Source organism: Choloepus didactylus, chromosome 4 (assembly GCF_015220235.1).
Source record: "Choloepus didactylus isolate mChoDid1 chromosome 4, mChoDid1.pri, whole genome shotgun sequence".
Taxonomy (NCBI): Eukaryota; Metazoa; Chordata; class Mammalia; order Pilosa; family Megalonychidae; genus Choloepus; species Choloepus didactylus.
The window spans coordinates 190,683,082-190,827,260 of NC_051310.1; the positions used below are offsets into that span (position 1 = coordinate 190,683,082).

General features: G+C 36.9%; 1 protein-coding gene and 3 pseudogenes across 3 annotated transcripts; all 4 read right to left on the reverse strand.

Annotated features, from left to right (window-relative positions):
* Positions 1-47,185: 47,185 nt before the first annotated feature.
* On the reverse strand, positions 47,186-107,991 carry LOC119532502 (olfactory receptor 4A5-like). Of its 3 annotated transcripts, XM_037834974.1 has the most exons (5): positions 100,067-100,160; positions 64,272-64,407; positions 54,237-54,357; positions 52,732-52,805; positions 47,186-51,460 (listed from the first exon to the last, which is right to left on the reverse strand). In XM_037834974.1, exon 5 carries the CDS (start codon positions 49,385-49,387, stop codon positions 48,440-48,442), a length of 948 nt encoding a protein of 315 aa, XP_037690902.1. In that variant the 5' UTR covers positions 49,388-51,460; positions 52,732-52,805; positions 54,237-54,357; positions 64,272-64,407; positions 100,067-100,160; the 3' UTR covers positions 47,186-48,439. The 3 variants fall into 3 exon arrangements, with proteins under 3 accessions (XP_037690902.1, XP_037690903.1, XP_037690901.1); XM_037834975.1 differs by lacking the exons at positions 54,237-54,357; positions 64,272-64,407 and adding an exon at positions 107,957-107,991 and having other exon boundaries at positions 100,067-100,157; XM_037834973.1 differs by lacking the exons at positions 54,237-54,357; positions 100,067-100,160 and having other exon boundaries at positions 64,272-65,049.
* On the reverse strand, positions 90,991-92,994 carry LOC119532501 (annotated as a pseudogene).
* LOC119532503 lies at positions 98,075-100,073 on the reverse strand (annotated as a pseudogene).
* Positions 107,992-143,733: 35,742 nt separating the features above from the next.
* Positions 143,734-144,179, reverse strand: part of LOC119533057 — a 1,465-nt pseudogene continuing 1,019 nt past the window's right edge.

A 144,179-nucleotide genomic window follows, 5' to 3' on the forward strand; every position in this document is an offset into this window, starting at 1 on the left:
AGAACTTCTGAGGTCAAGGTTTTGTAGAGAAGTGGCATCACTCATGTAACATATTTGTGAGGAATTTCATAAAGTAGCAGTGAGACCCTGAAGAAATACATACCCTAAAATCATCAAACTAAGGATTTAAAGTTCTTTCCATTGCATATCCTGGAACATAAACATCATACATGAATAACGAAGTCCTGGTGAAGTACATAAAAAAGCAATCAAAAACATGTAGCAGGGGACTCAGGCAAGATGGCAGCATAGAGAGGAGTGGAAGCTAAGTAGTCCCCCTGGAACAACTACAAAAAAACAGAAACAACCAGTAAATAATCCAGAATAACTGCGGGGGGACAAACGAGACTACCCACTCATCATATACCAACCTGAATTGGGAGGAATGCCCGAGAACACAGCATAAAATCTATCCAAGAAGTGCAGTGTACTCCAAACAGAAGAGATATGAATAGGCCTACACCAAGACACTTAATAGTCAGATTATCAAATGTCAAAGACAAAGAGAGAATCCTGAAAGCAGCAAGAGAAAAGCGATCCATTACATACAAAGGAAGCTTCATAAGACTATGTGCGGATCTCTCAGCAGAAACCATGGAGGCAAGAAGGAAGTGGTGTGATATATTTAAGATACTGAAAGAGAAAAACCACCAACCAAGAATCCTGTATCCAGCAAAGCTGTCCTTCAAATATGAGGGAGAGCTCAAAATATTTTCTGACAAACAGACAATGAGAGACTTTGTGAACAAACACCTGTCCTACAGGAAATACTAAAGGGAGCACTACAGGGTGATAGAAGACAAGAGTGCGTGGTTTGGAACACAATTTTGGGAGATGGTAGCACAACAATGTAAGTACACTGAACAAAGGTAACTATGAATATGGTTGAGAGAGGAAGGTGGGGAGCATGTGAGACACCACAAGAAAGGAGGAAAGATAAAGACTGGGACTGTGTAACTTGGTGAAATCTAGAGTATTCAACAATTGTGATAAAATGTACAAATATGTTCTTTTAAGAGGGAGAACAAGCAAATCTCAACCATGCAAGGTGTTAAAAATGGGGAGGCATTGAGGGATGGATGCAATCAGCATAAACTATAGACAGTAACTAATAGACTCATTGTATTATGCTTCCTGTAATGTAACAAAGGTGATATACCAAGATGAATGCAGATAAGAGGGGGGGATAGGGGAGGCATGTTAGACACTTGACATCGGTGGTATTGTCTGATTCTTTATTCTATTTTGATTTAAGGTTATTTTTCCTTTTGCTGCTTCCTAGCTGTCATTTTTTTTTTCCACTTTCTTTTGCCTCTCTACCTACTTTGACTCTGCCTCCTGCCTTGTGGAGGAAATGTAGATGCTCTTATATAGATAGTGATTAAAGTAGTGAGCACATAAATGTATGACCATGCAGAAAACCATCAATTATTTACTTGGGATGGAATGTATGGTGAGTGAACAAAACCATATTAAAAAAAAAATGGGTTGATGACAAAACCTCGAGGGCAATATACTGAGTGAAATAAGCCAGACACATTAGGACAATTATTACAGGGTCTCACTGACAGGAACTAATTATAATATGTAAACTCATAGACATGAAATATAAGGTACCAAGATATAGGACGAACCTTAAGAATGGGGAGTGGTTGCTTAATATGAGGAGAATGTTGAATTAGGATGAACTGAAATGTTTGGAAATGAACAGGGGTGTTGGTAGCAAGATGTGAGAATAACTAACACTGCCGAATGGTGTGTGAATGAGGTGGAAAGGGGAAGCTCAGAGTCATATATGTCACCAGAAGGAAAGTTGGAGGTCAAAAGATGGGAATGTATAAAACTGAATCCTATGGTGGGCAATGTCCATGATCAACTGTACAAATACTAGAAATCACTTCCATGAACCAGAACAAATGTATGATGATACAATTAGAAGTTAATAATAGAGGGGCATATAGAGAAGAACTATATACCTATTACAAACTATATACTACAGTTAGTAGTATTTCAACATTTTTTCATAAACAGTAACAAATCTACTATATCAATACTACGAGTCAACAATTGAGGGGGGTGGGTTAGGGATACTGGAGGATTAGAGTTTCCTTTTCTTTTTTTCTTTTTTCATCTTTCACTTTATTTCTTGTCTGGAGTAATGAAAAGTTTCTAAAAATTGAACAAAAATTAAGTGTGATGGATGCACAGCTGTATGAGGGTACCCAGGGGCAAGTGATTGTACACTTTGGATCTTTGGATAATTGTATGGTATCTGAACAATCTCAATAAAAATGAAAAAGAAAAACATGTAGCAAAGTTTCTAGTCACTCTTAAATGTACAAAAATGATAGTTTCTGATCCTCTCTTTGGTCAATTACCTGTGGAATTTGATAATCCTTTTTCACATTTTACCAAAAATATGATCTGCCTTGTTTTTATTTGTCATCACTTTCTTGGCATTATGAACAGCGTAACTTACTCTCTTCTTCAGCAAATTCCTCATGGCATATTTTTACCTTTGCATTTGTCACTGTGTAAATGGTGGGATTTAGTATGGGGGTAAAGATTGCAAAAAACACAATCACCAACTTGTCCACCAGGTAGGAGTCTACTGGTAAAGTGGGAGTCACATTTGGAGAGAGTTTTATGCTGTTCTTGGGAGTCATGAAATTTCAGTGAGTGCAGGATGATGACATAGGTGGTGAGTAACATGAACAAAATGAGTAAGCATGTGGCTCCACTGTTGGCAGCCACCACCATTCTGGGCATGTAAGTGTCAGTGCAGGCAAGCCTCAACAGTGGGAAGAGTTCACAAGTGGTCAATGACGTTGAGCCCACAGAAGGGCAAGTTGATCATGAAGACAATCTGCACACAGGCATGGAGGATCTCCCCATTCCAGGCCACAGCCACCAGGAGGTGGCAGAGCCCCTGTCACATGCAGGTCATATAGTGCAGGGGCTTGCAGATTGCCAAATAGTGGTCATAGGCCATGACAATGAGAATGTTGGTCTCTGATCCTCCCGGGAAGTGCTGTACAAGGAGCTGAGTCAGGCAGCCACCCAAGGACATGCTTCTCCTCTGGTAGAGTAGGTCCATGATCATTTTGGTAGTTGTGACAGAGGTATAGGAGGCATCTATGAAAAGCAAGTAAGTGAGAAAGAAGAAGAACCTGGAAGCAGAAAGTGTGGAGCTGAGGAAAATGTTGATGACAATGAGCAGACTGGCCAGCACACAGTAAATAGAAAAATGAAAAAGACAATGACAAGTATTTCCTGCAAAAGTGGTTTCTGTGTTAAGTCCCAAAAATAAATTCAGTCACATTGTTGGGAAGCATGAGGTGATCCATTCAGGCGGGAACACTCTCCTGAAGCCTGAATCATCTACAAAGAGAAAAAGAAAGATAATTGTGAAAGAGTTGTAGTCTGAATTTCATAGTATAGAGATGGGGTGATCACCATGATTCTGGAGTGAATCTTTAGCACCTCTCATGCAAGTAATGGCTTCAATTATTCATTCCCACTTCCTCCATGATGCTGCTCTCTTATCTTAAGACACCCAGTTCTTGTTGCCTATAAAACATCTTCAACAGTTCTACAGGGCACCATTTTAGCTAAAATCTACTGAGAAAATATGGGGCTATATGCATGAAGAGGTCTGGAGCCTCCTTATGGTTCCACTTCTTTGTGACTTTGCTAAGTCATTACAGTGCCATAAGCTTCCATGTCCTCTTTTGCATCTGTGAGCCTTCTAATAGTGACTGCAGAATATGTTTTGTAAGCTCCAAAGGGTTTCACACTGGAATGGATTATTCCCTCTTCCAGAAGAATTGGCATTTGAACTCACAGCTCTAACTGTGGAAAGAGAGACATTGTCCACTGGTAAAGAAACATCATAAGAGGCAGATTAAGGAAGTTTGTAATTAGATGGAGATGCACCTTGGCTCCCCACCACAGCACATGTTATTCATGTCTGTTTCCTCTCTGTGCAGAGCAGAGTGCCACAGTAGTGTCTGCAATGTCTGGCACTTGGTAGGTGATGAATAAATCCCTGTTATATTGACATACTCCCTACATCTCCATGTGTAAGAATATAAATGCCTCCCAGCCAATAAACGTAGCATTGAAGTGCTCCTGTCTTCTTACTCTGTTTATCATTATTCTCCTGAAAGCTTCAATAGAATGTGGTTAAAAAATAAATAAAATAAATAGCTCTTGGTAAGGTCTACATACCATGAAGGCCTGTCAAGCCAAGAGAACTTTATTTTCAAAGTTTTAAAAGTATAAGTTTAACCTGAAGAACAAAAAGAAGGTTTTAATTTAAGCTAGATGATACATAAATAAATAATAGATAAAATACTATATATATATATATATGTATATACACACACAAACACATATATTTATAAAATCTACCTATTACGCATTCACTAATCCAACAAATATCTATTATTGGACTTTCACTATGTATATTAATTTGTTAGTTGCAAAAAAGTCACAAAAATTCTTATTAAATGTCATTAGTTAATACCTCTTCACTACCAGTATTTTATTACCAAACAGCAATGGTTCAAACATCCATAAGATGAATAATCTTCCTAAGTCTTTTAAGTTTCTGCTATATGCATTCTCATGCTTTCTCTTCCCATCACATCCATCCTCCATCATTGGGTAAAGGTTATCACATTATTTATCAAATGTGAGAATCATCTCAATTTGGGGACATAAATTCCCTTAAGAAAAAAATAAGAGAAAATTGTTTAAAACTAATAAAATTTATTCTGCAAATAATATTTATTTCTTTTCCAAAAAGCAAAAGATTAAAGTCTTTTATTTTTAATTACTGAAGATGAAAATCTTACACACATGTGAAAATGAAGTTGCTGATGCTTCTGTGCAATTCTCTTATTCTAGGTTGAGTCCCCCAAACATCTGAAAACTTCTCAGTGTTCAAAAAGTAGAAATAAGATATTATTCATAAAAGTGACTTAGAATTAGCTATGAAGAAATAGAAATAACTATCTTTTTTTTCTTTACAATAAAAATATTCATTCTAGGAATAGACCATAAAAGAAAATATTTTTAAAAGGGAAAATCATTATGTACAAAATTGTTAATAGTTCAACAAAATTGTTCAACAAATTTGTTAATAGTTGTGGAAAGTTAGAAAATGTATGGAATGTCCAATTTGGACAAATGGTTAAGTAAAAATGCAGTTCATGTCTCCCAACAGTGTCTAACTCTTAACAGAAATGTTTTTAAATATTGTGTAATATTGTAGGAAAATTCTTATCTTGTAATATTAAGTCAGAAAATATGGATGTATTGTATTTGGTGATTCTATTTTCTATGATGCTTGATAAGCTGAAGAGATTTAAACCTCCTACTGATGGGGCTGCAGTGGGGCAGAGTAAGGTTATATTATTTTTAAGGTCCATTTAAAACTGATATTTATCTATAATCGTATGATTTCCTGAAAAAAAAATTACCAATGAACTTCTTTGGCACAGCTCCATGCCAGGCCCCAGGCAAATGTTAGTTAACCCAGAAAGAATTAAAGTTTCAAGATTTAAAATGCCAACTAGCTCAACTACAATAAGTTTCTTTGTTGATTTATAAATGGTACCTGTGGATAATGCCTTTCTCTTGTGCCTTAAAAGTGCTACCACATACCCTGTTTGAAGTGAAATTTCTTAGCTGTGGCTAATGAGACCTCAGGAGTATTTCACCATTATTAGCAGAACTTGCCAACCATCCAATTATCTCACATTACTTAACTGAACATTAGAGGAGAAATTTTACTGCATTTCATCTTTAATTTTCAAATCCATCCTTAAGTCTACCTGATGAGACATCACAACAACAAGAGAAAAAATAAGTCAAAACTTACAAATTAAATAAATGACATTATGATTTTGGACATTTGATAACAAATGACTTTAGTATGGAGTTTCTGGATATTTGGTATTGTAAAAAGGAGACACTTAATTATGTAACTACCTGATTTAAAATTTTTCACTATAATATTTTGTTTTTATCAATCCATCCTTTATGTTGACCATAATTTTTAGATATTGTATTCAGATATACATGCAGTGACAGATATGAACCTGATTATAATAAAGAAACTTCATACCATATAAAGTGTTCACTACTTCCTCAAGGCAGTTTTTTATTATTCTGATTGTAGAATAACTAATAAGATGATGATGAGAATAATTTCACTTATTGCATTACATGCATAGGGTAAAATATATTTCCTTCAGTGATTTAAATTTAGTCTCACAATACACCTATGGAATGGGAAAGAGCTCCTAGATTAACTGAAGAGAGTGTGATCATTCTGAGCAAAATGTCATGATAGAAAAACAGCTCACAAAATTTATCTGAGACATGTAATGAAAGTTAATTTAATGAGATATTTAAATATTATTCTTCTGTCAGAGATGTTTGTGATAGCAAAGTGGCAAAATGTTTAAATGGAATTTATACTATTCAATGCATACTACACATTACTATACTATACATTACATGCTCTCCTAGATACCATCAGGCAATATGGCTTTGTAAGTGAGCGGTGTTATTATATTAGGTAAGTTATGCAACTCTGCAACTAGAAAAGAGATTTCTGTTAAAAACTTTTATTGAGGTACCATATATACAATGCAAAATTTCCCATTTTAACCATCAGTTTGCTACAGTATAAGGAAGGGTCTGATCTAAGAATTTCTTTTTTTCTGATACCCTTTGAAAAGATGGCAAGAGCATGGAATTTGGTATTAGACAGCTGTTTATCCAAGTTGTAGCTCTTTCTCTGACATTGGGATGAACATTTAATCATTTTGAACGTCATTTTAATTATCCATAAAATATGTATAATCACAGTGATAACAACTATCTTGCAAAAATTCTTTAAGGGTTTGGTAGAGAAGCGTAAGGCAGGGGGTGGGGTGCTTTAAAGTAATAAAACATAAGCATGTAACATTTACAACAAAATCATTGTATTGGATTACTTGCTCTCTGAAATTTCATTCCTGTTTAATAACACTTAAATAGCAAATTTTACCTCTCTGTTCTAATTGTGTAGATAATAGATTTTAACAGGGGAGTGACAAGAGTATAGAATACTACTATGGCTTTATCCACGGGGAAGGTGGTGATTGGCTGTAGAAACTTAAAAATACAAGGCACAAAGAACAAGACAACAACTTGGATGTAGGAGACACAGGTGAGTGTCTTTTCTTTTCCCTGTAAGCCTGCAAGTCTTCAAGGGGTACAATATGACAACATAGGATATCAACAATATTACAAAGGTGATTATGGGGATTACTACACCAGTGGAAGCTATAAAAAAAATCAGTGAGGAAAGTGTTATTACAGGCAAGTTGTATCAGGGAGAGAATGTCACACATGAAGTGTTCCATGATGTTGTGACCACAGAATGAAAGCTAGAAGGTGACTAGTACCTGTCCTATACATCTCCAAAACCCACTTTCCAAGACAAACTCTCAGGGGGTTATTCTCATCTTTGGATCACAGCTTAGGCAGTCAATTCATGATCTCAAATTTCCCCACTATAGTATCCAAATGCCAATTCCTCCAAATCTCTAAAATTACATAAGTTCCTAATTCCCTTTATTGCATTATATTCTGATTATAATATTTTGAGTACCTTTGATTTCCTTCACTAAAAAATAAATTAATGCTGACATTAATGCATTATTTAATGCCTGGATGGCATTCACTCAATGTATATTTTTTAAATCAGAAGCACTGATATCATTAGGAACACTGAAATGAGTCCAGTTATAAGTAGAGGAAAAGGATGAGGGAAAAATACCAATTTTATGCTTTACTATATATATCATGGGCAGATTTCTAAACAGGGAATCATGTAAGACCAAAACATTAAAAATATGATCCTTGTAATACATTATTACATCCACAAGTCTGCTACAGAACTATCATTGGAAAAGATGCCTTTGATTTATTACTTGAGTCAATAAGAACATATAGTCTACAAAGATTCAGAAGGGTATTTGCTGTGTAAAACAATAGAAAACCATCTGTTTCCAAAATGTTCAGCATTCATTTTATTTTTACAAAATGTATGCCAAGAAATTTTAATGTAGTGCAGGAAGATTCTAGGGCTCTACTGTAATATGAATGACTTAAATATGCATTTCAATTATTTGTGGAGGAAAATTAATCTAGAAGTTCAGAATAGGGTTGAAAATTTTTCTGTCCAAAGGAACAGTCAGCATACATTAATAAAATCAACCATATGTTGTCTGATCATTATCACTGCATCATAGAAAACAAAATTAACATTTAACATATTATGATTGTTATGTTCATGTGTCAACTTTGTCAGGTGATGGTATCTGGGTGTCTAGACAAGCAATCATCTCAGTCTCTCCAAAAGTATCTCTCAGCTCTCTTGGGGCATTTTGTCCTCTCTTAGCTTCTCTGGAGAAAATTTTGGGCCGGTATCACAAAGCATCAGTATCAGCAAGTGTCTGGGCCTGTGTGGCCCTTTTTGAAGGAATACAGTAAACTTATTAGATCCACCATGAATGAGCAGGGCCAAATCTTCATGGAAACATTTAATCAAGAGGTCATACCCTTATCAAAAAGATTAATCAATCTGCCACCACAAGGTTGCATTAAAGAATATGACTTTTCCTGGGGTACATAATATATCCAAACTGACACCTTCCATCCTCTGGACCCACAAAAGATTCATTCTTTCCAAATACATGATACATTCATCCATTCACAATAATTCAAAAGATTAAATACTCTCAGTAACAATTGGTAAGTACAAGATCCCATCAAAATCAGTTACAGGTGTATTCTGTCTCATGAAAATTCACCTCTAGCTGTGGACCTGTGAAACTTAGAACAAGTTATCTGCTTTCAACATACAAAGGAGGGACAGCATAGGATGAACATTCCCATTGCCATAGGGAGAAATTGAAAGGAAAGTAGGGTTCAGGGGATCAAAACAGTTCCTAAACCCCACGGGGCATAATTCATTATATTTCAAAGTGTGAGAGTCCTTTATAAAATTATGTTTTATCCTTTAAAGGGGTTTTAGAGAGTGGCAATCCCACTTTCAAAGGGCCTTCATGGCAGCACATTTCTTTCCAAATGCTGGGGTGAGTGCTCTAACATATCCATGCACTTCGGAGACCACCTTCTTCTAGGCCCCACCCTCCTCAAACATCAGAGTGCCACCTAGACTCTGCCTCTCTGGGGCAAATGCTTTCCCATCTTCAAACAGTGGGGTGATGGCCAGGCTCTCCCTAATCCCCAGGGAATGTGTTCTACCCTCTCTGAGGCCTGGGGTGGCAGCACTCTTCCAAATCAGTGAAGCAGAGCAGAAAGACCACCCTCTGTCTCCAAAGCAAACTCATCCTTTCCACATGCATGGGCTGTTCTGCTCTCCTTGCCTGAGATTTCTTGACTCCAGACTTAGTTTCCATGGTTCTGTTTTAGAAGAAAATTTTCCTTCAATTTGTCCCTTCTCTGTTCTGTCCAGTCCTGATGAGCAGTGGTGTCTTCTATACAGATCTCACAAAAGATTTGTTGGCTTGGCATGCAGCTTACCGGGGTCAAAACCATCAGAGAATAGGACTTTCCACAAATCCTTTCTAGATAACTCCATCTCCAATCTTTGCTCATACAGAAATGGTGGTTGGTTTCTACATTTGGTTAAATCCTCTTGTGGGGCTGTAGCCTCTGGGGTCTCATTTTCTGGAAGCAAAGAATTTTCCAGACCATCAATTTCTGGTTTCTTTGAACAAGGGCTCAGTTCTCAGCCTATCTGTTTCCTCTCACATTTTACTATAAGCTGCAAGGAGAAGCCAGACTGCATCTTGAACATTTAGTTTCAAAATCTCTTCAGCTAAGTATCTCAGGTCATTTCTTTCAAAGTCTGCCTTCCACCTGGCACCAGTATTCAATTATGCCAAATTCTCTGACACTTTAAAACAAAGATTGCCTTTCTTCCAGTTGGCAATGACACATTCATCATTTCTGGTTAGGGCCTCATTAGAAGTATCTTTAGAGTTCATATTTCTACCAACAGTGTACTCAAAACAATCTAGCCTTTTCTGTCAATCTCCTCACAATGCTTCCAGAATCTTCCTTTTATCCATTTAAAAAGCCATCCCAACATGTTTGGTATTTGCAAACTCAGCAGCACCCCACTTCTCTGGTACTGAAATCTGTTCCAGTTGGCTAATGCTGCTGTTATGCAAAATAGAAGAAATGGATTGGCTTTTATAAAGGGGATTTACTAAGTTACAAATTTACAGTTCTGAGGCCATAAAAGTGTACAACCTAAGGCATCAACAAGATGATATCTTCATTGAAGAATAGCCAATGGCATTTGGAACACCTCTGTCAGTTGGAAAGACACATGGCTGGTATCTGCTCTTCCTTTGTTCCCAGGCTGTGTTTCAAAATGTCTTTCTCCATAGGGCTCTCTTAGCTTCTTCAGCTTCTATGCTTCCAAGCATCAACATCCTCTCTTAGCTTCTCTGGAGCAAACTCTGGGCTAGTATCTCCAAATGTCTCCAGGCATCTCCAAGTATCAGCACCAATGTCAGCTCTTACCTTCCCCCCCAAAATGACCCTCTCAGCTGCTCTGAGCTCCTTATGTTTGTGAGCTCTTTAATAGGACTCCAATGATTAAATCAAGACCCACACTGAATGGGCAGTGCTCATATCTCCATGGAACTAATTCAATAAAAGATTTTGCCCACAGTTGATTAACATCTCCATGGAAACAGTCAATCAAAAATTCCAACCTAATCAATGTTAATACATCTGCCCCCCAAGATTGCATTAAAGAAGATGGCTTTTTGGGGGACATAATATATCCAAACTGGCACACATGTTATGAGCTAGTGATGTTCATTTTTCATCAGTACATCTTCAGCCATAAGCCCAAGCTGTGAGACTTAATTTGACCAATACATTAATTTTACCATTGTAATAAATTTTTAAACAATCTGAATTTTTAATTTAAAAATTTCACTGTCTTAAACTAAATGAATAAAGTATATTAAGTCAAAATTTTATGTGCTAGGTAGATATAATATCCCACAAACAAGTACTTGTAATCAAAACAAAAAATGTCCACCAGATATTTTAACATTATACATATTAAAATATCAGTTGCATAATTTTCTTGATCCCTAAGGACTATAACATATTCTACTTTGATAAAGAATAATTTCTATAACTGTCTCAGAATAAGCTAAACAACTCAACCAGAATGGTAGAAATATAGTAATATGATTGATCACTGATAGTGAAAATTTCCCTTGCTTCTGTGAAAAAATGAATATCATACTTCAAGTGTGGGATACATCCCTCTTTCAATTATGGTAACTTTTTACTCCAATGTTTCCTCATAGCATTTTTCATGTCTGAATTTCTCAGGGTGTAGATTAAGGTGTTCAATATGGGGGTTGTGAAAGTTAAAAGCATAGTCATGGATTTTTCAATGGGAAAGGTGCAATTGGGCCTTGCATACAGAAAAATGCAGGGAGCAAAGGATAATACAAACAGATTTATGATGATCAAATAATGAAGAGGTCTACAGATGATCATGTATCATTCATAGGCCATTGTCACCAGAAGAATGACTTCAGCACCAACAAATAAATGATGTATAAGGACTTGAGTCACAAAAGCCTGGAAAGAAATGGTCTTTTCCTCTACAGGGCAAGTCTACAATCATTTTGGGAGCAATGGCTGTAGAAAAGACACCATCTATCAATGATAAATAAGTCAGGAAAAAGTATATGGAAGAACCTAGGGAGTGACTGGCTGTTACTGTCACTACAATAAGCAGATTGTCCACTATCATCTCAATGATGATGAGTACAAATGTGACAAAGAGAACTCTGCCTTTCTGGGTTCTGTGTGAACCCCAGAAGGATGAACTCAGTCATATTGTTCCTATTATCCATGTGTCATTCTGAAGGTGTCAGAACCTGTGAGGAAAATGGTCAATAATGAATTTCAGAATATTGCAAGCTCTATGTAAAAAAATGTGATGCCTTACTCAATAATGTTTCATCTACAGGACATCACACACAGCAGCTCTTTAGAAAATGAGTGCTTGGAATGTTATCCCACAATAATCCATTAATTTTCAGTAATAATTGTTTCACCTTCAATGATGAGAATATTTTAAACTGGATGGTACATGGGAGTGGGTACATCTGTGAGATGATCTACTGAAGAAAAAAGCAGCCTCTTACAGAACGTCTCTAACAAAGACTGCATTTTTTTGCATTTGTTACATTTAATGGAAGTACATTACAGTGTTACTGATGATCATAGACTCCAGTTTGCTTTGATTTTTTTTTGCACTATACCTTGTTTCTTTTTTTCTTTAAGGTTTTTTGGCATTCAGGCAAACACCGTCAAAATAATTTCATCTTCTGTGACTTTTTAATATATAGTTATGTAAGATTTTGCCTACTGCATGGAGCTTAAAATTATAGGCTGGCATTTATATATGTGCTTGTCTGCATCACTTTACTATGAACTCCTAGAACCTAGGAAAAAATCACCCACAGCCATAGAAGTGAAGCAGGCACTGTGTGAGTGCTTACAAAACTTAATTTAATTAAACTGAATTTCAGAAATCACCAGAGGAGAACCTAAGATGGTAGCTAGGTGAGAAAGGGCAAAAAGAAACACCTCACAAAAAATACTAGATAAAAACCAGAAAGTATCCCGGAACACCACTTCCAGAGTAACACCAGCCAGACAAGTTCTGCTAAATCTACAGGGACGAGGCATTTGGTGAAACTAGGAGTCTGCATTCTGAAACAAGAGAGTGAGTTGGCTGAAAGTCCCTTGGTCACACTTCAGTGTGGGGAAATGGTGGGCTGGCATTTGGAGATGGACTAGTTCTTTAAAAAAAAAGCCCAGGAGCAGCTGCAGATATGATGGGAGCAGGCTGAGCTAATGCCTCAGTGTCTGGCATGCAGGATACCCCTTCCCACACCCACTGTTGATTGTCTTGGGCTCAGGGGAGCAAAAGAGGAGCCAAAAGGAGAAAAATGCACAATTTGCAGCCATCTCCCTGGTGGGTGGGGGCACTCCTGCCTGGGGCCGAACCCACAGCCCAGAGCTGCACTAAGAAACCCAGTGTGAAAGGGAGTCTTTCCTGCAGCCCTGCCCACATGCCACAATATCTGCTGTGGACAGTGGACTTTAATATACCCATGGCTGATCGTCCTGCAGCTGGGAGGGTGGAGCTTTGCAGAAAGGGGGAAGTTAATACATCCCATTCAACCGTCTTTGAAGTGGGCTGGGAATGTTTCTGAACAGCCCAGCATCCCAGGGCTTCCCCGGTGGGCCAGCACACACTAGTGATGTGGCATGGCCTTCCCTCCCTCAGCAGAGGTCCTGAAAGAACACAGCAGGGAAGGGGGAACCACTCTGAAATCCCAGGGAACCTATGCCAATACCAAGGACTATTAGGTCAGTGGCAGGGAACAGCTTTAAATCTCTGGGAATACCTGTGAGGTTTGATTATTAAAGCTGCCCTTCCTCCCTCACTGCTCAGACACATGCCCCTCATTCAGGGCAGACAGCACCAACAACACACATAAATTAAGTGCATTAATTGGACCCCACAAGAATCAGATCCCCACACACCATAAAGACAAAGTTGGGGAGAACTGACTTGAGGTGAATAGGTGACTCACAGATGCCATCTGCTGGTTAGTTAGAGAAAGTATATGCCACCAAGCAGCAATTCTGACAAATTAAAGATCAAGTAAAGCAAATGCCAAGAGGCCAAAAGCAACAGAAAATCTTAAAGCATATGATAAAACCAGACAATATGGAGAACCCAAACACAAACACCCAAATCAAAAGATCAGAAGACACACAGTACTTGGTGCAATTAATCAAAGAACTACAGACATACAATGAGAGCATGGCACTGGATATAAAGGACTTAAAGAAGAGCATGTCACAGGACATAAAAGACATAAAGAAGATCCTAGAGGAGCATAAAGAAGATATTGCAAGAGTAAATAAAAAATTGAAGATCTTATGGAAATTAAAGAAACTGTAGGCTAAATTAAAAAGACTCCGGATACTGATAATACAAGATTAGAGGAAGTTGAACAACCCAGCATCCTTGAGGACAACAGAACAGAAAATGAAAGAACAAAAGAAAGAATGGGGAAAAAATTGAAAAAATCAAAATGGATCTCAGGGATATGATAGATAAAATAAAACATCCAAATTTAAGACTCATTGATGTCACAGAAGGGGAACAGAAGGGTAAAGTTCAAGAAAGAGCATTCAGAGAAATTGTTGGGGAAAACTTCCCAAACCTTCTACACAATATAAATACACAAAGCATAAATGCCCAGTGAACACAAAATAGAATACTGGGGAGAAGGAGCAAGTTCTAAAAGCAGCAAGAGAAAAGCAATTCACCACATACAAAGGAAACAACATAAGACTAAGTAGTGACTACTCGGTGGCCACCATAGAGGTGAGAAGGCAGTGGCATGACATATTTAAAATTCTGAGAGAGAAAAATTTCCAACCAAGAATACTTTATCCAGAAAAACTCTCCTTCAAATTTGAGGGAGGGCTTAAATTTTTCAGAGACAAACAAATGCTGAGAGATTTTGCTAATAAGAACTGCCCCAATTCAGACACTGAAGGGAGCCCTAACAACAGAGTAACAAAGAAAGGAGAAAGAGTTACAGAGAATTTTACTGACATATATAGAATATTACATCCCAGGTCACTGGGAAACACATTCTTCTCTAGTGATCATGGATCTTTCTTCAGAATGGACTGTATGCTGGGACATAAAAACAAGCCTTAATAAAATAAAAAAAATGAATTTGTTCAAAGCACATTCTCTGACCACAATGAAGTACAAATAGAAGTAAATAACCATCAGAGACTTGGAGAATTTGCAAACACCTGGAGGATAAAAATGAGGGGGAGATGAAAACATTCATGGATAATCAAAGCTGAGGCTCCATGACCAGTAATCAGTCCTATAAGAAATGCTAAAGGGAGTTGAGCAGGCTGAAAGGAAGGGACTCTAAACAATTGACTGAAACTATATGAAGAAATAAGTTTCCAGTAAAGATCACATGGTAAATATAAATACCAATACTACTGTATTTTTACTTATAACTTCACTATTCACTTCCTACAGGATCTAAAATACATAAACTGTAATGATAAATCAGTGGTTTTGGACTGAATGTAAAATATGTAATTTTTGACAAGAACTACATAAAGGTGGGGAAATGATGGAGTACAGGAACATAGTTTATGTGTCATATTGAAGTTAATTTGGTATCAAAGAAAAACAAGATTGTTATAGATTTAAGACATTAAATTTAAGCCCCATGGTAAACACAAAGAAAATATCAGAGAATATTACCATAGAGATGAAAAGTAGAGTAGGGGTTCTGAGAAGTGGGGGAAGGGGCAATGGGGAGTTAAGAGATGAGAGTAGGGTTTCTGTTTGGGGTGAAGGAAAACTTCTAGAAATGGATGGGGGGAAGGTGATACCATTGCAACATTCTAAATGTGATTAATCCCACTAATGGAATGCCAGGGCAGGGGTGAAATGGAAAGATTTAGGCTATATATATGTTTTTCCACAATTGAAAAAAAAGACAGTCTAAATAGATGACAATTAAATGCCAAGGATGATACTGGATGGGATCTGAGGATGGAGGATAGGAGGCTAAAAGGGACGCAGATGGGATCCAAGGAAATAAAAGGAAATATAAAATGTAAGCTTTATATCAATGTTGAATTTCCTGAACTTCTTAGCTGCACTTAATGAGATTTCATTAAAGAATTTTCTTGTCCATGGGAAAGGTGTATGTGAATTATAGTTTGTTTAATGATATGTGCAGCTTTCTCTCATATGTTCAGAGGACAGAGCAATAGATGATGGATGATAGGGAGGGAGGGAGGGAGAGAGGGAGGGAAAGAAAGAAATGGTGGTGTGACAGGATGCTAAAGGTGGTGGATCAGGGTATTGGGGGAGGGGTCAGGTTATGATGGAGTTCTATGTAAGGTGTTTGTACTGTTTTTGCAACTGTTCCTGTAAGATTGAATTTATTTCAAAACAAAATTTATCAAATAAAAAAAAAAAAAAGTCAGAGAGCAGTTTAGCAGAGCTAAAAGTATTAAATAGTTCCCAGCAAAGAAAGTCCAATAAAAGCAATGTTTTGTTTGAAAATACACACAAACAACCAGATTAACATTTATTGCAACCTAATTTATTTGAGGACAGAAAATGGCTAGTAGAAATCAAAGTGGATGGGCACTGAATAGACATTTTCTCTAATTTTCAAAATTGTTTAGAATGTCTTTTGGCTCACCACAGTTGAATTCAGAGTGTAAAAGAATTTAGGCAGAATCATGGTACCATAATTATAATTCTGTACTAAAAATATGGAAATATGTAGTTGATTTTTCACCCAGTGACTTTGGGAAAACAAGGTCTATATTTTTAGATGGTGATTTATAAATGCAGGAGATTATCCCATACTTTGTGCTTCTAAACAAGACAATCTGTACTCAAGCATCATCGGGAGAGTTAAAATGTGGATGGGGGACAATAAAGAAATCAGCAAAGGTAATAAGCTGAAGAAAGTATCCACTGAAGTTAAGTAAACGGTTTGGTTTTTGGGTCTAAATGAGTTGAGGATAGAGGAATTTCTGATTTCCTGAGCTGTCAGTCAAGAGGTGACATGGAGTGTAACATGATCAGAATGAGGATTTGCCTCTCAGTGTCTTTGTACTTCTGGGTCAAGGAAAAATGGGAAAATCAAATTCTAAACTTTAGGATATATCAGTAAAAGAAATGAGCTGCCTCACACAAAATTATGAAGTATACTTGAATTTCAATAGAAAGTAGATCCTCACAATTCATAGGAGCTCTCTGAGTAAGAGATAATTCAATAAAGAGGTCCTTACTTCTTGATTTGTTGAGTAATTTTAACAGTTTATGAATTACTTCTTTTTTGTTCTATTTTCCCCTCTAATCTGTAGACCCTATCCAGTTAAGGAACATATTTTATTAAAAATTGTATCTTCAATATCTAAGAGTATGCTGTATGCATTGTAAGTGCTCAGTAAATATTTGATTATTAGCAAAGATTTTTAGAGCATAATTATTACTCTAAGTTATTGAAAACTATTAATTTGACTCTTTTAATGATAGTCTGTACTTTAGCAATATTGTATTTTATGAAAAAATGAATGTAGGTGATTTAAACATGGGATTTTTCACATTTCTTATCATATTCAATAAGAACAAGGAAATCATTAACGAACCCTCCAAAAAATATGAATTCCTTAAAAAAAGATAAATGAAGTAGGTCAACATTATGCCACACTCAAGAATATAAGAGCAGAAAAACAAGCTACTGATATGTGGTGCAAAGTGTAAAATAATGAGAAGCACTTTCAGTCGGCAAGGCGGTGGAAATCATAGACTGCAATTTCGAGTATTAACCGAGAACCTTTGAGAACATAACGTCACAATCCATGCCTAAATACATCTCTATTAAATTATCTTTATAGTAAAAGCAATGTTTCCCCTGAAAGCAATAGTTCTTTTTAAATGATTGCACAATGAGGACCAAAATAACACATCAAAAATTTCTAGATTTTAATAAACACCTAGTCAGCCATTATTTTAAAAATATCATATTTTCCAAGTCAACTTCCTCATAGAAAATGAAAAATAATGCTACCTCCAAACTCTGCATGTGATAGAATGGACTCTTGAGACAAATATAGAAGGTTTACAATCAGAGAGGGTGGATTTCCTATCTTGTTAATAATCTTTGTTACTTTTGTTTTTGTTTTGTTATGTTTTTCAAGGCTGGATGAGGATTCCTGTATGTTGTAGTTTTTGACACCTCATGTTCTAAATTCTGATTTGTAATTAGAATTTGAGAATCTGCCTGTGCCAGTTTGAATGCATTATGTCCCCCAAATGCCATTATATTTGATGTAATCTTGTGTGGGGAGACCTATCAGTGTTAATTAGATTGTAATTCTTTGAGTGATTCCATGGAAACATGCCCCACCCAACTGTAGGTCATAACTCTGATGAGATAATTTCCATGGAATTGTGGCCCCACCCATCCAGGGTGGGCCTTGATCAGTGAAGCCATATAAATGATCCGACAAACAGAAGGAACTCAGTGCAGCTGAGAGTGGCATTTTGAAGAGGAGCTACAGCCAAGAGGGACACTTTGAAGAAAGCACAGGACCTGCAGATGAGAGACAGTTTGAAGATAGCCATTGAAAGCAGACTCTTGCTCCAGAGAAGCTGAGAGGGGACAAATATCCCAAGTGCAACTAAGAGTGACATTTCTGAGGAACTGCAACCTAGAGAGAAATGTCCTGTGAGAAGGCCATTTTGAAACAGGAACTTTGGTGCAGACACCAGCCATGTGCCTTCTTAGCTAACAGAGATTTTCTGGACACCATTGGCCATCCTAAAATGAAGGTACCCAATTGCTGTTTCATTACCTGGGACACTTTGTGGCTTTAAGACTGGAACTGTGTAACCAAATAAGCCCCCTTTTATAAAAGTCAATCCATCTCTGTGGTTTTGCATTCCAGCAGCATTAGCAAACTAGAACAGATTTTGGTACCAGAGAAGTGGGGTGCTGATGCTGCTGAGTTTGCAAATACCAAACATGTTGGAATGGCCTTTTAAATGGATAAGGGGAAGTTTCTGGAAGAATTGTGAGGAGTTTGATAGTAAAGGCCTAAACTGCTTTGAAGAGACTGTGGAAATATGGACTGTAAAGATACCTCTGGCTAGGACTTGAACAGAAATGATGAATGTGTTTTTGCAAACTGGAAGAAAGGGTGTCCTTGTTTTAAAGTGTCAGTGAATTTGGCCAAATTGAGTCCTGGTGTAAAATGGAAAGAATTTGAAAGTGACAACCTGGAATATTTGGCTGAGGAGATCTCCAGACTACATGTGGAGGATGTACCCTGGCTTCTCCTTGCAGCTTATAGTAAAATGTGAGTGGAAAAAGATAAACTTAGAACTGAACCCTTGGGTTCAAAGAAACCAGAAGCTGATGGTTTGGAAAATTATAGACTTCCAGGGGGTGGATTCCCAGGAGCTACAGCACAACATGAGGATGTAACCAAACATGGAACCCCGCCTCCATTTCAGCACAAGTCAAGATTGGAAAAGGAGTTAAGCAGGAAAGAGTTGTGGAAAGTCCTATTGTCTGATGGCTTTGACCCCTGTCTGCTTCATGCAAAGCCAAAAGAATTTTTGTGAGATCTTTACAGACAGAGATGCTGCCAGTCTGGACTGGAGGAGACAGACAAGTAAAAAATTGGCGGAAAAATTTCTTCAATGACAGAGCTATGGAGGATGAGATCTGGAGTCAAGAGGTCTCAGGCTTGGAGAGAAGAGCAGCCCACACAGATGGAAAGGGTGAGTTTGTCCTGGAGGTCAAGGGTGGACCTTCCACCTCAATGCTTATGAAATGTTCTGCCACCTGAAACCACAAAGAGGGTGGAATACATTCCAAGGGAATTGGGGAGAGCCTGACTACCACCCCACCGTTCTGAAGGGGTTGAGCATGTGCCCCAGAGATGGAAGGGAATCTGGCTGCTGCCCCAATGTTTGAGGAGGGTGGGGCCAAGTGGTGGTCTCCCCAATATGTTGGAGCACTCACCCAAGCATTTGGGGAGGAAAGGGCTGCCACAATGGCCCTTAGAAATGGTTAGACTCCAGCTCTCTCAAGCCCCAAGGATGCAACGTCATTCTGTAAATGACTCTGAGCCTTTGAAATCTAATGGAGTTTGTCATGAGGATTTTAGGAACTGTTTTGTTCCTGTTAACCCTGTTTTCCTTACTCTTTCTCCTTATGGCAATGGGAATGTTTGTCCTATGAATGTCCCCCCTTTGTATATTGGAAGCACATAGGTTGTTCTAAGTTCACAGATCCACAGCTAAAGGAAAATTACGCCTTATGACTGACCATGCCTATAAGTGATTTTGATGGAATTTTGTACTTAACTATTGTTACTGAAATGATTTAAGTTTCTGTGATATTGTGGGATGAATGTATTTTGTATATGGAAAGATAATGCCATTTTGGGGTCCAGGGGGTGGAACATGCTGGTTTGAATGTATTACGTCCCCCCAAATGCCATTATCTTTGATATAATCTTGTGTGGGCTGGCCTATCAGTGTTAATTAGATTACAATTCTTTGATAGATTCCATGGAAATGCACCCCACCCAACTGTAGGTGACAACTCTGATGAGATAATTTCCATGGAGGTGTGGCCCCACCCATTCAGGGTGGACCTTTATCAGTGGAGCCATATAAATGAGCTGACAAACAGAAGGAACTCAGTGCAGCTGAGAGTGGCATTTTGAGGAGGAGCTACAGCCAAGAGGGACACTTTGAAGAAAGCACAGGGGCTGCAGATGAGAGACAGTTTGAAGACGGCCATTGAAAGCAGACTCCTGCTCCAGAGAAGCTGAGAGAGGACAATTATCCCAAGTGAAACTAAGAGTGACATTTTTGAGGAACTGTAGCCTAGATGGGAATGTCCTGGGAGAAAGCCATTTTGAAATACGAACTTCAGAGCAGACACCAGCCATGTGCCTTCCCAGCTAACACAGTTTTTCTGGACACCATTGGTCATCCTCTGGTGAAGTTACCTAATTGCTGATGTGTTACCCTGGACACTTTATGGCCTTAAGACTGTAACTGTGTAACCAAATAAACCCCTTTTTATAAAAGCCAATCTCTGGTATTTTGCATTCTGGCAGCATTAGCAAACTAGAACACTGTCCTTACCAACTGTATTACTTTGGAAAGTTACTGAACAACATCTATGCAATGAGAATTATAACAGCACTTAACACCTAAAGTGGTTTTAAGGATTAAATAAGATAAAGAAAATAAAAGCTTTAGAAAATTGTCTGTCAAGTAATAATTACTAAATAAATGTGAGTTATTCTTTACTATTAGTTATTTCCCCATGTAAATTTAATACTGTATCTCTACAATTAGTCTTACATGTATTTCCCTAAAGCCCACTCTCCTCCTTAATCATTCAAATGAGAATTCTTTGTAGGATGGGTGGGTTGACTGAGATATGAATTCATGCAATTGTTCTTTCCTTTACCATTCCCATTACTGAGTGTAAATCCTATTGGCAGCCTTTCTCCACACCTCACTCCATCATGTAAAATTTATCATTAAAACTAAATGAAAAAAGAACACCCAAATCATCCCCCCATCCCACCCCATTCTTTTTTCACTTTTATTTTATATTCTTGTTCCGGTTCTTTCTGATGTAAGGAAAATATTCAGAGATAGATTGTGGTGCTGAACGCAAAACTATGTTATCATACTGTGGACAGTGGATTGTATACCTTGGATGATTGTATGGCGTGTGAATGTATTTCAATAAAACTGAATTTAATTAAAAAAAAGATAAGCAAAAGTTAAGAGAATTTATAAGAAATACCAACAGATGTTTTTCAGGCTGAAGGCAAATGACACCAAATAGAAATCAGAATCTATAGGAACAAATAAAGAGCACTAGAATTAAAAAAAAAATAAAACTAAATGAATGTATTTGGAATGGTGGAAATGTTGTAGTCATGGATGATGGTGAAGGCAGCACAACATTTTGAAGTTAAAAACAAACAAATTTAATATTAGAGATCATCTTTTTATAAATTGATCCATGTAAGCGGTCAACTAGATTGAAGATATATTTCCAGTTTAATTCTATATATTTTTAAGACCATGAAAATAAGTAAATACCCATGTAATTAACCCAGATCTTCATTCTAACAAAATTTATTTCTATTTCTACAGACACTAAAATCCCCTTTCTAAAATGGTACAAGCATAAGTTCATGAGTTTAGCAAGTAACTAAATTTTTCTGAACCCCAGTTTGCATATTTGTAATCATGGGCTATGAATTTACACATCAAAACTTTTGTATATATATGTCAATTTATATTGTTATGTTATGATGTTATATTTTATGTTATGTTATGCTATTTGTTTTCTCTATTTGATATGTATTTTAAAAACTCTAATACAAAGAAAAAATTGCCATTGCATTTATTACAGTGATACATAAAATAGAGAAAATACACGTGATATCTTATTCTTGGGGGTTCTGGCATAAAACCTTTGATGCCAAATGATAAAACCTGCTTTTTAAGAAAGATATATAATTTATTCCAAATCTGTTTTGCCATATTATCAAATCAGTGAAAAGTTTTGTAAAAATGTTACACTGGTTTTGTTTTTCTCTTTCAGTCACTTTCTCCAAATCCAGGCTTCCTCAAGGCTACCTTTGGTCCTGAAAGATGGTGGTTTATTTTGAGGAAGATAAATGATTGCCACCACCATGATTCTGATGTAACTGTAGGTAAAAATCCAGGAACACTCAGTCACTCAAGTTGGAAATGCTTTGTTACACAGTTTTATCTCTCTAGGCCTTCAGAAAGAATGGCCATCTTCTCCAGCTTTCAAAAACTAGTAACTGTTCAGATTATAGAATTATTCAGAGTTGATTCAAAGAATATACTGTTGATAGGAAAAATGAGTCTTCAAATTTGTAAGCTCTCTCTTTTTGAGAATATTTACAAAAAATCAAACAAATCTAAAATGTCATTATTACTTTTAACTGACCAAATCAATAAAACAAATCTTTTAAAACATTTTTAGTCAATAGTGCAATGAGCCAGATAGTCAGATAAATGAACTTGGTTGGGTTATTTTTAAAGCTTTTCATATAACTGTTTTAAAAAGGTTCATGATTAATAATATAACTGACAATAATATAATATCCATGAAGAGAGGTGGGGCAAGATGGCAGCATAGAGAGTTGTTGAATTTAGTTATTCCTCTAGAGCAACTAGTAAATAGCCAGGAACAACTAGTAAATAGACTGGAACAACTGTTGAGTGGCATTTGTGACTGAACACATATTACACATCAGCCTGGGATGGGTGGAATGGCTGAGATTCCAGCATAGAACTGTAAGTCTCCCCAAACTGTGGAGCTGCCACCCCATCCCTGCCAGCATGGCAGACTGAGCTGAAAGAAACTCTGTGTAAACAGAAGCAGGTTGCCTGGAGCAAGGGGAAGTAACTCAACCAAGCTCCAATTGAGATTTCAATTAACCAATTTAGCTTACTCAATGCAAGCTACAAGCACAGATAAACCTGGAGAAAGCAGGAAAGGAAACCAAGATTCCTCCTGGAAGAGAGGATACATGGCTGTTTGGGAAAAAAAAAAACATTAATAATTAAAAACTGAGGCTTTTGGAGATAGCTGAGCTCAGAGTACTGGAAAACAGCTGTGTTCCAAGAAAAGTGGCACAGAGAAACAGGTACCAAAACCAGTTTACCAGGGAAACTGGGGGGGGGGGGGCAAGTTTAGGGACTGGCTCTGAAAGGGTTTTTCCCTCTTTCCTTTTTTTTTCTCTAATCTTAAGTAGCTCATTAGAGAAAAACTGAGGCATTTTCAATTGTCAGAGAGACAAAGGAGGAATTCACATGTAGAAGATAACTTCCCAAATGGTGTATCTTCCCTAAGAAAAGAGTGGATGAGCCCATCTCAAATGACTGCCCTCCCTCTGGGAATTCAGACCCCAGGGCCTAGGAAAGGGAAACCAGAAACAACTTAAGCTTGGCTTCTGAAACCATTAGCCCCTGGGCAGGACAGGCTCTGCTGAAAATTAAAGGGAACACACCTCTTTACACCAGTAGGGAGCTATGGGATGGCAAGTACCACCAGCTAGGCAGGATAGGAAAAACATAGAGTTTAGAGGCTTCACAGGAAATTCTCACAATCTGCTGGGTCTCACCCTCAGGGAAATCTGATACTGAATACAGCTTCCTCCTAAGACCTTGGCCCATCAGGTATGGGAAAATCTGATTGGGGTGATCAAAGAAACCAAATGCCTAGACAACAAAAAATTATGAATCACATTGGGAAAAATGAAGATATGGTCCAGTCAAAGGAACAAACTTACACTTCAACTGAGATACAGAAAATGAAATAACTAGTTATTAATCAAACAAATCTCCTAAATCAATTCAAAAATCAAATCAATGAGTTGAGAAAAGATATGGCAAAATACATTAAGGATATAAAGAAGATATTGGGCAAACAAGAGGAAGAACTCAACTATTTGGAAAAACAATTAGCAGAACTTGTGGAAATGAAAATCACAATAGAAGAGAAGAAAAACACAACTGAGACATAAAAGAGCAGATTTGAAGAGGCAGAAGAAAAGATTCATGAATTAGAGAACAGGGCATCTGAAATCCTACACACAAATGAACAGATTGGAAAAAGAATGGAAAATTATGGCCAGGATCTCAGGGAACTTAATGACAGCATGAAGCACATGAATGTACAGGTCATGAGAGTCCCAGAAGAAGGGAAGGGAAAGGGGGCAGAAAGAATAATGGAGGAAATAATCACTGAAAATTTCCCATCTATTATGAATTACAGATCCAAGAAATGCAGCGAATCCCAAGCAGAATAGATCTGAATAGACCAATGCCTAGACACATAATAATCAGATTGTCAAATGTCAAAGACAAAGAGAGAATGCCAACTTTTTAAGGTGTTAAAAATGTGTTGGTATTGGGGAAAAATACAATCAATATGAACTAGAATCTATAGTTAACAGTAACATTGTAATAATGCTTCCATCAACCTCCATATATCAGAGAGATATGGAATTCTTACTCCAATTAGATTTAGTAATGAGATACAGACTAAGATGAGTCACAATGTAGCATGCCTGTGAAATATGCATAACCTGAACCTAATGAAAATGAAATTATCAAATTCAGATTGAAGTTAATTCAACAAAGCATATGGGAGATACTCTGTAATTTGTTAATGTAATAAAAGTCAAAGAAGGCCTGAAGGACTGTTACAATTTAAAATAGAATAAAGAGGCAAAGCAACTAAATGCAGTGTATGATTCTGGATTGGATCCCGAGCCAGAAAAAAATTCCTACATAGAATATTATATGAATAATGATGAAATATGTATACGGACACACATCAGACTATTTGTGTTGTATAAGTATCACTGAATTTGATAATTTTCTCTGTTTATGCAATAAAATGGCTCTGATATTAGGATATACCCACTCAAGTAATAGTCACTATGTCTAATTCAATGGGCCCAGAATGGCCAAACAAGCTTTAAAAGAACATCCTATTTTCAAACATACTACAAACTACAATAATCAACAGTTTGACACTGGCATAAGGCTCATCATATAAATCAATGGAATATACTGCAGAGTCTGGAATTTTACAATTGCATATATTGTCAATTCATATTTGACAGGGGTGCTAAGAAAAGACAATTGGGGAAAGAATAGAACTTTTCAAATGAAAAATTGGATATCCACATATATAAGAAGAAAGTTGAATCCCTACCTCACACTATATACAAAAATTAATTCCAATGGAACAAAAACTTTAATGTGAGAGTAAAACTGATAAAACACTTGAGATAAAACAGAGGAGTAAACCGTTGTGGTTTTGGATTAGGCAGTGGTTTCTTAGATATTAAATCAAAAACACAAATCACAAAAGAAAACTAGATGAATTGAACATCACCAAAATTAAAAACTGTTTTACTTCAAAGAACACCATCAAGAAAGTGAAAAATCAACCCACAGAATGGGATAAAATATTTTACAAGTTATACACCTGATAAGGGACTTGGGTTCAGAATGTATAAAGAAGTTTTACAATTCAAAAATAAAAAGAGAAATAACTCAAATGTGCAGGAGTTAAAGGGGTCAAATGGACATTCCCCCAAAGAAAATATACATAGAACCAATAAGCAAATAAAAAGATGCTCAAAATTATTAGTCATTAGGGAAATGCAATTCAAAACCAAAATGAGATAACACGTCTCATCCACCAGAATAGCTACAATTTAAAAGACAGACAATAATGAGTGTGGATGAGGATGTGGAGAGCTGGAACTCTCATACATAGCTGGTTGGGTTGCAAAATGGTGCAGTCACTTTGGAAAGTAGCTTGTAAGTTCTTTAAAATGTTAAACATAGAGTTACCATATTATCCAGCAATTCCACTCAAGAGAATTGAGCAAACATGTCCACAAAAGTCTGCAATAAAAATCATTATCACATTATTCATAATAGCCAAAAATAGAGACAAACCAAATAACCATCAGCTGATGAATGAATAAAAAAATATAATCCACACAACATAATATTATTTATTGACAAACAAGGAATGAAGCACTGATATATGTTACAATATAAGTGAACATTTAAAACATAATAAATGAAAGAAGTCTGTGCTGGTTTGAATGTATTATGTCCCCCAGAAAAAGCCATATTCTTTGATGCAATCTTGTGGGGCAGACACATTAATGGGGATTAAGTTGGAACCTTTGGATTAGGTTGTTTGCATGGAAATGTACCCCACCCAACCATAGGTGATAACTCTGATGAGATAATTTCCATGGAGGCATGGCCCCACCCATTCAGAGTTTGCCTTGATCAGTGGAGCCATATAAATGAACTGACAAACAGAAGGAACTCAGTGCAGCTGAGACTAACATTTTGAAGAGGCGCTAAAGCCAAGAGGGACACTTTGAAGAAAGTACAGGAGCTGCAGATGAGAGACAGTTTGAAAATGGTTGTTGAAAGCAGCCTCTTGCTCTGGAGAAGCTAAAAGAGGACAAATATCCCAAGTGCAACTAAGAGTGACATTTTTGAGGAGCTGCAGCCTAGAGAGGAATGCCCTGGAAGAAAGCAATTTGAACCCAGAACTTTGGAGCAGATGCCAGCTGTGTGCCTTCTCAGCTAACAGAGGTTTTTCAGATGCCATTGGCCATACTGCAGTGAAGGTACCTGATTGTTGATGCATTACTTTGAACACTTTATGGCCTTAAGACTGTAACTGTCTAACCTTATACACCCCCTTTTATAAAAGCCAACCCATCTCTGGTGTTTTGCATTCTGGCTGCATTAGCAAACTAGAACAAAGTCAGACCCAAAAGACACATATTGTATAATTGTATTTATATGAAAGTACCTGAATAAGCAAATCCATAGAAAAAGAAAGTAGATTAGTGGTTCCCAAGGGTGGGTGGGAGGGAGAAAAATGGTGTATATCTGGTAATAGGTACAAGATTTATTTTGAGAGTGAAGAAACTCCTCTGGAATTAGATTATGGTGATGGTCTTTGTCAGCATACTAAAAGAAATATATATAAATATACATATATATGTGTGTGTGTATATATATGTGTATGTATATATATATATGTATGTGTGTGTATATATATATATATATTTATATATATGTGTGTGTGTGTGTGTGTGTGTGTGTGTGTGTGTGTGTGTATATATATATATCCTGAATTATACACCTTACAATGTAGAATTTTTTGGTGTGTTAATTATATCTCAATAAAAATTTTCCTTTTATATAGGTTCATTCATCTCACTTCCTTTGTGCTATTATTGTCATATAAATTACATTTTTGTAAATTATATGGCCATCAATAGAGATTTGTACTTATTGTTTAATGCAGTTGTCGTTTAAAACATATAAGAAGAGTTGTATATTTAAAGTATTTGCTTATGTAGTTACCTATACCATTGCTTTTTTTTTGTGCATTTATCACCACAGTCTATTTCTGAACATTTTCCTTACATCAGAAAGAACCAGAACAAGAATAAAAAATAAAAGTGAAAAAAAACACCCAAGTCATCCCCCCATCCCACCCCATTTGTCCTTTAGTTTTTATCCCCATTCCTCCACTCATCCATACACTAGATAAAGGGGGTGTGATCCACAAGGTCTTCACAATCACACTGTCACCCCTTGTAATCTACATTATTATATAATTGTCTTCAAGAGTCCAGACTGCTGGGTTGGAGTTTGGTAGTTTCAGGTATTTACTTCTAGCTATTCCAATGCATTAAAGCCTAAGAGGTGTTATCTATATAGTGCATAACAATGTCCAGCAGAGTGACCTCTCGACTCCATTTGGAATCTCTCAGCCACTGAAACTATTTCATCTCATTTTGCATCCCCCTTTTGGTCAAGAAGATACTCTCAGTCCCATGATGCCAGGTCCATATTCATCCCCGGGAGTCATACTCTGCGTTGCCAGGGAGATTTACACCCTTGGGAGTTGGGTCCCACATAGGGGGGAGGGCAGCGAGTTCACCTGTCGAGATGGCTCAGTTAGAGAGAGAGAGGGACACATCTGAGCAATAAAGAGGTACTCAGGGGGAGACTCTTAGGCACCACTACATACAACTTTAGACTCTCCTTTGTGGTAATGAGCTACATAAGGGCAAGTCCCATGCTTGAGGGCTCAGCACATCAAACCACCAGTCCCAATGTTTGTGACAACATACGCTAGGGGATCAGCATCTCAAAGTGTAGAGATAGATACAATTCAGGGATAGAGTTAACTGCTGTAAGAGCTTACAATCTAGGGACTATTACAATTATTGTGTCCACGTTAGGCTATGTTCTAAGATTCAATTCTGAGTTTACACATTGTAGTTAGCCATATGGGTGAGGCATCATCCCTCTCACCATGTTTTCTCCAACACTTTTACTCCTATATATATTTTTCCTACAATTTTATAGAGTTATATTCACATACCATTCATTTATCCACAGTGTACAATCAGTTGTTCATGGTATCAACATAAAGTTGTACATCTATCACCACAATCAGCATTTGAACATACTGATTACTAAAAGAAAAATTATTGTTTTTTTTTAGCAATAAGAAAAAATGATTAAAAGAAAAATAACATGTAATACAATACAATATACTACTAAGGACAGCAAATAACACCACTAACAAGAATCCCATATTACTCCCCTATATCCCCTTCTCATATACATTTAGCATTGGTGTATTGCCTTTGTTACATTTAATGGAGGTATATTACAATGTTACTGTTGACCATAGACTCCAGTTTGCTTTGATTATATTTGATCCTGAATACCATCCCTTTTTCAAATTTCTACATGGTTGACATTCATTTGCTTTCCCACATGCAAAAACATTTTTATATTTGTATATTTAGTAACAGTCATTGGCAACTCCAGTTTTTGCCACATTATACAGTCCCAGTCTTTATCATCTATCTTTACCTCTGGTGTCATACATTCTCCTATCTCACCTCTTTCAGCTTTACTCACAGACATCTTTGTTCAGTGTACTTACAATACTGTGCTACCATCACACAGTATTATGCTATCTATTTCTGGATCTATGCAATCAATCCTAAGCATTCTGTAGTCCTTCAGCATCAAATGGCTGATCTCTGCCCTCTTTCTATCTCCTGGTCGCCTGTGTTGTCAGCTGGTAACTCCCAAAGTTTGTTCATTAATGTCTGTTCATATTAGTGAGACCATACAGAATCTGTCCTTTTGTTTCTGGCTAACTTCACTCAACATAATGTTCTCAAGGTTCATCCACATTATTACATGATCCATGTCTTTGCTCTGTCTTACAGCTGCATAATATTCCATCATGTGTATATACCACAGCTTGTTTATCCACTCGTCCTTTGATGGACATTTGGGCTGTTTCCATCTCTTGGCAAGTGTGAATAATGCTGCAATAAACATTGGTTTACAAATGTCTGTTTGTGTCTTAAGTTTCAGTACCTCTGAGTACATACCCAGTAATGGAATAGCTGGGTCATATGGCAAATCTATATTTAGTTTCCTGAGGAACCTCCATACTCTCTTCCAGAGTGGTTGCACCATTCTACATTCCCACCAACAATGAATAAGTGTGCCTCTTTCTCCACATCCTCTCCAGCACTTGTCATTTTCTGTTTTTTGGATAATGGTCATTCTGGTAAGTGTGAGATGATATCTCATTGTGGTTTTGATTTGCATTTCCTTAATAGCCAGTGAAGTTGAGCATTTTTTCATATGCTTTTGAGCCATTTGTATTTCCTCTTCAGAAAAATGTCTGTTCATGTCTTTTGCCCATTTTTTAATTGGATTGTTTGTCTTTCTGGTATTGAGATGCAGGATTCCTTTATATATTCGGGATATTAATCCCTTATCTGATATGTGGTTCCCAAATATCATCTCCCATTGTGTAGGTTGCCTTTTGACTTTTCTGACAAAGTCCTTTGATGTACAAAAGTGTTTAATTTTGAGGAGATCCCATTTGTCTATTTGTTCTTTGGTAGCTCATGCCTTGGGTGGGAGGTCTAAGAAACCACCTCCTTTCACAAGATCTTTAAGATATTTCCCTACATTTTCTTCTAAGAGTTTTATGGTCTTAGTGCTAATCTTTAGGTCTTTGATCCACTTTGAGTTAATTTTGGTATCAAGTGTGAGATGGACATCCTCTTTCATTCTTTTGGAAATGGATATCCAGTTCTCCAAACACCATTTATTGAACAGGCTGCTCTTTCCCAGTTGCTTCGGCTTCATTGCCTTATCAAAGTTCAGTTTTCCATAGATGTGAGGGTCTACTTCTGAACACTCAATTCAATTCCATTGATCAGTATATCTGTCCTTATGCCAGTACCATGCTGTTTTGAGCACTGTAGCTTTGTAATATGCTTCAAAGTCAGGTAGTGTGAGACCTCCCAATTCACTCCTCTTTCTCAAGACATTTTTGGCTATTCAGGGCACCTTACCCTTCCAAATGAATTTAGTTATTGCTTTTTCTATTTCTGTAAAGTAAGTTGTTGAGATTTGAATTGGTATTGCATTCAATCTGTAAATCAGTTTAGGTAAAATTGCCATCTTAACTATATTTCGTCTTCCAATCCATGAACATGGTATGTTCTTCCATTTTTTCAGGTCTTGTTCAATTTCTTTTAGCAGTTTCTTATAGTTTTCTATGTAAAGGTCTTTTGTGTCCTTGGTTAAGTTTGTTCCTAGATACTTGATTCTTTTGGTTGCTATTGTAAATGGGATTTTTTTCTTGATTTCCTCCTCTTGTTGCACATTACTTGTGTATAGGAACACTGCAGATTTTTGCGTGTTGATCTTGTAGCCTGCTACTTTACTGTATTCATTGATGAGTTCTAGTAGCTTTGCTGTAGATTTTTCTTGATTTCCTACATATAGAATCATGTCATCTGCAAATAGTGAAAGTTTTACTTTTTCCTCTCCAATTTGGATGCCTTTTATTTCTTTTTCTTGCCTAGTTGCTCTAGCTACAACTTCCAGCACAATGTTGAATAGCAATGGTCATAGTGGGCATCCCTGTCTTCTTCCTGATCTTAGAGGAAAAGCTTTCAGTTTCTCCCCATTGAGTGTGATGTTACCTGTGGGTTTTTGATATATTGCCTTTAACATATTGAAAAAGTTCCCTTCTATTCCTATCCTTTGAAGTGTTTTCATCAGGAAAGGATGTTGAATTTTGTCAAATGACTTTTCTGCATCAATCGAGATGATCATGTGGTTCTTCTGCTTTGATTTATTGATGAGGTATATTACATTGATTTTCTTGTGTTGAACCAGCCTTGCATAACTTGTATAAATCCCACCTGGTCGTGGTGTATAATTCTTTTAATGTGCTTCTGGATTCGATTTGTGAATATTTTGTTGAGGATTTTTGCATCTATATTCATTAAAGAAATTGGTCTATAATTTTCTTTTTTTGTAGTATCTTTGCCTGGTTTTGGTATTAGGGTGATGATGGCTTCATAGAAAGAGTTAGGTAGCTTTCCCTCTTCTATTTTTTTGAAGAGATTGAGCAGGATTGGTACTAATTCATTCTTGAATGCTTGATAGAATTCACATGTGAAACCATATAGTCCTGGGATTTTCCTCTTTGGGAGCTTTTTGATGACTGACTCAATCTTTTTACTTGTGATTGGTTTGTTGAGGTCATCTATTTCTTCTTGAGTTAATGTTGATTGTTTATGCTTTTCTAGGAAGTTGTCCATTTCATCTAAGTTGTCTAGTTTATTAGCATATAGTTGCTCATAGTATCTTCTCATTATCTCCTTAATTTCTGCAGGGTCGGTAGTTATATTTCCTTTCCATTTCTGATTGCATTTATTTGCATCTGCTCTCTCTTTTTTTTTGTTAGCCTAGCCAGTGGTCCATCGATTTTATTGATTTTCTCAAAGAACCAACTTCTGGTTTTGTTGATTGTCTCTATTGTTTTCCTGTTCTCAGTTGCATTTATTTCTGCTCTAATTTTTGTTATTTCCTCCCTTCTGCTTGCTTTGGGGTTAGTTTGCTGTTCTTTCTCTAATTCCTCCAGGTGAGCAGTTAACTCTTCAATTTTTGCTCTCTCTTCCCTTTTAATATAGGCATTTAGGGCAATAAATTTCCCGCTCAGCACCATCTTTGCTGCATCCCATAAGTTTTGATAAGTTGTGTTTTCATTGCCATTTGCCTCGAGGTATTTACTAATTTCTCTTGTAATTTCTTCCTTTACCCACTGGTTTTCTAAGAGGGTGTTGTTTAGCCTCCATATGTTTGTGAATTTTATGACCTTCTGTCTTTTATTTATTTCCAACTTCATTCCATTGTGGTCTGAGAAAGTGTTTTGTATAATATCAGTATTTTTAAATTTGTTGAGACTTGCTTTGTGACCCAACATGTGGTCTATCCTAGAGAATGTTCCATGAGCACTTGAGAAAAAAGTGTATCCTGCTGTATTTGGATGTAGTGTCTTATAAATATCAGTCAAGTCTAGTTCATTTATCATACAATTCAACATATCTGTTTCTTTAGTGATCCTCTGTCTAGATGTTCTATCCATTGATGAGAGTGGTGTATTGAAGTCTCCAACTATTATCGTAGAAGTGTCTATTTCTCCTTTCAGTGATCGCAGTGTTTGCCTCATGAATTTTGGGGCATTCTGGCTTGGTGCATAAATATTTATGACTGTTATGTTTTCTTGATGAATTGACCCTTTTATCACTATATAGTGTCCTTCTTTGTCTCTTTTAATTGTTTCGCTTTTGAAGTCCAACTTGTCTGATATTAAAATAGCTACTCCTGCTTTTTTCTGGTTGTTGTTTGCATGAAATATCTTTTTCCAACCTTAAGCTTTCAGTGTATGTTTGTCCTTGTGTCTAAAGTGAGTTTCTTGTAGACAGCATATAGATGGGTCCTGTTTTTTAATCCATTCTGCCAGTCTGTGTCTTTTTATTGGGGAGTTTAATCCATTTACATTTAGTATTATTACTGTAAGGGCAGTAATTTCTACTACCATTTTGTTTTTTGGAATTTATATGTCATATCTTATTTTTTCCTTTCCTTTTACCTTTCCTGATAATCTTCATTTCTGCACTCTTCTCCAACTCTCTCTCTTCTGTCTTTTCCTATCAGTCTGTAGCACTCTGTTTAGTATTTCTTGTAGTGCCAGTCTCTTATTCACAAACTCTCTCAGTGTCTGTTTGTCTGAAAATGTTTTAATCTCTCCCTCATTTTTGAAGGAAAGTTTTGCTGGATATAGAATTCTTGGTTGGCAGTTTTTCTCTTTCAGTATCTTAAATATATCATGCCACTGTCTTCTTGCCTCCATGGTTTCTGTGGAGAAATCTGTACATAGTCTTATTGACCTTCCCTTGTATGTGATGGATTGCTTTTCTCTTGCTGCTTTCAGAATCCTCTCTTTGTCTTTGACATTGGACAATCTTACCAGTAAGTGTCTAGGAGTAGGTCTATTGGGATCTATTCTATTTGGGGTACATTGTACTTCTTGAATCTCTAATTTTCTGTCTTTTATAAGAGTTGGGAAATTTTCAGTGAATCTGTCTTCTATTACTCTTTCTGCCCCTTTTCCCCTCTCTTCTCCTTCTGGGATACCCATAACACGTATATTTGTGTGTTTCATGTTGTCACTCAGGTCCCTAAGATCCTGCTCATATTTTTCCATTTTTTTCACCATCTGTTCTTTTGTGTGTATGAATTCAAATGACCTGTCTTCCAGTTCACTGATCCTTTCTTCTGCCTGTTCAAATCTACTGTTGTGTCCCTCCATTGTGTTTTTCATCTCCTCCATTGTGGCCTTCATTCCCATGAGTTCTGCCATTTGTTTTTTTAAGTTTATGAATTCTTCTTTATGGTCAGCCAGTGTCTTCTTTACATCCTTCAGCTCTTTTGCTATATCTTCCTTCATTTCATCAAATTTATTTAGCATTAGTTGCCTCCACTCCTGTGTCTCAGCTGAGCTATTAGTTTGTTCCTTTGGCTGGTCCATATTTTCGTGTTTCCTGGTATGGCTTGTTATCTTAAGTTGTCTAGGCATGTGATTCTCTTGATTAGTTTATTTTGGAGCTTCTTTTCTGTCTTTTACCTAGTGGTTTTCTTGTTGGTTGGCTTTGTTTTCTGGCCTCTGTTATTCAGTTCAACTTATTCTAGAGATCTAACTTAGGTTGTATTTAGTTGATCAGAATTTTTCCCCTCTTGTTTTTTCTGTTTCTTGCTCTGCCTCTATGTAACCTTTTTGTGAGTGGGTCTCCTCAGATATGGTCGACCCTAGTCAGATTTTCCCAGTCTAGTGAGGCCCAGGTCTCATTGGGACGGTATGGAGTTTTCCTGAGAATGAGACCCTCCTATGAGGCCTTTAGAATTTGTGCTTTTCCTCTCCTGTCTAGCAGGTGGTGCTGGCCAGCCCGCAGCTCCCCCACCAGTGTAAGGAGGTATGGAGCCTTTAGTTCTCCTGGTGACTCTGATCCTGTCAGGGGCGTGGATGGCTGAAGCTGGAATCTGAACTCCAGCCCCTGGGGTCTGAATTCCCAGAAGGAGGACTGCCAGTTGAGCTGGGCATCCCTTCACTCTCCCAATCCTCAGAACTCCAGTTGTCTCTCAAGGGCACTATTCCCTTCTCCTCTCTCCTCTTTGGGACCTCTCCAGGTAGATTCCTTGGTCAGCCTGAGTTGCCAATTAAAGACTGGGCTGGAGGCCTTCAGTAGTGAATACAGAATTCAAAGACACTCTGGGTACTCTGTCTCCCCTCAAGCCCAGCCTAGTCCCTCAACCTGGGCTTTCAGATAGAAAATAACCACATATATTACTTTTAGATTAAAAAAAAAAAAGTAGAAAAGAAATCAAGAAAAAGAAAAAAGGAAAAAAAAAAAAAAAGGAGTCTCTTTTAAAAGTCTTTCCCCAGCCTGGAAGTTTTGTCAGTTTCAGAATAGAGCATTTAAAGATATGCTTTGGGCTATTGTCTGATAATTACTCTCCAACAGCTTCAGTTCCACCCCTGCCTGGGGCTATTGAAATGCAAAAAGATAAGGGATCAGTGAGAAGCCAGAAGGGACAAAATGTAGGGGAAAAAAATCACTTTTTTGGAGTCTGGGAGTGGGTGCCCGCTTTTACCTGCCCCCACTTCTTGGAGCCCAGCCCTTCTTTAGCACCCCAGCTCCCAAAGATAGTTAATTAATTTTTTAATTAATTCTGCAGTTGAGGCTGGGTTGAGCCTCCCTTCTTGCCCTCAGCAGATTGCTGTTTTTTGTGCCCCCCACCCCCTTTCAGGGAGCCAGCAGCAAGACAGTCTGTGAGTTCTCGGTGGGGAGGGGCACCAGACCCCTGCTCCGGGGAACTTACAATGTTCGCTGTGATCTCAGCTTTTCCTCCAATTCCAAACTTGTGTCCAATGTGTGACTGGTTACTGGAGAACCCAAAAACACTGTTTCATATAGTTCTTGGGTAATTGCCAGCTGTTCTAGTGGAGAGACGAAATTCTGCTCCTCCACCACCCATTCTTGAGTGGCACCACCCTCGCTATACCATTGCTTTTTATTTAATCATGTGGATTCATGTTTCTGTCTAATAAATTTTTTTCAGCCAGCACTTCCTTTAGTATTTCTTGTATGTCAAGTCCATTATCAATAATTTTGTTTAATTTTTTTAATCTGGGAGCATTTTAATTGCTAACTGGTCTTAGTGAATTCTGAATTAGACAATGATTCTCCTACTGACTGTGAGAACCAAAATTTCCATTATTAAGTATGTTCCTTTATCCAAAAATCATAAAATATATGCATATAGCTGCTTTCTATTTTTAAGTGTAAAAAGTTTATATAAATCTAGATTTGAGCAGACGCAGAAAGTACAAGTAATTTGCTTGACTATGTGTCTCAAATGCCCATATGGATGCTCATTCTACTTCATCACCTCTCTCTCATTCATACCTAAGTGCTCATGAGGAATAGCCTAATACTATTTAGCCAAACTTTTGAAAGGGGTGCAAGCATGACTTATGTGAATGAGTTTACATGGTGTTCTGACTTCAGACAAAAGGCACTGTTGCATTTCAGTCACACTCAAGGGTATTCTTGAAGGGGAAGAGTGAAGAGAAATATCAAAAGTGAGCATTATTTCAGAAGCTATGTTCTGGTTTGCTAATGCTGCCATTATGCAAAATTCCAGAAATGGATTGGCTTTTATAAAGGGTGTTTGGCTGCAAATTTACAGTCCTAAGACCATAAAGGTGTTCAAACTAAGGCATCAAAAAGAGGATACATTCACTGAAGAAAAGTCAATGGCATCTAAAAAACTTCTGTCAGCTGGGAAGGCACATGGCCAGCATCTGCTCATCCTGGGTTGTGTCTCAGCTCCTGTGTGTCCTTAGCTTAGCATCTTCAAACATCTTTCTGTCCACAAATCCAAGCATCTATGAGCATCTCTGTCAGCTCCCAAGCATCTCTCCAAAAGTCTCTCTCAGCTGCTCTGAATCTCTGAGCTCCTTCTTTCCATGAGTTATCTTTTAAGACTCCAGTGATTTAATTAACACCCATCCTGAATGGGCAGGGGCCACATCTCTGTGGAAATAATTTAATCAAATGTTTCCATCCTAATCAACAAACTAATAAATATGCCCCAACAAAATTGTATTAAGGAACATAGTACTGTGGGACAATATATCCATACAAGCACAAGGTATATCTGATTTTGAGATTTGAAGAGAAGAGATTGATTTAAGTATAGATGTACCCATTCATGGCTTGGATCTTTCTTCTTCTTCAAATGGAAAGATTGATGGAAATATGTGGTGAGATATAAGGCAGTTTATAGACCTCTCTAATTGGACACAATACATAAGTTTATTTGTATTTCATATAAACTCTCAAATTATATCAATGAGAAGAAAAAAATGATCAAGTTGAGGAGATGGTCTATATTAGAATATGAGTCTTCCAAGCCACTTAGAGTCTACTAAATGGACAAATATACAAAATGGCTCTAAGGTCAGTGGAATATCATTAAAATACTCAATAATATAGATTTCTAACCAAGGCTGATCTGACAAACTGCAACAGCATCCTCAACACCAGTAGAGGCCATTGCAAAGAACCCAATAAAGCATATTCACCAGGGGATCATCAGATATCTGGTGTCATTTTTATTACATTAGACCCAGTCTATTATAAAAGAGGCAGTGATTTGCCTTCACAGGATTATACATATTTTGTGTTTATAGCAACTCTTCCAGTTCACTAATGCTGCCATTATGCAAAATACCATAAATGGACTGGATTTTATAAAAGGGCTTCATTGGGTTCCAAGCTACATTCTTAAGACCATAAACTGTCTGAGATAAGGCGTCAACAACTGGGTACCTTCACTGTAAGATGGACATTGGTAACCAGAAATCCTCTGTTACCTTGGAAGGCACATAGCTGGCATCCACTTGCTTCCAGGTTGTGTTTCAAAATGGTATTCTCCTAAATGTTGCTATCGGTGTGTTTTGTCTTCTCTTAGCTGCAGCTCCAAAATGTCACTCTCAGTTGCTCTGTTATATGGCTCCAGTGATTCAATTAAGACCCACTCTGAATGGGTGGGGTAACACCTCCACAGAAACTATCAACATAGGTCCTGCCTACAGTTGATAGTCACATCTCCATGGAAACACTCAGTCAATAAGTTCCTACCTAATCAACACTAATACAACTGCCCCCACAAAATTGTATCAAAGTTAGTGGCATTTTTGGGGACTGAATACATCCAAACTGGCACACTTCACCCCCTGGATCTCAAAATGACATTGTCTTTCCATATTGAATATACATTCCTCTCCACACAATGTCAAAAAAGCTTAAATCATTTCAGTAACAATAGGTAAATACAAGATCCTATCAAAATCAGTTACAAGCATGCTCTCCCCTAAGGCAAAACTCCCTCTGGCTCTGGACCTGTGAAACTTAGAACAAGTTATCTGCTTCGAATATACAAAGAAGGGATAGTCATAGGATAAACATTACCATTGCTATAAGGAGAAACTGAAAGGAAAACAGGGTTTAAGGGTCAAAAACAGCTCCTAAAACCCACAGGGCAACCTCCATTAGATTTCAAAGTCTGAGAGTCACTCAGAAACATTGTTTTATCCTTGGGGTTTGGGAGAGTGGCAGTCCACACTTCCCAAAGACTTACACAGCCACCATTTTCTCTCCAAACACTGGGATACATGCTCAACATATCCACACACTGGGGAGAGCACCTTCTTGGTCCCACCATCCTCAAACATTGGGGTGCCACTCAGACTCTGGCTCTCTGGGGCAAAGGATCACCCCTCTCCAAACAGTGGGTTGGTGGTCAGGCTCTCCCCAATTGCTTGGTAATGTGCTCCACCCTCTCTGGGTCCTGGGGTGGCAGTACTCTTCCTGACCATCAAGACAGAATTTATTGCCCTAAATGTGTATACTAAAAACTGAAGAAACAGCAAAAATCAAGGAATTAACAGTGCTTCTGGAGGAACTAGAGAAAGAACAGCAAGGTAACCCCAAAGCTAACAGAAGGAAAGGAATAACAAAGATTAGAGCAGAAAACAATGAAATCAAGAACATGAAAACAATGGAGAATTAAAAAAAGAAAACAAATACAGAAGTTGGTTCTTTGAGAAAATCAATAAAGTCAATGGACCCTTAGCTAAGCTAACAAAAGGAAAAAGGAGAGAAGAGGGAAATATAGAAAATCAGAAATTGGAAAGGGGATATAGCTACTAACTCTGGAATAATAAGTAGATACTGAGAGGATACTATGAGCAACTATATGCTAATAAACTAGACAACTTAGAAGAAATAGACAACTACCTACAACAAAAGAAATTTATCAACCAATTTCTTTAATGAAAACAAACATAAAAATCCTCTTCAAAATGCTCTCAAATCAAATCCAGAAATACATTAAAACAATTTTACACCATGACCAAGTGGGATTTATTCCAGATATGCAAGGTTGGTTCAACACAAGAAAATCAATTAAGGTAACACACCATACTAACAAATCAAAGTGGGAAAAGCACATGATCATCTTGATTGATGCAGCAAAGGCATTTAACAAAATTCAGCATCCTTTCTTGATAAAAAAACACTTTGAAAAATAGGAATAAAAGAAAACTTCATCAACATGATAAAGGGCATAGGAATAGAAGGGATCTTCCTCAATATCATAAGGCGATCCATGAAAAACCCACAATTAACATCATACTTAATGGGGGAAGAATAAAAGGTTTCCCTTTAAGATCAGGAAAAAGAAGAGGACGCCCCCTGTCACAAATGTTATTTAACATTATGCTGGAAGTTTTAGCTAGAACAATTAGGCAAGAAAAATAAATGCATCCAAATTGAAGAGGAAGAAGTAAAACTTTCACTGTTTGAAGATGACATTATCCCATATGTAGAAAATCCTGAAAAATCTACAGAAAAACTACTAGAGCTAATAAATAAATACAGCAAAGCAGAAGGGTAAAAGATCAATAGGCAGAAATCTGTAGTGTTCCTATACACTAGTAATGAACAACATGAGGAAATCAAGAAAATCATTCAATTTACAATAGCAACCAAAATAAACAAATATTTAGAAATAAACATAACCAAGGCCACAAAAGACCTATACACAGAAAACTACAAGAAATTGCTAAAAGGAATCACAGAGGACCTAAATAAATGAAAGAACATACTGTTCATGGGTTGAAGACTAAATATAGTGAATATACCAATTATACATAAACTGATTATAGATTCAATGCAATACCAAATAAAATAACAACTTACTTTGCAGAAATAGAAAAAAAAATAACCAAATTTATTTGGAAGGGCAGTGTGCCCTGAAGAGACAAAAATATCTTGAGAAAGAGAAATGAAGTGGGGAGTCTCACAATACCTGACTTTAAAGCATATGGCAAAGCTACAGTGGTGAAAACAGCATTATATTAGCATAAAGACAAATATACTGACTGTTCTAGTTTGCTAATGCTGTCAGATTGCAAAACACCAGAAATGGATTAGCTTTTATAAAGGGGTTTTATTTGGTTACACAGTTACAGTCTTAAGACCATAAAGTGTCCAAGGTAATGCATCAGCAATCAGATACCTTCACTGGAGGATGGACAATAGCATCCAGAAAACCTCTGTTAGCTCGGAAGACATGTGGCTGGTGACTGCTCCAAAGTTCTGGTTTCAAAATGTCTTTCTTCCAAGACATTCCTCTCTAGGCTGCAGTTCCTCAAAAATGTCACCTTTAGTTTCTCTTGGGTTGTTTGTCCTCTCTTAGCTTCTCCAGAGAAAGAGTCTGCTTTCAATGGCCATCTTCAAACTGTCATCTGCAGCTACTCTCTCAGCTTCTGTGTATTCTTCAAAGTGTCCTTCTTGGCTGTAGCAAGCTTGCTCCTTCTGCCTGAGCCTATATATTGCTCCAGTAAACTAATCAAGGCCCATGCTGAATGGGTGGGGCCAAACTTCCATGGAAATTATCCAGAGATATCACCCACAGTTGGGTGTGGTGCACACTGTGCTGGATAGAAACTCTTATGGACACCAGAAGAACCATGATCTTTTAATCCAATATTTTTGGGTGGAAACTTTGGAGTCAGTGTTTCCATGGAGAAGTGACTCATGCAATTGTGGGTGAGACCTTTGATTAAATTATTTCCATGGAGGTGTGGACCCCACCCATTCAGATGGGTTTTGATTGGTTCACTGTAGTACTTAAGAGAGCTCAAGAGTTGACACAGAGTCTGACAATTGCAGACACTTAAAAATACACACAGAAGGGTGTTTGGAGATGCTAAGCTAAGAAATGAAGCCCAGATTTAGCCCCAGAGAAGCTAACAGATGGTCCTCAGATGCTTAAAGGGAAATGTCCTGGGAGAAAGAAGCAATGACACTCAGGAGCTTAGAGAGAGGAGATAATATAGAAGCCCAGAGACATTTTGGAGAAAATCATTTTGGAAATGGAACCTGCAAGGAAAAGACAAGTGGACACCAGCTACAAGTCTTCCTAGCTGACATGTTTGGGACACTATTGGCCTTTTTCAGGGAAGTTATCCTCTTATTGATGCCTTACTATGGACACTTTTTTTTGGCCTTAGAACTGCAAATTTGTAGCATAAATCCCCGTTAGAAAAGCCAATCCATTTCTGGCATTTTGCATAACAGCAGCCCTAGGAAACTGGAATGCTGACAAATGGAATCAAATTGAGTGTTCAGAAATAGACCCTCTCTTCTACAGACAGCTTATCTTTGATAAGTTGGTGTGCAAGTTAGAATGTATTATGTACCCCAGAAAAAGCCATATTCTTTGATGCAATCTTATGGGGCAGACATAATGCTGGGGATTAAGATGGAACGTTTGGATTAGGTTGTTTGCATGGAGATGTGCCCCACCCAACTGTAGGTGATAACTGATAGGATATTTCCGTGGAGGCATGGCCCCACCCATTCAGGGTGGGCCTTGATCAGTGGAGCCATATAAATGAGCTGACTCAAAGAGAAGGAATTCAGTGCAGCTGTAAGTGACATTTTGAAGAGGAACAAGCTTGCTAGAGAGGAACGTCCTGGGAGAAAGCCATTTTGAAACCAGAACTTTAGAGCAGACACCATCCACATGCCTTCCCAGCTAACAGAGGTTTTCTGGATGCCATTGGCCATCCTCCAGTGAAGGTACCCGATTACTGATGTGTTACCTTGGACACTTTATGGCCTTAAGACACTAACTGTGTAGCCAAATAAACCCCCTTTTTATAACAGCCAATCCATCTCTGGTGTTTTGCATTCTGCAGCATTAGCAAACTAGAACAGATTTTGGTACCAGAAGTGGGGTGCCTTTGCTGTTGAATCTGCAAATACCAAACATGTAGGAAAGGCTTTTCAAATGGATATGGGGAAGATTCTGGAAGAATTGTGAGGAGCTTGATAGAAAAGGCCTAAACTGCTTTGAAGAGACTGTTTCTAGAAATATGGACTCTAAAGATACTTCTGAGGAGGCCTTGAACAGAAATGATGAATGTGTTGTGAACTGGAAGAAAGGCATTCCTTGTTTTACAGTGGCAGAGAATTTGGTAAAATAAGTCCTGGTGTCAGATGGAAGGAAGAATTTGAAAGTGACAACCTGGAATACTTAGCTGAGGAGATCTCCAGACTACGTGTAGAGGATGTACCCTGGCTTCTCCTTATAGCTTATAGTAAAATGTGAGCAGAGAGAGATAAGCTGAGAAATGAACTCTTGGTTTCAAAGAAACCAGAAATTGATGGCCTGAAAAATTCTGGGATTCCAGGGGGTGGAATCCCAGAAGCTACAGCCCAACATGAGGATTTAACTGAACACAGAACCCAGCTGCCATTTCAGTACAAGCCAAGATTGAAAAAGGATTTAAACAGAAAGGATTTGTGGAAAGTCCTGTTGTCTGATGGCTTTGACCCCTGTGTGCTTCATGTGAAGCCACCAGAATTTCTGCAAGATCTTTATAGACAGAGCCATTGCCAGTCTAGACTGAAGGACACAGACAAGGAACAAACTGAAGGAAAAATTTCTTCAAAGACAGAGCCATGGAGGTTGAGGTCTGGAGTCAAGAGGTCTTGGGCTGGCAGAGTGGAGTTGCCCACATGCATGGAAAGGGTGAGTTTGCCCTGGAGGTCAAGGGTGAGCCTTCTGCCTTGATTCCCAGGAAATGTCCTGCCACCCCAAGCCCCAAAGAGGATGGGGCACATTCCCAGGGAATTGGGGAGAGCCCGGCTGCCACCACACTGTTCTGAAGGGGTTGAGCATGTGCCCCAGAGATGGAAAGGAATCTTGGAGCTGCAATGATGTTTGAGGAGGGTGGGGCCGAGAAGGTGGTCTCCACAATGTATGGATATGTTGGAGCACTCACCCAAGCATTTGGAGAGGAATGTGCTGCCACAAAAGCCCTTAGTAAGGGTTAGACTCCCACTCTCTCAAGCCTGAAGGATGCAACATCATTCTGTTAATGACTCTCAGACTTTGAAATCTAATGGAGTTTGTCCTGCAGGTTTTAGGAACTGTTTTGGTCCTGTGAACTCTGTTTTCTTTTCATTTTTTCCTTATGGCAATGGGAATGTTTATCCTATGAATGCGCCAACTTTGTATATTGGAACACATAACTTGTTCTAAGTCCACAGATCCAAAGCTAAAGGAGAATTATGCCTTAAGACCCACCACACCTGTAATTGATTTTGAGGGGATATTGTACTTAACTATTGTTACTGAAATGATTTAAGTTTCTGTGGTATTGTGGGATGAATGTATTTTGTATTTTGTTTGGAAAAAATATGTTTTTCTGAGGACCAGGGGGTGTGAATGTATTATGTCCCCCAGAAAAAGCCATATTCTTTGATGCAATCTTGTGGGGCAGACATAATAGTGGGGATTAAGTTGGAATGTTTGGATTAGGTTGTTTGCATGGAGATGAACCCCACCCGAGTGTAGATGATAACTGATGGGATATTTCCATGGAGGCATGGCCCCACCCATTCAGGGTGGGCCTTGATCAGTGGAGCTATATAAATGAGCTGACTCAAAGAGAAGGAACTCAGTGCAGCTGTGAGTGACATGTTGAAGAGGAGCAAGCTTGCTAGAGAGGAACGTCCTGGGAGAAAGCCATTTTGAAACCAGAACTTTGGAGCAGATGCCAACCACATGCCTTTCCAGCTAAGAGAGGATTTCCAGATGCCATTGGCCATCCTCCAGTGAAGGTACTGAATTACTGGTGTGTTACCTTGGACACTTTATGGCCTTAAGACTGTAACAGTGTAGCCAAATAAACCCCCTTTTTATAAAAGCCAATTAATCTCTGGTGTTTTGCATTCTGCAGCATTAGCAAACTAGAACAGTTGGTCAAGCCAGTGCAGCTTGGATAGAACAGCCAGTTAAATATATAGTGTTTGGAGAACTGTGTATCCATATCAAAAGAATGTCAGAAGACTCCTATCTTATACAAAACTTAACTCAGAATGGATCAGGGACCTAAACTTTAGTGCTAAGACCATAAAATTTTTGGTAGAAAATATAGGGAAACATCTTAAAGATCTTGTGATAGGAGGTGGTTTCCTAGACCATAAACCTAAAGCACAAATGATGAAAGAATAAATTGTTAAATGAGATCTCTCAATGTTAAACACTTTTGTGCATCAAAGGACTCTTGTCAGAAAAGTAAAAAGGCAGTCTACAGAACGGAAACAATATTCAGAAACCACATATCACATAAGGATATAATATCTGGAATATATAAAGAGATCCTATGACACAACAAAAAGACAACCCAATTAAAAATGTGCGAAAGACATGGACAGGCACTTTTCTGAAGAATAAATACAAATGGCTTAAAAAATGTATGAAAAGATGGTCAACTTCACTGACTACTATGGAAATGCAAATCAAAACTATAATGAAATAACATCTCATATTTACTAGAATGGCCTGTGTTGGAATTTCACCACTTAGCTATACAACCTTGGGCAAATTAATAAGAATTGTTATATGCTTCCTTTAATTGTAACAAATGAAATATACCAAGCTAAATGTCAATAAGAGGGGATACAAAGGAGGAGTATTAGATTCTTGCTGTTGGTATCTAACCTGTTATTGCACTTTATTTTATTTTACTCTATTTTATGTTTTATCTTTTCTTATTCTTATTTTATTTTATTTTTTGGGAAGTAATAAATGTGTTCAATGGCTGATTGTGGTGATGAGTGCACAACTATATGATGATACTTTGAATACCTGATTGTACACTGTGGATGATTGTACAGTTTGTGAATATACCTCCATAAATTGAAGGGGGAAAATAAACAAGGTGATGCAATTGATGGAGAAAATATGGAGAGAAGGATGTAGCTATTAATTGTTGGTGTGGAATAAGAATGGTGCAGCCCATCTGGATAGCAGTGTGTTGGTTCCACAAGAAGCTAAGTATGGGGTTGCCATAATATTCTGCAACCCCATTATGGGGTATATACTTGGAAGAACTGAGAACAGGAATGAGAATGGACATTGCATGCTTGTGTTTATGGTGGCAGTATTCATGATTTCCAATAGATGAAGGTGGCCTAAGGGTACATTGACTAATGAATGGAAGGGTGAACTGTGGTATATGTGTACAATTGATTATTGACCAGCTGCAAGAAAGAATGAAGCTGTCAATCATGCAACTGTATGAATGGACATTGAGGATGGCATTTTAAGTGAAATAAGCCAGAAATGGAAAGACAAACATTATAATGCCTCACTAATAGGGACTAACCATAATGTGCAAACTCTGAGAATTGAATCTTAGAGCACAGGTTATCAGGGAAAGGCTTATTGTAAAGATCCCTAGATTGTAAGGATTTACAGAAGTCACATCTATTCCTGAGTTGTAATGGTTACCTTTAAACTCTGAGCTCTTTACGTATAACCTGTTTGGTCCCTGGAAATTCGGGTATCTATGTAACACCAGAGACATAGAGCTAGAGTTCGGCAGCTATGACTGTCAATACTACCCCATACAGCAACTGTTAAAAAAGCTAAAAAAGAGTTCAGACCTCAGAGATATGTATGAAGCTGATCTGGTTAGGACTAAAGCAAATCAGACTAAAGGGTAAAGGACAATATTGACTGTGTTTTAAAACAACAACCTCTGATTGATATCAAAGGAAGAGATGTTTATTTGGTAGAAAACCTATATTTTCTGTAGCACGATATATAATTTAATTTGTATGGTCAGTTTATTCAAACATCAAAATTAAAAATTGAAAAAAAAAAAACCTAAAATCTTTAGAAGATAATATAGAATATTTTCCTGGCCTTAAAGTAGAGAAAATATATCTTAATTAATATGTAGAAGTGTTAACTATATACCTAAAGACTGAGAAATTTGATGATATTAAGAAATTCTAGTCATCAAATAAAAATGATAAAAATGTCAATAGAAAAAAGAACATACTGGGAAAAGACTTTTACAATACATATAAACCAAAAAGAATTATTATAAGGATTCCTAAAAATACTCAACCAATTAAAAATAATAGGAGAAAAGCAGCAGAAAAAATGGCAGAAGACATGAATGTGTATTTTATAGAAGGAAAATAATGAATGTCCATTAAACATGAAAACACAGCCCATTTTGATAATAATAAGGAATGCAAACTATAACCACAAAGAAATCACATTTTTATACCCATCAGATCAGTGAAAGTATAAGAAATCTGACAAGTATTTTAAGGATAAAGAGTAATGGAACAGTTATATACTGCTTTTAGACATGTAAATGATTATAACATTTCAAGAAAAAAATGCAACCATCTGTAAAAGTAAACATGTGACTTGTTGATCACACTACCTCTGTCTAGTGTATGGATGGATGAGTAGAAAAATGGGGATAAAAACTAAATGACAAATAGGGTGGGACGGAGGATGGTTTGGGTGTACTTTTTTCACTTTTATTTTTTATTCTTATTCTGATTTTTTCTGATGTAAGGAAAAAGTTCAGAAATAGATTGTGTTGATGAATGCATAACTATGTGATCATACTGTGAACAGTTGATTGTATACCATGGATGTTTGTATGGTATGTGAGAATATTTCAGTAAAACTGAATTAAAAAAAAAAAGCATAAACATGTGAACACCCTACTTACACAAAATGATTTCGTTCAGGATGTCCAGATCAGTTATGTATGCAATAGCAAAACCTTGAAACAACCCAAAGACCACTGACAAAAGAACAGATACATAGCCTGTGATGTATCCTGACAATGAAATACTATACAGCAGGGGAAATGACTGGGCTAGGGTGACATGCAGCAATATGATCAAATCACAGAAAGTTAACAATGAGTGATAAAAATAAGATGCAGAAAACTAAGTAGTACATAGTATACTTTTAATAAAAGCAGGGAGTTAAAAAAATCTAAATATACCTTAGTAACACATACATATGAAGTTAAACTATTTTTAATTATCATTAATGAAAATTGCTGGATTTGGATTACCTCTGGGGAGAGACAGAGGAATGGGTCAGGGAGATGCACACAGGGAGTTTCAGTGATATTGATAATATTCTAGGTGAGAAGGTACAAATGTGTAAATAAATTCAGATATTGAATATGCATGAAAAAAGTAATATTTAAAAGTAAGAAAAGCTCTATTTTTTTTATTAGAAAAGTGAACTCTTACTAAGTAGAGATGATTATTCCAGATTACACTGAAAAAATTCTTTCAACTTCATGGTTTGGTGATGTTCCAGGATAGTGAGAAAAAATTATTTTGAAAAAAATTGAAAAACATTTTTATTAAACGAATCATTACTATGTCTATAAGTAAAAACTACTTACATTTCATACAACTTAAAAGGAACACTCTATTTATGCAAAATAATACATTCTTTATCCACATTTCAGCATCATGGAGGCAAAGAAACTTTACCTAACTCTTTTAAGGATGTAAAAAATACACTTAATAACTAGTGTGGAAAAACATAAAAATATGCTTACAGAATGGGTTGATACAGCTTTCAATGATAAAAAACAGCCCATTTAACAAAATTGCTGATTGATATTGCCTCTTACCAAGAACAATATCATTTCCTAACCCAATATCCTGAGATGCAAATGCATAGACGCTGAGCCAAGGAACAGAAGTAATCTAAAACACAAAGTGCAGAATGCAATAAAAGAAAGCTCCTGGGCTCATAGAATAAAGGACATGAAAATTAAGCAAACAAAAAAAAAATACTCTCTTCTCCTCAAAAATTTGTTCTGTTAGCCAAATTGCTTTCTTAATTGAGATGTTATTAAATTTCAGAAGTAAATTGTTTTGATCTTTTAAAAAGAAAAAAAAGGTACTTTCTTCTAAGCCCCTATAATAAAAACTGATAAAAATAAAGTTATGCTGTAAGCTTAGTTTTATTTTTACTTAAAACAGGACAAATACCTATAGCTTTTATTCAGCCTCTAGAATTTTTCTATTAGATTGATTCAAACCTCAAAGGAGAATTTGCTCTTTTGAAGCCTTTGCATCAATAAAGAGAAGCATCCTTAGGTAATTCATTGAAATGACTAAATCACCTGTCAGAATTTACTGTTTGTTTTTTTAGAATTAGCAACAAATTTGTTCAGTGTGGTTGACATGTTCTTATTCTACCTATAGTTAAATTTTTACACCAGAGTTTTACCATAGCATTTTTCATCTCAGAGTTTCTCAAGGTATATATTAAAGGATTCAACATGGGAGTGATAACTGTATAAAGCACACTCACAGATTTATCAATGGGAAAGTTGGAAACAGGTCTAACATACAGGAAAATACAGGGGACAAAAAAGAGGACAACCACCATGATGTGGGAGCTGCAGGTAGACAAGGCTTTATGCCTCCCTTCCAGACTGTGAATTTTTAGGGAGTTTAGGATGACCCCATAGGAGAAGAGTAGAAGGATAAAGGTGACCATGCAGATTGCTCCACCATTGGCGACCACGGTGAGGCCTATAAAGGAGGTGTCAGTGCAGGCAATTTCCAATAATGGGTACATGTCACAGGCAAAGTGGTCAATTACATTGGAACCACAGAAGGGGAGGCTGTACACAAAGAGAAGTTGAACCACAGAGTGCACAAAACCTCCAGCCCAGGCCACCACGAGCAGCAAGATGCAGACTTGTTGATTCATGATGGTCAAGTAGTGCAGTGGCTTACAGATGGCCACATAGCGATCATAGGCCATCGCCACCAGGAGGAAGACCTCAGCACCACCAAATAAGTGTGCTATGAAGAGCTGGCCCATACAAGCTAGGAAGGAAATAGTCTTTTTGTCACAGAGTAAGTCTGAAATAATTTTGGGGGTAATTGCAGTGGAATAAGCAGCATCTGTGAGTGAGAGAAAGGCAAGGAAGAAGTACATGGGTGAGCCCAGAGAGGGGTTGGCAGTGACAGTCACCACAATGAGCAGATTGCCAACCACAGTCACAATGTAGATGAGTAGAAACATGACAAATAATATTTTCTGCCCCTCAGGATTCTGAGTAAGGCCCAGAAGAACAAATTCTGATACATTGTTGGTGTGTCCCATTTACCCTTCTATAATACCTGTTTCAGAGAGAAGAGCTTGGGAGAACAGGATCTGAAATGAAATTGTGAACATAAACTACAAATTCATGTATTATGTCATTAAGAAAATCTTCAGTGTATGTTCTATAGTGGCTTTCACAAAATAAACATTTCAAAAATATGTATTGAGTTCATCTTCCAAAAAGTTTCCCTTGAAAATTCTGTTTCCACTCAGATGACTTGTTTGGTGCTGCAAGTAAGAGGTTCTAGCTCAAAATCTTAGTGGATCTTCTATACAGAAAAGTAGTTAAAAAGTAGTCAAAAGGCAAAAAGACACCCACCCATTTAAAAATCACTTATTTAAAATACACAGAAGCCAGCAATGATGAAAAGAGCAAGGGTTCCTGCTATAAAGAAACATACTCTCTCTGGTTGGAGATAAACTCTAAACAAATAAATCAGCAGAGAGTCAGTCCTTTGAGTTGGTAGTATTTGTAGTGAATATGCAATATGTCTAGGTACTATCAAAAATAATGCCTCTTCTGGGAATCTTGCTCAATACTATGATATTCCACTATTAGAGGTTCAGACCTTCATGTCTTAAAGAGCATTCAATTTTCATAAAACTCTTCTTAAATTCCAAGAGGCAGGGCTTTGAAATGTACCAAATAACTACAAAATTATTTACTAAAGTATTCCATGTGGCAAATACTCAAACATAAAATTGACCATCAATTTCTTAAGGAAATTGCCTGTCCCACAAATCTTAAGACACTTACATACACTATAGAGATTTTCAGCAAATATTTTGAATTCAAAAATGACTTATAACTATCACCAAGTGCATTACCAGCCAGTTTTTTTTTTTTTTTTCAAAACACTTTGGGTGATTTAGGTAGTGAGTGGGCAGAAAATAGACATAGAAAAGAGAGATAGAGGAAAGTGGGACATAGTTTTATTTAAAATGCTTCTTAGGCACTGAGAGTACTCAAAATAGGTCTTCAATGACTGTATTCCAAAAAGTACACAGACACAGGAAAATATTTAAGCTCAGTGTGAGAAGGCATGCACTTTAGCCATTGTCTAAATTTAATTACAAATCTGTCTCAGTTTACTCATTAGAAATTAAAGAGATTGAGCTAGAGAACCCCACAATCTGCTCTAGTTCAACCACCAATACTATCATTGCAGCTTCACCTTATTCTTTTATGCAAACTTTCATCTTTTTTCAAGTATATATAGTTATATTTTCAAATAAGTATAATTAGACAACTTCCAAGCTTACCACTAAGTGAGACTTGATCATTACAGTGGCCAAATAATGGTTGCCTTTTTTGCCAGTTTCTCTTTCTTTGTATTCCTGTTTAAGACCAAAGACATCCCCAGAGAGAGCATAGTACAGTGGTGAATAATGTGGACTCTGGAGTCACAATGCCTGTGTTGGAATTTCGCCACTTAGCTATGTGACCTTGGGCAAATTAATAAACCTCTCTGTTCTTCAGTTACATCATTTGTAAAACAGGAATACTAAGTTCCTAACTCTTAGAGTTGTGTTATTCCATACAAAGTTCCTGGAACACAATCTGGCACTGGGTAAACTCAAAAAATGACCACTAATACTATTATTCTTGAGCTTCACTATGAATACTGAATCAAAGCAAATCATCTGGATCTCTGTCAATTTGGTAATTATAAACTAAGTCCAGGATAAAAATAAAATTATACTTGTAAATCAAGAACCCCTTTTTGTACATAGAATAAAATTGTATGTCTTAGGGATTATCTATTTTACTGTATGTGACTGTTAATCTTTACCCATGGTGGGATGTGTGCTGACTAGAAGCAAGCAGAAGAACAGAAAAAAAAAATTGGTCCTGTGCATCAGAGGGAGAGCTGAAGATCAGAAAATGAATGAAAGAAAGGATCAAATGAATAAACAGAGAAATTTTCTTAAAGAAATGAATATTTACAAGTAATAGGAATTTTAATGTAATCAAGTGAAGCTAGTATTATAATAAAAGAAATGCCCTCAGAAAAATTTCCTTTAGTAAGAGAGTGCTGGAAGCTCAACCACCAGAAGCTTCCTGGTCATGTCCTAGAAAAGGAAAGAAAAGAAAAGAAAAAGAAAAACAATCAAAAGGAAAAAAAAATATTGATTCTTTAGTCCTTAAGTCAGATACTTAAGGGCAAGCTTAAAAACAGACAAGAATGATAGAAATACAGATACAAACTAAAATTTAAGGATTATTCTCTGTTGATGAAAATTATGGAATTACTAAACCTCAAATTTAGAAAAGCTGATACCATTCACACAGATTTGGCAGTGGGGGAGGATATGTGCAGGAGAATTTGAGCTTTGGTTAGAAGCCAGTCATACTGAAAATTCTGTATGTCTCATTCACATGGTGCTTCCAGCTGATTCAGGAATTCTGCCACTGCCTCTGTTGAAGCTATAGATGGAAAAAGGCACTGTTGTTGAGGAATGTAAGGTATGAATGTAAGGAATGAAAGTAGTTTATATCCAACTTTTTCTTTTTTCACTCCTTCCTTTCTGCAGGATCTAGTGCCCTTGCTCTCATTAATGATCAATGATGCATTTCACCAAAATAAAAATGTTCTTGGTCAGTTAAATTAACTACTTGTAAAATTTGAATGTAAACTCTCCTCTATGGTTTCAATCATCAAAATTTTGATACTATAAAAATTGAAAAGTAGTATTTCTAGGCTTTCAACTTAAACCACTTAATACTTCTCTAGAACAAATAATTTAACAGTTTCTTAAGAACATGCCTTTTAAAATAAAATAAATTAAAATCCCAAATTAACAAAAAATGCCCTTTATAATACATTACAATTATAGTTTTATAAATCTCTTTAAGAGACAGTAGGCAAAATACTACCCTGTTCACTAGTTTGTATATATGATATATGGTTGCTGTGATAACTTAAAAAGATTTACACATAGAGGTCCATATCAACCTTCCAGAAAATAGTAAGATTTTTTTCTTTGTACCTAACACCCTTTGTATGATATACAATTTGATTCCCTCATTCAAATATATCTAAATTAATTATAAATCTTTATGAACGTACCATGTAAAATATTATATGAACCATTGGCTTATTTGTAATGCATAACATGCTTCTTTTGTTATTTGACAAAATGAACAAAAAACATCTGTCAGGCTGTAATGCTAAAACCAAGTAGATTTTATATATCCTGGTTAATTTCTGTGTTTTGTTAGCTTAATTTTCCCAATTACAACTTCCTCCAATGGAAATATATGTTAAGATATTTGTATTATTTCAATATAGCACGTGAATTATCAGTGAGTATCCTTTGTTAGTTTTTTTTTAAGAACTCACCTCTTGGGTCTTGACCTTGTTCCTGAAAAATCAGTTCTTGTTTCACCAAGGATAACTGTAGATGCCTCATGTATCTGTGACCATAGAACACATGATAATGTATGGCTGGTCAGTGTATGTAGAAATAGTTTCAAGTGGTTATAATTTACATATTTCCACACAGACTTTCCACCATCTCAGTCTTTCAGATAAATGTGAAGTTTAGAAGTATCCAAAGTGAATGTTAACATATAAAGATATTAAATAAAATATCAATATATACTGTAAAAAGAGAGTTGATCATTCTCATCTGCTTGGAAAATGTTTTCAATGAAAAACAAAGGTGATATGTTTGCATATAATTATTAAAATTAATGAAGCTCATTATTTGGCTACACATGCAAATTTTAAAAACACTGTTATTAGTTATTTGAATTTGTCTCTTTGTAGTCAATTATGATGAAACATCAAAAACTACTTTACTTTGCAAATTTAGGATAGCAATCATGTCCCTAGCCATTAAGTTTGTACCTAACAAAGCAAACACTGGAATTTAACTTCGTGGAAAACTCAGTGTTAGTGCTTTCTTGCAGGTGAGTCAATCTATTCAGCAATTCAGTAATTCAAACAGCACATCCCTATGGCTGTTTCTTCCTTAAATAAAAGCATATTACTATATCTCTCCAACCTCATCCCAGAAAATTGGAACCTTCCACAAATTCATACAAAGAGAGATATGTATTCAAGAGAAAATATAATAAGGAAACACCTAGAGGACTAGATAACAATTGAATACAAAAACAGCCTGGGCAGAAATTTGTGTTTTTAGAAATATCTTGGATCATTTTATAGATTAGTTTATTGGAGCATTTGGAACAAATCCCAGTGGAGTAAACTCTTCTAGACAGTCTTTTCCCTAGAGCATTTCCTGGAGGAGAAAATGTAGGTGTTGCCAAGAAAACTAGCAGAAAGTAAAGTATTGTGAAAAGTCTATAATATGGAAAGAAAATCTTAAAATAAAATGGATAATAATTTATGAGTCTCATGTTAGGAAATCTATAGGTAAGGGAAAAAACTTTCTTCCAAATGAAGTGATAACCAACACCAGGTTCCCTTATCTAACCATATATCCAGGAGATGATGACTTTACCATGGCTGATAGAGGCATGGACACAAAGAGCAAATGGACTGGGAAGAATATTGAAGTTGACATGATAATTCTTGAAAAGACAGGTAATTAGAGTTCAATAACTAATCCTGGGTTGAGGTGAATGCTGGTTTATCAAAGCCTGAATCTGTGTCAGCTGGGGCCATATCATCTTCTATTTTGAAACACACTCAACAATTGTTTTAATGAGTGGATACAACATAATTTATATTTGATCCAAGAGCATAGTCTTAATTTAATTAAATTATTCTCAGATCAAAAATCAACTTTGCTAGAACTTCAAACTTGTTCCTCAACTTTGTAATGTTCCTCACTAAACAAATTTATGAGATTGATTGTACCTCATTGTCTACCTTACCTGGGTAATCAAATCATTTATCTTCTTTATGGTCACATTTCAAACAGTCCAACTCATATTTCAGGCTTTTAAATGATTATCCCCAAACTCTTGCCTGATTCTCTTGTCTTTCTTTCTTGTGCTGAGACAGTAATTTTAGTTCATGAATAATCTAGTTAGATGATGATAAATAAATAAATAGATAAATAGATGGAAAATCATGGAATTAAAGAAAGTATGTGTAGAAGTCATCACCTTTTCTGCAACTGGTTACTAGGCAAAGGCTGGTATTTACAAATTATATTTCTCCCCTACTTTTCCATGTTCTCCTCCCCTTAATTTCAGTCCAGTACAAATTAAATAATTATTTTTATAATAAAGGAATTCTTACTTTACCAAAAAAGGAATTCCTTTATAACAAATCTCTAAGGATTTCCATTTCCATAACATGGCTTATCATAGGCCCAACTGAGCATCTTAATCTCCATATATTAATACTGGATCTTAATATTGAGGTTAAAATTGGATCTTCTGGGTCATAAGGAAAATAGATAATGAGTCACATAAATGCCTATCTGAACTAGCTCAAGATATTTATCATGTGAAGGGACCCACTGAAAGTTGGCAGTTTTCAGCCTACTTAAGTGGATCAAATCCAGCACCCTGAAATTTAGTATGCAATACTTATAAAATTTAAGCACTGAGCCTTTTGTATTGGTAAGTGGCAAAATATTACAACCTTTTCCTTGATTTGAAGAATTATGCCAAAAATTCCCTGATCACAAGATCTTTGGAAATTTTAATGAAAAAGTAGTTCATTTTCATGAAATTACCTTCTAACATTCTGGCATAAACATGTCTTAATAATGCATTTGTTTCTTCATTTTCATGCTCTTCAGATTTCACCAACATGATGTTATCACTGTGTGGACCAAAACATCACCCTTTGGATTGCTAATATGTTCATTCAAGGTTTCTGTGGACTAAATTATGACTCAGATCTATAAAACAAATTTTTCATAGTGTATATGACTCTATGTTGCTTCCAGGTGAATGCAAAGAACTACTGATGCTTTCTGCTTGTCTGAATGAAGTATAAGTATTTGTTTGATCAGATGATGTCTGTAATAGCCACAAAGCTGAAATTAAATGCTCCAATAGGAAAAATACATTGAAAATAGCAACAGAAGTGTTTATTACCTCAAAATATGAAATAATCCACAGTAATCTTCTCTCACCTACGTCTATTGCCAAACTAGAAAATTAAATGTAAGTATAATATTTATCTCCTAGAAAAACAAGATTATCTTGTTTTGCACCAAATTTCCCAATATTAACAACAAAATCTATGAAAACTTAAAATGTATGTGATTGAAAGCATTAGAAAGAGAACAAGTAATCAGTTATTAGGGGCTGATATTTTATAGAAAAAGGAAGACAGAGAGATAACTCTATATTTGGGTCTCCTTTCTTTAAAAGTATGTGCTAATTCCAGAAATCATGATGGGAAGACTGAAAAGCTGAATGGAACTTTCTACAGACATTTACCTGGTCTTTTACCAAGGAGAAGAGGATTTACTAAATACCAAGGCTTTCATTTGTAACCATATAGGGCTTTACTCAGAGTAATGGTGAATAGAAAACAGAGCTGTCCTCAACGGAACTCAAACCCAGCATGAATAATCTAACTCATTGATTGGATTAAGGTTGTCTGGGATATTGATTTCCTCATGCCTTGCTGCCAGTGAAAACAAAATTAAATCCTCTCATAAAGAGGAAAACATTATCAAGTGTCTTGAATAATCTCTACAGCTTTTAAAACATAAAATCTGGCACGTAAACTAACAAACCATTGGAGAAGACAAATCTTGATTAAAAAGCAAGAGCAATAGGAACAGATACACAGATGATCCAGATAATAAAAAAAAGTTTTAAAACAATTAAATGCATTCTGTTCAAATAATTAAAACACAAAAAATAGGTAACAGAACAAATCAAATAAACTTGAAAACTGAAATACATAGTGACTAAAATTAAGAATCAATTACTGGATTTAACAGCACAATGACACATTTGAAAAGATATTTAATAAACTGGAAGAAAGTTTAAAAGAAAATATGCAGACAAAAACAGAGAAATAAAAGGACAGATGGTATAGCAGATAGCATAAAATGACTTAATAGGTGTAGTGCAAAACTCTAACATACATTTAATCTAATTACAATTCCAAGAAAAGAGGAAAATACAAATGGGTAATCAAAATATTTGAAGAGATAATTGCCAAAATATTTTTCCAAATGTTGAAAGAAATCAAGCTGTAATTTCATGAGGTTTTCCAAACTTTGTGAATAAAAAATTTTAAAAACGATAAATTTTGAAAAATGTAAATTAAGATAAAGCATAATAAAACTAAAATAAAAAGACAGAGTATTTTAATGGCATGTTACATTTAAAGGAATAACATTACGACCGACAACTTACTTCTTAACATAAATAATGAAAATCTGATGATAAAGGAATAATATATTCACTCTGTCAAATGAATATAATGGCAATGTAGTTGCTTCTGTAGGAAGCTGCACAAGAGAAACAGCTTAAATAACAGGATGAAAAGTGAAAATGAAATAATGGAAAATATAAAGCATAAATTCTAAAAAGAAGGACATTGTCACTGTACTAATATCAGACAAAAATAGACTTCAAGGCATTCAATAGTTTCAGAAATATTTTACAATGGTAAAAATATCAATGTGGCAGAAATGTATAACAATTGTGAATTGTTATGCACTTAAAAACATAACAACCTCAAAAGAAATTTTTAAAAGTATTGACCTAAAGGAGAAACAGACAAATCAGCAATAACAGAGGGAGATGTTAGCATAACTCTCAGAAACTGTGAGAACATAAAAATATTCTTAAAGTTATAGACAATTAAAAGAGCATCAGTAGCAAATTTGACCTATTGATGTAAGAGAACAATGTATCCAACTACTACAAAGTGTACATTCTTTTCAAGTGCAGATGGGACATTTTCAAAGGTTGATCCTATGCTAAGCCATAGAGTGTCAAAAAATTTCAAAGAATTTCAGTCATGAAGTATATCTCAGAAAAACAGGAAAATTATCTAGAAAAAAACTAGAAAATTTCCATGTGTTTGAAAATTTTAAATATCTTTCTCAATAAGCCATATGTAAAATAAATCATGAAGGGAACTAGATAATATTTTGAGCTTAATGGCAATGAAAATACATTTCAAAACTAGTGAAAGTCAACTAAATCCTTACTTTCAGGTATTAGAAAATAATAAAGTATGAAAAATCAATGCACTCCACATTCATTCAAGAATTTATTAATATGACAGAAATGTTAAGTCAAACTAAGCAGTGAGTTGGCTATATTACAGTTAAGAACAGACCTTGTTTATGAATCTGCATGGCATGTGTGGTGGTTAATTTCATGTGTCAACGTGGCTAGGTTATGGTGTCTAGTTGTTTTGTCAAGCAATCACTATTACAATTGTTGTCTAGAGGGTATTTTGTGAATTGAAATCATAAGTCCTTTGATTGCATATGGACTGATTACATCTATAATCAAAAAATGAGATTGCTATCAGAAATGAAAGAAGTCGCATCCACTCACTTGAAAGCCTTAAAGGGAGAACTGATTATTTCAGCAGCCAGAAAGAGAAATTTCTATCTTTACTTAAGTTAATAAGAATCTACTGAGAAATTCATTGAAATCTTCATTGAGATTCACTACTTGCAACCAGTCCTACTGAGTTCAAACTTCTTAATCCCCATGGTCATGTGAGCCAGTTCTTAAAATAAATGCATGTCATTGGTTCTGTTTCTCTGGAGGATATTAGCTAATGCTACTATGCCAGCAATGGCCAAACATAGACAATTGCTACACTATTGTCTTGCTCAAAGGTGGCTGTCAAAGACTGAAAGGAAGGAAAATCCTTCTAGTATGGAGTATTTTAAGCAGTATGCTAGGTTCTTCACTCCATGTGGAAATAGCATGAGTTATAAATCTCCACTGACTCATGGATCATATTTAGTAGGCTTGATAAGCTGTTAAGTGATTTGGAAAGAAGAAAAAAAGGGGGGAAATTATGGTATGTGAATGGATCTTTCAGAATGGGTATCAAATGCAAAAATGTTTTACATGTAAGTGCAGACAGAATTCATAGCCGAGGAGGTTCTCATAAATCTGATCAAAAAGATCTATCTCGAATAGAAGGTGGGCAACACAGCAGCATAGGGAGGTGTGGAATTTAGTTAATCCCTTAGAGCAACTAGTAAATAGACAGACACAACTATAAAATAGTCTGGAACAACTGATGGGGGGACATACATGACTGGTCATCACACACTGGCCTGGAATGAGTGGAATGGCTGAAATTGCAACATAGAACTACAAGTAAAACTTCCCAGAGCAGGAGCTGGTGTCCCTCCCACATTGGCACAACAGGATAACTTGCAAAACGTCACTGTGTGAAAAAGAAGCAGTCCCTGCCAGGAGCAAGGGAATGTATCTAAAAGAAACCCCAATTGCAGTTTTAATTAACAAATTTGGACTGCTGTATACATGCTATAAGCACAGATAAACCCAGAGCAAGCAGGAAAGGAAAAGAAAGGTTTTTCTTGGCAGACAGGAGGCAAGGCAATGGCAAAATAAATAAATAGAAATAGAGGCTTTTGGAATCTGCAGAGCTCAGAGTACTGGAAAAGGGATTTGTCCCAAGAAAAGGGGCATACAGAACCAGGTACCAATTCTGGTTCTTGCCTGGTGATCTGGAGGGCTAGGGACTGGCTCTGAAAAGGGGAATTCTTGTTTGTGTTTTTTTTTTTTTTTTTTGTACTTTTTCCTTTTTTATTCTCTCATTCTAGGTAGCTCACTAGAAAAAGCCTCAGGCATTTTCATTTGTCAGCACTGATCCCAGCAAGGGTGGAGTTAAGCTAGTCAGGGAGTCAAAGGAAAAACTCAAGTGTAGGACAGAATTCCCTAAAAGTCTTATGTTCCCTTAGAAAAGTGGGGGTAGGGGATCAGCTCAAGTGGTGAACTTCTTTCAGAGAACTCAGACCCCATGGCCTAGATTTAAAAAAAATACATAAAAAGCCTAATATCAGCTTCTGACACTCAGTCCCTGGCCAGGACAAGGTCGTCTGAGAATTGAATGCACCATACCTCTTTGTTCTTGGAGCTGTGGGCTGAAAAGCACCACATGCTGGGCAAGATAGGAAAGGCACAGAGTCTAGAGAACTCACAGAAAATTCTGACATTCGTCTGTGTCTCACCATTAGGGAAAACTGATACTGAATACAGCCTCCTTCAGAGAACTGGGCCCATCTGGTCTGGGAAAATCTGATGGTGGCAATCAAGAAAGCCAGATGCCTACTCAACAAAAAATTACAAATCACACTAGGAAAAATGAAGACATAGCTCTGTCAAAGGAGCAAACTTACACTTGAACTGAGATGCAGGAATTGAAACAAGTTATTATTAATCAAATAAATATCCTAAATCAATTAAAAAATCAAATCAATGCATTCATGGAAGATATGGCAAAAGAGATGAAGGATATAAAGAAGGCATTGAGCAAACATAAGGAAGAACTTGAAAGTTTGCAAAAACAATTGGCAGAACTTATGGGAATGAAAGGCACAATAGAAGAAATACAAAACACAATGAAGACATACAACAGGAAATTTGAAGAGACAGAAGAAAGAATTCATGAACTAGAGGACAAGCCAGATGACATACCATACACAGAAAACAGATAGGGAAAAGAATAGAATAATATGGGCAGGATCTAAGGGAATTGAATGACAACATGAAGCACATGAATATATATGTCAAGAGTGCCCCAGAAGGAGAAGAGAAGGGAAAAAAGGGCAGAAAGAATAATGGAGAATATAATCATTGAAAATTTCCCATCTATTATGAAAGATATAAAATTGCCGATCTAAGAAGCACAGCATACCCCAAACAGATTAGATCTAAGTTGACTGCCTCCAAGACATTTAATCAGATTATCAAATATCAAAGACAGCGAGAAATCTGAAAGTAGCCAGAGAAAAGCAATCCATCACATATAAAGGAAGCTTAAGAAGACTGTGTGTGGATTTCTCAGCAGAAACCATGGAGGTGAGAAGGTAATGGCATGATATATTTAAGATACTGAAAGAGAAAAACTGCCAATAAATAATTCTATATCCAGCAAAACTGTCCTTCAAAAATGAGGGAGGGTTTAAAATATTTTCAGACAGACACTGAGAGAGTTTGTGAACATTATGCCCACTCTACAAGAAGTACTAAAGGGAGCAATAGAGGCAGGGAAAGATGGGAGAGAGAGATTTGGAGAGGAGTGTAGAAATGAAAACTAACAGTAAGAGTAAAGGGAGAGAGAGGAGAAAATAAAAATAAAATATGTCATAAAAATCCAAAAAAAACAATTGTAGATAGTAGACATTACACTGAATGAAATTAGCCAGAAACAAAAAGACAGATACTATATGGTCTCACTGATAAGGACTAATATTGATGAGAGAAATTTGAGTTCAGAACACAGGTTATCAGGAGATAGAAAGAGGTTGGAGATTGGGTACTTGATGCTGAAGGAGTACTGAAGGTTCAACAGGATTGATTGTATAATCCAGAAATTGAATGGATAGCATAATAATGTGTGATGATAACACAATACTGTAAGTACTCTGAACAAAGATGAGTGTGAGCATGGTTGAAACAGGAAGGCTAAAGAAAGGTATGACACCAGAAGGAAAGATGGAAGATAAAGGCTGGGATTGTAAAACAAAGAAACCTAGAGTGATCAATGGTGGTGATTAAATGTACAAATATAAGAATGCTTTTAAATGAGGGAGAGCAAGTAACTGTCAACATTGAAAGTTGTTGAAAATTGAATGGTATAGGGGAAAATAGAGTCAATACAAACTAGAGCCTATAGATAACAGTAACATTGTAAGATGTTTCCATTAATTGTAGCAAAGGCAATATACTAAAGATAAATGTCTACAAGAGGGGGATATAAGGTAGTGATATGGGATTCTTGTTGTTGGTGGTGCTGTCTGACCTTTTCATTGTATTTTATTTTTATTTTTCTTGTATGTTTTGTATTTTTATTTTCATTTTCTGATCCTTTTCCTCTTTGGGGAAGAGATGGAAATGTGCTCATAAAGATTGTGGTGATGAATGCATAATTATGTGATTATACAGGGAATCATTGATTGTTTACTTAGGGTGGATTGTGTGGTGTGAGAATAAAACTTAAAAAATAAACAGAGGGATACAAGTGGTGGAGAAAATGTTGAGAGAGGAATTTACCTATTCACTGTTTGTAGGGAAATAGAATGGTGCAGCCCAGCTGGAGGGCAATGTGTTGTTTCCACAGGAAGGTAACTATACAGTTGCCATAGGGTCTTGCAACCCCATTATTGGATATATTCTTGAAATAACTGAAAGCAGGAGCATGAGTGGACATTGCACACTGGTGTTTATGGCATCCATATTCATGATTCAAAACAGATGGAGGTTCACTCTGGGTACATTGACTGACAAGCAGAATAGTGAACTGTAGTGTATGCCTACAATGGAATCATGAGCAGCAGCAAGAAGAAATGAAGTCATGGAGTATGCATCTAAGTCAATGGACAGTATGTTGAGTGAAATAAGCCAGAATTGAAAAGAAAACATTATAATGTTTCAATAATATGGACTAATTGTAATGTGCAAATTCTGAGAATTGAATCTGAGAGCATAGGTTATCAGGGGAAGGCTTATGGTAAATGTTCCTAGATTGTAACCTCTTACAGCAGTCATATCTATTAATGAGTTGTAATGGTTTTCTCTAAATTCTGAGATGCTGAGCTGATGGGTCCCTGTAACTTCAGGTATCTATTTGACACCTAAGACTCAGAGCCAGATTTTGGCAGCTCTGAATGTCAGCATTACCCCATATAGCAAATGTTTAAAAAGCTGAACAAGAGATCAGACTTCAATTAGAGATGTGAATGAAATGGACTTGACTAGAACTGAGATAAACCTGACTAGAGGGAAAGGGATGGTATTTACCATGCTTTAAAACCTCAACTTCTGTGTGAGACCAAAGGAAGAGATGTTTATTTGGTGAAAAAAAATCACTTTATAATTTAACTTGTGTGATCAGTTTGTTCAAACACCATAATTACATGGAACCTTGGATAAGTGGTGAGATCTGGTTGGTTTCTATAGGTTAGCATGAAATCCCAATATATCTCAGAGTAATTTGGTCAGAGAATAAAAATTACTTGCAAAGCCCCCTTGAGGTCCTGGGCAAAAATGTGGAAACATTAAACTTCCCCACCTGGGGGACTTCTGACATTCTTGCAAGCATTGGGGACTAAAATTGCAGTAGACCAAGTCCTTGATCATGGGGCGTGACCTTATGGAGTTTGTTACTGCAAAGGAGAGGCTAAGACTACTTACAATGGTGCCTAAGTGTCACCCACAGAAAACCTCTTTTGTTGCTCAGATGTGGCCTGTCTTCCTCTAAGCCCACTCATCTGGTAAACTCACTGTCCTTCCCCCTATGTGGGATATGACTCCCATGGATGAGCCTGGACCCAGCATTGTGGGTTTGAGAAAGCCTTCCTGACCAAAAGGGGGAAGAGAAATTAAAAAAAAATAGTTTCAGTGACTGAGAGATCTCAAATGGAGTCTACAGGTCATTCTGGAGGGTATTCTTATGCATTATATAGATATCCCCTTTTAGTTATTAGTGTACGAGAATAGCTAGAAAGAAATACCTGAAATGGATGAATTGCAATCCAGTGTCCTTGATTATTGAAGACAATCAGATAACCATATAGCTTATGCAGTGTGACTGTGTGATTGTGAAAACCTTGTGGCTCACATGCTCTTTATGAAGTATATGGACAAATGAGAAGAAAAGTTGGGGATAAAAAGTAAATGAATAATAGGGAGGAAAGGAGTACGAGGTGTTTTGGGTGCTCTTTTTAAATTTTATTTTAATTTTTTTCTTATTTTTTGGAGTAATGAAAATGTTCAAAAAATTGATTTTTGTGATGAATGCACAACTATGTGATAGTGTGGACAACAGATTGTACACTTTGGATGATTGTATGGTATGTAAATATATCACAATAAAATCATATTTAAAAAAGATCTATCTTGCAGATATTAGACAGCTCTGTTCCCAAAGCACCTTTGTTGATCTATTTGCCAAATGGCCACAGTTGCAGAGACAAATGCTATACATGGGCTCAATGAACAACATGATCTACCTTTCACCAAGACTCATCTGACTACTGTCAATTCTGTATGTCAAAAATGCCTCAATCCCAAATTTGGCTCCATTATGTAGGTAAATTGACTCCTCAATTTGGAGGTGGTAGCAACTTGTTTTCTTATATACTGGTATGCATTTTTCCCCTCTATCTGCAGTCTCTCTTCCATTGCTGTGGTATTCTATTTGCCAACATCTCTGATCAGGGGACACATTTCATGGTAAATAAAATAGAGCAAATGGCTTGCCACCATATAATTCACAGTTTGAACATATTTCACATCACATGGAAGCAATAGGCTAGATTTGACATTGTAATGGCCTCCTAAAAGCTGAGTTATGTTTTCAGGTGGGAGACTGTAGCCTGAAAGTTTGAGATGCTCTCTTCTATATGAGAGGCACACAGTACGTGTTCAGTAAGTTTTAATCATCTTATACCTTGTGCCATGTATATTCATGGGAGAATACTATCATGCTAATAAACTTTCCCCCATGAAATCCTATATTGTCCCTTCTTCATTTCAATATCCACAAGATCCTTTTCCACATACTTTCTTCTAGTTCTTGCAAGTACATACGAACCAGATCCTGCACTTTTGTTTCATTAATAAATGATTTCCTTGTAGAAGAGAACTACATTTCTTAGTTGGGCTATACTGACACCAGAACCTAATTATTGACCTGTGGGTTATGAGGAGTTGCTCTGGAAAGAGGCATGACTTTTGGTGCGGTGGTTTGTGGCAGACACATACCTTGAGTCTAACAGCTGAAGGCTGTCTATTAGCAATACCAGGAGTAGGAGCAACAAATCCTTCTTGTTAGAAGGGAGAGCAGAGCAGCAGTTCAACACTTGAATCCATTTCTTCACATATATTCTGGGCAGAGTTCCTCCATCATTCAGGGATAGAATTAAAAACGAAAGGTTAGAGGGATGATCCACCACTGCAACTGATTTTAGAGCTGAAACTGCTGCTTAGTGTCCTCCACTACTAATTCTCTTCTTCTCGCCTCACCTTCTGCTAGCACATTCACTCATCTCAATGGCTTGCCTAGAGATGTAGCCCAGACCCTTACATCTGAAAGGTCTGACCCCTTGTTAGCTATGCCCTTCACAGGCCAGAACTGATGCACTTTATATTTATTGTCACAATTGAGAAAAGGGATAGCAAGACATGCCCAAGTTGATACCGGGAATTCAGACATATTCCTCAATGGCCCCTTTTAATTACAGCACCTCCCTCTCCATTTGATAATCATGGTCAATTTCCTCTGCCATTGGTGTGGAAAGTTCCTTCTCCCAATTGCTACAGCAATCCTCCTATTGCTAGGAGAGCCAGATTTATGATAAATCTCATGCTGTGACAGAGCATGGTGAATACAAAGGTCTCCTTTTGACTTTTATCACTATGCCAGTTTGAATATATTGTGTCCCCCAAATGCCATTATCTTTGATGTAATCTTGTGTGGGCAGATATTGATTAGATTGTAATTCTTTGAGTGTTTCTTTGGAATGCACCCCACCCAGCTGTGGGTGATAACTCTGATTAGATAATTTTCATGGAGGTGTTGCTCCACCCACTCAGGGTTGGTCTAAGTTGATCAGTGGAGCCACATAAATGAGCTGACATAGCAGAAGAAACTCAGTGCAGCTGTGAGTGACATTTTGAAGAGGAGCTACAGCCAAGAGGGACACTTTGAAGAATGCACAGGAACTGAGAGAGGAGCTGCAGATTATGGGACAGTTTAAAGAAGCTGTTGAAAGCAGACTTTTGCTCCTGAGAGGCTGTGAGAGGGAAAATGCCCCAAGAGCAACTAACAGTAACATTGTTGAGGAACTGCAGCCTAGAGAGGAACATCCTGGGAGAAAGCTATTTTGAAACCAAAACTTTGGAGCAGACACCAGCCACAAGCCTTCCCAGCTAACAGAGGTTTTCCAGAAGCCATTGGTCATCCTCCAGTGAAGGTACCCAATTGCTGATGTGTTACCTTGGACACTTTATGGCCTTAAGACTGTAACTGTGCAACCAAATAAACCCCCTTTTATAAAAGCCAATCCATTTCTGGTGTTTTGCATTCTGGCAGCATTAGCAAACTAGAACAATCACTTACCCTAAAACTTGCCTCAACTCTGAGGTTTATAGTACATTAGCCAATCAATAAATATGTGTATAGTTCAAAAGAGTCTCAGATGAGTTTTCTGTTATTCACATCCAAAAATATCCTAACTGAAACACCTTCATTTCAAATATATATGTGAAATTGGGTTGATTCATCATTCCTGCTTTTAATTTACATGTGTATGTATTCTTGAACCAGTACCAAATGTTTTTAATTGTTGTAGTGTTATAATTTGTCTTATCCCCTAGTATGGCTTACTACTTTCTAAATATTTAACTGGATTTTCTGTAATTCCATGAATTTTAGAATCTAAGGAATGCCAAGTATAGTGTGATTTTGTGGGAAAAAAATATGTTTACTATTTCCCTAAGGACATATACATAGCATACTGCCACAATTTTGAGAGATGGAATTTAGACATGATCATACTCAAAGTAAGTTAATCCATTACATTCATAACATCATAATAATTTCTTCCTCAGAATATGCTTGGAATAATTTGTGAGCTACAGTAAATATTGCTAGCCAAGTAGGACTGATCAACACAGCCAAAATACAAAGTCTTGACCAGTCAGGCAAGTTTCTGGGAACAACCATTTGACATCCAGCTCATTAATTTTAGAGACATCCCACAAATAGTGCTGAATAAATCACTATCATTTATGCAGTCTAGTTATAAGGAAGGGATTACACTGATTTTAGAAGACTTGATGGGGAATTGCTCATGCAGTGCCAATGGAAGCCCATAATCCAAATGCTCAGATGAATTCTGAGGTATTTGGATTTTGGACACATGCAGAATGGATATTCTGGCAGAAGACTAAACTGCCACCCAGTGATAAATACTGGGATTGTCGACTCAATAATTCCCTGCTAAAGTGGCCAGATGAAGTCCATTTGATACAAAACTTTTATAAAGATGCAAACTAAAGGTAATACAAGTGCCCTTTATGCCATGGATGATGTCAGAGAGTCATATACAAAATGATGGAGCAGTATAAAAAAACTCCTTAATAAAATGGAAATAATATTACCTAAACATCCTTGTGAAGTGACTAAGAATTATAGCATATTCATAAGCATACTATTTACTATTTAGAACAAATTGGAGCTTCTGGCAAAGTTTTCTACATTTGTTGCAATTATTCATTTCCTGCTGAAGAAAAACAAAATACTTGATTTCCCAATGAAATCTCACAAAATTAAGCATAGGTTTCAGTATGGAAATATGCTGAATATCACCCTCTGAATGGTAAAACCTCTATCAAAGAAGACAATGTTAACTTCACTCAAAAGTCAGATGTATGAGCAGTATAACTCACAGGGCAGGAAAAACTTGAGTCCCACCCATACAGCAATGACTGTATATTTATAGACTCATACATTGTGCCTAGTAACCTCACAGGCAAACTAGCCCTTAATAAATGGACAGTTAAGAAATATAGCAAAAGGAAACATTGTTACTGCAAAGAAGAGGCTAAACCTGCTGATGATTGTAACCAAGTTTCTCCCCCTGAGTGCCTCTTTGTTGCTCAGATGTAGCTCTCTCTCTCTAAGCCACTTTGGTAGGTGATCTCACTGCACTCCCCCCCTTACGAGGGACCTGATTCCCAGGGGTGTAAATCTCCCTGCCACACAGGACATGACTCCTGGGGATGAATCTGGACAGATTAAATTAAAGTGGTTCATGTGAATTCCACCAAATAACACTGATTTTTGCTCAAAAAAAAACAAAACAAAAAACGAATGAAATATTTTAGCCTAGCCTCTGGTCACTAGCATATATGAGATGAATGAAATACAGTGATGAGTGAAATAATATACTCCACTAAGCCAATGAAAGGTATTAAAGTAGAAGACCTTGCTGAATAATGACAGCTGAAAGCTGCTTAAAATAGCTTTAAGTAGGATTCCCCAAGACCAAGGACCAGCACCTAATGTGTAGTGAGATTACAAAGGACCATTAACAATAGTACCTGGGTGCTTCAAATGGATTTATTGTCAAATAGACTTTTTATAAAATTCAGTTTTATTGAGATACATTCACATACCATACAATCATCCATCCATAGTGTACAATCAACTGTTCACAGTACCATCATATAGTTGTGAATTCATCATCTCAATCTATTTTTGAACATTTTCCTTATATCAGAAAGAATCATAAAACAATAAAAAATCAAAAAAAAAGAACACCCAAATCATCTCCCCCATTCGACCCTATTTTTCATTTAGTTTTTGTTCCCATTTTTCTACTCATCCATCTATACACTGGATAAAGGGGGTGCGATCCACAAGGTTTTCACAATCACACCAGCACCCCTTGTAATCTACATTGTTATACAATCATCTTCAAGAGTCAAGGCTACAGAGTTGGAGTTTGGTAGTTTCAGATATTTACTTCTAGTTATTCCAATACATGAAAACCTAAATGTGTTATCTACATAGTGCATAAGAATGTCCACCAGAGTAATCTCTCAACTCCATTTGAAATCCCTCTGCCAAAGAAGCTTTATTTCATTTCATTTTGCATCCCCCTTTTGGTTAAGATGTTGTCAATCCCACAATGCCAGACACAGATTCATCGCTAGGAGTCATATCCTGCATGGCCAGGGAGATTGATACCCCTGGGAGCCAGGTCCCATATAGGGTGGAGGGCAGTGAGAACTCCTGCCAAGATGGCTTAGTTAGAGAAATAGAGCCACATCTGAGCAACAAAGAGGAACTCAGGGGAAACACTTAGGCACAACTATAAGCAGGTTTAGCCTCTCCTTTGCAATAACAAGCTTCATAGGGGCAAGCTCCAAGACAGAGGGCACAGCATGTCAAGCTGTCAGTCCCTAGTATTTGTGAGAACATCAGCAACAATCCAGGTGAGGAAGTCCAACACTTCCACATTTCCCCCAGCTCCTCAAGGGGACCCTGCATATATATTTTTATTCTCTGCCCAAATTACTTTGAGATGTGTTGCTATTTCATGCTAACCTATATGAAACTACCATATCTCACTTCCTATTCAAAGTTCCATGTAATTGTGTTTGAAAAGACTGTAGAAGTTATGTTGTTAGAAAATATAGATTGTACATCAAATACACATTTCTTCCCTTGGTCTCACATGGAAGTTGAAGTTTTAATACACAATCAGTTTCAAACTTTACCCTTTGGCCTGATTTGCCCTAGTCTTAACCAGATCTGCTTCATTTGTATCTCTAATTGAAGTCTGGGCTCTTGTTCAGTGTTTTGTTTTTTTTTTTTTTTTTTTTTTTTTTGGTTTTTTTTTTTTTTTTTTTTTACAGTTTCTATATGTGTTAATACTGACATTCATACCTGCTGATCTCTAGCTCTAAGTTCCAGGTGTCACATAGATATCCAATATTCCAGAGACGAATCAGGTTATACACCAAGGGATCAGCATCTCAGAGTGTGGAGATAGCCATTACAATTCAAAAATAGATTTGACTGCTGTAAGATCTTACAATCTAGGGACAATTACAATAATCATTTCCCTGTTAGGCTGTGCTCTATTATTCAATTCTGAGTTTACACATTGTAGTTAGTCCATATTGGTGAGGAATTATAGTGTTTGCCTTTGTTTCTGGTGTACTTCACTCAAAATGCTGTCTACAGGATCCATTCACCTCCTTGTGTGTCTCACAACTTCACTCCTTGTAGTTGCTCAATATTCCATTGCATGCATACACTGCAGTTCACATTTTGTTCCTGTCAGTGTACCCTAAGGCCACCTCCACCCACTGCAAATCGTGAATACTGCCTAAATAAACACCAATGTGCAAATGTCCATTCATGTCTCTGCACTCAGGTCTTCCAAGTACACACCCCATAGTGAGGTTGCAGGACCTTCTGGTCCCCACATACTTAGCTTCTTGTGGAACCACCACAGTGAAATCCAGAAAGTCTACACCATTCTACCTTCTCATCAACAGTAAAGAGGTACATCCCTCTGTCCATGTTTTCTCCAGCACTTTTACCCCTATGTATATTTTTCCTACAATTTTATAGCGATATACTCACATAACATACAATTTTCTACAGTGTAAAATCAGTTGTTCATTACATCATCACACAGTTGTTCATCTATCACCACAGTCAGCACTTGAACATATTGATTATGATGAAAAAGTGTTTTGTTTTGTTTCTTTTGGTGAATCATAAAAAAGATAATGATAAAAAGAAAATAAATAATGTGCCATACAATACAATATATTATTAAGGACCAAAAACAACACTACAAAGAATCCCATATCCCTCCATTATATCCCCCTCTCATACACATTTCATGTTGGTATATTGTCTTTGCTACATTTAATGGAAGCTTATTACAATGTTACTGGTGACCATAGACGCCAGTGTGCTTTACTTTTTCCCAAATACCATCCCTTTTTCAACACTTTTAATGGTGAACATTCATTTGCTCTCCCACATGTGAGAACATTGTTATATTTGTACATTTAATAACATCATTGGCCACTCCAGTTTTTGCCAAGTGGTACGGTCCCAGTCTTCATCATCTATCTTTACCTCTGGTGTCATACATTCTCCTATCCCACCTCTTTCAGCCTTACACACAGATATCTTTGTTCAGTATACTTACAATATTGTGATACCATCACACAGCATTATGTTATCTATTTCTGGATCTGTACAATCAATCCTGTTGAGCATTCTGTAGTCCTTCAGCACCAAATGCCTGATCTCTACCCTCTATCTATCTCCTGATAGCCTGTGTCCTAGCTTTTAACTCTCAAAGTTTGCTCACTAATTTTAGCTCATATTAGGGAGACCAGTGTTTGTCCCTTTGTTTCTGGCTAACTTCACTCAATATAATGTCTTCAAGTTTCAGCCATGTTATTATATGTTCCATGTCTTTGTTCTGCTTACAGCTGCATAGTATTCCATCATGCGTATATACCAGTTTGTTTATCCCCTCATCCATTGATGGACACTTGGGCTGTTTCAACCTCTTGGCAATCATGAATAATGCCACAATAAGCATTGGCTTGCAAATGTCCATTTGTGTACTAATTTTCAGTTCCTTTGAGTATAACCTAGCAATGGAAAAGCTGGGTCATATGACAGATCTATACTTACCTTCCTGAGGAACCTCCACACTGTCTTCCAGAGTGGTTGAACCATTCTACATTCCCACCAATGAATAAGTGTGCCTCTTTCTACACATCCTCTCCAGCACATGTAGTTTTCTGTTTTTTGGATAACGGCCATTCTGATAGGTGTGAGATGGTATCTCACTGTGGTTTTGATTTGTATTTCCCTAATAGCCAGTGAAGTTGAGATTTTTTTCATGTTTTTGAGCCACTTCTATTTCCTCTTTAGAAAAGTGTCTGTCCATGCCTTTTATTTGGGTTGTTCGCCTTTCTGTTGTTCAATTGTAAGGTTGCTTTACATATTTGGGATATTAAACCCTTATCTGATATGTGGTTTCCAAATATTGTCTCCAATTGTGTAGGCTTCCTTTTTACTTTTCTAACAAAGTCCTTTGATGTACAAAAGTATTTGATTTTAAGGAGATTCCATTTGTTTATTTGTTCTTTGGTTGCTCATGCTTTGGTTGTAAGCTCTAGGAAACCAGCTCTTAGCAACAGTTCTGTAAGATATTGCCCTACATTTTCTTCTAAGACTCTTTTGTTCTTAGCACTTATGTTTAGGTCTTTGATCCACATGGAGTTAATTTTTGTATAAGGTGTGAGGTAGCAGTGCTCTTTCATTCTTCTGGAAATGGATAACCAGTTCTCCAAGCATCATTTATTGAAGAGGTTTCTCTGTCCCAGTTGCTTTGGCTTGACTGCATTATCAAAGATGAATTGTCTGTAGATGCAAGAGTCTATTGCTAAACACTCAGTTTGATTCCATTGGTCAGTATCTCTGTCCTTATGCCAGTACCATGCTGTTTCGAGAACTATAGCTTTGTCATATTCCTCAAAGCCAGGTAGTGTGAGACCTCCCACTTCATTCCTCTTTCTCAAGATATTTTTGCTTATTCAGGGCACCTTGCCCTTCTAAATAAATTTGGTTATCCATTTTTCTCTTTCTACAAAGTAAGTTATTGGGATTTTAATTGGTATTGCATTGAATCTATAAATCAGTTTAGGTAGAGTTGACATCTTAATTATATTTAGTGTTCCAATCCAAGAACATGGTATGTTCTTCCATTTTTTTAATGTCCTGTTTGATTTCTTTTAGCAGTTCCTTGTAGTTTTATTTGTATAAGTCTTTTGTGGCCTTCATTAAGTTTTTTCCTAAATACTATATTCTTTTGCTTGCTATTGTAATGGTTTTTGCTTGTTTGTTTTGTTTCTTCCTCTTGCTGCACATTACTTGTGTATAACAACACTACAGATTTTTGCACATTAATCTTGTAGCCTGCAACTTTGCTGTATTCATTGATTAGCTCTAAAAGATTTGCTGTAGATTTTTCTGGATTTTCTATGTATAGAGTCAGATCATCTGCAAACAGTAAATGTTTTACTTCTTCCTCTCCAATCTGGATGACTTTCATTTCTTTTTCTTGCCTAATTGCTCCAGCTATACCTTCCAGCACAATGCTGAATAACAATGGTGGCAGTGGGCATCCCTGTCTAGTTCCTGATCTTAGAGTGAAAGCTTTCAATCTCTCCCCATTGAGTACAATGTTAGCTGTGGGTTTTCATATACTGCCTTTATGTTATTGAGAAGATTCCCTTCTATTCTTATCTTTGAAGTTTTTTATCATGAAAGGATATTGAATTTTGTCAAAGGCATTTTCTGCATCAATCAAGATGATCATGTGGTTCTTTTGCATTGATTATTGATGTGGTATATTACATTAATTGATTCTCTTATGTTGAACAAGACTTGCATAACTGGAATAAACCCCAATTCATTGTGGTGTATTTCTTTTAATGTGCTGCTGGATTCTATTTTTGAGTACTTTGTTGAGGATTTTTGCATCTATATTCATTAAAAAGATTGGTCTATAATTCTCTTTTTTGTAGTATATCTGATTTTGGTGTTAGGGTGATGTTGGCTTAATACAATGAATTGGGTAGCTTTCCTCCTCTTCAATTTTTTTGAAGAGTTTGAGTAGGAATGGTATTAATCATTCCATGAATGCTTGGTAGAATTAGAATTCACATGTAAAGCCATCTTGTCCTGGGCTTTTCTTTTTTGGGAGATATAAATATATAGTTTACTGAGATTTTTCACATACCATACAACTCTCCAAAGATCCAAACTATAAAATCAATTGCCAATTGTACCATCATACAGCTGTGCATCCATCAATACATTATTTTTTTTCAATTTTTAGAACATTTTCATTACTCCAGAAAAGAAATAAAGACACCAGGAAACTCAAATCCTCCCATATCTCTAACCATGCCCCTCTCCATTATTGATTCATAGTTTTGGTATGGTACATTTGTTACTGTTGATGAAAGAATATTAAAATACTAACTATAGCATATAGTGTGCAATAGGTATATATTTTTCCTATATGCCTCTCTATTATTAACTTCTAGTTACAGTATGATACATTTCTCCTAGTTCATGAGAGAGATTTCTAAATTTTGTAGAGTTAGTCATGGACATTGTCCACCACAATATTCAGTTTTATACATTCCCATATTTTAACCTCCACCTGTCCTTTTGGTGACATGCATGACTCTGAGCTTATCCTTTCCACCACCATCAAACACCTTTAAGCACCATTAGTTATAGTCACAACATGCTACCATCACCCCTGTCCATTTCCAACCATTTAAGTTCATGCTAGTTGAACATTCTGCCCATAATAACCACCACTCCCCATTCTTTAGACTTATTCTATATCCTGGTAACTTATATTTCATGTCTATGAGTTTACATAATATACGTAGTTCATATCAGTGAGACCCTGCAATATTTGCCTTTATGTGTCTGTCTTATTTCACTCAATATAGTGCCCTCAAGATTTCTTCATTAACTCATTCATTTTGACATGGTTTTGTTCACACACCATACATTCTGTGCTAAGTAAACAATCATTGGTTCCTTGTATAGTGACATGTTTGTATTCAGCACCATCACCATTATCTATATAAGGACATCTCCATTTCTTCCACAAAGATAGAGGAAGAGTCAAAGAAGGCAGAGAGGCAAAAGAAAAAGAAAAACGAAAGTAAAACAAACAAACAAAAAGTGACAGAAAGCAACAAAAGGAAAGACAGCATTAACCTAAAGTAGAATAAAGAGTCAGAGAACATCACCAATGACAGGAATCCCATACTCTTTCCCTATTCCCCACCCCTCCATAAGCATTTAGATTTGATATATTGCCTTTGTTATATTAAAGGATGCATAATACAATGTTTCCATTAATTATAGTATCTAGTTTTCATTGATTGTATTTTCCCCCAATCCTACCCTATTTTTAAAACTTTTCAGCGTTGACATTCATTTGTTCTACCTCATGTAAAACATGTTTTTACCTTTTATCATTGAGCACCCGAGGTTTCTGTGAGTTACACAGTCCCCATCTTTATCCTTCATCTTTTTTTCTGATGTCTCACATGGTCCCAACCTTCCCCTTTCAACCATACTCACAGTCATCTTTGTTCAGTGTACTTACATTGCTCTGCTACTATCTCCCAAAATTGTTTTCCAAACCTCTCACTCCTGCCTTTTCCTTTCTGTTTGCAGTGCTTCCCTTAGTGTTTCCTGTACAGCAGGTATCTTGTTACAAACTCTGTCATTGTCAGAGAATATTTTAAGCTTTCCCTCATATTTGAAGGATAGTTTTGCTGGATATAGGATTGTTGGTTGGTGATTTTTCTCTTTCAGTATCTTAAATATATCACCTCACTTCCTCCTTGCCTCCATAGTTTCTATTGAGGAATCCATGCATAGTCTTATCAAGCTTCCTTTGTATGTGATGGGTCACTTTTCTCTTGCTGCTTTCAGGATTACCTCTTTATCTTTGACATTTGATAATCTGATTGGGTCTTGGTGTAGACCTATTCAGATCTATTCTGTTGGGTTATGCTGTGCTTCTTGGATCCATAATTTTATGTCTTTCATAAGAGATGGGAAATATTCATTGATTATTTCCTCTTTTATTGCTTCTGCTCCTTTTCCTTCTCTTTTCCTTTTGGGACACCAATGACATGGACATTCTTGCTTTTCATTTTGTCCTTTAGTTCCAGGAGACATTGCTCATATTTTTCCATTGTTTTCTCTGTCTGTTCTTTTGTGTGTAGGCTTTCAGATGTCTCGGTCTCCAGTTCCTGAGTGTTTTCTTCTGCCTCTTGAGATCTGCTGTTGTATGTTTCCATTGTGTCTTCCATGTCTTGTGTTGTGCCTTTCAATTCCATAGATTCTGCCAGTTGTTTTTTCAAACTGTCAATTTCTATTTTCTGTACACCCAGTGTTTTCATTATATGGTTCAGCTCTTTCACCATATCTTCCCTAAACTTTTTGAATTGACTTATTATTAGTTGTTTAAATTCCTGTATCTCAGTTGGAGTGTACATTTGTTTCTTTAACTGGGCCATAATTTCATTTTTCTTAGTGTAGGTTGTAGTTTTCTGTTGTCTATGCATGGTTTCCTTGGTTACCCCAATCAGGTTTTCCCAGACCAAAATAAACTCAGGTCCCAGAAGGAAAAAAATATTCAGTATCCAGTTTCCCTAAGGGTGTGTGTTAGAAAATTGGTACACCCTGTGATGCCTCAGGTCACTGTACTTTTCTTCCCAGCAGGTGATGCCTGTCAGCCTGTAACTCCAGACTGGTGTAAGAAAGTGTTGCCTGTGGCTTTTTATCCCCAGGCTGTATGTACTGGTTCTGAATGGAAGGCGGGTACTAGAGCTGAGCCCCACCCCTTTCCTCTTAGGGAAGACAACCCCCCTAGGGAAGGTCATTAGCATTTGAATAGACCCTACCTGTGCTATCTCCACACTTGTCTGGGTTAGAGCAGTGGGAATTGAAAGTGGCTGAGGCTTTCTCCACTGAGCTAAAACAGGAACAGAAAGCCTCTTTCAGGGCTAGTCTGCTGCCACCCTCTACCTCTCCAAGGTCAGTCATCACCCAAAGCCTCTCTCTGCTTGTTGGGGATTCATAGATCATAGTAAGCAGTCCACAATCATTAATTAAAACCCCAGTTGGAGCACAGCTGAGCTGTATTCACTTGCTGGAAGAGAGCTTCTCTCTAGCAACATGAGGCTTTGCAGCTTGGGCTATGGAGGGAGGGGTTTCCCAGATTGTATCTGCCATTTTTACTTACATATTTTATGCCACAATCTTGGGCATTCCTCCCACTTCAGGTTGGTGTCTGTTGAGTGGACTGTCATGTTGTCCTCCTGCAGTTATTCCAGATTATTTACTAGTTGTTCCTGGTTGTTAGTTGTTCCATGGAGACTAACTAGCTTCCACTCCCCTCTAGGCTGCCATCTTAGATCTTGGGAGCTTTTTGATTATTGACTCAATCTATTTGCTTGTGACTGGTTTGTTGAGGTTGGCTATTTCTTCTTGGGTCAATGTTGGTTGTTTATGTTTTTCTAGGAAGTTGTCCATTTTGTGTAAGTTGTCCAGTTTATTAGCATATAGTTGCTCATATATGTTCACATTATCTCCTTTATTTCTGCAGGGTCAGTAGTTATGGTTCCTTTCTTATTTTCATCTTCTCTCTCTCTCTCTCTCTGTCTCTCCGCCTCTCTCTCTCTCTCTCTCTCTCTCTGTCTGTCTGTCTCTCTCTCTCTCCCTCCCTCCCTCTTTCTTTCCCTCTCCCATTTGTTAGCCATCTAGGGGTCCATCAATTTTGTTGATTTTCTCAAAGAATCAGCTTCTGGTTTTGTTGATTCTCTCTATTGATTTCCTGTTTTCAGTTTCATTTATTTCTGCTTTATTCTGTGCTATTTCTTTCCTTCTGTTTCTGTTGGGGTTTATTTGCTGTTCTTTCTCTAGTTCCTCCAGGTAGACCATTAATTCCCCAATTTTTGCTCCCTCTTCTCTCTTAATATAGGAATTTAGGGCAATAAATTTCCCTCTCTGCATTACCTTTGCAGCATCACATAAGTTTTTTTTATTTTTTTTACTTTTCTAATTTATTTTTTATTAGAGAAATTGTAGATTTACACAATAACAAAGCAGAAAATAGAGTTCCAGTATACCCTCCACCATACACTCATGTAGTTTTCACTCCTAACACTCTGAATTAATGTGGTACATTATGATCAAAAAATATTTTTGTAAGTATATCATTTGTTCTAGTTTTCTCATGCTGCTGCAATGCAAAACACCAGAGATGGACTGGCTTTTATAAAAGGGGATTTATTTGGTTACACAGTTAGTCTTAAGGCCATAAGGTGTCCAAGGTAATGCATCAACAATTGGGTACCTTCACTGTAGGATGACCAAAGGTGTCTGGAAAACCTCTGTTAGCTGTGAAGGCATGTGACTGGCATCTGCTTTGGAGTTCTGGTTTCAAAATGGCTTTCTCCCAAGACGTTCCTCTCTAGGGTGAAGTTCCTCAAAAATGTCACTCTTAGTTGTACTTGGGGGTATTTGTCCTCTCTTGGCTTCTCTGGAGCAAGAGTCTGCTTTCAACAGCTGTCTTCAAACTGTCTCTCATCTGCAGTTCCTGTGCTTTCTTCAAGGTGTCCCTCTTGGCTGTAGCTCCTCTTCAAAACATCACTCACAGCTGCACTGAGTTCCCCCTGACTGTCAGCTCATTTATATGGCTCCAATGGCTCAACTTAGACCCACCCCAAATGGGCGGGCCAACACCTCCATGGAAATTATCCAACCAGAGTCATCACCCACAGTTGGGTGGGGTGCATCTCCACAGAAACACTGAAAGAATTACAATCTAATCAACACTGATAATGTCTGCCCACACATGATTACATCAAAGTTAATGGCATTTGGAGGATGCAATATATTAAAACTGGCACACCATTAACTATGGTTCATAGTCTACATTAGGGTTCTCTGTGTTGTACAGTCCTATGGTTTATTACAAAATTTTAATTCTAGTAACATATATACAACCTAAAATTTTCCCCTAACCACATTCAAATACATAGGTCAGTGGTGGTAACCACATTCACAATGTTGTGCTGCCATCAACATTCATTATGAAAGTTTTTCATCACCACAAACTCCATACAAATTAAACATTAACTACCCATTCTCTACTGCCATCCCAGCCCCTGGTAACCTGTACCCTAGCTTCCAACACCATGAATTTGCTCATGCTAATTATTTTATATCAGTGACCCACAATACTTATCCTTTTGTGTCTGCCTATTTTCATTCAACATGATGATTTCAAGGTTCATCCATTTTGTTGCATTTGTCAGAACTTCATTCTGTTCTATGGCTGAATAATATTATACTGTGTGTATATCACTTGAGTTGCTTCCATCCTTTGGCAATTGTAAATAATGCCACCATGAACATCAGTGTGCAAATATATGCAAGTTCCTGGTTACAATTCTTTGGGGTACATACTTAGAAGTGGGATTGCCAGGTAATATGCTAACTCTATACTGAACTTTCTGAGGAACTGCTGAATGTTTTCACATTTCCATTAATGAACAAGTGTTTGTATTTCTCCACATCCTCTCCAACACTTTTAATTTTCTGTGTTTTAAACAGTAGCCATTTTGATGGGTGGGAAATGGTATCTCACTGTGGTTTTGGTCTGCATTTCTCTAATGGTTAATGATATTGATCAATTTGTATATCATTATATATTGGCAAATCTGAATAATTTCTTTGGAGAAATGTCTCTTCAAGTCTTTGCCTCATTTTTTTAATTGGGTGTTTGTATTTTCTTTGCATTTTTTTTAATTCTCTATTTCATTTATCTCCACTCTAATCTTGGTTATTTCCTTCCCCCTTTGTTTCATTTGCTCTTCTTTTTCTGGATCCTCCAGTTTGAGGTTAGGTCTCTGACTTGAGATCATTTCTTTTTTAATGTAAGCATTCAGAGTTATAAATTTCCCTCTCTGCACTGTCTTTGCTGCATACCATACATTTTGGTAGGTTGTGTTTTCATTTTCATTCACCTCATGATGTTTCCTAATTTCTCTTGTGATTTTGCCTCTGATCTATTGTTTACAAAAGGACAAATATTGTATGATCTCACTGATTTGACATAGAAAGCAAACTTGGAGTCAAAATCTAAAATATAGGCCACCAGGTGACAGGGTAGGGATAAGGAATGGGAAGTCATGGCTCACAATACACAGATTTCCTATTTTGGTAATGGATGGTGGTGATGGTAGCACAACATAGTGAATGCAATAGACAGTACCAAAATACATATCTGAATGTGATCAAAAGGGGAAATGCCAGATTGTATATATGGTAACAGAACAAAAAGTTTTAAAAAGGCTGTGGAACTATATTGCACAGTGAAGTCCAAGTTGAACCATGGACTACAGTTAATTTTACAATTACAAAAATGTACTATCATCAACTGTAACAAGTGTTTCACACCAGTACAAGTTGTTAATAATACGGTGTTACATGGGAGTCCTGTATTTTATGCATGATTGTTCTGTAAACCCACAATTTCTCTAAAAAAGGTAAAAGTGTTTAATTTCCATATACCTGTGAATTTTCTAATTCTCCCTCTGTTATTGATTTCTAGCTTCATTCTGTTGTGGATGGAGAATGCACATTATATGACCAATATTTTTAAACTTATCGATACTTCTTTTGTGACCTAACATATGGTCTATCCTATAGAATGACCCACGTGCACTAGAGAAGAATGTGTATTCTGCCACGGTTGCATGAAGTGTTCTATCTATTGGTGTAGAGTATGACTAAAGTCTATTTCCTTATTGACTTTCTGTATAGATGTTCTATTCATTATTGAAAGTGGTACATTGAAGTGTCCTACTATTAATGTAGAACTGTTCATTTCTCCCTGCATATCTATCAATACTTGCTTCATGTATTTTGCAGCTCTGCCTCTAGGTGCTTCTTTCTAGTGAGCTGTGGCTAGGATGTTACATTAGAAAAACCTCTGATGTTAATATATATTTTTTAATTATTCATTTTATTGAGATATATTCACATACCATGCAGTCATACAAAACAAATCATACATTTGATTGTTCACAGTACCATTACATAGTTGTACATTCAGTACCAAAATCAATCCCCAACACCCTCATTACCACACACACAAAAATAACCAGAATCATAATTAAAGTGAAAAGGAGCAACTAAAGTAAAAAAGAACACTGGGCACCCTTGTCTGTTTGTTTGTTTGTTTGTTTGTTTCCTTCCCCCAACTTTCCACTCATCCATCCACAAACTAGACAAATGGGAGTGTGATCCCTATGCCCCCCCCAATCCCACTGTCCCCCCTCATAAGCCACGTTTTTATACAATTGTCTTCAAGATTCATGGGTTCTGGGTTGCAGTTTGATACTTTCAGGTATCCACCATCAGCTACCTCAATTCATTAGAACCTAAAAAGGATTGTCTATATTGTGCATAAGAGTGCCCACCAGAGTGACCTCTCAGCTCCCTTTGGAATCTCTCTGCCACTGAAACTTATTTCATTTCCTTTCACATCCCCCTTTTGGTCAAGGAGATTTTCTCCATCCCACAGTGCCATGTCTAGATTCCTCCCTGGGAGTCATATTCCATGTTGCCAGAGAGATTCACTACCCTGTGTGTCTGATCCCACATAGGGGGGAGGGCAGTGATTACAAATTTCAACTTGGCTTAGCTACAGAGATAGGGCCACATCTGAGCAACAAAGAGGCATTTGGGAGGAGGCTCTTAGGCAAAATTATAGGGAGGCCTAGCCTCTCCTTTGCAGCAACAGTCTTCCCAAGGGCAAATTCCATGGTAGAGGGCTCAATCCATCAAGCCACCAATCCTCTATGTCTGTGGGCATGTTAACAACCATAGAGGTAGGGCAGGCCAATACCCCTGCATTCTCCACAAGCTCCTCAAGGGGGTTCTGCATATTTTTTCCTTGGTTTTTTTAAACTTTTTTTTCCCAAATCAACTGTATGAAAAATAAAAAAATTAAAAAAAATTAAAAACAAAATATACAATAAAAGAACATTTCAAAGAGACCATAACAAGGGAGTAAGAAAAAGACAACTAACTAGGATTAACTTAGTTACTTTACCTCCAACGTTTTCTTACTCTACCCCAAGAAAGTAACCTAATATAGCAACATTTCTGTGAACTTGGTCCTACTATACTCATCAGAAATTAACAGACCATAGTCATTCCTGGGCATTCCCAGAACATTAAATTTACCCATGATAGCTTATCTGTTCTTCCTGGATTATTGTTCCCCCTTCCTTAATTGCTCTCTATCGCTAGTTCCCCTACATTCTACATTATAAACCATTGATTTTACATTTTTCAAAGTTCACATTAGTGGTAGCATATATTATTTGTCTTTTTGTGCCTGGCTTATTTCGCTCAGCATTATGTCTTCAAGGTTCATCCATGTTGTCATATGTTTCACAACATCGTTCCTTCTTACTGCTGTGTAGTATTCCATCATTTGTATATAACACATTTTATTTATCCACTCATCTGCTGAAGGACATTTGGGTTGTTTCCATCTCTTGGCAATTGTGAATAATGTTACTATGAACATTGGCGTACAGATATCTGTTCACGTTACTGCTCTCCAATCTTCTGGGTATATACTGAGAAGTGCAATCGCTGGATCTCAGGGTATCTCTATATCTAGTTTTCTAAGGAACTGCCAGACTGACTTCCAGAGTGGCTGAACCATTATACAGTCCCACCAACAATGAATAAGAGTTCCAATTTCTCCACATCCCCTCCAGCATTTGTAGTTTCATTTGTTTAATGGCAGCCATTCTAATTGGTGTGAGATGGTATCTCATTGTGGTCTTAATTTGCATCTCTCTAATAGCTAGTGAAGCTGAACATATTTTCATGTGTTTCTTGGCCATTTGAATTTCCTCTTCAGAGAACTGTCTTTTCATATCTTTTGCCCATTTTATAATTCACCTGTCTGTACTATCATCAAGGTCTAGGATTTCTTTATATATGCAAGATATCAGTCTTTTGTCAGATATACGGTTTCCAAAAATTTTTCCCATTGAGTTGGCTGCCTCTTTACCTTTTTGAGAAATTCCTTTGAGGTACAGAAACTTCTAAGCTTGAGGAGTTCCCATTTATCTATTTTTTCTTTTGTTGCTTGTGCTTTGGGTGTAAAGTCTAGGAAGTGGCCACCTAATACAAGGTCTTGAAGATGTTTTCCTACATTATCTTCTAGGAGTTTTATGGTGCTTTCTTTTATATTGAGATCTTTGGTCCATTTTGAGTTACATTTTGTGTAGGGGGTGAGGTAGGGGTCCTCTTTCATTCTTTTGGATATGGATATCCAACTCTCCCAGCCCCATTTGTTGAAAAGACCTTTATGACCCAGTCAGCGACTTTGGGGACCTTATCAAAGACAGTCGGCCATAGATCTGGGGGTCAATCTCCGAATTCTCAATTCAATTCCATTTGATCTATATGTCTATCTCAGTGCCATTACCATGCTGTTTTGGCAACTGTGGCTTTATAATGAGCTTCAAATTCAGGGAGTGTAAGTCCTCCCACTTTGTTTTTCTTTTTTAGAGTGTCTTTAGCAATTTGAGGCAGCTTCCCTTTCCAAATAAATTTGATAACTAGCTTTTCCAAGTCTGCAAAGTAGGTTGATGGAATTTTGATTGGGATTGCATTGAATCTGTAGATGAGTTTGGGTAGAATTGACATCTTAATGACATTTATCCTTCCTATCCATGAACATGGAATAATTTTCCATCTTTTAAGGTCCCCTTCTATTTCTTTTAGTAGAGTTATGTAGTTTTCTTTGTATAGGTCTTTTACATCTTTGGTTAAGTTTATTCCTAGGTACTTGATTTTTTTAGTTGCTATTGAAAATGGTATCTTTTTCTTGAGTGTCTCTTCAGTTTGTTCATTTCTAGCATATAGAAACATTACTGACTTGTGTGCATTAATCTTGTATTCTGCTACTTTGCTAAATTTGTTTATTGGCTCTAGTAGCTGTATCATTGATTTCTCAGGGTTTTCCAGGTATAATATCATATCATCTGCAAACAATGACAGTTTTACTTCTTCCTTTCCAATTTGGATTCCTTTTATTTTTTGTCTTGCCAGATTGCCCTGGCTAGCACTTCTAGCACAATGTTGAATAACAGTGGTGATAGCGGGCATCCTTGTCTTGTTCCTGATCTTAGGGGGAAGGCTTTCAGTCTCTCACCATTGAGTACTATGCTGGCTGTGGGTTTTTCATATATGCTCTTTAACATATTGAGGAAGTTTCTTTCAATTCCTACTTTTTGAAGTGTTTTTATCAAAAAGGGATGTTGGATTTTGTTGAATGCTTTTTCAGCATCTATTGAGATGATCATTTGATTCTTCCCTTTTGATTTGTTAGTGTGTTGTACTACATTGATTGATTTCCTTATGTTGAACCATCCTTGCATGCCTGGAATGAACCACACTTGGTCATGGTGTATGATTTTTTTAATGTGTCTTTGGATTCGATTTGCAAGTATTTTGTTGATGATTTTTGCATCTATATTCATTAGGGAGATTGGCTGGTAGTTTTCCTTTTTTGTAGCATCTTTGCCTGATTTGGTATTAGATTGATGTTGGCTTCATAAAATGAGTTAGGTAGTGTTCCATTTTCTTCAATGTTTTGAAAGAGTTTAAGTAAGATTGGTGTCAGTTCTTTCTGGAAAGTCTGGTAGAATTCTCCTGTGAAGCCATCTGGCCCTGGGCATTTATTTGTGGGAAGCTTTTTGATGACTGTTTGGAGCTCTTTGATTGTGATTCGTTGGTTGAGGTCTTCTGTTTCTTCTGTGGCCAGTCTAGGTTGTTCATATGCTTTCAGGAAATTGTCCATTTCCTCTATATTATCCAGTATGTTGCCATCCAGCTGTTCATAGTATCCTCTTATAATTTTTTTTAATTTCCTCAGGATCTGCAGTAATGTCACCTTTCTCACTCATTATTTTGTTTATATGGGTCTTCTCTTTTCTTGATTTTGTCAGTCTAGCTAGGGGCTTGTCAATCTTGTTGATCTTCTTGAAGAATCAACTTTTGGTGTTATTTATCCTATTTTTTTTTTTTTTTTGTTCTCTATGTCATTTATTTCAGCTTTAATCCTTGTTATTTCTTTTCTTCTACTTGGTTTAGGATTGGTTTGCTGTTCATTCTCTAGCTTTTCCAGTTGATCCATTAGTTCTTTGATTTTGGCTCTTTCTTCCTTTTTAATATATGCATTTAGTGCTACAAATTTCCCCCTCGGTACCACTTTTGCTGCATCCCATAGGTTTTGGTATGTTGGGTTCTCATTTTCATTTGTCTCTATATATTTAGCAATTTTTCTTGCCATTTCTTATTTAACCCACTGATTGTTTAGGAGTGTGTTGTTTAACCTCCAGGTATCTTTGAATTTTCTAAGTCTCTCAGGGTTATTGACTTCTATTTGTATTCCATTGTGGTCAGCGAATGTGCTTTGAATAATTTCAATCTTTTTAATTCTATTGAGGCTTGTTTTATGTCCCAGCATATGATCTATTCTGGAGAAAGTACTGTGAGCACTAGAGAAGTATAGGTATCCTGGTGATTTGGGATGTAATGATCTATATATGTCTGTTAAATCCAATTCATTTATCAGATTCTTTAGGTTTTCAATTTCCTTATTGGTCTTCTGTCTGGTTGATCTATCTATAGGAGAGAGTGATGTGTTGAAGTCTCCCACAATTATTGTGGAAACATGCATTGCTTCCTTTAGTTTTGCCAGTGTTTCTCTCAAGTATTTTGTGGCACCTTGATTGGGTGCTTAAACATTTATGATTGTTATTTCATTTTGTTGAATTGCCCCTTTTATTAGTATGTAGTGACCTTCTTTGTCTCTCAAAACATCCCTACATTTAAAGTCTATTTAATCTGAGATTAATATTGCTACACCTGCTTTCTTTTGGCTGTAGCTGGCATGAAATATTTTTTTCCATCCTTTCACTTTCAATTTCTTTGTGTCCCTGTGTCTAAGATTAGTCTCTTGTATGCAGCATATTGATGGTTCATTTTTTTTGATCCATTCTGCAAATCTATACCTTTTAATTGGTGAGTTTAATACATTTACATTCAACATTATAACCATGAAGGCATTTCTTGAATCAGCCATCTTATCCTTTGGTTTATGTTTGTCATATATATTTTTCTCTCTCTCTATTGATATCCTTTAATGTACCCATACCGAATCTCTTTAGTACTGAACCTTTCTCCATGTCTCTCTTTCCTTTCTTTGTTTCTCTGTCTGTAGGGCTCCCTTTAGTATCTCCAGTAGGGCAGGCCTCTTGTTAGCAAACTCTCTCAGCATTTGTTTGTCTGTGAAAAATTTAAGCTCTCCCTCAAATTTGAAGGAGAGTTTTGATGGATAAAGTATTCTTGGTTGGAAATTTTTCTCACTCAGAATTTTAAATATGTCATGCCACTGCCTTCTTGCCTCCATGGTGGCTGCTGGATAGTCACTACTTAGTCTTACGCTGTTTCCTTTGTATGTGGTGAATTGTTTTTCTCTTGCTGCTTTCAGAACTTGCTCCTTTTCTTCCATGTTTGACAGTGTGATCAGAATATGTCACAAAGTGGGTTTATTTGGATTTATTCTATTTGGAGTTTGCTGGGCATTTATGATTTGTGTATTTATGGTGTTTAGAAGATTTGGGAAGTTTTCCCCAACAATTTCTTTGAATACTCTTCCTATACCTTTACCCTTTTCTTCTCCTTCTGGAACACCAATGAGTCTTATATTTGGATGCTTTATATTATCTATCAAATACCTGAGGTCCATTTCGATTTTTTAATTTTTTCCCCATTCTTTCTTTTGTGCTTTCATTTTCCATTCTGTCATCTTCCAGGTCACTGATTTGTTGTTCAAAATCCTCTAGTCTTGCACTGTGAATATCCAAAAACTTTTTAATTTTGCCAACAGTTTCTTTAATTTCCATAAGATCATCTATTTTTTTTTATTTAGTCTTGCAATGTCTTCTTTATGCTCTTCTAGCATCTTCTTGATGTCCTTTATATCCTGTTCCATGCTCTTCTTGATGTCCTTTATATCCCGTGCCATGTTCTCATTGTTCATCTTTAGTTCTTTAATATGTTGCTCTAAGTAATGTATTTCTTCTTATCTTTTGATTTGGGTGCTTGGGCTTGGGTTATCCGTATCTTCTGTTTTTTTTCATATGCTTTAAAATTTTCTGTTGTTTTTGGCCCCTTGGAATTTGCTTAACTTGGTAGGGTTCTTTTAGGATTTGTAGACCAATTGAAATCCTTATCTCTAATTTGTCAGCTCTACAGCTTTGTGGAGTTTACTTTCTGTGACTAACCAGCAGATGGCATCTGTGAGCCACCTGTTCCCCTCTAGCCAGTTCTCCCCCACTTTGCCTCTGTGGTGAGTGGGTTAGTAAGTCTTGTGAGGTCCCGTTGGTGTACCAAGCTTGTGTGTGTAGTTTGTGTTGCCTGCACTGTACAAGGGGCATGTGTCTGGGCAGTCAGTGAGGGGTCGACTCTAACAACCAAATCTCCCTGTTGTTCCTGGAGTTTTAAAGCTGCAGCAATAGTCAAATCCTTCCATTCAGTCCTGCCACAGTTTGTCTCTGCCAGTGACCCACAAGTCCTTGGTATTGGCATGTGGCCGCTGAGACTTGTGAATGGGTCCATCTGCCAGGCCTTGCAACCCCTGGTCCTCTATTGAGGGATGACTGTGCTATGTCACAGGTGTGTGCCATCCCCCCAGGGTGGTTCTGGGCTGCCAGTATGTGTAGGGAGGCTCCCAGTCTGCTGAAATGATGTCTGAATTGGGCTTGTTAATTCCCACTGTTCCACCTTCTGAAGTCTGGGACAACCAGCTGAGGGTGCAGGGAAGGCTAATGTCCATGCCCAATTTTGTGGTGTTTGTGTGTTATTTGAAGCACTTCTGTCACACTGGGTTGTCTGGGGCAGCTCTGGGCTATGGAGCTGGTGACAGGCAGGAGTGTTTCCTGTCCACCAGGATGATGGCTGTGAGAGGATGCCCCCCTTTTCTTGGGAAGTTGTGTTTAGTGAATTTTCTCAGCCACTGGATTATTGCCTTTTGTCTCAGAGCTCTCAGTTCTGCTCTTGTCTCGACCTGCCCAAATTGCAGGTCTTTGAGGCTTTCTGTATTGGGCTTCTTAGAGTAATTGTTTTAGAAAATGAAAAAAAGATAGAAAAAAAAAGAAAAAAAAGGGCCCTCCCAGCAGATCTAATACATTATTGAAATGCTAAGAGACAAAGCAATTAGGACTATTAAGGAAAGATCCAGGGGGCAGAGAGAACAGATTTTCTTTGGGTTTTGCAAATGAGCCTGTGGGCCTGAGCTCTGCCCTTCCACTTTCTATGTTCACCAGAACTCCAAAAAGCATCTGCTTTTATTTTTGAGTTTGTCTTGCTGGTTTTTTTTTTTGCTGTGCCTATCTCCTCTCTGCTGGGCTGGCTGCTCTCAGATTCTCTGGTGTCTGGTCTCAGTCTCTCTATGGTTGGAATTTGGATGAGTAGAATGAGTTTCCAATAAGAGCTGCCACTGCAGTTCTCCCTTCTTCCCAGTGCTGACAGCCCCTCTTCCCACGGGACTGAGCCTGGCAGGGAGGGGCATGGGTCCCCTGGCCACAAAAACATACAGATTTCACTGATCTCAGCAGTTCCACATTTTCATGAGTGTTGTATGAAGTATGCCCAAAGTCAGATTGCTCTGCAGTGTCCAGTCCATGCAGTTCCGGTCTTTCTACCTACTTACCTGGAGAAGTAACTAAAACAGACACCTCACCAATCCACCATCTTGCCCCACCACCCATAAGTTTTGATATGTTGTGTTTTCATTGTCATTTGCCTTGAGGTATTTACTAATTTCTCTTGTAATTTCTTCCTTTACCCATTGGTTTTCTAAGAGTGTGTTGTTTAGTCTGCATATATTTGTGAATTTTACAATCTTCTGCCTGTTATTTATTTACAGCTTCATTCCATTATGATCTGAGATAGTGTTTTATAAAACACAAATATTTTTAAATTTGTTGAGACTTGCTTTGTGACCCAGCATGTGGTCGATCCTAGAGAATGTTCCATGAGCACTTGAGAAAAATGTGTATCCTGCTGTTGTGGGGTATAGTGTTCTATAAGTGTCTCTAAGGTCTAGTTCATATATTTTACAATTCAACATCTACATTTTGTTTGATCCTGTGTCTAGATGTTCTACCCATTGATGAGAGTGGTATATTGAAGCTTCCAACTATTATTGTGGAGTTATCTACTTCTCCTTTTAGTGTTCTCAGTGTTTGCCTCATGAATTTTTGGGCACTCTGGCTTGGTGCATAAATATTTATGACTGTTATGTTTTCCTGATGAATTGACCATTTTATTAATATATCATGTACTTCTATGTCTCTTTTGTTTTACTTTTGAAGTCTACTTTGTATGTTAATATATCTACTCCCACTTTTTTTATGGTTGCTGTTTGCATGAACTATATTTTTCCAACCTTTCACTTTCAGCCTATTTTTGTCCTTGTGTCTAAGATGAGTTTCTTTGTAGGCAGCATTTAGATGGGTCCTACTTTTTAATCCATTCTGCCAGTCTGTGTCTTTTTATTGTGGAATTTAATCCATTAACCTTTAGTGTTATTACTGTAAGGGCCATACTTTCTTATATAATTTTGTCTTTTGGATTTTATATGATGTCTTATTTTTTCCTCTTTCTCTTTTTACCCTTCCTGATAATCTTCATTTCTACATCCTTTTTCAAACCACTTTCTCCTGCTTTTCCTATCAGCCTGTAACACTCCCTGTAGAATTGCTTGTAGCACTCTCTCAGTATCTGTCTGTCTGAAAATATTTTAATCTAATATTAATTTTTTGATTAATTTTTTGAAGGACAGTTAGCCAGATATGGAATTCTTGGTTGGCAGTTCTTCTCTTTCAGTATCTTAAATATATAATACCACTGTCTTCTTACCTGCATAGTTTCTGTGGAGAAAGCTGTACATAGTCTTATTGAGCTTCCCTTGTATGTGATGGATTGCTTTTCTCTTGCTGCTTTCAGAATTCTGCCTTTGTCTTTGACATTGGAGAATCTGATCATTAAGTCTTTTGGAGTATGTCTATTGGGGTGTATTCTGTTTTGGATATGCTGTACTTCTTGAATCTCTAATTTTCTGTCTTTCATAAGAGTTGGGAAATTTTAGTGTTTATTTTTTCTATTATTCTTTCTGCCCCCTTTCCTCTCTCTTCTCTCTCTGGGACATCCATAGCATGTATATTTGTTCATTTCATGTTGTCACTCAGCTCCCTAACACTCTGCTCATATTTTTCATTTCTTTCACCATCTGTTCTTTCAGGGGTGTGAATTCAGATGTTTGGTCTTCCAATTCACTGATCCTTTCTTCTTCCTGTTCAAATCCACTGTTTTATCCTTCCATTGTCTTTTCTCTCTCCTCCATTATGCCCTCATTCCCATAAGTTCTTCCATTTGCTTTTTCAAGTTTATGAATTCTTCCTTTTAGTCATCCAGTGTCCTCCTTATATCCTTCATTTCTTTTTCTATGTCTTCCCTCACTTCATTGACTTGATTTTTGAATTGATTTGGCTTTGTTTGAACATCTGCAATTAATTCTTCCATCAGTTCATTGAGTTAATTTAACAATCATTGCTTCAACTTCTGTGTCTCAGTTGAACTATTAGTTTGTTCCTTTGGCTGGTCCATATTTTCATGTTTCCTACTTTGGCTTATTATCTTAAGCTGTCTAGGCATATGACTTTCTTGATTAGTTTATTCTGGACTTGTCATTCTTTTTCCTAGGGTTTTTTTGGTTGGCTTTGTTCTCTAACACTTGGTGTTCTGTTCAGCCTATTCTAGACCTTTAACTTAGATTCTTTTTAGTTTATCAGAGTTTTTAACCTCTTGTTTTCCTGTTTCTTTCCCTGCTTCTATGTAGCCTGCTTGTGTGATGGTCTTCTCAGATCTGGTCAACCCCAGTCAGGTTTCCCCAGTCCAGAGAGGCCAAGGTCTCAGAAGGAGGGTATGGAGTTTCCTTGAGAATGAGACCCTCCTTTGATGCCTTTAGAGTCTATGTTCCTCCTACATTGTCCAGCAGTTGGCATTTGCTCACCCATAGTTACCCACCAGTGTAAGGAGGCATAGATCATTTAATTCTGTGGGTGACCCTGACCCTGTCAGGGGCAATGCTGACTGAAGCTGCTTTCTCAGTTCCAGCCCCTGGGATCTGAGTTCCCAAAAGTGGGCTACCAGTGGAGCTGGCCCACCCTCCCCTTTTCTTGGGATGTTATGGTGTTTAGTGAATTTTCCCCACCACTAGACTTATTGCTTAGTCTCTCAGAGCTCTCATAGCTCTGCTCTTGCCTGGGCCCAAATTGGAAGTCTTTGTGACTTTCTGTAATGGTCTTCTTAGAATAATTATTTCAGAAAAAGAGAAAATGATAAAAAAAAAAGAAAGAAAGAAAAGAGAAAGAGAATGAAAAAGAAGGGCCCAGTGTGAACTACATGCAGTCCTTGCAGATTTAATGGGCTATTGAAATGCTAAGGGACAAGTAGTTGAGGGCCCTTAAGGAACAATCAAGAAAGCAGAGGAACTGGCTTTGCAGACATGGGTCCTTACCCCCTGGATTTGCATATGTGCCTGAATCTGTTTGAACACTGCCTTTCTCCATATTATGTTCACTAGAATTCCAAAAATTCTCTCTTTTTTCTTTTTTTTTTACTAGCCCTATCTCCTCTCTGCCAGGCTGACTGCTCTGATATTCTTGTATCTGGTCTCAGTCTATCTATGTTTGGAGCTTTGATCAGTGCTCTCAGTGTTCAATCAGAGCTGCAACTGCAGTTCTCCCTCCTGGTTCCCAGCACTGTTGGCCCCTCATCCCATGGGACTGTAACTGGAAGGGAGGGACATGGGGCCACTGGCAATGAGAATCTATAGATTTCACTGATCTCAGCTGTTGCACACATTTGTGAGTGTTGTATGAAGTATATCCAAAGTCAAATTTCTCTGTGGTGTCCAGTCCATGCAGTTCCTGCCTTTCTACCAACTGCCCTGGAGGTGTAACTAAACCCACACCTCACCACTCCACCATCTTGCCCAGCCTCCCCATGAAATAGACTTTTAATTACACTTTGACCTCTCTTATCATGTTCTCCAAACCACAAATGAAAACACTATCAAACTATTGGAATAATACATTGTATACCAATTTGTTCCCTTAAATTATTGTCTTTCCCTTAAGGGCACTATGTGGTTAAGGGGTATATGGTTAATAGAATTGAAGCACAATAAAAAGCAGTGTTACAGATTTAAATAGTCAAGAGTCAGACCAAATCTGCCAGACACTGAATTGTATATGGGCAAGGTGAGAATACACACAGTTCAGGGGAAAAAAGTGCTGAAAGGCTGAGAGCGTTGAGCAGAAATTTCAGCATCTTCTCAATTGCAGATGTGTGGGAAAAAATTCTGGAATTCAAGCTCTGCCAAGTTAGAGTGACTTATTAAATGCTTCAGACTTTCCATTGAAGCCCAAGAAGCTCTATGTCTCAGAATTAAGGTCTACATCCCAGAATTATGGACTATGTTGTAAGACTTACATCAAAACTAAAACATGCCCACCCTAACAAAACTAAAAATTCAAGCATCTTGGGGTTAGAGGAAAACTACCAACAACTTAACTGCCTGCCAGAATAAAACACAATATAAACAAATGACAACAGAATACAGAGTTTCTGAAATGTATCATCCCAAAGTGTAAGTTTTCTTAAAAATTCATTACAAATACAGAAAAAAAACAAGAAAAATAAATGACCTAATCAGACTGAGAGAAGACTCAGATATTAGAATTGACAGATGAATTCTTAAAAATAACTACAAAATCATGTTTAAAAATCTACAGGCGTAATATGAAAATGGAATGGTAAATTGTTTTAACAAACAACTTGATCTGCTTGAACACCCCTTTTCCCCAGGAAACTACAGAAAAATAACTGAGGCAGGCTGTCATACCAACAATCTTTTTTGGATGGGGGGTGGGAATCTGTTTCAAGGGTTGTAGGACTGCTGTGCTCTAGTCAGACTGTATTGAAATTTGTTGGCTCCAAAACATACTCATGCTTTTCCCTTCACTAGTGTGGCACTTATCCACATGATCATGGACTCTATCAAGTAGGCAATGCTCCAGCCCTGTTTGGTGAAAAGTTCCATGTAGATGGCAGCTCTGCCCAGAACATACCATCCGAGAGGACTGGAGACACAACCCTGACAAATGGTGGGTCAAAGGGAAAGTTATGTTTAAAGGAAAAGTTAAGTAGGATGGAGTCACCTTCTTCTTTATCTTTGAGGATCTGGATATCATTGTACAAAGTGCTGTCCTGGTCAACTTTGAGGAGATTGACATTCCAATCATACAGACTGCCATGCACAAGTTTGACTGCAGAGTTTCCACCTTTGAAACTCTGTGATCAGTACATATCTCTGAGCTCCTTCATCAGCAGGTCACTGGCCTGCACCTAGTCAGACACCACAGCATTTAAGTAATCTTGCCTCTGGTTCTTTTTAATTTTCTCATGTATGGCCAAGTTTTCTTTTCCAATACCATTATTTTCAGATTTCTTGCCCTCAGCTGATTCTTCTTTCATTTCATAGTGATCAAGGTCTTCCATGTCCTAAGCATCTCCTCATCTTCATCTTCGGAAGAGATATCTTCCAGTGTGCACTGCTCTGCTGCAAGGGCTGATCCAGCATCCCCATATATGAAGGCTGAGGGAGGTTATAGAGTTTACACAGGTTGGGGATTATCCTCTTCAGGTGCTGCAATAGCAAAATATTCTCTTTCTTTTTGTCCACCAGCCTCTCCAAGACAACTGCCAAGTTAGGGTCTTCAGACTCCAGGGACCAGATGGGGGACACAGAAGGGTATGACTCCATGATGTTGCAGTGGATGCAGACAGGATCCCCAGGCATTGACCCATGTGGGGAGAGATGTGGTCTGGGTGCAGACCCTGTCCAGGTCCCTGCAGCCCCAGCCAGTAGGAACTCATAGCTCAGCTCATCCAGGCAGGCACTGACAATGCAGCAGCGCTCATGGCTGTGGTGGAAAATGGACTCCAGCAGCTTCAGCTCCTGCCTCAGGCAGGGCTCCATCCCCATCCCCAGACCCCTCCCTGGACCACCCCTGGCCCCCAGCACCAGCCCCTGGCCTCCCAGCTGTGGCCCCAACCTGGCTGCTGCTTCCCTTGCAGCTGCAGCTGCTGCATCCTCTACTCTGCTCTGGATCCCATGGGCCAGGTACCTCTGACCACTACTGCGGTCCACACCTCCTGATCCCCTCTTTGCCCAACAATCCATTTCTAATTAAGACACCTACCTCCATGGGAGAGGAGGAACTGTTATAAACGAGTCCTGCAAGTCTGTTTATCTTCACTGGATAAGCCCATTCCTACAAAAACACCTCGGCAAACAGTCCTTGCAAATTTATGGCCCATGACACAAGGACATCCTGCCTTGAACAACTCACATAGCTCTCGTCCTCTTTGGCTGCCTCCTCCTCATCCCTCCACATCCTCTCTTTGTTCTAAGTAACTGTAAACCCTTTCCCCACCACTTTTTTTGAGCAGTAACTTTATTTTAGTTCTTCCTCCATGCATGTCACTTAGTTCAATAAACTTATCTGTATCTTGGTTTGCAGAGTCTGTTTTCAACTTAGTGCCTGTTACAACTATGGTCTTTAGTTAACAGTAATATCTTAATATTTTGTCATCAACAATAATGAATGTACCAAACCAATACTAGGGGTCAATAAAGGATGTGGGGTGAATAAGGTACATGGGATGTTTTGGGTTTTCTTTTTTATGTTCATTTGGGGAGGGTAATGAAAATGTTCTAAAGTTCTGGTGAGGAATGCACAACTATGTGATGATAACTTGAGCCACTGACTGTACCTTTTGGATGGATTGTATGGTGTGTGAATATACCTCAATAAAATTGCATTGAAAATAAAGTAGAATAGAGAAAATCTACAGGAGATAGGTCATGGTAGTCGATGAAAAGATTAAAAAAAATTGGGAGAGTACTAGAGATTTTCTAAAAGAACCAAATGGAAATTCTGTAACTACAAAACACAGTGTATGAAATCAAAATATCATTGGATGGAAATTACAGAAAAATTAAGGCTGAGAGAAGGCATAGCCAAAAGATATGTGTAAAAAGAAGAGCAAAAGAAAATTCTGCAGGTAGAAGGAAACCAATATCAGACTGAAATTAGGATATATATGAAAGAATGAAGAAAATAAAAATGATATAGGGAAAACAGGAGCTATTTTCCTTTGCTAAATAATTTTAAAAATACCGTTTAAGGCTCATCCTGTTGGGTTTTGAACTTGCTTGTCACCTGTTTTCCTTCCAAATTCTTCCTTCTGGAATGGGAATGTCTAACCTATGCTTGCTCCACCATAGTGTTTACCCAGGATGGATGACAGCCATAACTGATTTTGATGAAACTTTGTACTTAGTGTTGTTAGGGAAAGACGTTAAGGCTTTCTGGATGTTGTGATGAAATGAATGTATTTTGCAAATGGTAAGAGGTCCAGTGGATAAGCTGTGGTAGGTTAAGTTGTGTACCCCAGAAAAATAAAACAATCTTAATTTGTTCTTGTGGTTAGGAGCCTTTGTAAATAGGGCCTTTTGAAGATGTCATTTTTAGTTATGCTCTGACCTAATGGAAAGAGTTTGGGCCTTAATCCTATTATTGGAGGCTTTATAAAGAGAAAGCCATGTGGAAGAGTAGAAGCTGGAAGTTAATGCAACCCAGAAGAGAAAGGAAAGGACATTGTCTTATGACAGAAAAGCCGAGGAAACAAAGGATCACTGGCAGCCAGAACCAAAACAACAGTCTTCAAGATGAAGGCATCATTTTGCAGTCACATTGATTTTTGACTTCTTATAGCTTCAATGCCATGACCCAATAAATTTTTATTGTTTAAACCAACTCACTGTATGGTATGCATCTTAGCAACCTGAGGAACTAAGACAAAGTTCTTCCAACTTCCATCTTCCTCCTGGCACCAAAGTCAATGTCAAATGTTGTAGATTTCTGTTATAGAAGCATCTCATTTCCAAGTTCCAGTTGTTATGAGTATCTTTTGCTTCATGACATATGGCTCCAAATTTTTGTGACTTTATAGCAACTATTTTATTTTCTCTCAAGATTTTGTGGGACAGAAATTCAGCCAGGGCTTGGCTATGTTTTTGTTGTTGTTGTTTTCTGTTTTGTTTTTTTTGTTGTTGTTGTTTTGTTGTGTTTTTTGTTTGTTTGTTTTTTGCTTCTTGTGGCATAAATTGAAGTCATTCTTTGCTTTTCAGGTAATAACTGGACTGGTTTGAAGGATCCAAGGTCATTTAATTCACATTCATGGTATTTCAGAAGAGATTCCTAGAAGGGACCCCTGGGTTACAGTTTTGTAATTGGGCAATAAGTAGAGGCTGGAAGAATTGTGAGGTGCATGATAGAAGACAGATGTTTAAGAGGATTGCACTAGAGAAAGCACCATAGCCTTCTGTTTGCCACCATTTAGATCAGAGTGTGAATTTTTGTTATTCTGGAATCTCATTGTAGGCTGGGTATGTGAAGGAGATAGCAGATCTCTAGTTCATGGATACTTAAAGAGAGAGAAGTCATCATTGATGAATGGTATAAAGAAACTGCACCCAAGGAAACTAATCTACACCTGGTCTAGATTTAGAAGTTGAGATCCTGAACATCAATTTGATGCCATAATGGGATGAGATCCTGGAGAAGGGATGTGTATGCTGTGTGTGTGAGGCATGTCTATTGTGGCCAGAGGGTGAACTTTGACAAACTGTATTTTCTAAAGTTGAATACAACAGCATCTTTCATTTATTCTCTTTTCAATGTCACTTTACCTCTCCTCAACAAAAATATGTAGTCAATTTCTCTACCTTTTTGAATCTGAGCAAGCTTATGTTTGCTTTATCTAATAGAGTATGACAGAAGTGATGCCAAGTGAGTTCTGGGAATGACTACTAACTGGCCTGCCAAGGACCGGCCACAAAACCCCAGACATTAGCTGAATCCAAAGAGTGACAATAGGTCATGCCACATGGAGCAGAAGAATTGTTCAGTCAAGTTCTGCATAAACTTCTAACTCAAGGAGATCATGAGATGTAATACAGTATTTCTTGTTTCAGCCATGAAGTTGTGATAGCTTGTTATGCATGAATACATAGCTCTGCAAACATACACATCCATGTGTGTTACAACAATTACAAGTTTTTATTGAAACTTATAAATCAAGCCTTCCTAAGGGTAAACTAGAAATTATAACATATTATTGTCCTCAAAATCAATATTTGGAGTAATAAAACACAGAATACAATTGCATGGAAAGTTCTTGAGCTTAACAAAATGACCCTAAAGTTTGTCAGAAGGAATAAACATTTAAAAAATGCAAGAAAATTGTTGAAAATGATGAGTAAATAAGGGTGATTATTCCTATGATATATAAATACAAATTAAAAATCCTAATGACTATAATAATATGTTGGTGGCGGAGGAACAAACCCCCTTAAAATTTAAGTAATGTAAGATGCATCAAAGATTGAATCTTCTAGATAAATAAAACAATGAATTAGAAGGATAAATTTCAAACCATTACTGAAAATAATTAATAATTAGTAAATTATGTTAGCAGAATATTTCCTCTATTTGGGGAAAATAAGCTTAAATATGTCCTCAACACAAAGAAAAATAAATTATAAATGGATTGAAAAATAATTTGTTTTTGAAAAGTTAAAAAAAGAGGTGATTAAAATGTATAAAATCACTGAAAGAAATGGAACCTTCCAAGTGTGATATGATAAAAGAAATCAAAAATTAAAATAATATTAAACAATAGCAGCTGTATATAAAAACATAATTATAACATAAATAAAATAAGGCAATTATAAAAGAAAAGTATTATGTATCTCTAATATTAAAAGAGTTCATCAAAATTCATCAGTAAATTCTGACTCCAACAGAACAAGAAAGGACACAAATAACTGACACAGTTTAAGGAGTGGATTCTATATCCCAGATATTGTTCAAGGAATATAAAGACTATTAAGTAATTTCCCTGCCTTTAGGGGACTTACAGAAAAAAGAACACTAAATTTAACTATATAAATTTGAAAATTAACTAAATATACAAAAGTGGAGGACTGATTTAAGCAAACTTGATTATAATCATACTCAATATTATTTCATGAATAGTTCTATGCTTAGGCAGAATTTGAGATGATAAAATCAATTTCCAGGTAATAATAGGGATAAAATTCTGGTTACAAAGTTATTCATACAATATGTTTTACCAGTGCAGACTGCATTTGGCCCCTTATGAACCAAACTAAATAGGTAAGGCAGGAACCATGAGTTTCTTTGATCACATGTTTCCTACCTTATAAGAGGCAGTTGATATTTTATTTCAAGACTTATTCAAAGAGAGAAATTTTCATAAAGATTTTATGAATGAGGATTCTTTGAATTAAAGCAATATATTCTGACCTCTTTGTGACCTGATATCCTGCATTATATTGATGAGTGAGGAGCAAATGAAAACAACGTATATTGTTCTGCATCTTTCTTGATGATATAATTCAAAATTATCTTATGTCAATTTCTGCATTCTATATTCAAATTTATTACAGATTGTGCTAATTTTACATATGAAACGCAGAGCCTGGGTCCTATTAGAAGGTCACAAAACACTATAAACAAGAAGTTAGGGACATTGAAATACAACAAAGTTATCATCAGATATTTTAAACTATCTGGAAAGATTAATACATTGTTTTTATTAAAATATAACACCAAACAAAGCTGCTCCACTTGAGATAATATGATTTACTGGTTGGAAAAAAAAGAGTAAAATTTTAGTAATTTTTTTGCATATCTTCCTTGTTCACTCAATTTATTTTTGTATATTTAGTCTCCTTATGATTAGTATTATAACTCTGAAGACTCATTCCTCTTCAACCTTTACCTATTATTCAATAAGAAAACACCTGTATATTTAATGTATCTTGAAGAATCAAAAAAGGAATATATACTTCAAATGTTAATATGGGCTGTCTTTATGTGGAGAGGAATGAACCATATTTTTATGTCTTATTTTATTTTCTTGTTTCTCCAAAACCTCCAATGAGCACTATTAATTCTGAAAAAAATAATTAACTTTATTTAATAAAGAGCTATGACAAAATAGCTCATCAACTAAAATAAATTTACAATATTATCTATAGCATAACTCATCACATAGAACATAAATCTATAGTCTGAACAAAGCCATTTTACAGCAAAAAAGGAATATATGTTTCCTAAGAAATCTTGAAAATATCAAAAATATATTTTGAAAAAAACTGACCACTGGTAGTGTTCACACACTGAATATTTTTCATCATGCACAATTTATTAAATCTGAGGAGAAAGTTACTGCAATTAAATAATCACATATGGATTTTTTCAAAGGATTAATGCTCCTAAAAATAAATGCTGCATTTTTCCACCATCTCATTTTCTTTTTCTGGTCCAGAGCTTCTTCAGGGAATTTTTCATCTCCACATTTCTCAGGGTATAGATTAAGGGGTTCAACATAGGGATAATGACAGTGTAAAACACAGTCAAAGATTTATCAATGGGTAAGGTAGAAGGAGGTCTTACATACATAAAAATGCAGGGGACAAAGTAAAGGACCACTACAGTGATATGGGAATCACAGGTGGATAAGGCTTTGCACCTCCTTCCTGACTCGGTTTCTTCAGGGAGTGCAGAATGACCCCATAACAGATAAGTAAGAGCATAAAGATGACCACACAGATTGCCCCATCATTAGTACCCTAGTGGGACCAATGATTTAGATGTCAGTGCAGGCAAGTTTTAATAAGGGGTACATGTCACAGGTGAAGTGGTTGATGACATTAGGGCCACAGAAGGGAAGGTCATAAACAAAAAGAAGATGAACTACAGCATTCACAAAACCACCAACCCAAGCCAGAAGAAGCAGCAGAACACAGGTCTGTTGGTTCATGTTTGTCATATAATGCAGGGGTTTGCAGATGGCCATGTAGCGGTCATAGGCCATGATCACCAGAAGTAAAATCTCAGGACCACCAAATAAGTGTCCTATAAAAAGCTGGGTCATACAAGCTTGAAAGGAAATAGATTTCTTCTCTCAGAGTAAGTCTATAATCATATTTGGGATAACTGTTGTAGAATAAACAGCATCCATGAATGATAAATATCCAAGAAAGATGTACATGGGGCATCCAGGGTTGAGCTGACCACCACAGTAACAACAATGAGTAGATTGCCCACCACTGTCACAATGTAAGTGAACAGGAAAACAATAAAAATATTTTCTGACCCTGGAGGCTCTGAGTGAGCCCTAAGAGGACAAACTCAGTCACATTATTCCTTTGTTCCATATGATATTCTGTATGTCTTTATTTTGGAAATATGAAAAAATGTGCCTAAAATACAATTATGACTAGATAGACACTATAAAATTTTAAGATAATTTGCTTATTCATTCAACAAATAGTAGAAATTATTTATGTTTCATCACTGTCTGAGATTATAAGAATACAAGGCTGATATGAAAAAAAATGGTCAATAACATCAGTGATTTCATAAATGAATAGACCTCCCCCAAACACACACACACACAAGTAATCAGACACTTACATGCAAAATGGGCAGAATACTAAATAAATGGGATTGTTAAAAGTCATTTTCCATTTGGAAGAAAATAAAATTGTACATACAGCTAACACCATATACAAACATAAAATAGAGATGACAAAAAGTTTAATATAAAATTAAAGCAATGTTTACTTTATATTTACTGTCAAGTTAATAAAGGAGATGACTTCTTACAATCTAGGGGTGGGAGAATCTTTTAAACACTGGAAATCTCAAATAGACATATTTGACAACTTCAAGATTTTCAAGGATTTTAGGAAAGCATACCAATAAAAAAGTCAATAACAAAATACTTTTGAGAAAAGATTTATATTTCAAAGGACAAACACTAAATTAAACCTTAAAAAGATAAAGAGCTCTAGCTAGTTATCAAGTAAAAGAAAAACAAAACTAGGTAACAAAGGATAGCAAATATATTCTGAATCCCAGAGGATCCCTAAAAACATTGATTATCAGAATCACTTAAAAGGAATTTTAAAGGCTATGAGTTTCCAAATAACACCATCAATGTACTCTTGCAAAATGTAAAGCCTAGTTTAGATTTTTATGTATAAATACACATCCTGGGTTACCTGCATAACAAGGAATGCATTCAATCCAGCTTCTGGATAATGGCATCTTCTGTGAACCAAAAGGTAACAGTTTCCTTCACTGATGACATCTCTGTAGACACAGAGCACAACACATGTACCATTATTAGACCTTGAAATGTATCAATGTGACCAACTCTTTCCATGCCTGCAGAAACTTTATGTCATCTCAGTGTTTCAGAAAAAAAAGTTGTCATTCAAATTTGGGGATTTTCAAAGTGAATATCCAAAATGTCATTTAACCTAAAGAAGTCTGAATCTTGACTGTAAACAGAGAAACCCAAAATTCCCTCTCTTGTTTATTTGTCCTAAAAACAAACAGATGTTAAATAAAAACTTAAGGTTAAAAAATTCATAATTATGCACTATGTAAATAAACATTTTGCAGTTTGTGCTTTAAAAGTGAAATAATGAAATAGCATATATTAAATCAACACTTTGATTCTCATTTACTGGGCTGACTTCATAAAGCATAGTTGAACTTTGTTTTTCCAGAAGGATGGAGAATAATTTCAAGTCCATATTTTATTGTGCTTTTGAGTCTATCATTTCAGTTCCTAAAAAAGCCATTAGTGTAAGTATTCATACAAACAAATGCATTCTGTGGTAAGGTCAAACGTCCGTGTAAAATTTATGTACATTTGAACTATATCACATATTGTTGAGTCATTCAATTGTTGCATCTCCCAGGGTGATTCTTCTATAATTAAATTCATTGGGACCTGCATCATAATTCCAAGAGTATATTTTGTATCTACAGAGATTCCATAAGAATAATCACCCATATAGAACAGAATTTACAGGTCTATTTAATCTGGGAAGGAAATAATAAAAGAATCAAGGTCAACTTGTCCAAGGGAAAGGGCCCAATCTGGACAAAATTTAAATATATAAAACTGTTTTGGTGAATTCATGACCTTCAAAGTAGGCAAACGTACTGAGTACGTAAGTTCAAACAGTGCTTTTAAAAATGACCTCTAAACTCACTCTCAATGAAAGTTCATTTCAGAGCAAGTCATTAAACTGGAATCAAATGCAGACAAAGCAGTGCTACCCCTCTAGCAATAAGAGTCTTGAGTTTGTCACAGAAAGCATTTCAGACAGGCAAATAAATAGAAACTGTGTTGTAAGGAAAAAGAAAAATCTGAAACATTTAGAGAAATGACTTAGAGTAGTCCCTGAATTCTAAGTGTTTATCACACTCTAAAGACCTTCCTGGGGGAAAGAGTTTCTTTCTTCATAAAGTTTCAGTGAATTGCCTTGGGATGGGAGAAAGAAAATTTCCTCACTTGGAAATATACATCAAGAGATGGAAGAACCAGCAGATATTATAGAGTTTGATTTGCCTTCTTAAATTTTTTCTTGCCTTCTTTCTTAGTAAAAGAACTTGTATTTTCAGAAAAGGCAAAAGGCCAAGAATTAAATAATTATATTTCACAATATCTTTTGAAAACTGTTGTGACCAATTAGATGCAAGTTAAGTCATTGGGTGTGACATGTAAGGAGAGGGATGATTTAAGCAGAAGCCAAGTTCCCTTTTGCCCCTCTCCATTTTGCTTTCTAGAATTTTGACAAGTTGTCTGGAAATCAACAGCCACCTTGTGAGCATGAGCAGACCAAAGGAGTGGAAGCCTTGAGCCAGTCATTGCTGAGCAGAAAGAAACACTGTCCTCAAATATTTGAGACCAATTTCATACAACCTCAATGGTACTTGTTGCACTAGATAGAAAAATAAAACTCTACCTTTTAAAGTCACAGTTGCTTCAGCCCTTTGTTATTAGCAGCCCAAGTTATCTTAGAGTTCAGAAGGTATCCTGAATGATGCTGTGGCATGTCCTCATTCTCCATAAGACTTACTGGTCTTGACAGCAATGAAATTCAACTGTCTGTATAAAAGCTTGAATGGTCCCCCACCATCTAATTTCCCTGTACTAGTATAACAAATTCCTATTGTCAAAAGCCACATAAGTCTATCTCATTTACAACTCAAAAAACCTAGATTACAATTACAAAAGAAAACTGCCATACAATTTTACTAGCAAGTGATGACACAAAATTGCTTAAACTGACAATTCCACATATTTTCCTAGGTAATATTTCTACAATAAATATTTAAAAATTAGATTATATTATAGCTATAAATTTCACTTTGGGATTTCACTTTAAGAAAATTACTAGAAAAGCATGCATTACAACTTTTACTGCAATAAAATTTGAATGCAATAATCTCTTAGCAGCAAATCTGATTATAAAACTGAAGGAAAAAATCATATAACAGTCCTCAAAGGAGAAGTAATATACTATAGAATAAAGTGCTGGGTAATTGTAATATGAATCTGAAACCCTATATTATACCAGTAAAAATAGAAAAAAAAAAAAGCAGTGGAATGGGAGTGGGAAAGATAAAGATGTGGGATTATTCTATTTTAATCAAAGTGCTCATGGAATACTGAGCAAAATCAATAATATTTACAGCCATAAAACAAGTTGCTGTACAGTTCAAAGAATTTAAATCATACAGATTACATGTCTGGTAATGGAACTCAACTAGAAATTGATAACAAAAATATAACTAAGTATTTTTCAATTATTTACAAATTAAAACCAGAGTTCTAAATAATTCCTGGATCAAAGAAGAAATCATACAAGGCATTAGAAAATATTTTTAATGGAAAGAAGAATAAGAAACACAAAAAATAAAATATATTAGATTAGTTAATGGAATGTCTGGAGAGAAATTTATAGCTTTAAATGTAAATATTGGATAGCAAGAAAGATGAAAAGAAATGAACTATGTTTCAATCTCAAGAAACTGAAAAAGAAAGAGCACAATGAATTCAGAGACTATTGTAAACTGAAAATGATAAATATAAGAAAGTAATTATTGAAATAGCAATGAAAAGGAACAAACTGATACATACAATCACATGGATAAATCTCAAATGCATTACGCTATTTAAAAGAAGAAAGACTCCAAATGACTATACACTAAATAATTTCATTTATTTAACAGTCTGGAAAAGGCAAAACTGTAGTCACAGCAATGAATCAATGTTAGCCAGGACCTGGAGGTGAGGGGAGGAACTGAAGACAACTTCATGGATGACATTTTGGCTTTATCTATGAACACCAACCTTTTAAATACATACAAAATTTGACCAAACAATTCTACTTCTGGGAACTTATATTTGCACATATTCAAAAGGACAAATATTTATTGCAAAATTATTTGTCATAGACAATGACTGGAAACAACATGAAGAGTACTGGATGTATTAATTTCAATACATCTTTATGAAGGAGTATAATGCACTGTGGTCAGAAAAAGTTATGTCTTAATCTTAATGTATTCCTGTGGGTGTGAGCCCACTGTAACTAGAACCTTTTGAATATGTTATTTTTATTTAGGGTGCAGCCCAACTGAATGAGACTGGGCCTTAATGCTTTTACTGGAGCCATTATGAAGACAAAACCCAGGGTAGAAGAAGGAAGCTGGAAATTAACAGAAGCCAGAAGAGATAGGAAAGGACATCACCTTGTAACTAACAGAGTAAAACCAAGGAACCTCAAGAATTGCCAGCCAGCCAGAAAATAAGGAATTTGGGAAGTAGCAAGCCTTCTGGCCTCTAAAATCTGAGCCTATTGTTAAGCCAATCCATTTTATGATATCTGTGATCCCCTCTGGGAAACTAAGACATGCATAATGAAGATAATTTAGAATGCAATTGACCATTATCGACTGGCATGGAAAGAACATCAAGATACTGAGCAGTAAAGTGCAAACTCTTTCACGCACTAAAGCATAAACACATAAGCATACACAGTACCTAAATATGCTTGTATTGGCAAAGATAATTTATTGCAGAATCTTAAGTTATAGAGAATCATGATTGCCTCTGGGAAGAAGCACTGGGAGACTCAAGTAAAGAATGAATAGATTTATTTTTGGTAAATACTATTTTGTATGGTTTTAATTGTACTATGATACATTTAACTGTTTTATTTTTAAAAAGTAGAAGTACTACACAAAAATATATATTATGGAACCAAAATTGAATAAACAGGACAATCTAGAAAGTACTAAATAATAGTATAATACTATACTACTAACAAATATTAATAACTAGTACAATAAAAATAATAGACAAAAGACAGAATTTATGTCCTCTATAAGACTGGAAAGCAGGAATGAGGCCATTGTGACTGGAGCACAATGAACAAGGGAGAGAGTAGCACTGAATGAAGTCAAAGAGATCTTTGTTTGAATGGGACTAATTGTACAGAGCCTTACAGGTAATGAAAAGGCCTATAATTTAGTATAAATTTGGTTAAACAGATAGCTTTCCTTCTACTAATCAACTAAACTCTTTCAAGTGAATGCAAGGGATTTTATATGGGGAATAATAGTAGAAATTAAAATAAAAGCAGGCCATGAAAAGGCAAAGTAGAGCTCAATGGTTTGCTAATTACACAGGAGAATTCAAAAGCCATCAAAGAGATCAACTACTAGAAAGGCACACAAAGGCTTCATAGTGAAGATGGTCATGTTTTATTCCTCTTCATCCTGATTTTATGTGAATTGTATCAATAATAATATGGATAAAATTGCTATGTGATCTTCAAGTTAGAATGGAGGAGAGTGGATAATAATACTTACCTGGGTCAAATCAAATTCCCCTTACATATAACACCCTCTAATGGTTTTACTCCTGTCCTTTGCACTCATTATTCATCTCTGGATATGGTTAAACACTGGGAATTCTTCCTCTTGAGTCCCTGTGGCATGAAGTCTAAAGAGGTCTCACACTGCCCTGAGTCATTCTCTATTACACCACCTGTTTCACTTTTTGATACTTCCTTGTTTTTATTATTATTTTTTAAACATACTTACCTCTTTCTTGCCTACCTTTCTCCAAAAAAGTATTTCTTTATTCAGGTGTATCCCATCATAATACATTTACTTAGGGTTTAAGAAAGCCAACTCTGAAGTCAAATTACTTGGGTTCTAATCCCACCTAAGCCACCTGCTTGCATAAGTTATTTATGTTTTCCAAGTGTCCATTACTTTTCTAGAAAACAGAAGTATCATCTACTTAAAAGACTCTTAGAGAATTAAATAAGACAATGCCTTCATAGACCCTGTTACATTTCAGTAAATAAATAATAATTTATTTATTATTTAATAATAAATAATAATTTATTATTTAATAATAATAATAATTTTCCTATAACAGCTTTTTCTCATTTGTCACAAAAAAAATTAAGTTTTGGGATCTTCCTTAGACTGATTTTCATTTGAGAGACACTCAGACTTTCAAAATGAATACTTCTCAGAGTTAATATCATCCATCATTTGTTAATTATACCCAGTTTACACTCAGAACTTGGAAGGTTCCTTGTGGTTTCTTATACATATTTACTATGTACGATTGTATAATAAATAGGAATCAAATAATTTTTTAAAAGTCAGATAGAAATGGAACACTGATGTAGAAGTGGCAAAGGCAACAAACATGGTGAAATTTATTAAACCCCTATTAGTGTCAGGCATTGACCTGTGTGTATGCTTTGTAAATATTATGTCATCTAATGATTGAAATTGTTTTATGAAATAGATACTACCATTTTATTTTACTTATGAGCTGAAATTAAAATAAGACCCTGAATGATTGGAAAATGCACACAATGTTACATAAACAAATGAGATAGAATTCAATCCTAGTTCTGCTGACTGCAGAGTCCAAATCTTCCCACATTATCTGAATCTCTGCTGCCTACAGGACTTTGAAGACTGAAGAATGCCCTGAAGGTAAATCATGTCCTTGCCTGCATTTTAAGGAGAATGTGACATCACATAGAATTGATCATGCAAGAAGGTGTCTTTTCCACCCTAGGAGACAGTGGCCAGGGCAAGATCCACAGAGTTCCTGACTCCAAGATAGTGGATCTTTTGCTATTTTTAGAAGGGGTCAAAGTGAAAATCTGCACTAAGTGTAAACTGGGTCAGTGCCAGTTGATATTTTTCTTTTAAAATGCATTTATATAATGATTTTACATGACAGACACTGTTAAATGCACTTGAAATATATTGAACCACTGAAATGGTCCAAAATTTATAAGAAAGGTACTACTATCTTTATCACTTTAAAGATGAAGAAAATCACTTGCCCAGGTCACATTCAAAGCCATTTTTCTCCCCCAAAAATAAAAGTGAAACATTTCTTTATTTCATAACTTCTCAAAACTTTCAATAACACAACAGCTTAGGCCAGGAATCTCCAGGAGGATGATATGGTTAGTACATGTTCCTGAATTGCCTTTTATATTCTAACCACAGCCCCTTTTCTTAATGGAACACCTATTAATATCTCAAGGTATTTTGAAAGATGCTAATGTCTTGATTGAAGAAGTTAATGTCATTGACATAGAATCATTTGAGCTGTTAATGTCTGAGAATCTTTTTTATATGAAAGGAACATGCATAGCTCCTTGTGTTTTAATCAACAGTCATCATTCAAAGTTTGAAATCTTAAAGCCAGTTTTCATAATTCTTTAAATGCAATATGTGAAAGACAGAAAAATCTGATTCTGGTGCCTGCTCTTAATCACTGCCTCATACTAGGTCTTCTGAACATATGCCATTATTTATTTTCACTTTGCTCATATTTTGTTTGCCTGCCGTGTTGACCACTTTGACCCTTCAAATAGGACTTGACAGCAGAAAATCAGAGAAACAATCAGAGCAGCTCCATGACCTTGGAAACACTGGACCAATCAGGATCAGAAAACTGGAAGAGAAATGTTCAGAGTTGGTTGAAGAGGAGGGGCCCATTCCAGCGCCAAGAGCTCCTAAAAGGTCAATTAAATTTCAGAGTATTCTTCTTCTCAGTAATGACAGAGAATTTATGAATCATCCCTCTAAAGTTAAAAAGCAACACTATATTAACAGTGAGGACCAGTTAAATAGTCTATTGTAATCTCAGAGATTCCAGTAATAAGGGATGTTTATAATAACAAAAATCATTGAGCATTTATTGGTACTAAGAGCTTTACTAGAATTATTTGGTTTGATCCTGACAATACCTGTATCATTCCCTTTATCTGAAACTTAAAGAGATTGTGTTTTGCCAAAATTGACACTAAAAATGGCAAAAGTAAGATTTAAACTCAGGACTTTCTTAAGCAGATTCTGTGTTCATAGACATAATAGTATACTACACCCTGCCATCCTTTCCTCAAAATGTATATACAAGACATGATACATAAAATCTCCTTCACATAACCAAAACTGTGAAACAAGGCTGTCAATGTGAATGACTCTTTAACATAGCAAAAAAAATGAGTTATAGTCCAAATAATACAGGAAGAATAAATGGTAGACCTTTCCATTTGTAGAAAGAAAGAAAAGAGAAAAAAAGACCAGATATGGGAGAAGTATAGAAAGAGAAGGTAGAAAATAAAAATTGAAAACATTTTTTGCTGCCAGGGATATTTCATTTTTGTTTTGTAATTGCAAAGTTGTGAGCTTATATTGTATGATATATGCATTGAGAGTGTCTTGGGTTCTCAAAGATTCAGTTGTAAGGTTACTTCCTAAGAATTGCCTTAATAAGATGCACTCATTAATAGGCTGATTGTGAACTCAAAAATAGCACTACTGCTTCAAAATGTGTGCAAAGATCATATGTTTCAGAAACATCTGGATAATTTGTTTAAAAGGAAGATACATCAATCCAAGGATTGTCATAATGATTACAATCTCTAGTGCTGTTTCCTGGAAATCTGAATGTGAAAAAGAACCCTACCTGATCATGAGAATAAGAACCTTACCTGAATATGATTATGCTTATTCCTTTCACATAAGAACCCTACCTGATTATGAGATTATGATTATCATAGCAAGAGTGTCAGCATCTTAGGAGTCATGGAGAAAAAATGGCAGCCATCTATAAGAGATAAGTAAGACAGGAAAAATATGTAAATTACTATTAAAGAGTCTAAAGAAACTTTGATCAAATCAAAAATAATTAGAGATTGACAATAAATTCATGTAAATGGGATATTTTTATACTGATAAGAAATTTCCTGCCTGGGTCTTTTCTCAGTCTATATGCCAACAATGAACTATTTTTGATGCAAAGTATTCACTGTCCACAGAAATTATATTCTTTTCTCTTAATGATAAAATGATATGAGTCATTTTATATGGTTGTGATTATTTCTCAGTCAAATAATTTTTTAACCCACAGCAACTTTATAGCATTTTTCACCTCTGGATTTCCAAGAGTGTAATAAGGGGTGTAATAAGGGAATTAATAAGGGAATTAACATGATATAAAACACAACCATATCTTTATACTGGAGAAGGTGGACATGGTGCACAGATACACAAAAATGCAGGGCAAAAAGATTAAGGTGACCACAGAGATATGAGAGACACAGGTGGACAGAGGTTTGTGCCACCTTTCCAATCTGTAAGATTTCAAATCGTACAAAAAGATCACACAGGAGACCATCAAGAGGAGAAAGTTTAATAGATAGATGAACACACTGGTGGCAGCCACAAAGAGACCAAAGGTTTATGTAACCATACAGAAAAGTTTCAACAAAGAGTTCAAGTTACACATGAAATTGTCTAAGGCATTGAGCCACTGAAGGGCAGCCTCATTGTAAAGGGGATCCAAATGGTTGCATGGACCTAAACCCTAGCCCAGGAAACTCCTGCAAGGAGAGCACAAACCAATGGGTTCATGATGGCTATGCAGTACAGGGGTTTGTAGATGGCCATATAGCAGTCATGGGCCATCATCTTGAGCAGGATGATCTCAACAACACCAACAAAATGTTCAGGAAAAACATAAATCATACACTCACTAAAAGAGAAGTTTTCCTCACAGCAAGAGTGTCAGCATCTTAGGAGTCATGGAGAAAAAATGGCAGCCATCTATAAGGGATAAGTAAGACAGGAAGAAGATGTAAATTAATATTGAAGAGTCTAAAGAAACTTTGATCAATTCAACAAATCTATCCTACATGATGATAGGAATTCTTGCTTCTCTAAAAATATAAGTCCTCTAACATTCCAAAATAAAATCACATTCAAATTAGTTTGTGACTAAACTAACATATTTTAAATTTAATAAAAACATAATTATGCATGAATAGGCAGAATTATGAAATGATATTGAAGGAGTACTAAGTTTTGTATAAGTGAAATTGTGTTATAAATCAAAACCAATTATTTCAGGTGTTAAATGGCACATGAATAAAGAGACTACTGGAACAGAATAGAATGTTGAAATATATACAAATACATGTGAAACAGTAGCTGAGATTTAAATCTGTGGGTAAAATATAATTATGAAAGTATCAAAACAGACATCAAGAAAAAAATTATAGTTCAATGTCTATTTAAACTCTTAAATACAAGTAATTACAGATGGAACTAAACCTAAATATAAGTATAAAAACCCCAATTAAAAAAAATATGTGGAGGAATATATCAGTAAGAATGAATTAGGGAGTTCAGTTGGTATCAAATCAAATATGATTGTTATATATTTATGATGTTAAATTTTAACTCCATGGTAAAATTGTAACCACAGGGAAAATAGATGGAAAATATATCCAGATAGAAGTGAGAAGACACTCAACATGATGTAAAACATAAAAGCAAATAAATGTAAAAGTAGGTCTCAACAAAGTGAGAGACAAAAATGGCATAAGACTTACAAAAGTTAAATAGCAAAATGGCAGAAGAAAGTCCTGTGAATTATCAGTAATGATTTTAAATGTAAATGGCTTAAACTATCCAGTCAAAAGGAGGAGATTAGCAAATGGATAAAAGCATGACCCAACTATATGCTGTCTGCAAGAGATTCACTTTAAATTCAAAGATACAAGTAGGATGAAGTTAAAAAATGGAAAAAAAAATACCATACAAGCAGTAACCAAAAGAGAGCTGGGGTGGCTATACAAGTAATAGATAAAATAGAATTTAAGTCCAAAACAGTTATGAGTGACAAAAATTGTAATTATATGCTGATAAAGGTGACAATTCTACAGGAAGATGTAACAATTATAAATATATATGTATCTAGCAGCAGAACCCCAAAATATATTGACATATTTGAAAGATAAATTAAGGGTTATACCTTAATGGTAGGTGACCTTACCACACAACTTTCAAAAATGAATAGAAAAACTAGTCAAAAGAAAAGTAAGAAAAGAAAAGACTAGAATGATACAATAAGCCAACTAGACCTGACAGATGTATATAGTAAACTGCACCTAATGAAAACAGAATACACATTTGTCTTGGATGCACATGGATCATTCTCCAGGATAGACAATATCTTGGGTCACAAAACAAGTCACAATAAATTTAAAATTATTGAAATTTTACAATATATCTTTTTCTACCATACTGAAATGAACCTTGTTCTAGTTTGCTAATGCTGCCTGAATGCAAAACACCAGAGCTGGATTGGCTTTATTAAAACCTGGCTTATTTGGTTGCACAGTTACAGTCTTAAGGCCATAAAGTATCCAAGGTAACACATCAGCAATCAGGTACCTTCACTGGAGAATGGCCAATGGTGTCCAGAAAACTTGTTAGATGGGAAGACATGTGTGGCTCATATGGCTCCAAAATGGCTTTCTCCCAGGATGTTCCTCTCTAGGCTGCAGTTCCTCAAAAATGTCACTCTTAGTTGCACTTGGGATATTTGTCTTCTCCCAGCTTCTACAAAGCAACAGTCTGCTTTCAACAGCCATCTTCAAACTGTCTCTCATCTGCAGCTCCTGTGTTTTCTTCCAGGTGTCCCTCTTGGCTGTAGCTCTTTGTATTAGTTAGGGTTCTCTAGGGAAACAGAATCAATGAGAGGTGTCTCTGACTATCAAATTGTAAAAGTGGCTCACACAACTGTGGATATGCACAAGTCCAAATACTGTAGAGCAGTCAACAAACTGTCAACACAAGGAAGATGTCCAATGAATTTCTCAGAAAACAAGCTGGCAACTTTGATGAACTCCTCAGGAAATGAACTGGCATCTTCGATGAACGTGTTCAATGAACTCCTTAGGATATGAGCTGGCAACTTTGACAAACTCCTCAGGAAATGCTTCACTGGGCAGCCAAAGAAGAAGTGAAGGTCCTCTATCTGTCCTGCTTATAAGTCTTCAACTGATTAATTGGATTAAATCCAGCCAATTGCATTCTCTCATTGTGGAAGGCATGCCGTTTGGTGAGTCATCAGTCACGGCTGCAGTCAATTGACTGATGATTTAATAAACCAGCCTGTTGGTTTATTAACCATCCTCAAACAACCTTGCAGCAATTGTTAGTCCAGTGTTTGCTTGACCAGATAACTGGGTACTACAACTGGCCAAGTTGACACATGAACCTAACCATCAGAGTCCACCCCCTGTCAACTTTGCAGTTATATACATCACCTAAAATCATACTTTATCTCTAAGTAGATAACAATATCAGACATATACTTTGCCTAACAATACTCTGCTGTGCAGCATACATCTGGAAATGCACTAAATCTCTCCAGAATGGGGTGCAAGTCCTTGGGTGACATTCACTCTTAAAATTGATTTCCTTTGGCTTAAATACAGCAAAATGAATAGTATGGGTTATGCCATATGACAAGGGGATAAGACAGAGAAGAAAGCAAACAAGGAGGAAATATTCATCTCATCATAGTCCTCATTTCTGTAACTGGTCATGTGGCTGTAGTTCATATTTATCACTATCTTCTTCCACTACCCATTCCATGTTCCCTTTACCCTCAGCAAGCACTTCAGCTGGCAATGGTTCTTTGCCTGGTGGGGTGACCCAAACCTTCATTCCTGGTTTCTTGGCCATTCATCATCCTGCCTGGAATGTGTTGTAGTTTTCCATTGACTTTAATCACAGGGCATGGTAGTATTAAGAGATGCCCTAGGTGATATCCTGTATTCTAGAAAAACTCTTCTTTACTTCCATTGTGTAGTTGCAGTGCTATTTCCCCTTGATAGTCAGGATCAATCACCCCAGCCAGTACAGTAATCCCCTTCCTTGCCTGTTGATTCAGAGGCATAAGAAGCCCAAAGTGACCAGGTGGAAGTCTTAACTTCCAGTTCAATGGGATTATTGTTGTGTTTCCTGGTGGAAGAACTCCTCCTTTTGGAACCAAGACCTGTAGACCAGCAGAGCTTAAGCTTGCAGGGACAGGAAGCAAAAATTTACCTAGTGGATCACTAGGAGTGATAGTGAGTGGTGCCACTCCTTTTTCCACCCTTTGATTCCTGGACCCATGAATCCTGGCTATGGGAGAAACAGCACCATAGAGTGGATGCTGATTCAGAGAATACACTGCCTCCTGGAGAACACTGCCCCAACCCTGCAAGGTATTGCCACCTACTTGATGCCGTAATTGACTCTTCAACAGGCCATTCCACCGTTCTCTCAACCCAGCTGCCTCTGGATGATGGGGAACATGGTACGACCACAGAATTCCATGAGCATGTGCCCATTCCCTCACTTCATTTGCTCTGAAGTGGGTTCCTTGGGTCACAGCAATACTGTGTGGAATACCATGATGGTGGATAAGGCATTCTGTAAGTTCACAGATGGTAGTTTTGGCAGAAGCATGTTATGCAAGGAAGGCAAACCCATATCTGGAGTATGTGTCTATTCCAGTAAGAACAAATTGCTGTCCCTTCCATGATGGAAGTGGTCCAATGTAATCAACCTGCTACCAGGTAGCAGGCTGATAACCTTGGGGAATGGTGCCATATCAGGGACTGAGTGTGGGTCTCTGCTGCCAGCAGATTGGACATGCAGCAGTGGCTGTGGCCAGGTCAGCCTTTGTGAGTGGAAGTCCATGTTGCTGAGCCCATGCATAACCTCCATCCCTACTGCAATGACCACTTTGTTCATGAGCCCATTGGGCAATGACAGGAGTTGCTGGGGAAAGAGGCTGATTGGTATCCAACAACTGGGTCATTTTATCCACTTGGTTATTAAAATCTTCTGCTGAAGTCACCCTCTGGTGAGCATTCACATGGGACACAAACATCTTCATGTTGTTTGCCCACTCAGAAAGGTCTATCCACATAACCCTTCCCCACACTTCTTTGTCACCAATCTTCCAATCATGTTCCTTCCAAGTCCCAGACCGTCCAGCCAAACCATTAGCAACATCCCAGCAATCAGTATACAAACACACCTCTGGTCAGTTCTCCATCCAAGCAAAGTGAACAACCAGGTGCACTGCTCAAAGTTCTGCCCACTGGGAGGATTTCCCCTCACAACTGTCCTTCAGGGACATCCCAGAAAGGGGCTGCAGTGCTGCAGCTGTCCACTATTGGGTGGTGCCTGCATATCATGCAGAACCATCTGTAAACTAGACCCAAGTCTTCTCTTCCTCAGTCAACTGACTGTAAGGAAATCACCAAGATGTCACAGCTATGGGCTGGGAAAGAGAAGGTAAGGTGGAAGGAGTGGGGGCCATGGGCATTTGAGCTACTTCCTCATGTAACTTACTTGTACCTTCAGGACCTGCTCAAGCTCTATCTCTTATATGCCATTTCCATTTTATGATGGAGTGCTGCTGTGCATGCCCAATTTTATGGCTTGGTGGGTCAGACAATAAACAGTTCATGATAGGTAGCTCAGGTCTCATGATAACTTGGTGGCCCATGGTTAAGCATTCTGTCTCTACTAAGGCCCAGTAGCAGGCCAACAGCTGTTTCTCAAATGGAGAGTAGTTATCTGCAGGGGATGGTAAATCTTTACTCCAAAATCTTAAGGGCCTGCATTGTGATTCTCCTATAGGAGCATGCCAAATTCTCCACACAGCATCTCTATTTCCCATGGACATTTCCAGCATCATTGGGTCAGCTGGATCATATGGTCCAAGTGGCAGAGCAGCTTGCACAGCAGTCTGGACCTGTTGCAGAGCCTCATCTTGTTCTGGTCCCCACTCTAAACTAGAAGCTTTTCTGGTCACTCGGTAAATGGGCCAGAGTAGCACACCTAAATGAGGAATATGTTGTCTCCAAAATCCAAAGAGGCCAACTAAGTGTTGTGCCTCTTTTTTGGCTGTAGGTGGGGCCAGATTTTACAGCTTATCCTTCACCTTAGAAGGAATATCTCGACAGGCCCCACACCACTGGACACCTAGAAATATTACTGAGGTGGAAGGACCCTAATTTTTTTTGGATTTATCTCTCATCCTCTGTCATGCAAATACTTTACCAACAAACAAACCTAGAGTAGTTGCTACTTCCTGCTCACTATGTCCAATCAACATGATATCATCAGTATAATGCACCAGAGTGATGTGTTGTGAGAGGGAGAAATGATCAAGATCCCTGCAGATGACATAGGGTGGAGAGTTGATATAACCCTGAGGTAGCACAGTGAATGTAAACTGCTGGTCTTGCCAGCTGAATGCAAACTGTTTCTGGTGGTCCCTACTGACAGCAATTGAGAAAAAAGCATTTGCCAGATCAATAGCTTCAAACCAGGTACCATGGGATGTGTTGTTTTGCTCAAACAATGCTACCACATTTGGAATAGCAGCTGCAATTGGAGTCACCACCTGGTTAAGCTTATGATAATCCACAGTCATCCTCCAAGATCCATCTGTTTTCTGCACAGGGCAAATAGGAGAGTTGAATGGGGATGTGGTGGGAATCCCCACACCTGCATCCTTCAAGTCCTTAAGAGTGGCATTAATCTCTGCAATCCCTCCAGGAATCCAGTATTGCTTCTGTTTCACTATTTTGCAAGGCAGGGGCAGTTCTAGTGGCTTCCACTTGGTCTTCCCCACCATAATAGCCCTCACTCCAGGATTCAGGGAACCAATGAGAGGATTCTGCCATTTGCTGAGTATGTCTATTTCAATTATGCATTCCAGCCCTGGGGAAATAACCACAGAATGGGTCCAGGGACCCACTGGACCCACTGTGAGATGGACCTGAGCTAAAACTCCATCAATCACCTGACCTCCATAAGCCCCAACTCTGACTGTTTGACCAGAGTGATGTTTTGGGTCTCTGGGAATTAATGTCACTTCTGAACAAGTGTCTAATAATCCATGAAATATCTGATCATTTCCTTTTCCCCAATGCACAGTCACCCTGGTAAAAGGCCAGAGGTCCCCCTCAGGAAGTCTGGGAGGAAGATTAACAGTATAAATTTTTGGCAGTGTAACAGGGTCCTTCCCCAAGGGTACCTGGCCTTCCCTTCATTCAAGGGGCTCTGGATCTGTAAACTCTCTCAAGTCTGGGAATTGATTAAGGGGCCATGACTCTCTGTTTTTGTGTTTCAAGGGAGACTTTTGATCATGTGACCTAGAATTCTTCTGCCTATATAGTTCAAACAAGAATTTAGTCGGTTGCCCATCTATTTTACTACTTGGTACTCCATGATCCAATAGCCAATGCCATAAGTCTCTGCAAGTCATATTATTTGGATTGCTGCTTTGAGCCTGTTTTCCATTATGGTAGCCATGCCCACCTTGTCTGTGGTGATTAACTGCAGTCACTTTGCTTCTACTGACTCAGGACCTGATTATCCCCATTGTGTTTAAGGATTCCAGGTCAGTGACAGCAGTCCATACAGTAATATCTGACCTACAGGGAAGGGTGACTACAGAGCTCTTCAGGGATGATGGAGCTAGTCTCTCAAATTTATTCCTTATGGTCCTGGTAAAAGGTGTGTCCTCTGGACATTCCAGGGCTGTGTGATCAGATATTCCATGATAAATTCACTCTAACATAACAATCTCTCTAAGCCTTTGAATCTCCTCCTCCACATTGAACCAGGGCAGTTCTGGCATTTCAACCTCTGGTAATGCCAGCCATCTTTTGATCCATGTTTCAGCCAGCCACCCAAACAAACTGTTAACACCCTTTCTAACTCCTTGAGCTACACAATTGAATGCAGAATCTCTGCTTAGTTGACCCATATCAGTAAATTCAGCCTGTTCCAACCTTATATTCCTTCCACAATTATCCCACACTCTTAATATCCATTCCCACACATATTCCCCTGGGTTCTGTCTGGGTAAGTTGGACAACTCATACAGTTCCTTTGGAATGTAGTGTACCTCTTCATGGGTCACACTTTGTATCTCACCCTTTGGGGCTTGTTGGGACTTGAGCCTAGTTATAGGTCTTGAAGCAAAAACTGGTGGTGGGGGTGGGTAATGAAAACAGTTAGAATTATCCCTCAACCCATTCACCTCAGGATATTCTGTTGCATTTTCATCTATTACAACAGGATTAATCTCTGCAGACAAAGGAGTAAAGATGCTTCCTCAGTGGAGGTGATTACAGGACTAGCAGTCACTGAAGGGTTAATCTCCTTAGGTGAGAGTTGGGTGGCAGGCTCCTTAGGGCAGACTGGAGGTAGGGAAGCTGTTTCCCCAGGACAGCCCTCTACAGGTAAATCTAACAATGACCCAGCAGAATCCAGGGTTCCAAAGTCCTCACTGCCATTATTATCAATCCATATGTCCCCATCCCAAATGTCCAGATCCCATTATTTTCCAATCAATGCCTTTACTTTAACAGCAGACACACTGAGAGGTTGACATTTTAGTTTATATTGTAAATCTGCTAGTTGAACAATGAGAGACTGCATCTAGTTTTCAGAAACTTCCAGTCTGTGGGCAAAGGAAATAAGATTTGCTTTCAGGGCACATATAGAAACCTTTATATCTGTCATACAGCATTGAAGTTTTGAATTTGAAGGCTTTAGCTGATCCCTTTCTCTTACAACCTTATCCAAAGTATCTAAGAGCAGGCAGCCAACATCATTATACCTCTTAATACTGCAAAACTCCATGAAGATGTCAAAAACAGTGTCACCCAGAGCATTGCTTCAAACTAGAGCATGATTAGGAAAATCAAGCAGTGCTATTTTGTGTATTTCCTTTGCCAATTCATGCCATGGACTGTCAGTGCCCTCTTGATTATTGGAAATAGAGTCATTAGTGCCTCTGAATCTAATCAGAGTAGAAAACAAATTGTAAAATCCCATTTTAAGATTCTGTTTCTCAAGAACCACTCCTGGTACCAAATTGTATTAGTTAGGGTTCTCTAGAGAAACAGAACCAATGAGAGGTGTCTCTGAGTATCAAATTGTAAAAGTGACTCACGCAACTGTGGGTATGCACTGGTCCAAATTCTGTAGAGCAGTCAACAAACTGTCAACTCCAAGGAAGATGTCTGATGAACTCCTCAGGAAATGAACCGGTAACTTTGACAAACTCCTCAGGAAATGCTTCACTGGGCAGCCAAAGAAGAAGTGAAGGTTCTCTAACTGTCTTGCTTATAGGTCTTCAACTGATTAATTGGATTAAATCCAGCCAATTGCATTCTCTCATTGTGGAAGGCATGCCCTTTGGTGAGTCATCAGTCACAGCTGCAGTCAGTTGATGATTTAATAAACCAACCTCAAAGATCCTCACAGCAATTGTTAGGCCAGTGTTTGCTTGACCAGACAGCTGGGTACTATCACCTGGCCAAGTAGACACATGAACCTAACCATCACACTCCTCTTCAAAATGTCACTCACAGCTGCACTGAGTTCCTTCTGTTTGTCAGCCCATTTATATGGCTCCACTGATCAAGGTCCACTCTGAATGGTTGGGGCCAGGCTTCCATGGAAATATCTCATCAGTGTTATCACCTACAGTTGGGTGGGGCACATTTCCATGCCAACAACCAAAGGATTCCAATTTAATCAACACTGATACATCTGCCCACATAAGATTGCATCAAAGAATATGGCTTTTTCTGGGGGACATAATACATTCAAACTGGCACAAACCTAGAAAACAATAACAGAGGGAGAAGAGGAAAATTCACAAATATGGGGGAATTAAACAACATACTCTGAAACAACCCATGAGATAAAAAGGAAATCAGAAGCAAAATTAGGAAATATCTTGAGGTGAATTGAACTGAAATTCAACATACAAAACTTGGATGCAGCAAAGGCAGTGTTGAGAGTGAAACTTATAACTCTAAATAGTTACATAGGTTAAAAAGAAGAAAGATTTCAAATCAGAGACAACCTCAAAACTGGAAGGATTACAAAAAGGAAGAGAAAGTGAACCAAAAGCCAGTAGAAGGAAGGAAATAACAAAGATTAGAGTGGAGACAAATGAAATAGACAACAATCAAGAAAAGCAGGCAAAATCAAAAACACCAAGAGCTGTGAAAAGATCAACAAAACTGGCAAATCTTTAGGTAGGCTGATGAAGAAAAAAAGAGAGAGGATGCAAATAGTGAAAATCAGAAATGAAAATTGGAACATTACTACCAACTCTTCTGAAATAAAAAGGACTAAAGAAGATACTATAGTTCTAGTTTGCTAATGATGCAGTAATGCAAGACACCAGAGATGGATTGGCTTTTATAAAATGGGTTTTATTTGGTGACACTGTTACAGTCTTAAGGCCATAAAGTGTCCAAGGTAACATGTCAGCAATTGGGTACCTTCACTGGAGGATGGCCAATGGTGTCCAGAAAACCTCTGTTAGCTGAGAAGGCACATGGCTGGCATCTGCTACAAAGTTCTGGTTTCAAAATAGCTTTCTCCCAGTATGTTCCTCTCTAGGCTGCAGTTCCTCAAAACTGTCACTCTTAGTTGCACTTGGGATATTTGTCCTCTCTCAGCTTCTCTGGAGCAAGAGTCTGCTTTCAATGTTCATCCTTAACTGTCTCTCATCTGCAGCTCCTGTGCTTTCTTCAAAGTGTCCCTCTTGGCTGTAGGTCCTCTCCAAAATGTCACTCACAGCTGCACTGAGTCCCCCCTGCCTGTCAGCTCATTTATACAGCTCCACTGATCAAGGCCTACCCTGAATGGGTGGGGCCATGCCTCCATGGAAATATCTAATCAGAGTCATCACCCACAGCTGGGTGGGGCACATCACCAAAGAAACACTCAAATAAATCTAATCAACACTGATAATGTGTGCCCACACAGGATTACATCAAAGATAATGGTGTTTGGGGGACATAATACATTCAAACTGGCACAACTATGAATAACTATAAGCCAAAAATTAGATAACCAAGATTAAATGAATAAATTCTTAGAAACACACAATCTACCTACATTGACTCAAGAAGCAATAGAAGGTCTTAACAAACCAATTGCTAGCAAATGGATTGAATCAGTAATAAGAAACCTCTCAAGAAAAAATGCCCAGGACCAAATGGTTTCACAGGCAAAATCTACAAAACATTTCAAGACTTAACTTCAATTCTGCTCCAGCTCTTCCAAAAAATTGAAGAGGAGGGAACACTTGCTTTCTACAAGGCTAACATCACCCTCATATCAAAGCCAGGTAAACATATCAAAAGAAAATAACACTACATACTAATATCTTTTATAAACACAGATGCAAACATCCTCAAGAAAATGCTATCAAACTGAATCAAAGAGCATATTACAAGAATTATGCACCATGAACAAGGGGGATATAACCCTAGTACACATGGTTCCTTCAATATAAGAAAATCAATTGCTGTCATACACCACATTAACAAAATGAAAGAAAAAAGAACACATGATCATCTCAATTGATGCAGAAAAAGAATTTGAAAAATGCAGCATACTTTCTTGATAAAAACACTTAGAACACTAGAAAAAGAAGGAAAATTTTCAGCAGCTAGCAACCTACTTAATGCTGAAAGGCTGAAAACTTTCCCTGTAATATCAAGAACAAGAGAAGCATGCCCACTTTTATCACCATTGCTCAACATTTTTTGGGAGTTCTTGCCAGTGCAATTAGGCAAAGAAAGAAATAAAAGACATCCAAATAGGGAAGAAAGAAGTAAAACTTTCCCTATTTTCAGATGATATTATCCTATATACAAAAAAGGGCAAAAAAAAAAAAATACTACAACAAAACTCCTTAGAACTAAAAAAAGAATTCAGCAAAGTGGTGGGGTACAAATCAACATCCAAAAATTACTAGTGTTTATATAAACAAGCAATGAACAATTGGGACAAGAAATCAAGACAACAAAAATCCATTCATAATAACAATTAAAAGAATCTGATACCTAGGGATAAATCTAATCAAGGATGTGAAGGACTTGTACACAAAAAACTACAAACCATTACTAAAAGAAATAAAAGAAGACCTAAATAAATGGAAGGATATTCTGTATTCATGGATTGGAAGACTAAATTGCCTTTAGATGTCAATAATACCCAAAAAAATTTATATATACAATGTGATCCCAACCAAAATTCCAATAACTTTCTTTGCAGAAATGGTAAAATACAATCTCTAAATTTAAATGGAAAGGTAAAGGGCCACAAATAGCTAAAGCCATCTTGAATAAGAAGAATTAAGTTGGAAGAATCACACTTCCTAATATTAAAATTTATTACAAAACCACTATATTCAAAACAGAATGTTACTGGAACAAGAACAGATGTATAGACCAATGGAATAGAATTAAGAGCTCAGAAGTCAACCCTCACATTTAATTGGGAAAGAATAGTCTCTTCAAAAAAAATGGTGCTGGGAAAACTGGATCTCCATTTGCAAAAGAAAGAAGGAGGACCCCTGCCTGACAGCATGTGGAAAACTCAACTCAAAATGTATCAAAGACCTTAATATAAGAGGTGGAACTGTCAAACCCCTAGAGTAAAACATAGGGAAGCATCTTTAGGACCCTGTGTTAGGCAAAGGTTTCCTAGACTTTATGCCCAAATTAGTATAAGCAACAAAGTAAAAATAGATAAGTGGGACTTCATCAAAATTAAAAACTTTTGTTCATCAAAGACTTTCATCATGATAGTAAAAAGACAGCCTACATAATGGGAAAACATGTTTGAAAACTACATTTCCAATAAAGGTTTAATATCCAGAACATATAAAGAAATCCTTCAACTTAACTATAAAAATGGACAAGACTTGAATAGACACTTCTTCAAAGAAGGTGTACAAATGACCAGAAAGCACATGAAGAGATGTTCAACATCATTAGCCATGAGAGAAATGCAAATCAAAACTATGAGATATCATTTAAGACTCATTAGAATGGCTGATAATAATAAAAAAAATGATGGAGATGATAGGGAAAAAATGAACACTCATTCATTGTTCCTGACATTGTGAAATGGTGCAGCTGTTTTGGAAGACAATTTGACAGTTTCTCAGAAAGCTAAGTGTATAACTACCATGTGACCTGGCAATCCTACTACTAGGTATATATTCAAAAGAATTGAAAGCAGGGACTGAAAAAGATATTTGTACAATGATGTTCATATCATAATTCATAATTGCTAAAAGATGGAAGTGACCCATGTGTCTATCAACTGATGAATGGATAAATAATATGTGGTATATAAAAAAAATGGAGTATTACCAGGCCATAAAAGGGAATGAGGTTCTGATACATGTGACAACATGGATGAACCTTGAAGACATCATGTTGAGTGAAATGTCAGACACAAAAGGACAAATAGTGTTTTACCTCACTGATTTGGACAATTGGAATAAGCAAACTCATAGAGTAAGAAACTAGATATAGCTTATCATGAGACAGGGTGGGGATGAGGATAGGAAGTTAACACTTAAAATGTACAGGGTTCCTATTTGGAATGACGGAAGTGTTTTGAAAATGGATGGTGGTGATGGTAATACAAAATTGTGGCTGCGATTAACTGCACTGAAAAATATATCTAAATGATTAAAAGGGAATATGTTAGATTTTATATATGTATGGTAACAGAATAAAATTTAAAAAAAAATCCATGGAACCACACTTCCCAAACAGAGAATACCAAGTTAAACCATGGACTTTAATTAATAGTGCAATTATAAAAATGCTATCATCAATTGTACCAAATATTCCACACCAATGCAAGGTGTTGATGATGGGTTGGTAAATGGTAATCTTGTATTTTATGCATGAATATTTTGTAAACCCATAACTTCTCTAATAAAAATAGTAATAATAATAAAAAGGAAATAAAGGGAAAAATGAAAACAAAATACAATGAATTGGGGAAAGTCTACCTAAACAAAAGAAAAAAGAAAAAAATATTGATTTCTGATATGTAAATATAAAAAATTGTACGGCTAATAAATTTCTGCCTAACATAAAACAGGTAAAAATACATCACAAGCCTGAACTATAATAATTGCACATAAAACAGTTAAAGGAAAAATTTCTTAGTTTATAATTAAAATAAAAATTAATAAGTGAAAGATCAACAAATCAAAAAAATAGGTAAAGCTTAATAAACAATTCACAGATAAAGAAATCAGATAATTTTAAAAATGCAAAAAGATGTTCTAACTGAATTATATTAAAACTGCACAAATTCAGTGCAATCTTTAATATAGCACAGATTACACTGTTCTGTATTATTTTAACCTCATAATTATAAATCAAAGATTTGATGATATTTGTATACCAGTTCAGATAGAATTAATTTCCAGCTATCCTTATACTACAAAATACATCTTAAAAAGATATACTAAAATTAGTATATACAGTTCTCTTCATGTTGATTCTATTAAAAAGTTTGTCAATCCCAGAAATGTTTATCAAACATAATATGGCAGATATTCTTGCCGATTGTGGGCAGGAGGATATTAGGTATAACTTCAGTTGAAGGCCTTAGAACAATAACTGTGAACATCAACATTTAAAATGTATACCACTTAACCCAACAATTCCAATTCTAGGAACTCATTCTTGCATATCTACAAAAGACAGTCATTTATTGCAGAATGATTTGTAAAAGAAAATAATCAGCCATTCTAATGAGTCTTAAATGATATCTCATAGTTTTGATTTGCATTTCTCTCATGGCTAATGATGTTGAACATCTCTTCATGTGCTTTCTGGTCATTTGTACACCTTCTTTGAAGAAGTGTCTATTCAAGTCTTGTCCATTTTTATAGTTAAGTTGAAGGATTTCTTTATATGTTCTGGATATTAAACCTTTATTGGAAATGTAGTTTTCAAACATGTTCTCCCATTATGTAGGCTGTCTTTTTACTATCATGATGAAAGTCTTTGATGAACAAATTTTTTAATTTTGATGAAGTCCCACTTATCTATTTCTACTTTGTTGCTTATACTAATTTGGGCATAAAGTCTAGGAAACCTTTGCCTAACACAGGGTCCTAAAGATGCTTCCCTATGTTTTACTCTAGGGGTTTGATAGTTCCACCTCTTATAAAAGATATTCCCATGATGCTTAGGGTGTAGTTTGGGTACATAAATTGTACTAGGGTCAAGAAAGCTTCCCAGAAGGAGCAATGCTTTCTCTGCGTTTAAAAGGTAAAGTAGCAATTGACTAGAACAAGAGGATGGCAATGGAATTCCATGAAAAGGTGCACCATTTGTAAAGCCACAATGTTTACTACTGAAGAACTCACTTAGGTTAATTTACAAATTCAAAGTGGATATGTAAATTCAAAGGAAGAGGAGCAATCAGAGTTCATTACCCTAATATCCTCCCACCACACAGAAACCTCTTTCTTAGGGCCTTTGGTTTTAATTCCCTTCTGTTCCTGAACTACAAATGCTTAAGCCATACAATTTGTACCTCCATCACCTAATTATCCCTTAATTTTCAAATGTTTGCATGCAACTACCTAATGGATATCTCTGAATGGATATCAAATTGTGTTCATAACGCTAAATTCTTAATACACACCAAACCTATTCCTCTTCTCATTAAATGGTGCCATTTTCTATGTCATTATTCAGATCAAATACATCACAATATTTTTACTCTTTTATTTCTCTCACATTACTTATTGGACATTTAAAAAATCCTCTGAGTCTGCCTTCAAAATATACCACATTTTTTATAATCCTCACTATCTCTCTGGATCTCCCTGGTTCACTGCAATTAGCCTTCTGCCAGTCTTTCCACTTTTATTCCTGCCTCCAACTATCCATTCTGCAGCAGCTCAAATGACCCTTTGAAATCTGATTGAAATAATGCCACCCACCTACTCAAGACTCCTACAGAGGATTCCTAAACACACCACCTAAGTAACTTAGCCTGCAAGACCAGAGAGAATTTATATCCAGGCTACCTCAACAAATTCTTAAAATTCTCATTCTGCTCAAGACTTTATGCCATATTGTGGGGGCATGGAAGGTTTCCTGGCATGGCAAAGTCAGGGAGGCCACCTCTTAAAAGGTTGGGAGAAGGCCAAGGCTGTGTGTGCCTAAAGGCAGGAAACTAAGATAAGGAATGATGCTGGGTTCCCTCCATGTCTCTGCTTCCCACCCTGCCTAGAAGAGATTGTACTCAAGATTATTATGGACCTGAAGTTTGTTCCCCAATGCTGTTAACATGTGAGTCTTGTGATTTTTAGAAAAAAAATGCAGTTCCCTTGTGATATGGGAAAGCAGTCATGTAGTAAAAGGAATGCTTATGCTATATAACCTTGTGCTAAAAGGCAAATAAATAACTTCTTACAGGAACAGAGAGATGGAGTCAGCTCCCTTCTTTCACACCATATCTCAAATATGCAAAATGTTTTCCCATCTCCTTAGTTCCACTATTCTTTAATAGAGGCTCTTTTCAATGATCAGAAACTGTTTAGCTACCTGTAAAATAATGATAAATATTGGGGAAAGGTGTATTGTAAGTTTAATCTTTTATTTATCCATTCAATGCTAAATTATAGAATACATATATTCTATCCAGCTTTTCCAATAAGGTAGATTCCAGTCATCACAGAGGATCCACTGACTCATTTATCCACAGGGTCTACTCCCAGGATCACATCATCAGAGGATAGAAATATTGGTATTGACTAAGGAATCACCATTTCACCATTAATGTATTTTACCAGATGAAAGCATTTCTCTATAAGAGATGGCTCATCACATCTATGAATTTCTTTAATTATCTCATAACAAGTATCATATAAACCCTGACCAGCAACATTTTTCCCCTTTTTTAACAATGATACTGAACTTTCCTTGAGGAAGTTCCCATTCAGCTAGTCAACTATTATATCTTCCTATATATGTCTCTCTCCTAAACAATAGCCTTAGTTTATGTCATAAAAAACAGAATGTCATATTGTACTGTCTTTACATAAGACCCAACATTAATAAGCAGGTAAAACAGATAGTTGTGTGTTACTGAAAGTGTTTATGGCACTCATGTTTTAGGAAATATATATCATATGTGTATATAAATCATGCTATAATAAAACATTTTCTTAAACCATTATAATATAATATTGTACAAATCTAGCTGCCAGATCTTAAATAAGTGGCTGTTAATGACTCTGAGCCATAATTTTGCTCATCCGGAAAATAAGATTAATGATAACTACTACTAAGTATTTGTGAATATTTAATGACCTGAAATATTTGAAAGCATACATAACATAGTGATTGAAAAAAAAAAAGTGACCAATCTTTGTTTTGTTTTAACATCTCTGGAGCTTCAATTGCTACATATCAGAATATATAAATTGATATTCCTCTTGAAATACAGAAAAACCAGGTGAGAAAACAAAATTTTCATTCCAATGATTCCATTTAAAATAGACAAAAAAAAAAAAAAAGCAATGAAAGGAAAAGAGATGCTAACTTTGTAAGAACTTCTATAATTTATTGTGCAAAACTATGGTCCAGATGCCATGTTCATGTATATATTATACACATTTATTGTGATATGTTTAATGTTAATTTTTAATATTTAAAAATTTACCCTTATGCTACAAATATTATCTTCATTTTAGTTGAAGAAGCTAAGGCTCAGAGTATTTTGTTATTTTCCCCAAAATCACACCTTATTAAGGGGAAAAACTGGAATTGGAATCTAAGTTTGATTAATTTCAAAACAACTGTACTGCCAGATGAAATTTTATCAACTTCTCAATTCTTATAAGTTCAAGTGTTATCATTGCTTATGAGATATTCACACAATTGCACAGTCTGAATTCCACTATTAATGTTTAAAGACTCACCTTCAGGAGCCTATACAAAATGAGAAGGAGGACTATAAAACTCACACATAGGTACCTGGAAATCCCTCTTCCAATCCAGTATAACCACAGGGGACAAAAAGTTACATTCTTTCTTGGAGGTAGATGTGATTTCATGTCGCTATATCTGTCAATTTTCTCCAGAGGCTATTCAGAGTAGTTAAGAAAATTATTAATTGCATTTAAGATCTATTAAAAAGAAATTCCATGATGCAAACAGAAAACAAAAAATGTTTGTTGTTAGGAAAAATTATCAAAATGCAATGGTATACCACATATTCATAAGAAGATACCACCTAATGAGGAAAAAAAAGAATTTCTACTAACTTTTTTCTGGTAATTTCAAAAATAAAAATTACCATTCAATTTCTTGTCCTTCTCATTCTATTCTGTTGGTATGGTCAAACTATATGTACTTGAAAATCTGAAAGGGCATTCAGTGCCTTTTTTAATATCATGCTTTAAGATTAGTTCAGAAACACCTGAAATAGTTATATAAGTTCTTAAGAGAGTAGTGTCTACTCACCAATAGGGCAAACATCACTGAATATTTTATGCCATCTAATCACAACACTTATCATTGAGTCCTGCAATTGGAGTTTATCCAAGATTACTAATTGCTTCATTATTTTCACTTGGATTTTCCACAAAATTTTAAAAGAACATTTGTATGTAAAACTGTTGTAAGAGCAGTCACATAATTATGTTCAATAAGCTGTAATGTGGAGGGAAAAAACTTGTTTCAGAACCATTGTGAAATAATTGCTAATCAAAAATAATATATCACCCCAATCACTTTGTTCCTATGAAGATGAATGTATCATTTATTTCCCCACTTTGCTATAGCAAGTTTTACTTTCTTTTTATTTAATATTTAATTTATTTTCCCTTGAAATATGATTACTTAGGTTTTAACTTTATCTCCATTTTAGATGTAATAACTCACTCTTTATTCAATTATTGATTATTTTGAAAAATGTATATCAAGCTCTTATTTTGTTTCAGGTGCTATGCTATGAGCTGGGTATACAATAGTTAACAAAACAGAAAAAGAAAATCAGGAAAAAGAACCTGCCTACATTTACCTTATATTCTTGGATTAGAACCAAGCAATAAATAATGGAATGACTTAATAAAACAATTGTAGTCTATTTGTGTTTAAATACTAATAACAATCTTTGTTACAGCAATTATTTGGTACAATTTGAATCATTATAAATATAACTCAATGTACCAAGTGAGATAATTTTCCTGCTCTCTCATTTTCTAGTGATTCTTTATGTCTGCTTTTTATCCTATGTGTAAACAGTGACAAGATACTCTTATGTTTTGTAGAAAAAAACTACAGGATTAAAAAAACACATTATGTGTTTTCAAGCACTAACTGTAAGAAAATATCAGTGGTATGTGACAGCCTGGAAAATATTTTGAACATGCCCTGTAAACTTTATTAATTTCCCATGCATTGACTCCATTTCCCAAAGTTCAAGGAATATTTCCCAGTCATCCTTGCCTCTGTGGTATAGACACATGACTCAAGTTATGCCCACCAAGTGCATGTGGGAAAATCTTTGAGTTGGAAATTAGTTATATGAGGCTGCGTACTGGATATGGCTCAAAAGAACCAGGGTAGTTCTGAGGTCAAGGAAAGTGGTAGCAGATTTCCTGTTTGACAGTGTTTTAATTTCCTAACTGCCAAAACAAATACCATGCAATGAGTGGGTATTAGAGAAAGGTAGCTACAAATGTCAGCTACAACATGACCAGTTATAGAAACAAGGACAGCAATAGCTATGAATAATTTTCCTTGTGTTATGAATATTTTTGTAAACATACAGAAAGCAAATATTATTTTCTTCCTTATCTCATCATATAACATAAGTAGTACTAACTTTATTACATAATGTTTAAATTACAAGATACCAAGTTTCAGAGTGAATGTTACTTTTTCAGGACTTGCACCTTCTTCTGGGGATAGAATTAATGTGTTTCCAGTGATACATAGGACAGTTGAGTATTGCTGGTTGAAAACATACCTGTTATTGTTTTTATTTAGAGATTAAGTATGGTTTAAGGAGATGTGTATGGATGCCGAGTTGACAAGGGGTCAACTGTGATCATTAAGTTCATATGTCAACTTGACCAGTTTATGGTGTCTAGTTGTTTAGTCAAGCAAGCACCGGCTTGATTATTGTGAAGATACTTTGTGGATTTAAATCATCAGTAATGTGATTGCATCCATGACTGATTACATCTACTATCAACTGAAGAGACTGCCTTCAATAATGAGAGAAGTCTCATCCAATCAGTTGAAAGTCATAAAAAAGAAGTGATGATTTCAACAGTCAGAAGGGAGAATTTCCATCTCTATTTCAGCCACCCAACTTCTCCTGGGGAATTCACTGAATATCTTCATGTTATTTCCCAGCTTGCAGCCTGCCAAATGGCATTCAAACTTACCATCTACTCTTGTTGATTCTGTTTCCCTGGAGAATCCTGTCTATTACAGTCAATGATAGCAAAAATTGGTGTCAGCAGTTGCAGCAGTTCCCTTAGCAGGCCAGGCCTGCACAGGTGAGCCTCTGCATGTGGTTCTTGGTGGCTCCACTTTGACTCTGACTGTGGTCTTTTCAAAGATCGTTAAGCCACTTAACTCCATATAATAAATTTCTTCCAGTTAAACTAACTACAGATTTTTTACATCTTTAGCTAAGAACCTGGTGATATAACAAACCAACCTAAAATTCTCCATTTCAAGATATCACCAAGATTGGAATGCCATCAATTTCAGAAACATTGCAGTTAACAAGGGTCCTTTAATAAATGCAATTACCCTTAAAAGGGTTAAGTGGAGATGATGATCATCTATTTAGTAAGTATTCATTAAGCATTTAATTTACTCTTTACCAAGTCTGTTTAAGGTGCCACAGGTGCAGTAATGAACAAAGAAAGGTCCTGCCTCTATTTTCATAGAATTTACATTCTGGCTGGGAAAGAGTAACACTAAACAAATAAATCAGAGAAATCAGATTGTAAAAGTAATGCAGAGAGGAGGCGGGGCAAGATGGCAGACTGGTGAGCTGTATGTTTTAGTTACTCCTCCAGGAAAGTAGGTAAAAAGCCAGGAACTGCGTGGACTGGACACCACAGAGCAATCTGTCTTTGGGCATACTTCATACAACACTCATGAAAACGTGGAACTGCTGAGATCACCGAAATCTGTAAGTTTTTGCGGCCAGGGGACCCGCGCCCCTCCCTGCCAGGCTCAGTCCCGGGGGAGGAGGGGCTGTCAGCTCCAGGAAGGAGAAGGGAGAATTGCAGTGGCTGCTCTCATGGGAAACTCATTCTACTGATTCAAACTCCAACCATAGATAGACTGAGGCCAGACACCAGAGACTCTGAGAGCAGCCAGCCCAGCAGAGAGGAGACGGGCATAGAAGGAAAACAACACGAGAAGCTCCAAAGTAAAAGCAGAGGATTTTTGGAGTTCTGGTGAACACAGAAAGGGGAAGGGCGGAGATCAGGCCTTGAGGCGCATATGCAAATCCCAAAGCAAGGCTGATCTCTCTGCCCAGGGCACCTTTCCTTAATGGCCCTGGTTGCTTTGTCTATTAGCATTTCAATAACCCATTAGATCTCTGAGGAGGGCCGTTTTTTTTTTTTTTTTTTTTTTTTTTAAATCCTTTTTGCTTTTTCTAAAACAATTACTCTAAGAAGCTCAATACAGAAAGCTTCAAAGAATTGAAATTTGGGCACGTCAAGTCAAGAGCAGAACTAAGAGAGCTCGGAGACAAAAGGCAATAATCCAGTGGCTGAGAAAATTCACTAAACAACACAACTTCCCAAGAAAAGGGGGGTGTCCGCTCACAGCCACCATCCTGGTGGACAGGAAACACTCCTGCCCATCGCCAGCCCCATAGCCCAGAGCTGCCCCAGACAACCCAGTGTGACGGAAGTGCTTCAAATAACAGGCACACACCACAAAACTGGGCGTGGACATTAGCCTTCCCTGCAACCTCAGCTGAATGTCCCAGAGCTGGGAAGGGGGAGCAGTGTGAATTAACAGAGCCCCATTCAGCCATCATTTGAGCAGACTGGGAGCCTCCCAACACAGCCCAGCAGCCCAGAACTGCCCTGGGGGGACGGCACTCACCTGTGACATAGCACAGTCATCCCTCAACAGAGGACCCGGGGTGCACAGCCTGGAAGAGGGGCCCACTTGCAAGTCTCAGGAGCCATACGCCAATACCAAGGACTTGTGGGTCAGTGGCAGAGACAAACTGTGGCAGGACTGAACTGAAGGATTAGACTATTGCAGTAGCTTTAAAACTCTAGGATCATCAGGGAGATTTGATTGTTAGGGCCACCCCCCCTCCCCGACTGCCCAGAAACACGCCCCACATACAGGGCAGGCAACACCAACTACACACGCAAGCTTGGGACACCAATTGGGCCCCACAAGACTCACTCCCCCACTCACCAAAAAGGCTAAGCAGGGGAGATCTGGCTTGTGGAGAACAGGTGGCTCGTGGACGCCACCTGCTGGTTAGTTAGAGAAAGTGTACTCCACGAAGCTGTAGATCTGATAAATTAGAGATAAGGACTTCAACTGGTCTACAAACCCTAAAAGAACCCTATCAAGGACAGCAAATGCCACGAGGCCAAAAACAACAGAAAATTATAAAGCATATGAAAAAACCAGACGATATGGATAACCCAAGCCCAAGCACCCAAATCAAAAGACCAGAAGAGACACACCTAGAGCAGCTACTCAAAGAACTAAAGATGAACAATGAGACCCTAGTACGGGATATGAAGGAAATCAAGAAGACCCTAGAAGAGCATAAAGAAGACATTGCAAGACTAAATAAAAAAATGGATGATCTTATGGAAATTAAAGAAACTGTTGACCAAATTAAAAAGATTCTGGACACTCATAGTACAAGACTAGAGGAAGTTGAACAACGAATCAGTGACCTGGAAGATGACAGAATGGAAAATGAAAGCATAAAAGAAAGAATGGGGAAAAAAATTGAAAAACTCGAAATGGACCTCAGGGATATGATAGATAATATGAAGCATCCGAATATAAGACTCATTGGTGTCCCAGAAGGGGAAGAAAAGGGTAAAGGTCTAGGAAGAGTATTCAAAGAAATTGTTGGGGAAAACTTCCCAAATCTTCTAAACAACATAAATACACAAATCATAAATGCTCAGCGAACTCCAAATAGAATAAATCCAAAAAAACCCACTCCGAGACATATACTGATCACACTGTCAAACATAGAAGAGAAGGAGCAAGTTCTGAAAGCAGCAAGAGAAAAGCAATTCACCACATACAAAGGAAACAGCATAAGACTAAGTAGTGACTACTCAGCAGCCACCATGGAGGCGAGAAGGCAATGGCACGATATATTTAAAATTCTGAGAGAGAGGAATTTCCAGCCAAGAATACTTTATCCAGCAAAGCTCTCCTTCAAATTTGAGGGAGAGCTTAAATTTTTCACAGACAAACAAATGCTGAGAGAATTTGCTAACAAGAGACCTGCCCTACTGGAGATACTAAAGGGAGCCCTACAGACAGAGAAACAAAGACAGGACAGAGAGACTTGGAGAAAGGTTCAGTACTAAAGAGATTCGGTATGGGTACAATAAAGGATATTAATAGAGAGAGGGAAAAATATGGCAAACATAATCCAAAGGATAAGATGGCCGATTCAAGAAATGCCTTCACGGTTTTAACGTTGAATGTAAATGGATTAAACTCCCCAATTAAAAGATATAGATTCGCAGAATGGATCAAAAAAAATGAACCATCAATATGTTGCATACAAGAGACTCATCTTAGACACAGGGACACAAAGAAATTGAAAGTGAAAGGATGGAAAAAAATATTTCATGCAAGCTACAGCCAAAAGAAAGCAGGTGTAGCAATATTAATCTCAGATAAAATAGACTTCAAATGCAGGGATGTTTTGAGAGACAAAGAAGGCCACTACATACTAATAAAAGGGGCAATTCAGCAAGAAGAAATAACAATCGTAAATGTCTATGCACCCAATCAAGGTGCCACAAAATACATGAGAGAAACATTGGCAAAACTAAAGGAAGCAATTGATGTTTCCACAATAATTGTGGGAGACTTCAACACATCACTCTCTCCTATAGATAGATCAACCAGACAGAAGACCAATAAGGAAATTGAAAACCTAAACAATCTGATAAATGAATTAGATTTAACAGACATCTACAGGACATTACATCCCAAATCACCAGGATACACATACTTTTCTAGTGCTCACGGAACTTTCTCCAGAATAGATCATATGCTGGGACATAAAACAAGCCTCAATAAATTTAAAAAGATTGAAATCATTCAAAGCACATTCTCTGACCACAATGGAATACAATTAGAAGTCAATAACCATCAGAGACTTAGAAAATTCACAAATACCTGGAGGTTAAACAACACACTCCTAAACAATCAGTGGGTTAAAGAAGAAATAGCAAGAGAAATTGCTAAATATATAGAGACGAATGAAAATGAGAACACAACATACCAAAACCTATGGGATGCAGCAAAAGCAGTGCTAAGGGGGAAATTTATAGCACTAAACGCATATATTAAAAAGGAAGAAAGAGCCAAAATCAAAGAACTAATGGATCAACTGAAGAAGCTAGAAAATGAACAGCAAACCAATCCTAAACCAAGTAGAAGAAAAGAAATAACAAGGATTAAAGCAGAAATAAATGACATAGAGAACAAAAAAACAATAGAAAGGATAAATATCACCAAAAGTTGGTTCTTTGAGAAGATCAACAAGATTGACAAGCCCCTAGCTAGACTGACAAAATCAAAAAGAGAGAAGACCCATATAAACAAAATAATGAATGAAAAAGGTGACATAACTGCAGATCCTGAAGAAATTAAAAAATTATAAGAGGATATTATGAACAACTGTATGGCAACAAACTGGATAATGTAGAAGAAATGGACAATTTCCTGGAAACATATGAACAACCTAGACTGACCAGAGAAGAAATAGAAGACCTCAACCAACCCATCACAAGCAAAGAGATCCAATCAGTCATCAAAAGTCTTCCCACAAATAAATGCCCAGGGCCAGATGGCTTCACAGGGGAATTCTACCAAACTTTCCAGAAAGAACTGACACCAATCTTACTCAAACTCTTTCAAAACATTGAAAAAAATGGAACACTACCTAACTCATTTTATGAAGCTAACATCAATCTAATACCAAAACCAGGCAAAGATGCTACAAAAAGGAAAACTACCGGCCAATCTCCCTAATGAATATAGATGCAAAAATCCTCAACAAAATACTTGCAAATCGAATCCAAAGACACATTAAAAAAATCATACACCATGACCAAGTGGGGTTCATTCCAGGCATGCAAGGATGGTTCAACATCAGAAAAACAATCAATGTATTACAACACATTAAAAACTCGAAAGGGAAAAATCAATTGATCATCTCAATAGATGCTGAAAAAGCATTTGACAAAATCCAACATCCCTTTTTGATAAAAACACTTCAAAAGGTAGGAATTGAAGGAAACTTCCTCAACATGATAAAGAGCATATATGAAAAACCCACAGCCAGCATAGTACTCAATGGTGAGAGACTGAAAGCCTTCCCTCTAAGATCAGGAACAAGACAAGGATGCCCGCTGTCACCACTGTTATTCAACATTGTGCTGGAAGTGCTAGCCAGGGCAATCCGGCAAGACAAAGAAATAAAAGGCATCCAAATTGGAAAAGAAGAAGTAAAACTGTCATTGTTTGCAGATGATATGATCTTATATCTAGAAAACCCTGAGAAATCAACGATACACCTACTAGAGCTAATAAACAAATTTAGCAAAGTAGCGGGATACAAGATTAATGCACATAAGTCAGTAATGTTTCTATATGCTAGAAATGAACAAACTGAAGAGACACTCAAGAAAAAGATACCATTTTCAATAGCAACTAAAAAAATCAAGTACCTAGGAATCAACTTAACCAAAGATGTAAAAGACCTATACAAAGAAAACTACATAACTCTACTAAAAGAAATAGAAGGGGACCTTAAAAGATGGAAAAATATTCCATGTTCATGGATAGGAAGGCTAAATGTCATTAAGATGTCAATTCTACCCAAACTCATCTACAGATTCAATGCAATCCCAATCAAAATTCCAACAACCTACTTTGCAGACTTGGAAAAGCTAGTTATCAAATTTATTTGGAAAGGGAAGATGCCTCGAATTGCTAAAGACACTCTAAAAAAGAAAAACGAAGTGGGAGGACTTACACTCCCTGACTTTGAAGCTTATTATAAAGCCGCAGTTGCCAAGACAGCATGGTACTGGCACAAAGATAGACATATAGATCAATGGAATCGAATTGAGAATTCAGAGATAGACCCTCAGATCTATGGCCGACTGATCTTTGATAAGGCCCCCAAAGTCACCGAACTGAGCCATAATGGTCTTTTCAACAAATGGGGCTGGGAGAGTTGGATATCTATATCCAAAAGAATGAAAGAGGACCCCTACCTCACCCCCTACACAAAAATTAACTCAAAATGGACCAAAGATCTCAATATAAAAGAAAGTACCATAAAACTCCTAGAAGATAATGTAGGAAAACATCTTCAAGACCTTGTATTAGGAGGCCACTTCCTAGACTTTACACCCAAAGCACAAGCAACAAAAGACAAAATAGATAAATGGGAACTCCTCAAGCTTAGAAGTTTCTGCACCTCAAAGGAATTTCTCAAAAAGGTAAAGAGGCAGCCAACTCAATGGGAAAAAATTTTTGGAAACCATGTATCTGACAAAAGACTGATATCTTGCATATACAAAGAAATCCTACAACTCAATGACAATAGTACAGCCAGCCCAATTATAAAATGGGCAAAAGATATGAAAAGACAGTTCTCTGAAGAGGAAATACAAATGACCAAGAAACACATGAAAAAATGTTCAGCTTCACTAGCTATTAGAGAGATGCAAATTAAGACCACAATGAGATACCATCTAACACCGGTTAGAATGGCTGCCATTAAACAAACAGGAAACTACAAATGCTGGAGGGGATGTGGAGAAATTGGAACTCTTATTCATTGTTGGTGGGACTGTATAATGGTTCAGCCACTCTGGAAGTCAGTCTGGAAGTTCCTTAGAAAACTAGATATAGAGCTACCATTCGATCCAGCGATTGCACTCCTCGGTATATACCCGGAAGATCGGAAAGCAGTGACACGAACAGATATCTGCACGCCAATGTTCATAGCAGCATTATTCACAATTGCCAAGAGATGGAAACAACCCAAATGTCCTTCAACAGATGAGTGGATAAATAAAATGTGGTATATACACACGATGGAATACTACGCGGCAGTAAGAAGGAACGATCTGGTGAAACATATGACAACATGGATGAACCTTGAAGACATAATGCTGAGCGAAATAAGCCAGGCACAAAAAGAGAAATATTATATGCTACCACTAATGTGAACTTTGAAAAATGTAAAACAAATGGTTTATAATGTAGAATGTAGGGGAACTAGCAGTAGAGAGCAATTAAGGAAGGGGGAACAATAATCCAGGAAGAACAGATAAGCTATTTAACGTTCTGGGGATGCCCAGAAATGACTATGGTCTGTTAATTTCTGATGGTTGTAGTAGGAACAAGTTCACTGAAATGTTGCTATATTATGTAACTTTCTTGGGGTAAAGTAGGAACATGTTGGAAGTTAAGCAGTTATCTTAGGTTAGTTGTCTTTTTCTTACTCCCTTGCTATGGTCTCTTTGAAATGCTCTTTTATTGTATGTTTGTTTTCTTTTTAACTTTTTTTTTCATACAGGTGATTTGAAAAAAGAAGGGAAAGTTAAAAAAAAAAAAAAAAAAAAAAAAAAAAAGAAAAAAGACAAACAAGGGGAAAAAGAAAAAAAAAAAGATGTAGTGCCCCCTTGAGGAGCCTGTGGAGAATGCAGGGGTATTCGCCTACCCCACCTCCATGGTTGCTAACATGACCACAGACATAGGGGACTGGTGGTTTGATGGGTTGAGCCCTCTACCATAAGTTTTACCCTTGGGAAGACGGTTGCTGCAAAGGAGAGGCTAGGCCTCCCTGTATTTGTGCCTAAGAGTCTCCTCCTGAATGCCTCTTTGTTGCTCAGATGTGGCCCTCTCTCTCTGGCTAAGCCAACTTGAAAGGTGAAATCACTGCCCTCCCCCCTACGTGGGATCAGACACCCAGGGAAGTGAATCTCCCTGGCAACGTGGAATATGACTCCCAGGGAGGAATGTAGACCTGGCACCGTGGGACGGAGAACATCTTCTTGACCAAAAGGGGGATGTGAAAGGAAATGAAATAAGCTTCAGTGGCAGAGAGATTCCAAAAGGAGCCGAGAGGTCACTCTGGTGGGCACTCTTATGCACACTTTAGACAACCCTTTTTAGGTTCTAAAGAATTGGGGTAGCTGGTGGTGGATACCTGAAACTATCAAACTACAACCCAGAACCCATGAATCTCGAAGACAGTTGTATAAAAATGTAGCTTATGAGGGGTGACAATGGGATTGGGAAAGCCATAAGGACCAAACACCACTTTGTCTAGTTTATGGATGGATGTGTAGAAAAGTAGGGGAGGGAAACAGACAGACAAAGGTACCCAGTGTTCTTTTTTACTTCAATTGCTCTTTTTCACTCTAATTATTATTCTTGTTATTTTTGTGTGTGTGCTAATGAAGGTGTCAGGGATTGATTTAGGTGATGAATGTACAACTATGTAATGGTACTGTAAACAATCGAAAGTACAATTTGTTTTGTATGACTGCGTGGTATGTGAATATATCTCAATAAAATGATGATTTAAAAAAACAAAAAACAAAACAAAAAAAAAAACTAAATGACAAATAGGGTGGGATGGGGGGATGGTTTGGGTATTCTTTTTTCACTTTTATTTTTTATTCTTATTCTGATTCTTTCTGATGTAAGGAAAATGTTCAGAAATAGATTGTGGTGATGAACGCATAACTATATGATCATACTGTGAACAGTTGATTGTATACCATGGATGACTGTATGGTTTGTGAATATATTTCAATAAAACTGAATTTAAAAAAAAAAAAAAAGTAATGCAGAGAAAATATAATTGGAGATATAATAGAGAGTAACTCAGAAGACTTAAAGGATGGCTTTACAATGTGTATTTAAGGAAGTCTGCTTTAAGGATGTGGTAGACTGAGTGATGATGACAAGTCAACAAATGTGAAGATTTAGACTAGGAGCACCATTCAGGAAGTAAGAAGAGTTAGTCAAAAGGCCTAAAATCAAGAAGCAGTCTATTTTAATTGTAGCACAGTGAACAAGGGACAGAGTAGTACCAGATGAGGTCAAAGAAATCTTGTTTGTGCAGAACTTTACAGATCATGAAAAGGTCAAATATAATTTATTGTAAATTTGGCTAAACCGATAGCTTTCCCTCTACCAGTCACCCTATTTCATCTGCATTAAGGGAATTCAAGAGCTTTTATAAGGAAAACATTGTAGAAATTAAAATAAAAGCAGCCCATGAAAAAGCAAAGTGGAGATCAATGCTGCTAACTGTAAAGGAGAATTCAAATGCTACCAGAGAGAGTAACTGCCAGAAAGGACAGTCTGCTGAGGGAAGACAGTTAATTGAGTACATGTGTTTAATTTCTCTTCTTACTGATTTTATTTAAGGTGAATTGATAATTGTATGGATAAAATTTCTAGGTGATCTTCAAGTTAGACTAGAGGACAGTGGTTAATGATACTCATCCTAATCAAATAAAATTCCCCTCCCCTCAATCATAAACCCCCTTTAATAGTTTCACTCATGTTTCAGGTCAATGTCTCTCATCCTTGAACATGGACACATAAACACTGTAAATGTTTGCATTTGGGTCTTGTTTGAACACTTATTCTAAAGACACCTCTGCCTTTGAGTCAGTCTCTGTTGTATCACTTGTTCTACTTCTATTAGCTCTTTTCCCTCTGAATCTATACTGTTTTTAATATATTTATTTATTTGTTTGCTGCCTAACACTCTCCTCTAGAAAGTGTTCTTTATTCCAATATATGCAGTTATTATGAAAAATACCATAGTGCTTAAGTGTGCACATTCTAAATCCAAAATACTAAGATAAAATACCATCTCAGGCATTCAGTAGTTCTGTGACCTTGGTTAAGCTATTTACTTTACCCAAGCTTCAATTCATTGTTCTGGAAAACAGAAATAACAGTATTTGCTTCAAAAACTCTTATGAGGATAAAACAAGACAATGTCTTCAGGGTGCTTTTCAATCTGTAGTAAAGAATAGCTTTTACTACAATTATTAATTATCATGCTTCAGTTTTTATTTTTATTTGTCATAAAAGTTTCATTGGATGTTGGGTCTTTCATAAGTTCATTGTGATTTGGGTGGCATTAACACTTTTAAGTTGAATTCTTTAGATTTTAATCTCATCCATTTTGCATTAATTTGTTAAGTTTGCTCTCAGAATTCTGAAAGTCCCTCATGGCCACCTAACATAATGTTTATATACAACTAAATAATAACTATGTCATAGCATTTCTAAAAAGTGAGACAGAAATGAGATGCTGATGCAGAAGTGAGAGAGGCAACAAATTTATGACAGTTATTAAAAACTTACTGAATGCCAGGCACTCTCCTGGATGCTTTGCACAAGTTAGCTCTTAATATAGCCTTATGAATTTTGTATTACTATTTCATTGTATGTATGAAGTAGGATTGGAATAAGACTGAATGATTGTGAAATTCATACAGTGTTATATGAGCTGGTAAGAAGGAATTCAACCCTAGACTTCTGATTCCAGAGTCCCAAATCCTTTCACATTATCTGAAACTCTGCTGTCTACCAGATTTCCAGAAGCAGAATAATGTCCCTAAAGGTCTGTAATGTTCTTAACTGAATTTCAGAGAAAATAATTGTGTCACACAGAGTTGTTTATGCAAAAAGTTACCTTATACACTATGGAAACAGGGACCAGGACAACATCTAGAGATGAACAACTCAGAGAGAATGAGACCCTTAAGATTTTTAGAAGAGACATTAGACCATATCTGCCCCAACTAGAATGGGTCAGTACCAGTCATTTTTTCCTTTAAAAAAATAACTTACCTAATATTTACTATGTGTAAGACACTGTTATAAGCATTTAACATATACTACCCTACTCAGCCCAACAAATTTATGAGATGGGTACTGTTATTACCGTTTAACAGATGAACAGAAATTAAAACCTTGCTCAGGTCACATTCAAACCAAGGATGTCTGATCTTAGTGTCTGATTATAACCACTGCACAGCACTACCTACTCTGAATAAACATTTCCCTTTAAATCTGTTCATATCCTAATAGTATCCTTGTCATCTCAGATTCATAGTAAAATAAATCTTAGACCCTTCAAATAGGACTTGTCAGGAGAAAATCAGAGCCAAAAATCAGATCAGCTCCAAGGTCTCAGAGGCTCAAGGTCAATAGAGATCTGAAAAACAGGTGAGAAAAGTTCAGGAGTTGCAGAGGAGGGGCCCATTCCAGTCCCCAAGAACTTATATAAAGCCAGTCAAATTTCAGAGTATTTTTTAACTAGGGACAGAGAAATTATGACTCACCCCTTCTAAAGTTTAAAAACAATGTTACATTAACACTAAAGATTAGTTAAGTAGCTCTATTATAATTTCAGAGATTCCAAGAATAAAGGATGTTTACAATTACTGACACAATGTTTGCAATAACTTAGTGGTACTAAGACTTTTCAAAAATGATGTGATTTGATCCTGATAATACCACTATCACTTCCCTTTAACTGAAACTTAGATCATGTTTTTCCAAAGTCTATCCACTCTAAATGGTAAAACTAAGATTTGAACTCAGGACTGTCTTAAGCAGATTTGATGCTTTTAACTATCCCACTTTCCTCCAAAAAAGTACATATAAGAAATAATATATATCATCCAGACATCAAAATTGTTAAAACAAGACTCACAGAGTGAATTACCAGTTCATATAACAATGAAAATGAGTTTTAAACCAAATAAAGCAGCAAGAATAAATGATCGGCTTTTCCATTGGAGACAGAAAAAGATAAAGAATTAGACCAGATATTGCAGAAGATTAGAAAGTACAAAAAGAGAAGATGGGAGAATAAAAATCCAAAGCATTTTTACTTTCCCAGAATATTTTATTTTTGTCTTATTGTAAAGTTAGTGTGCATGCCTTGTATTATTTATGAAAATTAGAGAGTTTCATTGTTCTCATGGCTTCTTTTCTGAAGGATGCTTCCAAGGAAAGGCCTTAATAAGATGACTTCATTAATAGGCTGGGAATGTGAACATAATCTATAGCACTAGTGCTCAAATTGCATGTCAAGATCAATTACTTCAGAAACATCTGTGAAATTTGTTTAAAATGCAGATTTATCACTCCAAAAAACAGTTCTAATGAGTTATAATCTCTAGAGCTAATTATTGGAATGGGAATTTTAACAAGATCTCTGATTCTGACTTTACATTAAAGTTTGGCAACCAAAGGGCAATAAATTAATCTTAATGGGATACTTTTTATAAAGATAAGTAATTTCCTTTCTGAATCCTTCCTCTGAAGGGATATATGTCACCATCAAACGAATTTTTCCATATAGTATTCACTTGGCCCTGACCAGAGAAATTATCTTCTTTTCTCTTAATGATAAAAGGATAAAGTCATTTTATATGCTTGTGATTATTTCCCATGTAAAGCCACCTTTGCCTCTGTGTCATAGCACCTCTCACAACTGCATTTCTGAGATTGCACATTAAGGAGTTTAACATGGGAGTTATCATGGTATAAATCACAGCCACAGCTTTATCATGGGAAAGGTGGTCACTGGGTCCTGATACACAAACATGAAGAGAATATAGAATAAGATGACCACAGTGATGTGAGAGATACAGGTGGATGGGGCTTTGAACCTCCCCTCAGAAATGTGGGAATTCAGAGTTTACAGGATGACCTCACAAGAAGAAAACCACAGTGAAGTGTGAAGCACAGGAGGAGAGGGCTTTCTTTCTCCCTTCCTGACTAAGGTTCTTTAGGGAGTACAAAATGACACTGTAAGAGATGAGTAAAAGCAGAAACACAATACTGCAGATCACTACTCCATTAGCCACCACTGAGTCCAACAACGTAAGTATCAGTACAGACAAGTTTCAATAAACGGTACATGTTGCAGAGAAAATGATCAATAACATTGGGACCACAGAATGGGAGTCCATAAATAGAGGTCAGTTGAATAACTGAGTGTAGAAAATCTCCAATTCAGGACACTATTAGCATCATAGTACACACCAATTGCCTCATGATATTGAGATAATGCAAGGGTGTAAAGATGGCCACATAGTGGTCATATGCCATGGCCAACAGAAGAAAGATGAATGACTCATCAAAGAAGTGCTCCATAAAAAGCCAGATCACAGAAGCTTGGAAGGATATGCCCATGCATATAGCAAACAGAAATAGGAACACTCTTAAGTTTTGTAAAAATAAAATAGATACTTACAGGATAAATTATATAAGCTCTCATGTATGAAAGTGTAATGAGCACTAGTGATATGTGACTACTAAAACTCTTTTGAACGTACCTCATATGTTTTGTTAATTTCTTAAGATGTGACTCCATTTTCCAAACATAAGATCCAAGGAACTACATTTCCCAGTCTGCTTTGCTACTAGGGTGCAGACATATGACTTGAATTCTGCCAGCCATCTACATCTGTGCAAGTCTTTGAGTTGGAAATTAGTGATATGAGGCTGAGTCCTGGTGAGGGCTCAACAGAACCAGGGTGGTTCTGAAGTCAGGGGAAATGGTAGCCACTTTCCCCTTTGGCCAGCAGCAGCTTCCTTAGCAGACCAGTCCTGTAAGGTAGGTTTCTGAATGTGGTCCTCTGTGGTTCAATCTGGACTCTGTGACTCCAGCCCTTCCAAAGAGTCTTTAAGCAATTTAATTATATATAACATATCCTTTCTATCAAACTAATTAGTGACAATTCTGGGTCCTCAGTAAGAATCTTGATTTATTTACCAAACCTAAATTTCTCCGTTTCAATTAACACCAAGATTGGAATGTCAAGAATTTCAGAAGCATTCCAGTTAACAAGGGTCTTTCTTACAAATGCAATTACTCTTCAGAAGTTTAAGTGAAGTCGACGGTTAATTATTCAGGAAATGTTAATTTAACTTTTTTGTTTATTTGCCAATCCTTGTTGTAGGTTCTGGAAATGGAGTAGTTAGCGAAACAGACAATGCCTCTACTTTTTGTCGTTTACAATTCATTCGGTGGAGACAGACACAATAAACAGATTGTAAAAATAACGTAGAGGACACAAGTGAGACCTGGGAGGCTCGGGGCTGAGGGGGTGGCTGGCCGCACTCATTGGCGGCTGCGACTGGAGCCGGAGCAGAGTGGGAAGCCAGTAAAGGAGACAGAGAGACGCATTTCCAATTCCCAACTTCGAGCCCAGAGTTTGGGTTGGGGCTGCTCTGCGGCGCCTGCGGCTGAGAGAAAAGAGCAGCGGCAGGCATAGGGGAGCAGCGGAGGCGCGGAGGTGGCCGAGGTGCGAGTCGAAACTAGGAAACTAAAACAGGGAGTTATGACACGAGAGCATAGAAAAGTTGGGAGTGGAGCCAAAGAAGCAAGAAAAGGTCCGTGATTTATTTAGAGATTCCAGGAAGAAAGGAAAGTTCCAAAACACAGAAGCAATGCTGGCAAGTGTTGGATAACCTTACAGAGCTGCTCTCTAATTTTCCTCAAGGGGATTATGGAGAATTATATTGTAAAATCCCTTGCTAAACGAGTTTATTTCCTACCACTGAATCAGTCTGTGAGCTTCAGGATCATGAGAGGCTAGGAGATTCAAAACTAGAAGCTGTCAGTGACAGTAATTTGCAATTAGTCAATGAAATTCTTGAAGATATCACTCCTCTAATAAATGTGGTTGAAAATGTGGCAGAACTGGTTGGTATACTCAAGCAGGCTTACTTCCAGTCACTCTTGGAGGTCCGTGATATTGTGGCATCAAGGTGTTATGATTCACCTCCATCAAGCCCAGAAATTAATAATTCTATCAATAATCAATTATTATCAGTAGATGCTATTCTTATCCTTGGTATTCACAAAAAAAGTTGGGGAGCCACTGAGTGTAATAAGTGTTGAAAAGAATGATCTAGTAATTGCCCGAATCCTTCATGGAGGAATGATAGATTGACAAGGTCTCCTTCTTTTGGGAGATATCATTACAGAAGTCAGTGGCCATGAGGTTGAAAACAATCCAAAGGAGTTACAAGAGTTACTGAAAAATATTAGTGAATGTGTCACCCTAAAATTTTACTTAGCTGTAGAGATACCATTACTTCTCAACAAAGTTGCAGCAATATGGAGAGACACCCAGCACACACCTATCAGGTATTTGTAAAATTTTATTTTGATTATAATCCATGCAATGATAACCTGATACCCTGCAAAGAAGCAGGATTGACGTTTTCAAAAGGAGAAATTCTTTAGATTGTAAACAGAGAAGATCCAAATTGGTGGAAGGCTAGCCATGTGCACTTTCAACTGTTTTCTTCAAGTCACAGTCCATCAAAAGTTTGGTAGTGATTCCAGTATCCACCACAGCTTTGTGCATGGCATGTAATATCTCTAGTTTTGGGGCAGCAATAAATACAACATAGAACATTAGCTCTGCTGTCCTCAACACTTTCACTGCTTATGGGCGGTCATCCAAAATACAAGTTCTTCCAGTTTGGATAACTTCAAGAATAGAATCTCTCTTTGTTCCATAGAGATTTCCTTTATATTCCCCATGTTCCAAATACTTTTCAGCTTTAATATCTGCTTCCATTTCAGATTATGACATAAATGTATATGCCTGCCCATCTTTTTCATATTCTCTTGATTTTGGTGAAGTAAATAGTATCAAATCTAATGGGATTCAAAACCATGAACCTGTTTTTCAAGCTTCCTCCACCCACAACTTGAGCT

What these genes read in the sequence shown, in the direction of transcription:
- LOC119532502 (XM_037834975.1), bottom strand. Translation starts at nt 49,387, where the DNA reads ATGGGACACACCAACAATGTATCAGAATTTGTTCTTCTGGGCCTTACT.